Here is a 144,179-nt window from a genome sequence, read left to right on the forward strand (position 1 = left end):
CAGTTAGGTAATGTAGCCATAATAAAACACACACTCCAAACTTCCAATATAGCTCCATAAGATGTTCCACTGGTAGGAAGAGAGGGAGTGAGGGACCATGCATTATCAAATCTGCAATTAAAGCAATAACTCCATCTCTACCGTGATGGCCTTGGATGGACTCTGAACTAAGGTAAGCAAATAACTGGCCCACAACTAAGTTAGGGATAAAATATTCAAAAAGAAACTATAGTAAGTTCTTGAATAAAATAAAAAAGAGATATAAACAAAGAAAGGGCCACCAAACCAAATAATTTGGCTCTCAAAAAAAGTACTTGCTCTCGGGTGGGGGGTGGGGGGGGAGGTGGGGGCTTTCTAGTGTTTTCCCATCCCCATGTTCCTCCAGAAAGAAAAAGAAGGCTTTGCTCAGAAATGTTATTAACTAGTTTCTAGCCTACCTCCGGAAGACTGGTTTTCTACCTAACATCTTGCTGCACTGTTTCAGAATGTTTCTGCCCCAATAGCTATGCTTTCCTCCATTGGGCGAGGTCACTGACTTTGCAAATAGCCTCTCCCTAAGGGCTTGTCCTCTCGGCACAGCAACTGCAATTTTGTAGTTTTTCCTTTATAACTGTGGCAGAGATTGCTGGTTGACTGCCAACATCTGTTGGCCCATTCTTCCTAATAATACAAAGCTGAGCTGAGGACATAGGTGCATGGAACAAGAACTGTATTTCCCAACCTCTCTTAAAGCCAAGTCTAATATAATAATAATAATAATAATAATAATAATAACAAAAAAAACCCAGACAAACAAACAAGAAAATTCCTCACCTCTCAATCTCTCTGTGCTTCCCCCACAGTATATAACTGCTGTTTCTGACGATTCTATCCGAAGTGTATAATCAATGAATTTTAGTATAACACAATGTTGTACATTCTATTTCATTTTCTTCTCCAAACTATCCTTTGACATTCATAGGTCTAGTTTTATTCCCACGGCAATAGGTGAGGAAACTGAAATACAAAAAAGTCCTAATAAGTTATTTGTTTTCTCTCATCATGTTTTGTCCATTAGACCAACATTTCCCAAAGAGTTTTCCCATAGACAATGGATTCTGAGGATGTTAATAAATATTATGTGACAGGAGGATCCATGAAAAAATAAGTATGGAAATAGTGAAGTTAAAAAAAAATGAAGTCGTTTATTCACCACAGGTCTTATCAGAACCTTTACTAAGTCAGAGTGCACTTTGAAGCCTCAAGGAGTGGTGGTGGTCCCGGTGCTTAAAGCAGGGCGTTTCTGAGTCAGCTGGGGATTCTGACTCAGTGAGTACGGGCTGAAGCCCGAGATTCTGCATTTCTAGCAATCTCCCAGGCGAAGCCAGTGCTGCAGGGACCGCACGACACTTTGAGTAGCAAGGCACTTCAGCTAGTATCAGGAAGAAGTTTTTGGCATCCCCATGAAAGAGCAAATGATAGTCTGAGGCCTATCCATTCAGCATCAGAACCAATTCTTTAAATAAATATGCTGTTTAGGGGGAAGAAGAAAGACGGGTCAAACCCAGCAAGGGCAAGTTTAGGGAGCACACAGAAAGGAGGACTAAATTTGAATGCCTCAGGGAGGGTGCGTCTCACAGAGCTGAAGTTCAGGTGGTGAGTTAGTTCTTGAAGGGGTTTAGCAAAGGTTAAATGACCCCTCACTTGGCATATGGACTGAAGTAGCTTCCTTTTGTCATTAAAACCCAGGTAAATGGAGAAGAAAACCAGGCCCAATTTTGTCCAGATTTAGTTATGATTTTATATCCCTGCCCATAACCTGAAGTTCCATAAAAACTCTTCATTATTCAAAATGGGATATTAATGTTAGAAATTGGAGGGGGGATAAGTGGACTGGCATGGAAAGAGGCTAACCTGGGCCGATTGAGGAGGTGACATTGCAAAACATAATCAGGTATTTAAAGTCTTCATAAACCTTCCTATCTAACAAAGACTCACTCTGGCCATGTTGCAGTCTGGGAACTTACTTTTGGTACCTGTGTTACTTTAGCCCAGCTGCCAATCTCTAAACTGGCTTCCTTAGCCTAGCAACCGACTCTTCTCTCCTAGGCAACTGTGTTTTAATAACCTTTGTGGGTCACACAATTCATACACGTAGAGCTGGGATTAGGCTAATGGAGTTCTGATAAGATTCTCCCACAATGTTTCTACCAATGTTTCCTTTCATTTCTACCAGTTATAGCTTGACATATTTTGATGACTTATTTGAAACAAAAAGGCTAATAATTTATGACTTCCTTATTGATTAAAACGTTATCAGTGTAAGGCAATAATTTTGTTTACTTATGCATTTTTTCCCTTGAGCTCTTTGTACTAAATTAATTTTGTTGCTCTGGCTGCTTGTACTTTTGTATTTATCTTTGCTCATCTCTCTATAATACTGTTTTAGATTATTATCTAGTAATTAGATTTCTTATCCCAGAGAGTGTCTTATCTTTTACTAAAGCCCAGACTTCTTGCCAGAACTGATAGGTTTTATTTTATTCTTCAGTATTTATGTTTTCAAATTTTTGTTGTTTCTGGATATGTTTTTCCTTTTTTCTTTTTTTAACTTTTCTTGCATTTAATGCTTTGTTTGCTTACATGTTCTTTGGTGTATTGAAAGACATTTATTCTATTGAAATTATGTTCTTAGTCATCTAATAATTTTTTAAAGAAGTTAAACTATGTCTTAAGTTTCACATGTCAGCTATGAAACAATATTTTTAACTTTGATTTGAATAGAATTGACTCCTTGCTGGAAAAATGAATGACTTTGTATGTTTACCATCCCCTGCTCACCACCCATAATTGTGAAATGCAAACAGTTTGACTTTTTAAATAATGTTTGGGTTAGTCATTTTCCCCATAAACATCTGTCCCTATGCCCTTGTGTTATAACGCACACAGTGTTATGGAGTTCCTGTTCTCTTGAAACATTTGTTGACTCGCAAGTTTTTATAGGTGTCTCTTGTTCCAAAGTTTGGGTTCAGGCATGGTCAGTCAAAATAAGTTTTAAAATATCATAAAGCAAATATCCATGCCCAATAGGAACTTGGAAACATTCTTTTCTTCATGCTGCAGCCCTGCATTTTATTGCTTTAGTCTTATCTAGGGGAATTGTCACACATGTCAAATGGTGTGCCTTGTTATGGTGAAACATGAAACACAGGGTGCATTTTTCCATTACTTATATCCTGAAATAGCCAAAATATATACACACAGCACTGGAAGAACAGAGAGTTTGCCTTTTTCTAACTTGTTTTAAAAGCGAAGTACAAAAGGGCTAAATCCAGCGGGGAGTACTGTGAGTCAACAGGGTTATTAATGACGCAGAGCTGAAAACCCTGTCTAAGGCTGACTCTTAGAATATTTACATGATAAGGCTAAGTTGGATGCATATTTTTTGTTTACATTGCCTTAAATCTTCTCCTTTGAAGTGATGATAGCTGCTTAGTGACTAAGTGATTATATTTATCAGTGACTCATTAGTTTAATTTTAAAGCATCTGATATCTCTTTTCTTATCAAAATCTTTGAATTACACACATAAAATTCTATATGTTTATACAACAGCCCAAGTGTATATTCCTAGTTAGCTGTTTACCCATCTGATTCTTGTAATTAATGTTATAATGTCATCATTTGAAATATACTGTTTAAACCAGATTTTCACATTGCAAAAATTATCTTCAGTATTAACTCTTTTCTTATCAAAATCTTTGAATTACACACATAAAATTCTATATGTTTATACAACAGCCCAAGTGTATATTCCTAGTTAGCTGTTTACCCATCTGATTCTTGTAATTAATGTTATAATGTCATCATTTGAAATATACTGTTTAAACCAGATTTTCACATTGCAAAAATTATCTTCAGTATTAACTCAGGATATTCATCTGTAAATATCTCCTAGAATGTTAATTTTCAGAATGTGAAGATATATGTATATATCCTTGTGAGCTTAAATTCTGTAGCTGTTTTCTGATACATTGGAAATATACTTATAAAATTTTTGTTATCCCAAAACACTTACTTGAAAACAAATATTTAGAATAAATGCAACCACTTAAAGATTTTACTTAGTTTTGCAATTTGCCTTCTGAATGGCTTAATAAAAAATGTTCATCTTTAATTTCCTTCCTATTAGTCCTTTTCAAGCAGATAATGACCTGAATCTTAGAATACATCTTACCTAAGCAGCAAAACTATACTCAAATTGAATGACTTAGCCCACATTTTGCTTCCCACATATATGCTTCCGGGTTCAATCCCTGGCTCAGGAACCTCAAAAAAATTTTTTTAATAAAAAAATATATATATATAGGGGATACCCACATATACCACCCCTTCCCCCCTCCCATACTTAATCTTAATGCAGATTCCTGTATGTGTGAATTTATTTGTAAATGGGAACTTTTGAAGATGTTGCTTTTAGTTAAGGTGTGCCCAACTGAATCAGTGGGTCTTAATCTATTTTTACTGGAGGCCTTATAAAGAGAAGGAACCTGAAGCCAGAAGTCAGAGAAATACAAGTGGCACAAGAAACTGGAAGACAAAAGAAATAGGAAGAGTAAACACAAGAGCAGACCAAGGACATCGCCATGTGCTGGAGGACCACCATCAGCAGGCTGCTACCAGCTCCAGACGAAGCAAGCCCTGCCAGGACCTTGAGGCTGGGCTTCTAAGCCTCTGAAACCGTGAGACAATAAACTGGTGTTATTTAAGGCAACCCATTGGTATACCAGTTGTCATAGCAGCCTGGCAAATTAAGCCACTCCTATAGCTGCATCTCTGCATGCGGAGAGAATCAGTAAAGTCCTCAGTGGTATTATCCTTAATCACATGGAAATCACGACATCAAGATTATCCTTATTATCAATGCTAGGACATAAAATAGCAGTATGCAAACATACTTCAAAATGTTTTAATTGAATTTGACTTTTTCTCTCACTGCTTTTCTTCACCGTTAAAAAACACTTATATTAAAACCACTTAAAAATTCAACATCTTGAAACAATAGACACATCCTATAAGCAGTACACTTCATATTATTAAATTAATGTGTTTCATAGTTCAAGGACTTGATCATTTCAGGGGACTGCTATTCCTCAGCTGATGGAAATTTTCAAAGTCCCTGATTTTCTGGGTTTGGGCGCCGGGATCCTGAACTTGACTTCAACTGCACCACCGCCTGCCTCATCTGTGCCAAAGCAGAATGTACGTGTCCCCGGGCGAGCGCCACGCCCCGCGCCGTTCCGCCCAGCTGCCTGGGCTCTGGTTTCCTGTCCCCGGGGTGTGGACACATGGGGAAGGTGTGGGCTGATAAGCAGTGGGCCCAGGCGTCCTGGGTGTCCTTGCCCGTTTGCCTGTGTGTGTGGGTGAAAGAAAGAGAGCAGTTCAGGAGCATCCTTTGCCGGGCCTCCCTGGGCATAGGTGGGACAGAAAGGAGCTCGTTATCCAAAGACTGGCAAACCTCCAAGTCATTTTGTATCTGCAAACTCAATTCTCACATCTTCAGCTTCATTGTTAAAGGGGATACAAAAAAAGAGATGGAAAAAAAAAAAAAACAAATTTGGGCGCATTTGTAAAAAAAAAAAAAGAAAAGAAAACAATGGGTTGAATCCATTTCTAGGCATGATGCAGTGTTATAGTAATTATAGGACGGGAGTATGTACAGTTGGGCCTTGTACACAGAGTAGTCAATCTATGGTGTTTTGCATGAGGAAAGGGTCAGTTCATTCTCCTTCTAGCTGAGGAGGAACAGCAGAACTGACTGCTAGAGGATGGTGCTCTAACTGCTGGTTTTAGAGGCCAAACTGGAATTCTACTCATATGAATATACGGACCATTTGGTTTAATAAATTTCCCATCTTATTTAAATGCGAATGAACAAATAACTTCTTTTAAGCAGAATTTTAATTGGGAAAGTTTTGCCAAGTAGAAAGAGGATGGTGTTTTCTGGTTTCAGCCCTCTAGTTTTCTGATTTCTCATCTCAGCATTTGAAAGGCAACCACCCCGGTCACCAAGCTGCCTGCTGATCAAAGTGGAAGACACTTGGAGTCCTGTGTTTAAGGCTGCAGTTGCTGACTGGTCTCATTTCTTCTCAGGACCTCCACAGTATCTCCATCCAGCACCACCCCATCTAGCACACATGAAACTTGAATCAGATGTGCTGGCCAAGTGGTTTTTAAAGTTAAACATTTCATTGATGTACCTTCTATGGGTTTTTAAAAAAATTGCCCCTACCATGACTAATGACTAATCACTTTGGAAAGATGTAACTGATTTCCTGGCTGCCTTCTTAATCTTATTGCCCTTAAAAAAAACAGCCTTTATAATAAATCTGAGGCCTCAACACATTTAGCAGATAAAAAGAGAACCTGGGAAATTCATATATCAACATTTATATCTGGTTTTCAAATGTTTTATTTTCACCATCTTCTTATAAATCACCATCAGTTGAAATTAGATATCTGACTAATAAAAGACTAAGTAGACAATATCTATTTAGTCATACTAAAAGAAGCAGTTGGGCTATTTGAGTTTTTACAGCATACAAAATGCTCAAGGTAACTCAAGATACTGAGGACATATCAATCACATAAATTAAACTATATTTGAGAAATTTTGGAAACAACCTGGAAAAAAATCTTCAAATATCATATGGATGACTGATTTTTTAAGACACTCTGTTTAGTTCTTGCATTTCTTAGTTTGGATAAAAAGAAAAATGTTAAAATAACTTAGGGTTCTTTCAGATTTTCACAAATGATTTACTCTTCCATAACGGCTACTTTTTGCTGAGTGGTGACTATGTGCCAATTCACTATTCCAAGCAATTGACCTGTGTTAATTCATTTCATCCTCAGCACAACTTTATGAGGCAGGTACCCTTATTAAACTTATTTAGTAGGTGTTTAACTATCTTATTCCCTGTCACACAGCTAGAGAGAATCGTGACTATGATTCAGGTGGCCTGATAGAGCCTACATATGTACTTTCATTATGTCCCAATCTTCACATGCACTTACCTATGAATAGGCCATTGTAAATACCCATTCTGTAGCTTTTTAAACAGGAAGTCCCTGAGGAAAGAATTAACTTTTCCCTGATTTTCACTTAAGAAGCAATATAGCTTCATGATAAAAATCTAGTAGACTGCCCAGGTTCAAAACTCAGCATTGTGGCCTGGAACAAGCTTTCTTCCCTGAAAGTGTCATGATAAATAGCAGTAAATTGAGATGAAAAAAAAAGCAAGATGATAATAAGATCTGCCACATATGGTTGTTTTAAGAGTTAAAATGAGGTAAAACATAGCACAGGGATCAATGCCTGATACATGGTGAACACTTTATAAGTCTTCCTTTCATTACTGCTATTTCATCTGCTCCCATCAGAAAGTCTAAAATAGTTAAAAATAGTCAATGACAATGATCTACTCTGACTACCAGGGAGTTGGTGCTCCATTGATGTTTAGTGATATCAATCTAAAACAAAAATAAAGATAAGAAAAGTGTTATAATATTTGTTTTCGAGGTGGAGGTGCCATTTCAACTGAGCTTGAGAAAAGTCAGATGACATTCTGGGTGGAAGAAAGGACATAGTTAAAGGTAAGGAGATGGGAAATCATGAAGCGTTTTGATAAACCAGCGAGTCTTCTGATTTAAATGAAGTGTAGAATACTGAAAGACAATGCTAGATAAATTAGGATCAGGGGTCCTTAACAAGGGGTCCATGAGCTTGAATAGAAAGTAAAAAGCATTATTCTTGTGGGGATGTGTTGGTGCAGATGTGATATATTTATTAAATAATTCATGGTATAGTGTGGACTTAGTAAGGGGTCCATGGTTTTAACCTGACTGGCAAAGGGGTCTGGGGAAAAAAAAGATTAAGAACTCCTGAATTAGGTTGAGAAGGCAGATTAAGAATATTAGGTCACTTATGAAGGAAGTGAGGAACCTTTGAAGTTTTTTAGCATGGAGGTGAAGGCTCAGAGCTGTACTTTAGGAAGATTATTCTAAATGGTGTGTCATTCAAGTGTAGGCACCTGAGCGAACAATGGTACCATTCATGGCAAATGTCAACCTGCAATCAGGAGGAGCTGGTCCTGCCACACCTCAATTAAGACTTATATGTATTTAATTTGAAGAACTACGAAAATGTAGGACTGGACTTGAGGAGAAGGGACAGAAAATATTTTATCAACTTGTCAGCTATATTCCTGTCCAAAGTTGTGATAATAGTTAGATTGTAAAAAGAAGGACTGAGGGTGAGGGTAGAAGGTCAAGTACAGACCTTAGGGATCTAATCATCCAGCCAGCATGTGGGAAAGGGGAGCCAGTACAGAAGCAAAAGAGAAGCAGGGAAATAGTGGAAGAAGCACGAGAACATAGTATTTGTAAATAAAGGGTCAGAGAATTTCAGAAGGTAAATGACAACTCATTAAAATGTAAGCTCCATAAGAGCAGGGAGGATTTCTTTCAGTATTTCCCACAACACGCATAGTACAGTGTGTCACACATTCTTGGTGTCTGAGAAATGTTGAATGCAGGTCTATTAGAGTGCAAGGCTATGTAGAGTTTGATGAGTCTGAGGACTATGGAAGGACATTTGTGTTTGTGATCAGGAGATCCTTGGTTATTGCTCCCAGATTGTGAATTCCAGCCTTTCTGTTTTAAGGGAAATGAAGAACAAAGGTCTTCATCTATATAGCAAAGATTAAGGCAGATACAACATTACTTCTAGGCCATGAATTCTGTTGGACCACAAATGTAAAAATGTCTGGTTCTCTAATAATATGTATTGTCAATCAGCACTCTGCCTGTTTGCATGAGTGTGGGAATGTTTGTGATAACAGGGAGGTAGAGGCAACCAAGATGTCTATCTGTAGGAGAACAGAGAAGTACAATGTGGTAGGTGTACATGATGAAATGGTAAGCAGCTGTCAGAACTGCTGAACCAGATGGACATACAGTAGCCCAGTTGTATTTTATATACACAGTGTCCAGTAGAAAGAAGTAGAACAAGAGCCACAGCATAATAACATCTCTGTAAATAAAAATACAATCAAAACAATATTGTTCAGCATAACACAAGGATACAGTCATAGTCAAAGACATATTCATTAGAATGGGTGACTTTAGGAAGGAGTGAGGAAGTAAGAGTGAGAATCAGGGTGAAGGAGAAAATAAAACAGGGGGACCAAGAAAAGATTAAAGATCAAGCATGTGAGGAATTCATACTTTGTACTGGATATAAAAAAAAAAAAAGGTATGTGTTAGAGGCAGTTTTGCCTAATACCATAAAAGGCTCATATAATAATCACTGAGTATGAGTATATACATTTTAGATTTATTATGATTAGGGTAAAGAAATATATAAGAATAACATATACTAGACATAGTAAAATCATGCATGTTATAAGGTCTATTATTTTGGGCCTGAACTATATGGTTCAAAGTGACATCAGGTATGTTGGGAGCAGTAAGAAGGGCAGGGTGATATATTATAATATTATAATATATAATATATAATAATAACTAATACACAGGGTTCCATCCACAGATTCTTCTAACACAGAAAATCACTTCAAATGGCAGCACCCACTCTCATACTTGAGACAACTGTCTAAAGCATCACATATTATACAAGACTATCAACAAGCAGGAATTCAGTATTGACAATTGCATTCTAGATTAATAGTTACATTTATTATGACTTACACTAAAAATGTGTGTTCTAGCAAAATATTTTCCTAACCATTCAAAAAATGAGAGGCAAAGTCTAACTTGAACATGTCAGCAAGGATATTCTGAATCACATAGTCACTGACAGAACACATAAATAGAGAGCAAGACATTGTTAACTGTTAGCTAGGATGCAGGAGCCATGATTTCACATGGAGTTAAATCAGAATTCTGCCTTTTCCATGGTCTTTCGAGAACAGACCAGTGATCACACAAACCCCCCAAAGAAGCCCCCAGTTGCAGGTTTGGGCAGTGGGCTAAGGGGATTGTGTCTTTTCCTTTACTGCTCTTAACACACAATTCCATTTGCTATTCCTTTGTTCTAACTGCTCTTTTTTAAACCTGTCTTGAAAAGAACTATGGCTATCTTCATCTTCTGTCTCTGCGATGATCTCCATCTTCTGAATGATGAGTTTAATGAGCTCATGCTGTTTTTCCAGAAGAGAAGTGAGGTCTTTCAGCCTAAAAAAACATACACATTTCATGAATTTATTTTAAATTATCCCTTTAGACTTCCTGAGTGCAGGAGGATCTGGATACTAGAAACGCCTCACGTCAGGTTTACTGTGCTACAGTGGTATCCTCACGGTGGATACAATCCTTCCAAGGAATACATATTTTTGAAGTTTGCCAAAATTAAGCATCATAGAATTCTAGAAATGTGTGGATCCCTAAAAATAGCTAAGCCTCCGAAAAGCTTAAGTGATTTTCACAAAGTTACAAAATACTTAATGGGTACTTTATTTTTGTTCTTATTTTAAATATTTAAAAAACTGTTGCACGGAAACTTTAAGCAGCTTGCTCAGCATCACACAGTAAGTAGCTGAACTCAAAACTAGCCCTGAAGTCCCCCGGCTCAACCACCGTGCACTATACAGCTCCTCCAGGGATTCTCAAACGCTGTCAGAGCTTTTTTTTTTTTTTTTTTTTTTTTTAAAGAATGAAAAACACAATTATCAAATTTATTTGGAACTGTAAGGAGTCCTGAATAGTCAGAAACCTCTTTTTTTTTTTTTTTGTTTGTTTGTTTTTTTTTGTTCAGAGCTTTGATATATGAATTCAGATGGCTCATGAAGAATGCGGTTTAGAATACTGCTCCCAATATTAAGGTAACCAGCACTTTAATTTTCATTCAGTTATTGCTTGGAAGACATACTGAGTAGGGAATAGGGGCAAATTGTTGGCCCTATAAAATGTTATGTGATTCTCAATATTTTAAAAATATCATTCAATAAAGTATGACTTAACATACTTGACAAACACAAATACACAATATAACCTTATCCCATGCATCATTATTTAAGAGTTTTAAGTTTGTAAGGAAAGACAAGGAAAAATGCATACCGGTATTTCTGCTTCAATAGTTCTGTTTCTAAAGATGTATCAACATTTGGTATTTCTTGTTTTGTTTCATGGGCACAAAAGAACCGTTGGAATATACCCTGTGGGATAAAACATAGTGGTTACTCAAGTTAAATTCAATTCTGGAAAAGTTTCTTGAACACATGCCATAAATTCAGCCACAGTCAGTCATTCTACACAAATATTCCTCAGATATTACCTAGGTTCTCAAGGAGTTCACAGTCTGCTGCGAGGAACAGACATGTGAAGAGCTATAAAATAAAGTCAGGACATACAAGATGGAGAAATGTAGAAATAATAACGTACAAATTGTGTCTACCAATACATGGGGAAATTTGTAAAATATTATCAAATTTTGTTTTAATATCTTTTAATCCATGGATGGACAGGAGAGGATAAAAGGCATATGTGAAATGATCAGTAATGAGGTAATTCTAAGAGTCCAAGCAAAACAAGGTGGAACTTGCACTGGGTACCTAGAAGCAAAATGAACAAACATGGGGATTGATTGCATATGACAGGAGAGAGAGAAGGAGGCAGGGTCAAGCACGGCTCCTGGGAGGCTGAGTGCCTAGGCAAACAGCTGCTGTTGGCGTTAATGGAGATAAGCCCCTTTTGTAAGGACCCGGACACTTTCACTCATTTCCTTTAGCGGATGTGGGAGCGGGGGAAGCAAGTGAGAAGCGACCTCATGAGTCTGGTTTTGAACATGTTGAATTTGAAGTGACTTTGAGGCATAAAAGTGGAGACGTCAAGTGGCACTTGAATACGAGTCTAGAACTCAGAAGAGAGCTCTAGGATAGGGAAAGAAATTACAGTGCATTCCGTGTTTAGGTCCTAATTGCCACCAACTATTTGAGTGAAATCAGATAGGGAGAGAGAATGGAGTTAGAAGAATGTTTGGACTGAAACAGAGATCAACTCCTAAGTCGATCTAAGAACTTTCACGATGACACAGGAGAATATTAACCTGCCAAGAACAGAAGAGTACTCATGGGGGCAGGGACATCCCAGGCACTTTTGGGATTAACATCCAGGTATCACTTAGCATCGTTCCCTTTCTATTATAATGCAATAGTCTGCTTAATCTTTGATCAATGCTTATGCTTTCTATAATGCACACACATACACATATATCTTACATAAATGTAAATGATACGTGATGGGGGAAAACAAATATAGTGACCTACCATAAAAAAGATGCTTCAAGAGTAAGGCTAACGCACAAGCCCATCTTCTCTTACAGGGGCATGGTCGGTAATTAACACAGATGCTATGTATGAGTCCCCTGGAAGAGGAGAGCACATGTCTCCCTCCCCATGGCTCACCATCATGGGTTACTCATACACTTAAAAAAAAAAAGCACACCTATTTCTTTCCCACAAGCAGAGCAGACTCAAAGTCTTTCGAAGGATACGCTTAAGAACAGAACAAAATGAATGTCAAGCAGCATCACATTTTCTATGCAGGGATTTATTACATGTACTTACTAATAACCCCCCACTGTCTCTGAATTTGTTGGGGTACACGGTGATGAATTGCTGATCCACTTTACGTAGGAAACAGAGCGGCAGCTTCTTTTCTAAACTGGTATGAAGTTCCACCTAAAATCCATTTAGAATTTAGTGGTGGGAATCATTAATTAGCACCTGGAATTCTTACACTGCACAGAAATAATTATTAGGTCAGTAAAATGAAAACTGACTCCTACGTTCTGACTTATGGTAAAGCATCTGGGTACCGGGTTTCCTTAGCCCCAGCCCACAATCACCTGGCCCTACCCCTTGTCCACTCATAAGATGGCAGTGATCTGAGGTTGGGAGCAAGTTGATGAAAGGAGGGATTCAATTTAAGTCAGCAGGTGTATGTTATTTGGGAGACTGTAAATGTACACTGGGGAATTTAAAGAAGAAAAAGATTTTGTCTATACTCTTGGGGCAGTTATGAAACTTTGAAATGTGCACAACTGGGAAATATGACTGGTATGAATAAATACCTATGGCTGCAGAGATGAGGGAATGCTTAACTGGGGCAATGCCAAATGTATTCAGTAACCAGCATGTCTATGAGCATTTTATAAATGTATGGCACTGTGGTGTAGGTGCAAAATGGTATCTTTGACATATTTATAGGATAATTAAAATATTTAGAGGTACACTCTTTTGTTTCATATAATATTTTTACTTTGAGTTTGCATTCAGTTTCTTTTTTTTTAAAGATTTATTTTTTATTTATTCTCCTCCCCCCATTTTCTGCTCTCTGTGTCCATTTGCTGCGTGTTCTTCTGTGACCGCTTCTATCCTTATCAGCGGCACCAGGAATCTGTGTTTCTTTTTGTTGCATCATCTTGCTGTGTCAGCTCTCCGTGTGTGCGGCGCCATTCTTGGGCAGGCTGCACTTTCTTTCGTGCTGGACGGCTCTCCTTATGGGTGCACTCCTTGTGTGTGGGGCTCCCCTACACGGGGACACCCCTGCGTGGCAGGGCACTCTTTGCGCGCATCAGCACTGCGCATGGGCCAGCTGCACACGGGTCAAGCAGGCCCGGGGTTTGAACCGCGGACCTCCCATGTGGTAGACGGATGCCCTAACCACTGGGCCAAGCCCGCTTCCCAGTTTAATTCTTATAATGTCCCACTTTATTTTCATGTTTGCCAAACTTACCTATAGCTCTTTTTTAAAATCTCTTTGTGTCTGTTATTTAGGCAGACTTTTTGTAACCATCAAATACGGGGACTTTGCTTTCTAATCTGAGACCATAAGCTTTTGAATATGATCATTTAATGATTTAGATTCATAAATGGTTAGATGGTGAGAACCTCCTATATCCCATTGTTTAAAATTGTAGTCCATCTCCAGCATAACACTCTCCCTATCTCTCTTTCCTGCCCTTTTTATAGCACTTATCACCTTTTAACATGCTATTTATTTATATATTTATTTATTTATCACCCTTGGTTTCCCACTCAAATAAAATCTACAGGTCTTTTTCTGTTTCCAGTTGAATTTCCAGCACTTGGCACATAAGCACTCATTAAATACCTGCCGAATGAATGAATGGCTCCTACTATGCAGTTTTGTCCTACTTCTGTCATTCTCTTTGCTTTTTTTTCCATTTCCTTCTTTTACATTGTTTGTTTTTATACAGTTTAGCTGTGTTGGCTTTCATCCTTTGCAGTGATTAGAAAGGTTGACATCCTGTTGCTGATTCTATTACCTGGTACCTATAATTTTATGAAAGTCATATGCAAACCAATATTCTATTAACTGTTAATTCCAAGAACAACAAATACTTTTAAACTATTTCCTATAGAAATTAGAGTCTTAATGTTCTTTTACAGATATATTAGCCTTCACACAAGCCTAACAACTTCACTTCTTTGAGTCACAACTCTTTACGCAGAGTATTCTTTACTGTTTCCTTCACTATTGCCCAGCCTTTAGTGTTCCAGGGGAGAATTCTGAAGCAGGCATGTGTTTTGTTCCTTTGAAGATATCCTATGCTTTATACCTGAGAATTTATGTCATTTTTGCTTTTAATCCCCAAACATCAAAAACAATTGTTAACATATGCTTAGGAGTAGAACTTGTTCATTAATTTTGTCTGATAAATTTTGAGCACTCTCTCAATCTGCAAATTCACTTTTTTTCCCTAACTGCTTTTCTTTATGATATTATCCGGGAACACATTAGTTAAAACCTAATCCTGCCCTCCCATGTTTTTATATATTTTTTTCATTTCTTATCTTTATTTTCTGTATTCTAAATGTTTTTGTTTCCCTCTAAGAAATCCATTGCTGATTAGATTTTCTACATTGTCTATCCTGTTTTTCACTAACTCAAATGTAGATTTTTATAGCTGATATTGTGGTTTGATTTTTCTCTCATTGTCTCTCATTTCATTTCTTAGATTACTATCTATTCTTTCATTTATCTTCCTCTTGGATTGTTTACTCCTTTTAACTACCAGTTTCAAGAAAAACTATTTTTCTTGTATTTTATTAACAATGCCAAGTAGGAGATTTTTAAAAAAATCTATAATAAATATATTTCAAGGTTCCTTTCCTCCCTAGGTCTTTAGGGCAATATTCTTTCCCCCCTGCTATATATGTTTTTCAGAGGTCATATGATATTATTCACTTATTCAAACCTGACTGAGAAAGATTCATTTCAGACCCAGTGTTTGGCAACAGCCCATAAGCATATATAAATGTTTATGGAATGTCTACAGCTGCCAACACTGTGCTGGAAGTTGGGGATATCAGTGCTAAAAACAACCAAGCAGCTCCCAGTCCCTCAAGAAACTTATAAGACCTGTCCTTAGGAAATTTATATTTCAAATAATGAATACATCTCCCGGAATGCACTGTTCTAGGAATCTTTCTGTGTCCACTCAAGATTGAGATGATTTTGAGAGAGGATTTAATATTCCCATAAGAAATGTGCTACCACCTGTCCCCTTTGACCCCGGTTCTGTTGTGTACCCACATTTAGGTTTTTGAATTGATATAGAAAGTTGTCCAAAAAACAACTCAGGGAAATAGAGGAACCATGTCCTGTTTTCTGGGCAATGCCGTTCTTGATTCAAAATGAGGAACAGATCATATGAAGGTACTTGCTTTGCCTGTCTCTGCTCCAGACCTCTTTGCCGTTTTGTTTCAGGAACCTAATATAAGATTGTACTTTTCAAATCAACCCCAATGATACTGTAGTTTGGCAGGCTTTCTCCCCCAGACTTTTTCTCTAGTGCTATTGCTCATTTGTTCCTTTTATTTATTTCCCTTGGCATTTTAAAGGGTCATAATCCATGCTGTGTAGCAGCACTCCAAAATGTATCCATCAAATGCAATGAATGCACCACACTAATGAAAGAAGTTGTTGATGTGGGAACAGTGGGGGGTGTGGGGAGTGGGGTATATGGGAGGTTCTTATATTTTTTTCATGTAACATTTTGTGTGATCTATATAACTTTTAAAAATATATTTTTAAAAAGGGTTATTAGGTCAGGTATAAGGTACTGCTAATATGTCTGCTGTAGGATTTACACATCCCCTTTCCTGTCCTCATCAACCATACCCAGAGACCCACAACCCCGTCTTTGTTACTGTAGTAACCCGCTGTCTGTGCTTCCTTCCTACAACCTTTCCCCTCTAAACCAAGGTAACAGCAGGTTATCTTAAATACTGTTTTCATGTTGTTACCATTCTCTGTAAGGGCCCAACGATAAACTCCACTTACTAACGGAGTAACTTGAAGCACTTCATCATGTACTGTGCTTTCTTTGAAAGCTAAGGTGTTTCTTTGTTGGCTCTGTTTGAATGAAGCCCTCTCTCATCTGGGGCCACCTCATTGCCCTCTACCATGAGCCATCCTTCCAGTCAAGGGGCTTCCTCACTGCTCCTTAGCCATGTTCCCTATTTCTGCCTTTGGACCTTTGTTCATTCTGGGTCTTTCCTTTCTGGAATAGCCTTACTGCCCTTCTAAAAACCCCCTCCCCACCCCAACTTTCATTGCTCAGTTCACATCCCAATTCTTCCATGTAGCATTCCCTTGATTATTTTCCCATTGATTTTCTGTGCTTGATATTTTAGCCATTTAATTCATCTATAATTTTTTCTTTAAATATAATAAGCTCTTTGGATTGGGGCCTTATAATACACAGCTAAGTCACAGAGCAAAGTGTTTAAGACTTATATTACTTGTTAAAGTCAAGAATCACGTCTCTTTTATTCCTTTGGGTTCTCATTAAGCTGTAGAGCTCTTTGTGCATGCCAGGTACTAGAAAATTGTTTTTTCTTTTCAATAAATAAATGCTAATTGAGGTGAATGAATAATACTGAAGAGAGGAGTGTGATCAAGAAAAGGGAAGAGAAGAGGGAAGAGAAAGCTCTATTTTGGCATGAATTTTTATTTCTCTTGGACCGGCCTAACTTTCTGAGTGCATATATTCAACTGATCTTGAGATATTTTTGAAGCATAAAAGACTCCCACTCATATCTGAAATTCAGAGACTAAGGAATTAAGAGAACAGAAAGCTAAGTATGACAGAAAACTACTTCCAAAGATTTAATAACCAAGGGCCTATCTAGAAATCTCTGGCTCTAGCAAATTTTAAATCAATTTGTCTAGAGAAATAGAAGAGTTATCACGCAAGAGAAAACTTCAATATAAAATATACTGTGGAGACCTTGTAATTCCATGGCTAAAATATCAAGAGCCCCTCCAAACAGCTGGGTTGGGACAGGACAGCATCTCCCACCTGTGATGATCTTGGCCCAGCAGGTGGCTATCTGGCTGGGCATGTGTTGACATAAAAAGAGGCTCAGGCTATTTCTCAAGTTCCCTGAGACTATTCTGAAAAATCTTTTTGATGATTTTTGATAGTTTATATCATATACACCAAAGAACATGCAACAGGCACAGTATGTTACTCCTCAGTCCTGAGGAAATAGCAGTTAGCAAGTGTGTTCACAGATAACCGGCTGTTCTTAATCGTGGATAACTATGCTGATGTCAGTTCCCACACCTCTTAACCGGCCGTGATCCTTACCTGCATAGCGATCCTCTTCAGCACTGCATGCTTCTGGACTTCGGCAATGTCACCAACTGCCAAGCCAATCTGAAGGACACGACCACATTGAGTGATGCCCAGTGTGACGACACACCTACAGATACCCTGGCCGTCTTGCCAGCTGTCGTCAGACAGAGGAGTGCCAGGGCAGACACGGGAGGCACTAGCAGTGGCCGCAAAACGCTTTGCTAATACACTTTACAGAAAACTCCAAAGTCTACATGCCTTTGCAACAGGGTTTCCCGCATCGGTGGGTTCAGCAATCTTAAGTGTTATCACGAAAACTTAAGAGACACAAATTATAATCTGAAATTCATTTTAATTTAAAATAAAAATATGTAACACACCTTGGATAAGACAAGGGCAATGTGATATGAACAATTGGGCATAGCTATGCAACCGGGTTGTAAACTTCAGAAGTTTATAATCTAAGGAAGGTAATAATGACTTGGCAACATGGAAATCTGAAGATGAGAGATTGAAGTAATTTGTATCTTAGAAATGTTTATTAACAAAAGATATACTTTAGGAGTGAGTGAGGCTCCAGTGAAAAATCCCCATGTAGAAACTCACAGCTAGATAGAATAGGTGCGGAGACACTGTTTGCTCAATTCTAGACAATCCAAATTAAGCTAGCTCACACTTACTCTTTTCATGGATCCATTAGGCACTTAGGAGCCACCCATGTGGTGCCCCTTTTCTACATGCCTTTGCCTCAGGGTTTCCCCTGGACTTTTCTTCTTGGAGAGAAGAAAGCCCTCTGGGACCCCAGAGTCTGGTAAACTCCAGGACTTAGAACAGTGCAGGGCATGGGTAGGTATGCAAAATATTTGCTGAATGAATAAACAATGAAAAATTATAATCCAAAGGGAGCAGATGTGGCTCAAGCTTCCCATATGGGAGGTCCTGGGTTCAATTCCCAATGCCTCCTGAAAAAAGTAAAACAAACAGCAAGCAAAACAAATGAGAAAACCAACTCAGGGAAGCTGATGTGGCTTGGTGGTTGAGAACCAGCTTCCCACATACCAGGTCCCGGGTTCAACACCCGGCCCCCAGAACCTCAAAACAAAACAAAACAAAAATTATAATCTGGGGTTTGTCAACAGGGCACTGAGGACCATATATATTCAGGAGATATGTTTTATTTGCTAGTATAATGCTTTATTAAAAACAGAATTTGCAAGCCTTTAGTTACAATGGCCCTCACCAAAACCAAATGCCTCTCACCTGCTGCTTTACATAGTTTAGATTTAGATACTTACCTGGGCTCTGAACACATCTGAGTGTATGAGTCATTGAATAGATCACTTATTAACATCTAATGGAGGCTAACATTTATTGAATGCCTATCATGTGCCATACACTGTTTTAAGTGCTTTGGGTTAGCTTGCTTAATCTTCACAAGTTGTGAATTAAGTTTTCTTCTTCTTCTTCTTCTCTTTTTCTGATATGTGTCCCCAAAAATATGATTACACAAGGGAGGGGCACCCAAATCTGACAAGCGAGATGGAGAGATGGGATTGGTTAATGAACGCTTCCAGGAGAGATGATGTTTGAGCTTTAAGGTTTAGAAAGAGTTAAGCCAAGGTAGGAGGGCATCCAGACCAAAGGAGGCACACCCAGAGAACTTGGGGTGTTTGGGTGAATACTGGGAGGATGGCAGGGGACCTGCTTAAGATCCATTCTCAAGGCCCCTGGCAGGCTCTGCTTATGGGGTTGAGACTGGATTGAAGCTTTTGAAGAGCCCTAGAAAAAACTTTTTAAGTCACTGACATACCCAGCTTCTCACTATTAGAACATTATCCTTATCATATTCATCATCATATTGATTATCTGTGGGGACTAATATGTAGGGAAGATTAGACAGAAAAGTGAGACCAGGTAGAGAGACTCTTTTGGCAACTGCACTAATTTAAATGAGGACTGTAAGCCGACTGGAAATATATTAAAGAGGCAAACATTTACTGGAAGAATTGGGGAAATCTTCCAGTGATCTAAGATGCTCAAGTGATGCTACTGAGAGGCTATTGCAGATACTGAGGGAAACAACATTGTCAACCTTGGCTCTGCTAAGTTTGGCTTGTCTCTGGGATGAGCAGGTAGAAGTGGTATTGAGTATGATGCCGAGGTATGTTACTAAGTCAAATTCTTTTCCTGATACTTTGTTCCGACATATAAGAATGTGAGCTATATGCCATTCTTTATTATTCCTAGTGCCATCCTTTATATTCCAGGACACCAGATAAAAAAATCTAGAGCCGCATCTAGTAAATGAAGCAAAACACTAAGTAGTCTGTATTACTTTTTCTTTCTTGCAAGAGTTCCTAGTACAGTCCCTGGTACAGAGTCAGACTCAAAAAAAGTGTTGAGTTTATGAAATAATGACTAAGGAAAAAAAATGCAAGGTAGGGCCGAGGGCTTTCCATGGGTCTAGGGTACGGAGGCACCTTTGCCTTCACTGGTCAAAATGCCCATGGCTGGAGCAGTTTCTCTAGAGAATCCCACATGGAAAGGACCTCTGCTTTCTGCTGAGAGTGCCTGGTCTTTGACTTCGGAGTGAGGGGTGGCATCCAAATGCTGCAGACACTCTTTGCATGAGAGGCTCTTTCCTACTTGAATCTCTGGTCAATTAGAAATTGAATGGAGACACAGGTCTTAACCCTTCACTCCATGAAGGTCTTTGCCTAACTTTTGACTTCTTTTCCCAGAGGGAAAAGTTCTTACTGGTGCTATGGCAAAATGCTGCAGATATATTTGGTTATTATCTAACTTCCTGACCAGTTTGTTTCACATAAAGACAAAGGAGTGGTCTGTTTTGTTCACCACTGTTTTCTAGCACCAGAGCAGTGCCTGGCCTTTAGAGGATTCTTGATAAGTATTTGCCAAGTGAATGCACCTTTGTACCCCTCAGAGCTCCAGGGGTACCAGGCGCTAAATGAATGGATTTTGTAGTTATCCCTTTTCCCCTCATGGAAGGGGATTAAGGAGCTAATAATGATAATTATTATTAATTGCTCCATATGATCAACAATTCAGAAAATAAAATGATAAATTACTTACAAGTAAATTCATGAGGACAATTGGAACAAACATTATGAAGACAATAAGTTGTATAAAGGACAGAACTGGATATGCCAATTCATTTTTTAAATATGGTTCTAGGAAAGAATCACGGTAATTGACATCTCCTAGCATCATGCTGAAGGTCTGGATTACTGAAAGTAGTGGATCGCTGAAGGCATCCTGAGAAAAGATGGTAATAGAAAAATGAAACACATAATACAGATAAAGAAAAAATGTCTCCTGGAGAGTGAAATTATAAAAAGTGTATTAAAACCCTTTCAAAACATCATACAACTTGAGCTACTGAAATACAATTCTGAGAACTATTTAATAAGACTGGTGGTAAAGTCATCAAAAAGATCTTTTCTATACACATAACAAATCATCATGCATTATACATACACTTTTTTAAAACAAACTTTCTGACAATGGAAAGTCATTTTGTAAGACTATAGTTTTTTCTTGCGCCTCACGGGAGTGCGCCCGTGAGGAAAGCCGCCCAGCGTGAAAAGAAAGAGCAGCCTGCCCAGGAATGGCGCCGCCCACACTTCCCGTGCCGCTGACGACAACAGAAGCGGACAAAGAAACAAGACGCAGCAAATAGACACCAAGAACAGACAACCAGGGGAGGGGGGGGAATTAAATAAATAAATAAATCTTAAAAAAAAAAAAATCATTCTTACGCTTTTATGTCAAATGAAAGAGGATAAAATAAAGTATTAAAATGTTTATTAATTCTATTAATTATCCAGGTCACTAAAACTTAAGTATAAATATGTATTTCCAATAATCACAGCAACAAAATCAACCACTAATGTGTCTGTCTCACCTGTACACTCAGGAGGACATAAAAGCTGAGTCCAAAGGCCATGAGAAGGAAAATAAATACAATGGTAGACCTCCACAACGTTTTCATAATTACCTCCAACATAACAATGAAAATTCCGCAATGTTCAAATCTAGGAAGACACATAAGTATTAAAATGTTGATTCACTTTTATGGTCAAATTGTATTTTACTCAGTGTCACTATTTATTAGGTATTTAGTCAGGCACTAGGTTTCACAGATGTGATAACTGAGGCATGTCATATGAAAAAGTAGACAGAAGAATTTGTGAATCATAAATCTTTTTTTTTTTCTTGTTAATGTTTATCTTTAACCATTTTGCCTTTTGACCACGGGCTATTGCTCAACTGAAGTAGGAGAGAAAAATCATAGCTTCCCAATAACAAAGAGAATGCTAGCCAATTGCTTGATAACGGTTAAAAGGACGGTTAAAAGGAATAGAGCGATAGATTACGTGAGGCATCAAATTGAGACTGATGAAATGAACTCATGCACCCAAGGGCAACTATAGCTGTGCATAGAATAGATGCTTTATATTCACCCATCCTCACAGCCTCCTGAGGTCCTCTATGCCCCAGCAACCTACACTGTGAAGTTTCAATAGATAATGTGTTGTCATCTCGCCATTAACTTTTCCTTTTCCTTTGGCAAAGATACAAAGACAATTTGTCCCTCCCAAAAGAGGGAGTTACAAGATTTTAAATCTGAAAGACTTCGGAGGCTTTAGAAATTCACTTCCCACAGATATCCAGTAATTCTCCAAGGTCGTTGATTAAACAATGACAGAGCCAAGGAAGTGACAGTGGTAGGCCTGTCTCCAATCCCCTGGATTTCTAGGCTACAGCTCTTCCCACCATGTCCTCTCCCAAGGTTCCGGACTCAACTCTACATCACCATGCTCAGGACACAGCAGCACAGAGGATCCAGTGGAAAAAGTCAGAAAGAATTTGATTAAATTTAAGCCTATGTCTTGGCTTACTAGCTGAAATCCCGGGTAAATTACTTACTTGATGCTTTGGTTTCTTCTTTTATACAATGTGAATGATAACAGTTACCTCCTGTTATAAAGATTATCTGAAATTATATATACATACATAAACTCAGCATTCAGCAATTGTGAGAGGTATTGGAGCTTAGCCTACTTTTCCCTTCTAGAATTAGATTCTATGGGTCTATTTTTTCTCTTATGTCACTTTTATTCCCTATAACCATCATTTAATTTAGAATGTTTTAGCCCAAAGTAGTAAATGCCACATAATCTCAACCACCTCACCAAATAATACCAGGTAACCCCAGAATAACCAATCCTTCCATTCCCATTTGCTTTCCACATTTAATCTAGACTTGTATCAGTAGTTCTTGGGGGGGGCAGTTTTGCCACCCAAGGGATATTTGACAATGCCTCAAGTCATTTTTGGTTGTTGCAACTGGGCAGGGAGCCTACTGGTAACTAATGGCTAGATGTCAGGTGTATTAGTCAGCCAAAGGGATGCTGATGCAAAATACCAGAAAGTGGTTGGTTTTTATAAAGGGTATTTATTTGGGTAGGAGCTTACAGATACCAGGCCATAAAGCATAAGTTATTTCCCTCACCAAAGTCTATTGACATGTGCTGGAACAAGTTGACTGCCGATGTCAGTGAGGTTTCAGGCTTCCTGGGTTTCTGCATTCCTGGGGCTTGCTTTTCTTTGAATTCAAGATTCCTTTCTTCCTGGGGCTGGCTTCTCTTTCCTCTGAGTTTACTTCCCGGGGCTCCCACTTAAGTCTTCAGCATCGAACTCCAATATCAAAACTCCAACATCAGAAACCCTCAACTCTGTCCTTTGCCATGCCTTTTATCCAAGGGGTGGGGACTCAATGCCCTAATCATAACTCAATCATGCCCAGGTACAGATCAGATTACAAGCATAATCCAATATTTCTTTTTGGAATTCATCAATTATATCAAACTGCTATACCAGGATTGCTGCTAAACATTCCACAGTGTACCTGACAGATAACAGAGAGTTATCTGGTCCAATCTGTCAATAGTGCCAAAGTGGAGAAACCCTGATCTAGACTCAACTCCAAAAATCATCCTTGCCCTTAACAGAATATGAAAGATATCTTTACATATTGAAACAATTAGAAAAAGAATGCCAGTAACAAATGTATGCCACTTATTGTAGTTTTTCTTTTGATATTAAAATGCCTAAAAGATGCAGAAATCATTCAAGCTGGTTTTACCTCTGAAGATACAGTAAGAAGTTCATCCAAGAGAAGAATACAGCAATAGCTCCACACTGCCACTGCACATGAGCTGGTATACCAACGAATAAGGGCAACACAAAAATGATGCTTGTTGTGTAGATAATCCATTCAACTATATTGCTTTGGTCCCAAAAGTAATTCCTTCTCTGGAGTTGAAAAACAATGAAGAATTACCAGATATAAAGACCTGGTGGTAATAACAATAACTAGTAATAATATTTCTCTGGCTTTGCAGTCAGCCATAGAGAAGTTATAGAATGAAGGACTCACCTTCAGCCACTCTGGAGTGACTTCAGAGCCCTTAGGTGCCTAATGTCTCCTGTTTGTTGACCTGCCACTATGGGAGTCTGATGCCCAAGGAAATACTATACGGTTCCCTGGAGAGTTCCATTTCATTTTAAGGAGGATTCCGGGGGACTACAGATTGGTTCAGTAATTCCTGGGACCTTTCTGTCCCAGGAACATGTGTGTGGATTCCTCAGGAAACATATGAACTAAACTCTGCTTTCGAACTGCTACTGAGGAGGTTTGAGACCTGGGCTGAGACTTAATTAGAGAATGATATCATAATGGGGTTCTTAAAGATTTTCTATTTTGGGCATAAGATTTCCTGTAGAGTAGACCATGTAAACATTAATAAGAAAATGTAGAGACCAAATCTGACAGAGAAGACATATCACTTTATAGTGAAATTTAGACCATAATCTGTCTTATCATTTTTTTATTTTAAGAATATGATAATACCCAGAGAGTTTAAATGGTATGCCCTTGAATGAAACAATACAGGCTAACTTTCATAATTGTGACAGTTTACTGAAAGCATATATGTGAAAGCACTTGAAATGTACTGTATTGAACAAAAGCACATTGTTATTATCATTTTAAATGCAATTACCCATGGTTATAGGATGCAACAAAGAACATTTTCCCAGAATTTGAGGTGTATATAAAAGGTAAAGGTCATAAAAAATAATATATTCACAAAAAATATATGAAAAAAGAAAAAAAGAATTAAAGAACAACACTGAAAATTAGAGGATTCATGGCACTTATCAACCGAAGCAAGGACTTTGAATAATTTACATAATTCTTGGGTCTTATATGAACTTGGTTCACCCATTTTAAAAATTGAGTATAAAGAAAAATATGCTACAAAAGTTCCCAAGCTTTATAAAAACTTGATATCTTATCCAATGAAGGAAAGCATTCCTATTAGGAAATAAATTCAAGGAAAGAGAAATGGAATCTTGAGCCAAGTAGGTCTTTCATACACATTTTATATACATTTTTATACACATTTATAGTTGAAATTATCAAATTCAAAATGTGATCATTGTGTTAGCAAAATATGAAGTAAGAGAAAACATAGAAACATCAATCATAATGAACATTTGTCACCAACCAAACAGATCCAATAATAAACCAGAAAAATATACTATCTCTACTTCAAATATCAAACAGGTACCACCAAATGCAGTGATGTTATGGAAAATAATGTGATTTTTATATTCTGTAAGTATTATGCTTGATATTTTCAGCCCAAAGATTAGTCAAACTGTATGATTTTATCCTGACATGATATTATTTCAAATAATAGCTTAGAAATTAATCATATTCTATATATTAAAGTATTTACAACTTTAGAGAAAGAAAATGTATTGAATACCTGTTGGCAAATTTGGACCACTTCTTTGCAATATCCAAATATACTTGATAATAAAACTAAAATCATACAAACTTTTATAGAATATGAATCCTGAAACAAAAAAATGGGTAAGGCAAGTAGTTATTACGGATATAAAATAAGAAAGGAACTTCATAATTTTCACTATTAAACATTTTTTTGCTTCACTTCTTCTACGTACTTTCCACTTTTGATTTAAACAGAAAATTACTGTGATGCCAACAGAGATGACACATGCTCATTCCATAATGTCCTTATTAAGAGATACTCAAAATTGCCCATTTAATTCTAAAGGATTATGAATCTGTAAACCTATTTTAAATTTATACATTTTATTCAAGCTAGCATATCATATATGACAATTCATATTCAATTAGTTTACAAACTTATTTAGGAACCTATTTATTTATATTTTCTCTTGTTCCACAAAGGATTTCAGGAGTAATTTGGTACATTATACAAATTCTATAGGCTGCTTATAATAAACAAAGTCCTGAAATTTCAGATTGCTTATGGCCTTAGTATTCCTATAATCCTTCATTTTAAAAAAAGTGAAGTATGAAAACCAATTGTAAGTACCTTAGTGACTAGCATTTCTGTATGGTTACTAGTTCTATTGATGATTCCAGTTGAGTTGAAAGCCATTCCTGGGTTTATTTTGGCAACAAGAAATGTCAGAGGCATGAGACCAAGACAGTAAGATCCTAGGTTCATAATATGGGCTCTAAACCCATAGGCCAGCCTACGAAGAAAATAAGCAAGTCATAATTGAGTCATTTCAACCAAAAATGTTTAGTTAAGACACCTGTGGAAAAAGTAGTTACGAACTCTCTCAGGAATCTATTTGTTACAGTCACTGAACATTGGAACTGAGATCTTCTAATTCAACTCTTTCCTTTTCAGAAAAGGAACCTCAACATCAGAGTAATTTTTTTTAACTTTCTCAGTCTCTCACCAATTAATAGAAGAGCCAAGACTTTTGCCCAAATGCTCTAAGTCTAAGCTGAGGGCTTTTCCCTACAACTTCCCTTCCACTTCATTGTGCACTAATTAGAAGGGCTTGAGAATGCTTCTTCATGTCTTAAATAATGATCATGTCCTAAAACATGTCTTTTAATACCAAAGATAAACAATGCCAGATTTCAATACCAAAATTTTCCCTTGACACTTTTTTCAAAGCATAAAGCAAAATAGCAGAATCTAAAACATTAAAATACATTAAAATATAATTATTTAAAAGAATTTTAATAGATTTAATGGGAACATCATTAAAAAAGAAGTAGTATGTATATCCACCATTTCATAAGCAAATATTCTTTACAAACGGGATGGTTGAGAAGCTCTGTGCGGTTATGTTGCACCATTGCCTGAAAAATATGGAAAAGAGCAATAAAAATACAATCTACAATCATATTAACATACTGAGTACAAACTAAGCTTTTTGCTTTCTAGTTTTATAGTTTGATTTTGACATTATAAAAGAAACATGTTTATTTTAGTATATTTGAAAAATTAATAGTTATACATCAAGAATATATATATTTTAAAACCACTAGCTAGAGATAACCATTTTATATAGGTATAATTATTTGAGTCAGTTTGTCTCTTGTTCTCTGACTAGTTGAGGTACCATAAGCTTTTTAATTGTATAAGGGTTACAACTTTTTACCAAGCATATTTTTTGGAATGCTGACTAATATAGCAGTTTATTTAGGTCTTCCCCTACTCATATTTTATGGCTAAAAATGATGCATCCATGGTGGTTTGATTAGTCCTTGAGAACTGTTTTTAAGTTACACAACACCTTTCATTTCTCTCTCTCTCTCTCTCTCTCTCTCTCATTCCTATATTTCTAGAACCAGTTTTAGACAGAAGTTAGAATTTCTGGTTTCATTTTCTGAACATTGACTTTGATTTGCTCCTCCTTTTCAAAATTATTCTACCAAAACAACTTCTAGGATTTCAGGCTGATTACCCATCTACATTTGGAAAAATCTTCTATAGGACCATGGTCAGCATGACATTAGATCAAAATTTCTCAGTCCTTAGTGTGCATTCAAGCTCCTGGGTTGCTTGTTTAAAATTAGTTTCCCCTGATCCAACCCCAGATTGTCTGGGTCAGTAGATCTAAGATGTGCCTCAGAAATCTTCCTGTTAAAAGTCTTCCACAGTAATTCTGATAAAGGTGGCCTGATACTCCAGTTTTAAGAAATACTATTGTATTTTTTAATATTTTTAGGCTCATTATTTTTCTTTTCCATTTATTTACACCCCAGCCATTTGTAAAGCAAACTTGCATATGTATATATAAACGCCGGAGGAATTAAAGAGCCCTGGGGCAAATATTCATTATCTTTTGGGTACCCATGAGAGCCCCTATAAAGCTACATTATATCTGGCTATATTTACAGAAGGAAAACTGGCAACAACTAATTATTGCAGATCTGAAAAAATTTTTATTTAAAATTAAGTTTATGTTTTAGTTTTGTATGCTAAAATGGAAACTATGGAAAAATTATTTGTGAGAATAGTTCACTTCGTTAAAAGGCAAGTGATGTTTAAAAGCAGTCTACTAAAGACAAAATCAAATATTTGCTTTCTGAATGTTTTATATAAAGCAATATTTTTATTGTTTCTGAAATCTTGTAAATCTGCCTTTAAAATCAGTGACAAGTGGAGTAAAACTACCACTTTAAGCATATAGATACACTGCAAATGAGAGTTAAATTATCCAGTGTTTTTGTAGCTGTGCCAATGGAGATTTTCAGGTAGACCCTCACTCTACATGCATATTAATAACATAGCCTCTCACCAGCTCCTGTTTGTCTTATTCTCAGTACTCAATTTCTTAAGACCTCCTATGTGGTCCATCAGACTTTCAGATTTCTGTCCACAATAATTCCACACACCAGACTGACTGTCTCTCCTGAAGAACCCACTCAGTTCAATTACAACTAAATTGATGTTTGCTATGTTATTTAGGCACTCTACAATTCTGTGCCGACAGGATGCCCCCTGAGTATAATGTTTTCATTCAAGTGCGCCTGTTTCATATAAATTGTACTGAGCCTATTATTATGTAATGTCTGTTTCTTCTTAGAAGCCTCAAAGATTGTATCGCCTCTTATTCTTATTCATTCCGCTGGTGGAAACAATGAACACTTTTTTTTTTCTTCATGGGAGAAGTCTTGCCTATTCTTTAAAATACACTTAAAAAAACATATACAAGCAAAAATTCTCCTAAGTATAATTGTATGCGATTACTTCTAGATCGCTTGACTATGGATTCTCAATAATAACAACTACTAAAAAATATATTCCAGGAGAGCTAAAATGCTTAGTATAAAGCAAATGTGAAGGTGAGTTGTCAATTGCCAGCCTTGTGGATATAAAATCCATTCAAGTCTGCATCCCTTAGCACTCACTAAGCCTTCTGGATTTCACTTTAGGTGACAGATGGTACTGTGTTCTATACAATTAAAATTCCTTATTAGTCTAGAGCAGAATTGTCCAGAAGAACTTTCTGCCATGATGGAAATGTCCTTTATCTGGGCTGCCCAATATGAGAGCCGCTAGGCACGTGGACTATTGAAATGTGGCTAGTGTGACTGAGGAACTGAATTTTTTCACTTTATTTCATTTTAATTACTTGTACTTTAAGCAACCACATGTGGTTAGTGGCAACCTTATCAGACAAAAGAGACCTAGATAAAAAATTTACAAATCTAACTGTCATATGTTAGATTTTTTTTTTTAAGATTTATTTTTATTTATTTAATTCCCCTCCCCTCCCCCGGTTGTCTGTTTTCTGTGTCTTTTTGCTGCGTCTTGTTTCTTTGTCCGCTTCTGTTGTCGTCAGCTGCACGGGAAGTGTGGGCGGCGCCATTCCTCGGCAGGCTGCTCCCTCCTTCGCGGTGCTCCTTATGGGTGCACTCCTTGCGCGTGGGGCTCCCCTACGCGGGGGACACCCCTGTGTGGCAGGGCACTCCTTGCGCGCATCAGCACTGCGCATGGGCCAGCTCCACACGGGTCAAGGAGGCCCGGGGCTTGAACCGCGGACCTCCCATGTGGTAGACGGACGCCCTAACCACTGGGCCAAAGTCCGTTTCCCCGTCATATGTTAGATTTTGTGTGCACATTTGCATGACAACGATCTGTTGAAATGGAGGAGCCAATATTCTTTTCAACCAGGGGCCCTTGTTACTTATCTGTTACTTCTTTCCACTGTACTTATTTGAGTTTGAGACCCCTGGCCTAGACAAAAGTGAATTCATCTGCATCACTTTCATTGTACCATTGCCTAGAAATCTAAGAGCCCTCTTTAGAAAGAGAGCTGATTTAGAGCCAGCATGTTGGGAAGTCTGGGCCATGTTGTGTGCTAAGGTTTGGTTTACCTCTCTGGAATTATCTATATAGTCAGAATTTACCTCAGAGCCCAGTAGCTGGCTAAGCTTGGAAGCAATGGCTCTAAAATGTTACCCCTGGTTTTTCCTATGTTCAGGGCTGGGGCAAGTCTAACATGATGATTAGGACCCAAGTGATGGAGAACATGGGGCTTTAAGGAGACCGAATTATAGCACTTATAAAGAATGATTACTTTCTTTACTAAAAATAAAGAATTGGGCCACATGGCAGACAGACATGGAACTTCTGGATGCCATCCATTTCTATCATACTATGGGACAATGTCACCAAAACATTGTAGAATTCATGTTGAAACTACCCAAATAAAGAAAATGCTCAACTTACGTTAAGTATTGTAAGAGGCTCATATGTAACATCCTGTGGAGATGTTTCTTTTTTGGTGAATTCTAATGGACACTGAAGATATGTGAAATTATATTCAATCTGTAGAAGATAAGCATTTTTAAATGCTAAAAGTATTTCTTGGTAAATCAAATACACAGCCTAAAATTTTGCTGGAAATTAAGTGATTCAAATGGTTGAGTCATTTCATCTGGCAAAAAGTAAAATCAAGTTATTGCACATAAGTTTCAAAAAATAAATATCCTGAGAAACTGTTGATTGATTTACAACTCATAATCATGGGAAAAAAAACTCAAAAGATAATTTGGATCTTTTGGAATTGCATTCTTCAGACAAAACTACCTAAAAAAAATAGAAAGACTAGAAACAACCTTAAAGAATGTTATTAGAGACAATTAAAACACTGGGGGGAAACAGAATTAAAGTGAAAAATCTCTCGTAAGTAGATAAAATAATAATAGGACAAATAAAGTCAGTAACTATCATCTTTTGAGATTTTGGAACTAGCAACATTTTTTTCAAAATATTCTTCAAAGGATTATTATGAAACAAACTTCAAGTGATTATGATAAAATAAGCTTACATGATAGTCTTGGCATGACTTGTCTTCTGTGGAGTGTGTCATGCAGAAATCCAAAAGTACCTTTGGAAGAGAAAAATCATTTAAAATATTGGAGCAGGAGGCTGGATATGAGAGAGGACTTTATCCAACTTCTTAAAATAATACACAAAAATTTCCCCTTCTTCCTCTTCTTTCACCTCAAGGATAAATTATAATCCATGCAATCCAGGGACAAAGTTTAAAACACGGACTGTTGCAACAATCGCTGCATGTTTCAGAAATACCAAGTGATGCAGAAAAACAGCATGCACTTCAGAACAAAATTGTAGTTACTGAAATTTGGGCAGAAGATCTTTCATTATTTTTGCCCAGGATTCAACGTCATTCTGGGCTTCTAGAGAATACATAGACTATTAAGGTTTCCTTGCTCAACATCTTTTAGCAACAACAGATTGACCCTAATTGAGACCTTTCAAGTCAGCAGTGGGTTTTTCTGTGCTGGAGGTCCCTTCTGTATTGCACAGGCCTAGATACTAAGTTTGCTTCTGCAGCTCACTGTCGGACCAACAGTGACAAAGTATGTCCAGAGATGGGTAGACAAGAAAGTGGTGGAGAGATGTTGCAAGGAGAAATAAATGCAGGCCTTCTCGATGCTTAACTCAGGAAGAGAATGCTTATGGGGTCAGTAGACCCATTCCAAGGGTGTATGCGTCCTTGGGAAAATACTTTTGTGGTACCCCTGTCTACAAAAACAATTTGAGCCACCTAAATCTGTGCATCAGCACCATGCTGGCTGCATAAACTCACGATCCTGAGAAATAAATACCATATTGGCCAGGCCACCTTCCTAGGACCAGGAGTGGACACCAGGGCCCAGACGACCCCATCAGCACATTCTGGAGCTGCTGGCCATGAATTCTCCCCTCCTCTATCCCTGCCCCCCAAGACATGGGGTTAGGGCTTGAGGACTGGACAGAGCCTTGAGGGGAGAAAGGGGGACCCTCACCCCTTCGGGAAGGCACTGCTGCCCTGGCTGGTCCAGGCACCAAAGAGACTTAGAAAACTTCAAGGAGGGCTCTGTTAATGACTGGACTTACTGTCCGGTGGGTGAGAACAGATAGCATTAAAAACTTAATGAAAGAAAAGACGGTTCAGTGTGCTTTGCAAAGCAGAACCAGAGAAGCAAGTTTCATTACCACAGTTTGAAAACCTGCATGAGCAAAATAAATGATGGACTTAGGCAAAATAAAGGAGGTGTTGCGAAAGCAACTGAATGAGCCCTTTTGAGAAATGTTGTGTAAATAATTCAAATGTGATTTGAGCCTAAACTACCCCTAAAAATAGGGGGATATTTAAGTATCCCTATTTTATTGAAAGATTTTCACAATATTAAAATAATACAAGTCGTTATAGAAAACTAACTAGAAAATACATCATAGCATAAAAAAGAAAAGTCAAGCATAACTCCACAGCTGAGATAATTCATGTTAACATTTTGGTATAATTTTTTCAAGTCTTTCCTAGGTTTTACATATGTGAATATTTCTTATTTTTTTACTATTATAAATAAAGCTGCAGGGAATTTCATTGTATATAAATCTGTTTGTATCTGATTATTTATCAGAACAAATTCCTACAACTGGCATTACCAAGTAAGAGAGCTCAAGATCATTTTCAACCCTGAATATATATTTGCTCTATGATGAGATTTATGCACCTAACAAATATATCTGGATGCCATCTGTCCACTGGACTCCCAATTTCTATTAGGTTTCCTAAGGAAAAATTTGTACATGAAGCACTTAGCACATGGGAAGTGCTTATTGGATAATTACAAACAATAAGTATTACTACTAGTAGTAATAACCATATAAGCAGTATCAAAATAGGAGGATATGTATGTGCCAATCACTATTCTGAACACTTTACATATTTTAACTCTCATTTTTTGTAATCACTTTGCAAGATCAGTATTAGCATCACTGTTTCAGAGATAAAGAATATAGAAAATGAAGCTCAGAGAGGTGAAATGACTCAGGCAGCACAGCAAAAAGCAGACTCAGAATTAAATCCCAGGGCTGCCAAGCTCCAAATCTGGTGCTAGTTCTACTCAGTCACTGTATCTCATTGCTTCCCCAGTATTTGACTATATATTTCCCCATGGATAGTTATTCCCCTTTCCTTGCTCATGTTAAGTCCATCACAATCCTCAGAGCTCACCTTTCCCAGTTGGTCTTTATCTGCAACCTGTTAACACTCAGGTGCTCAACAAAGCGTGCATGTCTGCCTTATACTCTAGCATGGGGGCTGCACAGTCAGATGCCTAGAGAGGCCGGGCAGGGAATGGAAATGAATGTATTGTGGCAGGTATAAAAGCTCTTTCCATTGTTCTTGAAACCTTGGATCTTCCAGGGCTGGCTTTTATGGTCCTAGTTTTGATAGACATATATAAAAAATATCTCTCTACCATAAGGAAATCTACTGGACAAGAATGACCGCGCACGGTAGCTACCCCTAGGCATTAGAGCTGATAGAAAAGGGAAGGTGGGGTGTGGCAGATGGGAGAGGCCTGCCCATCTAAAGAGAGCAGCTGCTGCTAAGCCCAGGGCTTCCTGCCCTGTGGGAAGGCAGTTCCAGTCACTAGACCTTTTGATTTTTGGAGAAGCCAGATATCTGGTTCCTTCCGGGAAGCATTCTGGTTTTAAATGTTAGCAATTAATGCAAATTTGAAATAACAACAAATAGACCAAACAAAACACATCTAGAGGACTGATTCAACCAGGAGCCACCAGTCTGCAATCTCTGCTCTAGACTTGGATCATTTGAAAAATAACTTTCCCCCCGTAGTTTATTAAATTCTTATTAAATAAATAAGATTTTTAAAAACCAAGTAGGCCTCCAGTAAATAATTTTTGGCTAACTCCCATTATAGCCTATGGAAGGCTAGAAATTTTATTTAAAGATAGAAAGGCTATTATTTAAATTGTGATTACAACAATAAATCCTTATATTATATAATGTGCCAGGCATATACCCAGAATGTGTTCAGTCCAGAGAACTTACTTTCATGCATTCAGGGAGGTATTCAACCATTTCCATAACTGGACATTTATTGTTTTGGGAATAATGACTAAAAACCTTTAAACATTCTCCCCATCTGTAAAAACAAACACAATCTTAATCATTCTGTTCTTCATAATGCAAAATTATCACATTAAACTCCAGATTATATCTTCAGCAGAAAACTGAATTTCAGTTTATTCATGGCATGTAGTGTTCACCCACTGGTTCCAAGAGCAATCTATTAACAGGATCTTTGTTCGTTAATGGAAATTAGGAATGAGGGCAAATTCCAGGAGGGCTGTTACTATCACTTTTCTTTTTTCCCTAAAGCCTTCTAAAGAAGGAAGACATGTGTCTCCTATTCCTCTGAAGCCATGACATGGTATGCACTTTCAGAGCTGATTATGCTGGGTAGAGATATCCACATTTGCACACATACATCAGCAGTAGGGTATGGGGCACCTAATATTTAATCAATGTATAGACCACACATTTGATTAAATGACAAAATAACACGTGTCATAACAATAATAAACATGAGCTCTCCCTGAACAGTGCAGTCTGTGCCCCTTCCTGTCGTCCCTAGTCAGCTGGATGGGATAAGAAGGTACCCACAAATTAAGAGGGGTTAAACAACAGGGGGCAAATAAGAGATGGTTAATCTCCAAGATCCTATCTATGTAATAGGCGACTGGTTCTTAAAACAGCCAGACAAATTTTCCATTAACCCTATCAGTAAGAGCCATCTAGAATATCGCTTATCAACAGAGAACTTCTGGTTGCACAGTTGGTCGACGGGCATTTCAAAGTAAAGAACAGGAGAGGGCTTTTGAGGCTGCCATACTCAAAACCACGGGCTTGTTCTGCCTTACTACGAGAGCTTGTTCACCTTTGTGTTTCCTGGTAGGTGATGCCGGGCCCCTGGGCTTATGTATCTGTGATGATATAAAAAAGAGTTTTTGTATGAGAAGTAGAACAAACTACCCTCTAGTTCCACCATTAAGGCTCTTTAGAGCATGGTTTAAAAACCCACAATCACTAAAGATCATGTGTTAGGGTAAATTCTATTCGATGGTCCTGGTAACCATAGGGAGGGACTTTGGAAAACATATCACCAAATCCAGTTTTGGGATTTCTGTTGGCAAGATAGTGTCAGGCAAGTTCAGGTAAGGTAGGGCAGAGTTTACTGAACAATGATGACACATCCAAGAACACTTTGAGTATCACAGAAGCCCTTAGAGAGTTGCTATTATGCCCCAGTTTTAGAAATGGAAAGTGAAGATCAGAAGGGTTAAGGAATTTGTCTGTTGACACCCAAAAAAACTAACTAAAGGACGGATGTGAACTGATGACATTTTAAAAACTGTTGATACATGGCTGAAAATTATTCCTTTTCTCTTTCTTGTTTCCTTCTGGTTGTGAATCATCCTTCATGCAAGAGAATACTAAATGACACTGGATGGTAAGAGAGTGCACCTTTTGTTCCTAATGGCCATCAGAACCACCTCCTTCCTTTTATTGTGAATTGCAACATGCAAAAAGGAGGCAAGCTGCTTGTTGAGGAGTATGTCAGCATTGTAGCTCAGAAGGAGTGAGACGGCTTTGGCATGGCCTTCCCTTGCAGCAAAGTGAAGCGCAGTGTTCTGTTGAAGAAAACAGGAAACAAAAATATAATGACAATCATCATTTGGTTCTTTCATTGACTTGTTTCATGGTCAAACTGCTTAAAAGAAGTTATTAATTAAACTAAATAATACTGAAATATGTAAAATGAAAAACTGGTGCTCATAATCAGTTCAAAATGACGAGTTTATGTTTAAAACATGGGGGGCTGTGTGGAGTGGTAGGAGTCTGTGTGTATGTTTGTGTGAATACTGAAATTCCAAGGGTTTGGTTTTGCTTTGATTTTGCAGTTCCATGATTCCTAAAGGGCAAAGCTTTCTGGGTGAGGATGCTGAAAGAGCACAGAAGAGAATACTCCTGGGAGACTTATTATCTATTAGAGCAATTGTTTCCAGATTTTACATCTCACAGACAAGTAAAATATTTTAAAAATTGAAGGTTGTTTAAAGGTTGCCAAATAAGAACAGTTTTTAAAGAAAAGCGACTACAAACTTCTACCGTCATCATTTCATGAAAGAAGGCACATCTCAATACTTCTGCTCTCTTAAAAATAAGCAAGGACATATTAGCAGATAAAGAACTATTATGATTAGTAATCGAAGAAAATGTGGCATTGGTGTGGAGAAAGTGGCCATGGTGGCTGCTGGGGGTAGGGAGTGGGAGGAAGAGATGTGATGTGGGGCATTTTCAGGACTTGGAGTTGTCCTGGGTGGTGCTGCAGGGACAGTTACCAGACATTGTATGTCCTCCCTTGGCCCATTGGGTGGACTGTGGGAGAGTGTGGGCTATGGTGTGGACCATTGGCCATGAGGTGCAGCGGTGCTCGGAGATGTACTCACCAAATGCAATGAATGTCTCATGATGATGGAGGAGGTTGTTGTTATGAGGGGAGGAGTGGGGAGAGGAGGGTGGGGGGTATATGGGGACCTCATATTTTTTGAATGTAACATTAAAAAAATAAAGATAAAAAATAATAATAATTCCCCTCTCCATGAGTCTGCATGTTATGAACCTAAGAGAAGGTTAGGAATAAGGCAAGGAAGGGAAGATGGCTAAGAAGGTTTTCTGAAAATTCTGAAAGTTCCTTTGATTGCCAACATTTTAGGCAGGTATGAGAAACACATTACGTACCCCTTCTTCATCTAGCTGATCTGTGCACTTCAAATTGGTATCAAGAATGACCTTCATGGTCTGAGTGTATCCACCCATGGAGGCATGATGCAGAGCAGTCCAGCTATTGTGATCACTGTTAAAGAGTTAAGAAAAGATGGGTGCGTATGCTTTACAGATGAAATGTGGGAAAGCATATCCCTTGGCCCATTCATGTGGGAGGTGGCTCTGATGACAAAAAAATGCATACTTGATTATCCATTTATAATAAGTGACCTAAGTTCAAGCCCATTGTATCTTAAATTATCTACCTATAATGGGGTTCACAAATTTTTTATTTAGTATATTAAAATGTAAAAGTATAAAAACATACTACCAAACTCTCGGGGATAGAGGAAACTAGAGTTAGCATTTCTGTGTCATACTTTTTCAAAGCTGTAATGTACTTATAAATACTATTTTAAATCTTATTTTATTCTTTCACTTAACATTGTCTCAAAGTTTTTCCATAATGGTATTTTCTATAATGGCTGATGGTTATTGTTAATAATAACAGGAGTAGTAATAATAATAATACCAATAATAATTTATAGTATAAAACAGTTGGATTAGTGTTATATATACTAAGAGTTCAGGTCTGAAGAAATATTTTCATCTTGTACTCTCAAATATGCTTACTCAATCCCTTTGGAATTATATTTGTCCTTTCTCACAGAAATTCAGAGGCAAATACAACAAGGCTTGTATTGGTAATATTTTCCAAATAAGACATAGGAAAAATGTATGTGATCTTGACACAATTTAATATCAGTTCTAGTGAGCAGTTATTTTAGGGATAAAGAACCATCTTGATATTTCAATGATGTGATTAAAGCAACATATCTTTAGCTTGCGGTCCCTTTGGGGCCTCTTTGCTGGTCTTTGCCTGGTGTTCCCCTGTAAACAGAAAGCTACTGAGCAAAGCATTCAGTCCTCAGATGCAGCCTGACTTCACTGGTATTGGTGCCATGATAAAGAAATGTGTTTTTGAACTTTAGGCCTGATGAGTTCTTTGCTACAACCTTAGCAAATTGAAAAGATTCATCATACTATTATATAAAATTATTTTATTTTGTTTTTTTTATAGAGAGGTAATTTAATTATATCACTTCTTTATTACACTCACATACTTTAACTTGGTTTTATTCCTTTTGTTAGAGTTCCTTTTGAGTATAACAAAAAGTTCAACAATTTTTAAAGTGTCTCCTAGTATATTTTAATGGTGCTTTTTCTGACCATCATTTACCAGATTGAACAAAATGCAGTGTCTTTGAACTTCTATGTTTCTGTGTTTAAATATATATGTGTATATATAAATATATATGTACAAAAGGTAGTTTTAGGTCTGCATTAAAAATATGGAAGTATGAAGTGAAAAGAAAGAACTACCTTTCAAAAATCTGAGAACCACTCTGCACGAAGCCACTTATTCTGTGACTGAACAATGTCTTCAACTCTACAGACCTTGGTATCATCATTTACCAATTTGGATTAATATGCTTGCTTTTCAGTGAATATTCCCTTATGTTCTAAGAATTAAATAAAATAGGTAAAAGTGCTTACTGAGCTGTAATGTTAAGTATCATAATTAAAAATAACAGAGAAACAGCCTGAAAATGGCCAACTAATCAAAAAGAATATATATATATATATACACACACACACACACCTCCTATATTCTCACCTGAGAAATAATGCACCCTTTTTCAGGAGAAGTTGAACTACTTTATCATGTCCATTTTTTGCAGCCAAGTGGAGAGGAGTCATTCCATGAAGGTCGCCTTCATTCAAAAGCCTCGTGTCAGTGATGTCTTGTAGGAGCCTCTGACAGGTATTAATGCGCCCATAACTTGAAAAAATTATATTTCACATTTTCAAAGCAAATATTAAACAGAAACCAGACATGCTCATATATTGCATAGACTGGCCCTTACCTGGCTGCAAAATGCAGGGGTGATTTCTTATCTTTGCTTTTGGAATGAATGGACACGTTAAAATGAAGTAGGTTATTTACAGAGACAGGCACCCCCTGTCTACATGCATAATGTAGAGGAGTACACCCATCATTGTCTTCATCCATTACCAGCTCTTTAATATGTTGCATCTATATGAAAAAATAAATATTTTACATATGTAGTAAAATTAATATTTTACTATGTTACTATGTTAATGTAGTGTTTTTCAAATTACACTGTAGGATAGCATTTTCCAAAGTCAATATGTATTATTTGGGGAGGAAATGCAAATAACCTAGAGAATGCTAAAGTAAAGTATGGATAAGTTTGCATTCTTTGTCTCTCTATAAAGTATATTAACAAATTAAAGGCTCTGAGGATTCCTGCAAGTAGGAAAGAAATATCCTTAACATTTTTAACTCAGCGTTTTCTAATTGCCTTTGACCATGGACCCCCTCTGTCCTACTCTTTTCCCCAGATAATGGTTATAAGAGTTTTAACACAAGTGTGTTTTGTTAGGTGAAAGAGATGGGATATAAAAATTAGGTTTATATTATCTTTTATATGTTTATTAAATAAGAAATGCACGAGAAAAGGAGTAGCTTAATGCCATCAATAGACAAATTGTCGTCTTTTCAATTAAATAGTTGAATGCATATATATTCTTGATTTATTATTAGAGACAATGGCAACATTAAAATCTATTTACTGTAAAAAATATGATGCATTCCACATGTACCTAATAAACACTCAAAAAGTAGCAGCTGAGATTACAATAAGATTACAATAAAGAGCTCGTAGAATCAGCTCCTGCTACAGGGCAGTTAGCAAATACCCAGAGCTCTTGGAGCTAGCTGCAGCACCTGTTTGGGGCTCCAGGAGGCCAGAAAAACATCCTGCAATGTCCTTGGGAGAGTGGAAGGAGGAGACTGCCCATCTGCAAAGAAACCTCTTTATGCCCTGGAGGCCGGTGCCCATCCTCCACAGGAGGCACAAGCCGCCTCGGGAGCTGTTCTGTGGCTGGAATTGAAAGCTCCACTTCCCAAAAACAGGGGAGGAAGAGATGATTGGGCACCAACTTCAGCTACTGATGAGTAAAATTCAGCAGGTTACTGTATAATCCTGAGAACAGCTAAAGTTTGAGCCTGTCCAAGACAGAAAGACACCAGGAGCCACCGTCTTAACTCCGCGCCTGGCACGAGGGGAAGCAGGGCAGACTGAGGATCCCAGTGCTGGTGGGGACCGGCTTCTTCCCATCCAGGTCTAGCCTAAGACGCAGTGCCACCTCTGACAGGGAGGAAGCTGCAGGGACCTGTGCAACCTCTCCAGGAAATTGCCGGCCAAGCCACAGAGGCCAGTGATTGTCCTACTCTGGTGGCACAAGCTGCCCCAGGAGCTGTTCTGTGACCGGAATTGGAAGCTCCATTTCCCAGAAACAGGGGAGGAGGAGATGGTTGGCTGCCGATTTCAGCTACTGATTGGTAGACTCAGATGGCTAAGGAATAGTCCTAGGAATAGCTAGGGTGTGAATTTGTCCAAGTTGGAAAAAGGCCAATGGCCGACATTTTTACTCCACCTGCAGCCTGAGGGGAATCCAGGCTGACCAACTATCACAGTGATGGTAGGAACCAGTTTCTTTCACCCAGATCAGCTTCCAGCCCTAGCCTAGGCTTCAGTCCCACCTCTGGCAGGGAGAAGCCTGGCTAGCTCAGCACCAGTCTATCCAGGTACCTGAAGGTACCTTTGGCTGGCACAAACTGAATAATTAAAAGTCTACTGGGGCAACTGCAGTCATCTTGGACCTGCCCTGCATAGATTGCTGCCCACACCAGCAGTTCCATCCATGCCCCAGGCAGTGGAGAAAGGGTCATGAAGCTTCATCAGTCTCTCTGGACAACTACAGTCTAGGCCTGCATGACTTGGATATTCCACACAACTGTGACTCTGTCCCTACCTCTAGGAAAAGAAAAAGTTGGAAGAAGCTTCATCCATCCCTGGGGCAACAAGGCGGCTTGAGCCTCCACAGTTTATAGCACCAATTACATCCTTGGCTCCTACTGCACAACCAGCAAAGGAGAAAGGGCAGGAAGCCTCAAACTAAAGAGAAAAACTGCACACAAAATAAATACTCTAGTAAGCCAGATGCCAAGACACTAACCAAAAATTACAATCCACACCAAGAAACAGGAAGCTATGGCCCAGTTAAAGGAACAAGATAAGCCTCCAGATGACATAAAGGAGTTGAGACAACTAATCATAGATGTTCAAACAAATCTTCTTAATAAATTTGATGAGATGGCTAAAGAGATTAAGGATATTAAGAAGACACTGGATGAGCACAAAGAAGAACTTGGAAGTATGCATAGAAAAATAGCAGATCTTATGGGGATGAAAAAGGCAATAAATGAAATTTTAAAAACATTAGAATCATATAATAGCAGATTTGAGGAGGCAGAAGAAAGGATTGGTGAGCTTGAAAAAATGGCCTCTGAAAGTGAACATACAAAAGAACAGATGAAGAAAAAAATGGAGAAAAATGAACACGGTCTCAGGGAACTAAACAACAGTCAGAGATGTGCAAACATATGTGTCATGGGTGTTCCAGAAGAAGAGAAGGGAAAGGGGACAGAAGGAATATTTTAAAAAATAATGTTAGAAAATTTCTCAGCCCTATCGAAGGACATAGATATCCATGTCCAAGAAGCACAACATACTCCCATGTGAAAAAATCCGAACAGACCAACTCTGAGACACATACTAATCAGAATGTCAAATGCCAAAGACAAAGAGAGAATTCTGAGAACAGCAAGAGAAAAGCAATGCATAACATATAAGGGATACCCTAATAAGATTAAGTGCTGATTTCCACCAGAAACCATGGAGGCAAGAAGACAGTGGTCTGAAAAATTTAAGATACTATGAGAGAAAAACTTTCAGCCAAGAATTTTATATCCAGCAAGACTGTCTTTCAAAAATGAGGGCGAGATTAGAATATTCACAGATAAACAGAATCTGAGAGAATTTCTAAGCAAGAGACTAGAATTTCAGGAGATACTAAAGGGTGTGCTAGAGCCTGAAAAGAAAAGACAGGAGAGAGAGGCCTGGAAGAGAGTCTAGAAATAAAGATTATATCAATAAAAGTAACTAAAATTTCAAAAGAGTGGTGAAAATGAAACATGACAGATAAAACTCAAATAGTCAGGAATAAACTTAACCAATGATGTAAAGCACTTGTATTCAGAAAACTGCAACCCAATGTTACAAGAAAAAAGTCCTAAATAACTGGAAGAACATTTTATGCTCATGGATTAGAACACTGGAAAGCATTACGATGTCAATTCTACTCAAATTGATAAACAGAGTCAATGCAACCCTGGTAAAAATTCCACCAGCATTAAAGAAAAAATTGAAAACACGATCATTGAATTTATTTGGAAGGGTAAGGAGTCCTGAATAGCCAGAAACATCATAAAAGGAAAAGCAAATCCTCATCTCCAGACTGTAAATCATACTACCAAGCTATAGTGGTAAAAACAGCATGGTACTGGCATAAAGGCAGATATATAGACCAATGGACCCAAACCGATGGCTCTGAAACAGACCCTCACATGTATGGTCAAGTGATTTTTGACTAGTCTGTCAAACCCACACAGCTCGGACAGAACAGTCCATTCAGCAAAATGGTGCTGAAAGAACTGGATATCTATAGCCAAAAGAAGGAAAGAGGACCCCTACCTCACACCTTATCAAAAAATTAACTCCAAATGGATCAAAAACCTAAAAATAAAAGCAAGAACTATAAAGCTTCTATAACAAATTGTAGGAAAATATCTTCAAGACATGGTGGTAGGTGGTGGATTCTTAAAGGAGATAAGAGGTGTACTGAGATGGACTACTAATGTTTAATGTCTGTAGAAGTTTTAATTACCTTTACTGTAAAAGTGTGGAAATGTATAGAATGGATGGTAAAAATAGTAGTAGCTAGTTTATAAATAGGAATGTGGCTGAAAATGGTACTCTAGGGATGTAAAAGCCAATTGACAGAATGCTAGAGAATAATCTAGGAACTGAATAGCACAGTAAACCAAGAGGTGGATGAGAATTGTGGTTGATGGTACAGATGCAAGAGTGTCCTTTGTGAGCTAGAGCAAATATTTATCACTACTGCAGGGAGTTGGGAATACATGGGAAAAATACAACTGGAATGACCTATGGACTGTGGTTAGCAGTAATAATATAATATTCTTGCATCTATGCCAAAGATGTATTGTGTTGATAATGGGGCAGCCTGGAAAATGTGAGACAAATGTATGCTGTGGACATGGTAACAATCAGATGATATTATCTTATCTGTAACAAACGTTCTACCACAGTGTGGTGTGTTGATAGAGGTGTGTTGCTTGGGAATTCTGCATATGTGCATGATTGTTTTATAAGTTTACAACTTCTGTCATAAAAATATATTTAAAAAATAACAATAAGGTGTGTTGGGGGAAAAACACACCAAATGTAAGATAAGGACTATAATTAAATATAGTAAGATTTTGACAATATTCTTTTATAATTTGTAACAAATGTCTCATGACAATGCAAGGTGTTGGAGGAGGGTTGATGCATGAGACCCCTGTATGATGTTATGCATGTTTGCTTTGTAAGTTCACAACTTTTACTATACACTTAATTGTTTATGTATGTTCATACATAAATGACAAAGATAATAATGGGGGGGTGGGGAAAATACTTTGGTTAGTAGTAATATTTTGACAATGTTCTTTAATCATTAGTTTAAAAGGATTAACTACAATGTAAGGTGTTGGTGGTAGGGTGAGTTATGAGTTCTGTATGATGTTATATGTTTGTTTTGTAAGTTCACAACTATTACTATACACTTATTGTGTATGTATATTTGTGTATGGGTAACATATTTCAATAAATTCATTTAAAAAACCAGTAGCAGCTGATGAATCTAAATACAGCAATCATGTTTCAATATGGCATCAACAAGTCAATTAGGTTGTTTTTCTTAGTGGATGATGGAAAATTACTAATTCATTCATACTACACTTGGCTAACATTATTTCACTGATATCCAATTCATAATGCTTAAACAGTCAAGTAAGTCTGACTGACTGAATAAACATGTATCCTTACTATAGATGAGAATATATGGAAACCCTGTAACTTGGAAAACTCAACCTGATGTAATAATAGTAATCATAACAACAACAAAACAATTATTATTATTATTATTAGCATTGTATTGTGAATATGGCATTTTATTTTAAAACTTTTTTGTTCATACTTTTTCACTTATTATAGTTTATTAAAACCATAAAGTATACATATTTTATATGTACAGATCATTGAATTATTACAAATAATGCAGAGTCAAATCACCACCACCCAAAGAACAAAAGGACTATTACGAGCCCTCTAGAAGTCTTATCAGGGCCTGCCCTGACTTTATTCCCCACAAGAAGTAACAACTATCCTGAATTCTAACATACTAGATAAGTTTAAACATTTATTTAACTCTAGAGTCAGCCTTCATAATAACAAAAATCATAAGATATTAAATCTCTTTACTCTCTGTGGAACCCAACTCAGTTTATAGAAATCCATATGTATTTTATATATACACATTACCTGCATAAATTCAGGTTGCAAATTTTTTAATCCATAGGGTTGTTGTACAGTCAAATGCAAAAAATTACGCCCAAGATGATCTTTTATGTCTACATGGGCACCTAAAAAAGCACAATATAAGTTTAACCTTCACTCACTTATTTAAAGCATGGCCTATGGTAGATTTTTAATTTAAGAAAATGAAAGATTTTTTATTTACAATTTAACCAACAGTTTAACTTACAGAAATATTTATTTAGATGAGAAAACTAAACATATTTTTAAAAGGGCTTACATTATAGCTTTTTTTTTTGGGGGGGGTGGAGAAAATATGTGATGTTATCTTAAAATATGAGGCCTTACCTTAAAAAAAAAAATTCAAATATTTTGAGATTGGATATCAGGAAGGAAGAGGAAAGAGAAGGATGTCTCTATTCTACGTTTTCATACACAAATATGTAAAATGGGAATAGTTACATTGTGTATGCCATGGAGGATATAATCATGAAAAGAATGGTAATAAAATATTCAGCAAAATGCCTGGGAAATATAATTGCTTTACAAATATTGTCTATTATTGTTCTGAAATTATCTTTCTACATATTCCTGTCTTATCAGAAAGAAAGGATTCTAGACATGGGAAGTATTGTATTTATCTTTGAATTCATAGCTCCTGGCCCAGTGCCTGGCACACAACAGATGGTCAATAGATGTTTATTTAACCAAATTGAATAGTAATTCAGGCTTGGTCCCTCCTGTTACCTTTTGAGAGTAGCAGGTTCACTATATTCCAAGACGCAGAAGCAGTTGCTAATAGAAGTGGAGAACGTCCTTCAGAATCAATGCTGTTAATATCTGCTCCCTAAAGCAAAACAAGCCATTCAACAAAGAGCTTATGAACAAAGAGCTTATGAACAGATAAATCAGCTTACATTGCAATCTCTAAATAATATTACTTTATTGGGCTATAGTGTCTATAATATGGCTAGCATTCAAGCAATGACTACAAAAGTGACAGAAATTTCCTTATTTTATACACACACACACATAATTGGAAGTCAAGGCATTCTTTCATAATTTCAACCAAAATTATCTTCACTTAAACTTTTGAATGATATCTAGCAACAGCTCCCTTAACTATAAAAATAAATTCCTTAGACTAAGAGTATTAGTTGAGTTCCCATTGTAAGAAATCATTTTTTAAAATCTTTTAAATTTATGCATTTGTGATTTTTAAAATTCATACAAAATCATTCACTTTTTAAAAAATTTACTTTACCCATTTCAATTCAAATCCTAAGTACTTTTTTCAGCCAAAAAGTTGAGAAAATTTATATTTAAAAAATCGCATCACAGAATTTTTCAAAAGTAAGTCAATATTTACCATTTGTGTTATGATCAGAATACTTGTTACGATACGAAACAAAAAGTTTAGAAAATTTCTTGGTAAGAATGATACATTTTGCAAAAGGTAATAAAAGTAGCTTAAGCTCTATAAATATTTATCCTTTTGGGACATACTGAATGTATATAAAAATGGTAGCAGTATCTGTTTGAAAGCATGACGGTGGTCAAACAGGTTCAGCTGCAGTTCTCTTGCAGTTTAAACATGGTTGAATTTGCATGAAACCATGTGTGACATAAAACTATGGTCTGTAGTGACTCTCTTCCCAGAACACTTCTCCATAAATATCACAATTTCAATAGTTGATACTGACAACAAAGACATGTTAAATACAACAAATGAAACTAAATTCATTGATGATATGAGGGGGCTTAAATCAACCAATCATATTATTCATCTATATGAGAGGTTATTAAAATTTAACTCAAAAGCTCCCTGATTGCACTTTTTAGGGAATGAGAAAAGATCTCATGCTTTCATTGTTAACAGACATCGGGAAATACAATTCCCCAGTTTTTCACTGTTTGAAAGACAGCATGGAGGCAGCTGTTGTAAAAACTTAGAATGGAAGTTCTGACATGTCTGCATGCCTGCCCCGACCCCCAAAGCTAGTTGTGCTCAAGAAGGATTAGTAGAGACCCTGAACCCAACACCCTAGACTGTCTGATTCCCAGGTGATCAGAGATTTCGTCACAATGTATCCACAAACTTCCAGGATAAAAATGTCAACATGGCTATGAAAAAGAGCTCTTTGGTACTTCAAGCTTCATGGTTATGAAGTCTGCCCGTTATGTGGTAATGCACGATATCTTCTATTTGTAAACATGTCAATCATCCTTTTGGAAACTCTGCTTCTAAGCAGGAATTTCAATTTTGGTTTGTTTTTGAATATCCATATCTATGACTTACAACCGTTCAACTGTAGATAGTAATAAAGAAAATATGCCCATCAACTGGATATTTACCACTGAAATTAAGTATTCTGCTAGGTCATGGTGATCAAATAATGAGACTCTGTAAAAAAAGAGAGTTATAAGCTATTACAGTACTGTTAATATAATTAAATAAAATGAAGCTACACTATTCAGAAAATGAATTTCCCATGCCATTTAAAAACAGATAAACTATTACAGAATTAGAAATCTTCCAAAATCCATAATTGATTCTGATTAAGGTAACATTTCAAAGTAATAGAGAAAGATATAAAAGATTTTCTTCTACATCTTCTAGCAAACTAAATTTCTCCATGTAAAAATAATCATGAAGATTATTTCAAAGTCAGTAGTAGTTAGTATGTTTTTCAACAGCTTGCAACACAAGTCAAAAGAAATGGCTCTGACCCTCCCCTGCCATATTTTCCAAAATAACATTCCGAACATTATAGTTTCAACCACATACCCACAAATCCCCAGAGTTCACCTGCTCCCTCCCCTGACCTTCCCCCCCCTTCCATGGACAGTGTAAACCCCCCACTCTACCCCCTACAGAACAGCACCACCCAACCTAACAGCATCACCACTGCACCTGCAGGACAGAGTTTAAACTATAAGGTAAACTATTATCCACACTTAGTGGAAATGCTCCAATATGTGTTGTTCAATTGTAACGAATGTACCACACTAATGAAGGATATGTTGTTAATGTGGGAAAATGTGGGAGGGGTAGGGAGCAGGACATATGGGAATCCCCTACATCATTTATGTAACATTTATGTAATCTAAGTATCTTTAAAATTTTAAAAAAGTACATTAAAAAAACAGAACAAAACAAAGAAATGGCTCTGTTACCACGGTGATCATGGGGAATATCGACAGTTACCCTCAAGTGGGACCCAAGATTTGCTTGCCCTTAATGGAAAAGCTCCTCTTTGGTAAAAATCACCAAGGCAATGATGTTTTCCTAAGGATTTACGAAGCCCCACCCACCAAAAATAATTATGGAGCAAATGGAAGTCATTCGGTATCATTTTCAACCAGTCATAATGATAATATTAATTAATCTAGGAAATAAAAGTTTTCTATCTATATTAAAATACACCACCATAACAAATATAATACTAATGATTTCAAACTTCATGTTCCCTACTGCAAATCTTATTTCTTTGTTCCTATTCAAAATTTTCTCTACAAGGCTATACTCGCCCTTTTGTATATAAATCTCAGAAGCAGCTTGTCAATTTTCACCAAAAATTCACAAGGGATTGCATTATGTTCATTGCATATTGAATATATTCAATAATTTTAGGAGACAAATAGTGACATTAAGGCTCCACTCCTTTTAAAAATATTGATTTTGTTCTTCTTTCTCTCTAACCTAGAGTGTTGTCACCCAAAGTGTAGTCTGCAGACCAGCAGTGTCAGCATCATCTGGGAACTCATTAGAAATGCAGACTCTCAGTAAATCTGGACACTGAGGCTTTGAGAAGTTAAATAATTGGCCAAAAGTCACACAGCCAGGAAGGACCAGCACAGAGGCTGGAACCCCAGTCTCCTTATCCCAAAGCTCACTGTTTCAACCAAAACGAGATACTGAAGTCTGTACTAACAAAAGGAATTCTAGACTTTGTAGCTCAAGATAATCTTAAAATGTTATTAAAAGGGCATTCCAGGATAGGGCAGTATCAGATTCATCAGTATCAGACTAAACTGACCCAATAACTCTTCAGCTAACCCAGGTTGAGAATATCCAGGTGGGGAAGTCACTGAGCTAAGGATACTTATGGGCCAGGTGGACGGGCCCATTTTCTTAAAAATGATTCATTTTTACACGTATTTGTGTCGTAAGGCTGTGTTCTCAACGGATAAAATTATTCTAACTATACCTAGACCACTGGGTTTCAAAACTGAATAAACATTGGAATGACTTAAGGAATTTTAAAAAGCACAAATTCTAATTATCTGGGGTATGAACTAGCATTAGGATTTTTTAAAATCTCCCAATATGATTCTGAAATACAGCAGTTTGAGGTTCTGTGGTCTAGAGGCTAGTCTACCCATTGAGCTTATTTCAGTAGCTCTTGTTTTTTTCTTTTCGATGTTTCTCAGTCTTTTTCATACCACAATCCTTAATTCATATTGCCAGTTTGCTTTTCCTAACTTGCTGTTACTTATTTTTACATGGAGGTTAAATTTTGAGTATCTTAAATATCCTTTCCTTTTAAATTTAAAGGTCATCCTATGATTTCAATTTCCTTGGAAGTAAATTAAGCCTTTTGTGGATTTTGCTCCCTTTTATTAGTTTTTCTTTATGCTATGAAAGTTTAGTTTTCAAACTGATCTTAGGTGGGAGTTCCCTGGAGTTCCTTTCTGATCAAGCTTTTCCTATTGATCCTGTGGTCTTGCTGACATCTACATCCGCTTCACCCATCTCCCCAGGTAAGAGCGAGTCCCTATATTGGTAACTGGAGGATCTTTTTTCCCTAGGGGATATTGTAATCTGTCTAGCTCTCTTGGGAATATCTCCGCTTTGCTTGCCATTCCAGTCTTGTGGCATGGTCACAGCTGTGTGCCTGTGCGTGTAGGCTCACTTCAGCCACCATTCACACGCAGGGAGCATTTAGTCCTTGTCTTGCCAAAGGAATTGCACTGACATTTTACACTGCCCATTCCTGTCCTAGCCTCTAGTGAGCCTGCAATATCAAATGCTTTCTCTGCTGTGTATTCGTTTTACACTCCACACAAATATTTACCTTTTGGGGTTTGGTTTTAGTTTTTCTAAAACTATGTGTTTTGAAGATATTTTATCTATCATTGTGGAATGGGCAGTAGGAAAATAAGGAGGAAAGGTGGCGCCTCCATCCATAACTGCCCCCATTATCTTCACTGAATTAGAGCAGGGTAAAAAAGGCTTAGCAAGGCTTGTCTGTTGACCTCCTTAGCATCTAGGAAATGAATTTTGACCAAGAATTGATCCAGGACTTTATTCTGCAAACATCTTCTCAGCATTTGATTATGATTCCAGAGGAATGTAGAGATTCCAGTTGAACCATAAGATCTCTGCTATCTTGGTTCTGTTCTTTTGAACTGTAGAGTCTTTGCTAGTGAAAGTGTTCAGTTTATCTTGCAGGGTACAATTTAGCACATGAAGACTAAAAATCTGCACAAAGATTGCTAGGCAGGAAACTTGCCTGTGAAGCAGTGTCTCCTGATTTCCATCCACGGCATTAACAATATCCCTGTCACCAGTATAGGATGATATCATCAGTTTCACAATCTCAGTTGCTCCTTGGGTAGCAGCAAAATGAAGGGCTGTACACTTCCCATTCTGGAAAGAGTTTTAATATCAGAATCAATGTTTTAATCTCAACTTAAGCCTTGAAGTTCATTGCAGCAGTGAGTTGGGTTTCTTTGCCATAGGTGAAAAAAAATCGAGGACTAGTGAATTTAACATGATGAATAGTGATTGCTTTCATCTCCTGAAATCATCAATATATAAAAATCACAGCAGCAATTATGCTTCCCTGCGATGTGACAGCTCTTAGCATATGATTGTCCCCTTGGTATCTGGTACCTGTTCTTTCCGGGGAGTATAAGGACTGTGCCTCATTCATTGCTGTAAACACCCAATGTATAAAGCGATCCCAGACCCCACACCATCATTTCCATATTGAAGGGGCTTAGGAGTCATGTCTGAAAACTGCATGAGAGTAATAACCAATTTCCTCTTACTCCAGGAAGGATAAACCTTTGCAGTAATTGGGAGGGACACGTTCTCAAACAAAAGCCCTAAGGGACTAGACACCTGGCCATCTACAGAAATGAGTCAGATATCTAGACCTTCCATCAGAGACATGAGCTAAAGACTTGAACACGTTCAATACTTTCACATGCAGATCCGTATAAATTAGTTTAAGTTGTCCTTAATTTAAAAGATGATCACTTTTCAAAATAGAACTATAAACAGAAACATTCATCATCAGGCTTTAATGTACCTGGCTGACAACATTAATATATTGATATCATTTAAGAGTTGGCTTTCACTTATTTCATCCCAGTTTAACTGTATATATTGCTTACTGGTGTTATATTTGCATCTGAAGTTGTTCTGGGTAGATCTCCAAATGCTTTCATAGATTGACATTTGGGATATATTCTTGTTCTGCTTCCCTTAATATCTATTCTCTGCTGTATGCATTTTCCATCTAAATTAACTATAAAAAGCATCTTGGAAAATAGTGTATATGAAAATGTATAAATAAATGCATTATGTGGACTATGAACATGTACCTCCATCAGGTCTATCTGTGCTCCGCTCTCAAGGCACATTTTAATCATTTCCAAGTTGCCGCTCTGAACTGCCAAGTGGAGAGGACTAGCTTTCCCATTGTTGACAAAGTTAATATGAGACTGTCGGCTATGCCCATGTTCTTCACCTTTAGAGCATAAAATTCAAGATAACAAATTTTTTAAGTAAATGATAGGAATATTTTTTTTAAACCATTTAAACTTACATAAAAGCCTTGTGTAATTTTTTTTAAGATTTATTTTATTACTCCCACCCCTTTGTTACTTGCACTTACTGTGTCTGTTCACCTTTGTTTCTTTAGGAGGCACCAGGAGCTGAACCCAGGACCTCTGATGGGAGAGGAAGGTGCCTAATCACTTGAGCCACCTCTCCTCCCTGCTTTGTGTCTCTCATTCTGTTTTTCTTCTCCCCCTGCCCCCCACCCCGTCTCGTGTTGCGTCTCAGTTCTCCATACCCGCCCCTCACATCAGCCCGTCATGTCAGCTCGCTGTCTTCTTAGGAGGTACCAGGGTCAGCACAGTGACAGCCCACGTGGTAGGTGAGAGCCCAGTCGCCTGAGTCCCATCCACTTCCCACATAATTCCGTTAAATATTTTTCATATTAATAGCATCCACCGGAGAACAGAGGCTTCTTTAGAGTATAGAGTAGGAAAACCTCTACTCACCAAACTTCAATATTATTTCCATGCATTGTTTGGCACCTGAAAATGCGGCTTGGTGAACAGGGAAACATCCCCACTTATTTGATAAACATGGCTTAGCTCCTTTATTAAGCTGGAAGGGAAAAGAGAGAAAAAAAAAAAAAAGTCCAATGATATAAGTAAACCACAAATTTTTAAAAGTTGGACAAGAATTCGTGTGCTTCTCCAACACCATTTCGCTATTCTGTACCTTCAATTCCAATATATTTTTAACTTTGCAATTAATTTAATAAACTACAATGCAATCTACAATCCATGCTCAGTGGCAGTGCTCCAAAATGTATTCATCAATTGCAATGAATGTACCACACTAATGAAGGATGTTAATGTGGGAAAATGTGGAAGGTATGGGAAGCAGGACATATGGGAATCCCCTGTATTTTTATGTGACATTTATATAATCTAAATATCTTTTAATAAAATAAAAAATATATTAAAAATGAAATAAACAAATAAAAGTTCCAGGTGCTCAAAAAATAATAATAATACACAGAAAAACTTCATGGCTTTTGAAATCTAGGTAAGAAGATAATTTTGGAACTATGTTAACATTCTGAAATAGAGACAATTTACATTTTCCAAAGATGAATCAAGAATGTAGAAACAAACACACCAATTTGGATATCCCAGCAAAAAAGTAGCACATGTCCAATTGGATTCATAAGGTTAAAAAAAATTATCATGACTCCTCCTATACTCATTCTCAATTTCTTCTGCAAATAAAGTAATACTTCCAAAACCATTTCCCTTCATTTATCTAATTAATAAATGATTAATCCTCTAACAAAAAGATGTTAGAAAAACTGAATATTACATTATGTTTTTATCTGAGCCAATTATTTTCAACTACCATTTTCTATAGCTCACTAACATCAGTTTTATTTTAAATTATATTTTATTATCACAAAAAAGTGTAAAGAAGCAAATAGCCCCAGAAATTTCACCTTCTAGAGAGAGCATCATTTTATACATTTTAGGTCTTATTTCTTTACATAGGAAATTTTTATTATATTGTAGAGTGAAGTTCATAAAAGCTTTCAGTAAATATTCTTTAATAAAATAATTTTATGAAGTACATTTTGTTCCTTTTTGCATATACAAAAGTTCACATAATCAATTCCTACTGTTGCACTTCAAAATTCCTCATTTTTTTTCAATTTTCTCACTTTGATATATACAACACTGATATGAGACTTTTGTTGCTTTAATTCTCTACTTGATATATATTCCGTGAATTGGAACTGTTGAGTCAAAGATATTCTGCATCAGCAGTTAATGCAATTGCCTGACTCATCAAAATTTCTCCAACACTGGATATCAACAAGGTTTTTCATTATTGTTTAAGTTTTATTATTAGAGAAATTAATTAAACTTTGTTTGTCCTTTACCATTTTTTCTCTAGAGCAATGTCTTTTTCTTACAGATCTATATGACTTTAATGATGGATGGATATAAGCATATGCTTTGTTTCCTCAGTTCAATTGATGTGCTATAATCATACAATTTCTAATACTGAACTATCCTTATATGCCTTGGATAAGGCCAGCCTTGTGTGTTAGTCTTTTAATTTTCTAATATTTGGTTAAGATTTTTCATCTATGCTTATATGAAAATTTGATCCATATTTTTCTGTTGGGGAAGAGCTGTCAAGTTTTAGAATTGTTTTCATGCTTCCTTCATAAAATTGATTTGGATGTTTTCACTCTTTTCTTGTGCTATGAAGATTCCCTAAAATGGAAGCTTTTCCTTGAAAGTTTGAAAGAACTTATAAACCTTATAAAAACAATGTAATATTATCTGGAATCAGGGTTTAATGATTTACATAATTTCTTTACTTTTTATGGTCTCCTTTAGGCCTTTGACTTTTTGAAAGTAATTTTGTAAATTGATTTACAGTGATTTTTCTATTAAAATGTTTTTCAGATTTACTAGCATAAGACTGTGTATAATGATCTTTTCATTTTAAAATCCTCCTTCATATTCAGGAATTCATTTACTATTTTTAATTTTATTAATTGGCACTTTCTTTTTTTCTTAGACTTGACAATTATAGATTTTTTTCCAAAGAAATAACACTTGATTTTTTAAAACTTTCCCAAATCATTATTTTCTGCTTTCAACTTTACTATTTTCCTGTTCCAATTTTCTTTTGGTTTATGTGAGACTCTTTTTCTAAATTCTTGATTTGGGCATTAGTTTATTTTTATTCTTTTCTGGGTCCAATTCTTCTAAATATATGTATTTTTCTCTGAGTACAACTAGCAAATATGTTGGAAAATATTTATAAAGTTAAATACCAGGCAGATATTTTAAAATTCTTTTATTTTATTCCTCTCCTCTCTAGGGTGGTGGAGAGGCCAAATCAAATGATAAAAGCATAGATGCTGACCTGGATAGCATGTAAGTGATTGAGGAATATTTGGAAGGGCGCTAGATACTGGGATTCTAGTACTACTCTCAGAAGAGCATTGCCTGAAGCCGAAGAGAGTCATTTAAACCTGCATCTTTAAGGTTTCATGGACCACCCCAGGAACTCTCCAGAGAGAAGGCTGGCTCTCTCCTTTCAGGGCTGTTCTAAGGACCTTGGACATCTTATCACACAGAATTCCCTTTATGGGAGCCTATGGCAGCAACTTCTTCTGGTCTAGGTGGCATGGATGGCTGTTTCTCTTGACTTTTATCTTACTGGTTTACTGAATCTGCAATTGACTCTCTCCTCTGACTGCTTAGAAGCTTAGAGTCAAATGTATGATTCACCTTTATTAATATGCAGGCCATGATACTTTGTGTTTTGTAATCTAGACTGCCCAGTAGCTTTATCTTAATTTTTCCTGCCTATATTTTCTTTTCACTTTGGTTTTCTCACATTTTCTTCGAGGCTTTTTTGGTAGTTTTCTGTAAGTAATCTCAGATCCTTTTAGGAATTAAATAAAATCACCTTGAACTGTTTTTCTCTGACATATTTTCAGTAATTTATATTTTGCTAAGGAGAGAAAATGAAGAGCTTCTGTAAATATCAACAATAATTCATATTGCACTAACATAAAAATAAAATAGAAAAATACAATTAATATACAAACCAAAAATCGTAGTGCTTCACTATTATCTTTGGAGCATGCGATTATCACAGCTGTGTTTCCATTTTCTCCTTCCAAATTAAGATTAGTACTGCTGTGCTCAGCCAAGACCTACACAAAAATGGGGCATAACTGTCAAAAAGCTGAACTGCAGATTTTTCAAATGGGTAGTATGTCTTCCACTAGATTACAAACTCTCTGATACCCAGGATCATGCATAGCCCTCCCTCTTCCACTCAATTAAAATTCATCTGGCACAAAACCTTGTAAATAGGGAGTACTAATTAAATTGCTCAAACAGAGGGAATAATATTGATTTCCATATCTCATCAATTAATGCAATATTGAATTGTGAAAGTGGAAACAGGATAAGAATTAAAGGTATTAGATAAGCCACTCACTACTTGTCACTTGTATTCAGTGAGTTATACTTGCTAACCAAATACATTTATGGGGTCATTTTGAATGCGAGGAGTCAGGAAAGAAGGAAGGTGAGAGAGAGAGAAAAAAAGAGAAAGGTTTCCCCCCAAAAAAACTCATCACCCCCAGTCATTTTCCTCTTACTTAAATTGCAAACATTCAAAGAGATGTTATTTGAAATTCCATTCCCTTCAGTATAAAAAAAGAAAGTTTCCTGTGATGCTTTAGTAAAATTTAACTCATTTAACTCAAAGTTGGCCTGTAATAGAATTTTTCCTGAGAGTAGAAATTAGCATTCCTGATAAAGTGGTTAGATACTTTTTCTGATGGAATTCAATTGATGACTTGTTACCCCCTTACTTGGTTGACTGTCAGCTAATTATTGACCAGAAATGGATATTAAGCCAGTCTTTATTTTACATTCAGTCTAACAATCTCATGTAATAAATATCTCCCCCAAGAGAGAAATCTTTGAATTGGCCTAACTAAAAGCTTTTCTCTCGCAGCAAAACTATAATATATCTATAATACATGTTCATAATTAAACTGTTTAAGAAGTTTTGACAAGTTGTTTCCTAGAAACCTTGATTAAAAAAAAAAGCATATGACCTCCCAACTTAGTTGCTTATTAATAGAATGTACCTTGATATATATGGCAGCAAATGAATTAGGCTTACTAATTAGCTCTGCTCATAAAAGAAAATTAAACAGAGATTTTAGAATGTATGAACATATTAGGAAAATATTGGTGGATGAAGGGACTTGAGAACACAAGTTTCATTCAGGCACTTTTAAATTCTGTTCTTGAGAAGCTATAGATTCACAGATAAAGCAACCTACAAAAGCTTATTATAGATGTCTCTGTGAAGAGACTTTTTTCACTTTGCCTTCTTGGAATCATAGATCATTGAGTACGTAGCATTTATTAGTATGTTATTAATGTACTGCCATAAGCACAGTCTTTTTAAAATCTGTGTTAAATTACATGTGGCAGGAGTCCCAGAGAGATCAACTAAATTGTGTGCCCAGGACTAGGCAAGCCTGGTGAACTCTCCAGGGGTCTCTTTGGTGAGAATCCAAGAATACTTTGAAGTTAAGCCTCAAGGAATAAAGTTGCAGGCCACTGAGAAACACGAACAACCTGGAATCCCAGGCCAGCATATCCCAAAGAGCAGTATGCGCGCTATTGGTTGTCTGTGCAAGAACTTTTGGGGGCACACAGATATCAATTTTTTAGCTTTAAGGCATATGCAGTTGTGGAGGGCTTGGGGGAAGGCTTGTGGAGCAGGCAAGGGGGGACATTCTAAAATGGTGAGGACTTGGTGGGGCATCCCCACCAAGGACTGGTGTTACTGGGAGGGGCCGGCCAGTAGGACTGCTGTTTGCAAACATGAGGGCATCACTCCAAATCCCTTCTTCTTCTCGTATCCCTTCAACCTTTGATGAAGCCGGGGGGGGGGGTGTTGAAGATATTTTTAAATGTAATTATGGCTGGTAAGACCAACTAAGGGATATACAATTAATTTCAGTTCTCTTATACCCAATTTTTCTTCTCTTTCTAGAGTTACCAGGACAATCTTTGTATGTTACCAACCAGTAATGGGCTTTTTTTTCTAATCATTCTTTTCTATTTCTATGTGACACCTTTATTCTTCTGTTGGTCGGACAATTTCTAATTTCTAATTAACTCTAGCCTTTTAACAGCTACCTGCCTCTGAGTTCCCAAATAATGCTTTCATGGCCAAGATTAATTAAGTTAATGGGTTTTGTTTCTGGAAAGAGCCTTCCGAAGCAGCAGAAGAGCTCCACAGGGAGCCAGGTGAGATCTCTGAGGTCCCTGCAGTCACTAGTGGTCCAATCCAGCCCACACAGAAGCAGCACCTGGCTCAGGAAGAGTGGAGGCATGAACAAACAAACAAAAACAGCCTCTTGCCAGAGGTTTCCCATAACCATCTCAGGGACTGCCACCTCCCATTTTCTTGGAGGCTGAGATATCAGCTCTCTCCTGCTCATTCAGCCCGAACCCCCATATACTTTTCCATTCCCTCATTCATTCATTAGCCATCACTTACTAGTACAGTGCTGGGGTCTGAAGATATTTAGATTATTGAAACATGGGCCCTTCTTTCAAAGACATAACTGGGCAGTTACATAGAAGGGAGAAAAGCACATGCTCACAATTACAATATTGTGTGCTAAGTATTGCAGTGGTGCTATACACATGGTGCAGTGGAAAGCAGAAAGGGGTGCCCCCTCATGCTCTACAGCAGTCTTCAAGAGCAAAGGGCTCAGTGGTCTGGGAGAAAGGTATTTGGGTTTTAGGAAATATCAAGCTAATGTATACTCTTAGGACCTTTTGGTAATTTATAGACAAAGTGGATTTTGGTGTGGCCTGGCACAATATTCAAATCATCATTCTCAATATTGTTTCTAGAAGCTCATATTTTCCAAATAGCTTATCTTAGAAAAGAACTTGTAGAACATGGTCTGTTTGTACATTGCACAATACCCTAAGCGTGCATGTCTGTCTTCTAGTGTGTCTGTGAAATTGTGATATAGTGTAAAAGTTACTGCCTAAGTGTTACCCTTTAGGCTTTTACCAGTGTTTCCACTATCTGACGAAACTCACTCTCAAGTCTTTGAAAAAAAATAGGACATTTACCAATAGCACCAGTATATCTCCTGCTAAATAATCAGTATGACATGACATCTACTCTTTAATGAAATAGTGGATCATCATTATGTTTTCTCTTTTTCATTGAAACACTCATTACATTCCTCCTTTCAGTTCTGAAATCATCCAGGTAAAAGTGATAAAGACCGAACTTGGAAACATAAAGCTGAGAACAAAACTCCTAGCCCTTGATTTCGTTAGGTATGTGACACTAGGCAAGTTATTTAATTATCTCTGTGCCTGTTTTCCTCTGCTATCAAATGGGAATAATTATAGTCATACTTCATGAGTGTATTTTTAGAGAGGATTAAACTAAAACATTTAAAGATCTTAGAACAGTGCTTGGTACATCATCATCACCATCGTCGTCATCGTCATGTATCATCAGCATCACCATTTGGTTAGAAGTGAAGATGTTGGAATCATGATATTGCGTTTGCCCTGGCCGCTATGGATTGCCGTCTGGCCTAAGAAGAAAGAAGCAGCTGTGGGTCTCAGCCCGCAGCCCGACAGTGGTGCTGGAGTGAGCTGCCAGGAGCCGCACCCACCTTCATCACCTCGTGGTACATGTGTTGCACAGCTATGTGGAGCGGTCCCATCATGTTGTCGTTTCTGAGGTTTGGGTTTGCTCCTTTGCTGAGAAGAAACTTAACGCTTTCAACCTGGTTTTTTTCTGTGGCCCAGTGGAGAGGGGTATTTCCATAACTGTCCATCGCATTCAGCACTAGGAAAAGGCACAAAAATATGGATCAGATACGGCTTTGACTACATCTGACACTTACTGACTGCCTGTTGTCTACAAAGCTCTGTGCCAAGTGCTATTTATGAGACTGTCTTCTTTATTAGAAATAAAAATAGAGCTTCAGCTCTCAAGAAACACAGGTGATGTATAGTCATATGACACAGACTTTGTCAAAAGGACGGAGTTAAATGTGTAACTATAGCATTTGTAAGAAATAGGTCCTCCTAATGCTGTATGTTTTTATCTGTGGTATGGATTTTGGGGTTGTTGTAAGTGATTGAGATTATATAAAACTAAACTTCCATAAAAGCACTCTACTGGGTTAAATGTAACCTTTATTTCATGCAGCCCTCCTAACAACCCTGCCACATGCCGCAAGAGGTTAGAAATCATGCCAAGGTCACAGAGATAGTAAGTAGTTATATAAGTTCCCTTATCTCTTTGCACCTCAGTTTTCGCAAATGCAAATTTTGAAGGAAAACATAAACCTTGGAAGGTAATTGGGAGGATAATATTAATATCTTTAAAGAGCTTAGGAGAGTGCCTGGCCCAAAGAATGGTTCAAAATTATTGAGAAACGAGAACATAGCTAATAAAGCACAAGGCTAGACTATGAGTTGGAGCCCCCTGCTGACACATGTGGTTTCCATGTATTTCCATAATCCAATATGGCACAAGTTAGCCTGTGAGCTAAGCATTAGGAGCACGCCCTTGTATTCCTGCAGTGTCCTATAACTATTCTCAAATAGATATGGCTTTTTGTTTCATCAACTATCTTAACTATAAAGGTATAGTAACATGTCTGGGGAGGGGGAGAAGTACTCACTCATTAATATGGTTTGGGGAACATCTATGATATCTGAGACAATGCTCCACTTGTTTCTCATTTCTCCTCTGTGAGTGGATATTTTTATATGATTTGAGGTAGGGTCCTCTCTTTTTTCCCTTTTTTGCAAATTGGGATCCAGTTTTCCAGTTTTCCCACCACTATTTGTTGAAGAGACAATTCTTTCCCAATTGAGTGGTCTTTGCCACCTTCTCATAAATCAATTAGCCATAAATGTTAGGGTTTATTTCTGTACTCTCAATTCTATTTCATTGGTCTATACGCATATCCTTGTGCCAGTATAATGTTGTTTTGATTACTGTGGCTTTGTAATAAGTTTTAATATCAGGAAGTTTGAGTTCTCCAACTTCATTCTTCTCTTTCAAGATGGCTTTAGCTCTCTGGGGCTCTTTACCCCTCCATATAAATTTGATAATTGATTTTTCCATTTGTGCAAAGAAGTTTGCTGGAATTTTGATTGGGTTTTCATTGAATGAATAAATTGCTTTGGGTAAGATTGGCATCTGAATTGTATTTAGTCTTTGTATCATAAACAAGAAATGTCCTTCCGTTTATTTACGTTTTCCATGATATCTTCTAGCAATGTTTTGTAATTTTCAGTGTACAAGTCCTTTTCACAGTTAGATTTATTCCTAGATATTTTATTCTATTAGTTGACATTATGAATGGAATTTTTAAAAAATTTCTTCTTTAGATTGTTCAGTTGATTGTGACTAGAAACTCTGCTGATATTTGGATGTTGATCTTGCAACCCACCACTTTGCTAAATTTGTTTATTAGCTCTAGGAGATTTGTTGTGGGTTTTTCAGGATTTTCTGCATATAGGATCATGTCGTCTGCAAACAGGGAAACTTACTTCTTCCTTTCCACTTTGAATGCATTTTATTTCTTTTTCTTGCCTAATTGTTCTGGCTAGAACTTCCAGTATAATGTTGAATAAGAGTGGTGACAGTGGGCATCCTTGTCTTGTACCTGACCTTAGAGGGAAAGCTTTCAGTCTTTCATTGTTAAATAGAATGTTAATGTGAACTTTCATATATGGCCTTTGTCATGTTGAGGAAATTTCCTTCTATTCCTTGTGTTCTAAGTGTTTTTATGAAGAAGGAGTGCTATATTTTGTCAAATGCTTTTTCTGCCTCAATTAGATAATCAAGTGGTTTTTTCCCCTTCATTTTGTTAATGTGGTGTATTATATTAACTGATTTCCTTATGTGAAACAACCTTGCATACCAGGTGTAAATCCCATTTGATTATGGTGTGTAATTATTTCAATATGCTATTGGATTCAGTTTGCTAGTAATTTTTTGAGGATTTTTGCCTCTAATTAATAAAATGTACTAGTCTGATGTTTTTTTCTCTTGTGGTGTCTTTCTTGGGCTTTAGTATGAGGGTGATGTTGTTCTGATTGAATGTATTAGGTAGTATTCCCTCCACTTCATTTTTTAGTAGAGTTTGAATAGAATTGAAGTTAAGTCTTCTCACAATGTTTGGTGAATTCCCTGCAAAGCCATCTGGTTCCGGGCTTTTATTATTGGGAAGTTTTGGATTACTAATTCAATCTCTTTACTAGTAATTTGTTGAGATTTTGTATTTCTTTTTGAATCAATGTAGATAGATTTGTGTGTTTCTAAGAATTTGTCCATTTGATATAGATTATCTAATTTATGGGGCAAAAGTTGTTTATAGTATCCTCTTATAGTTCTTTTGATTTCAGCAGGGCTGGTAGTAATTTCACCCTTTTTACATCTAATTTTTGTTATTTCTATTCTCTCTCTTTTTTTCTTTGTCAGTCTACCTAAAACTTTGTCTACTTTATTGATCTTCACAAAGAACCAATGTTTGGTTTTGTTGATTCTATTATTTTTTTTTCTATTTCATTTATCTCCTATCTAATCCTTGTTATTTCCTTCCTTCCTTCTACTACTTGTGATTAGATTGCCTTATTTTTCCAGTTTTAATGTTAGGTCTCTGATTTGAAATTTTTCTTCTTTTTTAATGGAAGAATTTAGTGCCTTTACATTTCCCTCTCAGCACTGTCTTTGCTGTATCTCATAAGTTTTGGAATGTTGTATTTTCATTTTCATTTGCCTCATGATATTTCCTAATTTCCCTTTGATTTCCTCTTTAACCATTTGTTGTTTAAGAATATGTTGTTTAATTTCCACATATTTGTGAATTTTCCATTTCTTCCACTGTTATTGATTTCTGGCTTCTTTCCACTGTGGTCAGAGAATATGCGTTATATGATTTCAATATTTTTTAATTTATTGAGCCCTGTTTTGTGATCCAACAAAGGGTCTATCCTGGAGAATGATTCACGAGCAGTCAAGAAGTATGTGTATTCTGTTTATGTTGGATGAAGTGTTCTATATATGACTGTTAGGTCTGGTTGGTTTAGAGCATCATTCATGTCTTATATAGCCTTGTTGAGCTTCTGACTAGATGTTCTATCCATTACTGAGAGTGCTTTATTAAAGTCTTGTTCTATTAATATAGAACTGTCAATTTCTCCATTCAAATCTGTCAGTATTTCCTTCATATATTTTTGGGCTCTGCTCTTCTGTGCATTTGTAATTATTTTTGCTACATATTTTTGTTTAGTTGTTCCCTTTATCAGTGTTTAATGACCATCTTTGTCCCTCATAATTGTTTCTGACTTAGGGTCTATTTTATCTGATATTATTTTAGTGACTCCCATCTCTCTTTTGGTTGCTGATTGCATGGCATTTTTGTTTTATTTCCCATTTTCCATCCCTTCACTTTTGACATCCTTGTATCTTTGACTTTAGGGTGAATCTCTTGAAGAAAGCATGTACCTGGGTCATGATTTTATATCCATTCTGCTAATGTATGTCTTTTAACCGTATAGTTTTATTCATTTACATTTAAATGTACATTTAATCTATTTACATTTACATTTAAAGTCCATACTGATAATACAGGATTTTCTTCTGCTATTTTGCTACTTAGCCTTTGCATGTCTTACACATTTTTTGTCCTTCACTTCCATTAATGCCTACTTTTATATTTATTTGATTTCTTGTGTTGTACCATATGGAGCGCCTTCTCATTTGTATCTGGATATATTTGTCATCTATTTTCCTTGTGGTTGCCATGAGGTTAAATTTTAACATCCTAAATAAATAACAATTATATTTGGTGTGATACCAAGTTAACTTCAACAGCACGCACATATAATTTTCCTATATCTCTCTGTACCCCCATCTTTTTTTGTACTTATTATCACTTATATTCTTGTATGTTATATGTCCAAAAACATAGATTTATAATTATCTTTTAAACATTTGCATATTAGTACCTGTAGGACTTAAAAAGTGGAGATACATACCAAACAATACACTACAATACTGGCATGTATAATTACCCAAATGGTTACCTTTATTGCAGGTCATTATTTCTTTATGCCACTTTGAACCACTGCCTAGTGTATTTTCCTTTCAGTTGGAAGAACTCCCTTTAGTATTGCTTGTAAAACAGGTCTAATAGTGGTGAACTCCCTCAGCTTTTGTTTATTTCAGAATGTCTTAATCTTTCCTTCATTTTTGAAAGAAAGTCTCACCAGATATAATATTCTTGGCTGGCAGTTGTTTTCTCTCAGCACTGCCTTCTTGCCTCCATTGTTTCTAATGAGAAATTGGGACTCAATCTTATTGGGACTCCCTTGTATGCAACTTGTTTTTCTATTGCAGCATTCAGAACTCTCGTCTTGTCCTTTGCATTCTATAGTGTGATCAGTATATGATAGAGTGTATTTTTCTTCATGTTTATCCTGTTTGGTGTTCTCTCAGTTTTTGGATATGCTAAGTCTTTTTGCTAAGTCTTTTTGCTAAGTCTGGAAAGTTCTCCATCATTATTTCTTTGAATATTCTTTCTGCCCCTTTATCTCTTCTCCTCCTGGGGCTCCCATACTGCATATATTGGTGCATTTGATTGTGTCCCAGAGATGTTTACAGTATTTTCACTTTAATAATCCTTTTTTCTTTATGCTCCTCAGTCTGATTCATTTTAAGTGTCCTGTCTTTGACTTCACTGATTCTTCTGCCAGCTCAAATCAACTTTTAAAATTCTGCTGGTATGTCTGTTTCTTGATTTTGTAACCAGCTGGTAATAAGACAAGATTTTCTTGAGCTTCAGCCCTCCTATCAGGAAGGTCTGCCCAAAGGGAATGCAGTGGATGAGGTTTTCTATGTCTTTTTGGGCCTCTGTCTTGTCCTGGGCTTTTCCTTCTTAGTTGTTTTGGAATACCTCTGTTATAGGATTTGGGTTATCTATTGCCTATGTTTTCCAGGAGAAAGAATCCCTGTCCTGGGCAATTGAAGCCTGCAGACTGTCCACCTCTATAATTTCTTATACTCCTTTTTGTTTTCTCAAGCTGTATTTGCCTGGAAGGCACATTCTGGGAAGTGGGGCACACCAGAGAGGGTTCTCCCAAGTCAGTCTCTGCCAGCCAAAACAGGGCCAGGGACCAATGAAGGGGGTACAGACTGGCTCCAAAGTGCCCTGGGTACGGGATCAGGAAGGGCGCCAAGAGATTCTTGTATGGCTCCCTCAAGGTGAGCATTCCTGGCCTGCCCAGCAAATGCAGCCCTTCAACTAACTGGCCCCTGGGAAAGAGCGGCATCTTTAAGTCTCCACTGCCACTGCCCTGGGGAAGGTTCAAACAATGGAAGCCTCAGCCTTCTGTCCAGAGCAGGTTGAAGCAATGATTGCCCTCCAAGCCCGAGCCCCAGCAATCCAAATTCACTAAACAGGAGCCAAGAACAGTGCTTAGCAGTCCCCGCCCCTGTTCTTGGGAAAGAGGACTTTTTGTCCCTTTCTGTTGCCAGTAAGGTAGCCAGAGACCGGACCCCACTGTGGCCTGCCACGAGAGTGGGATATGGGTGCCAGCAGCCACTGCATGGACAGAGCAATTTACTGTTCTTTATTACAATTTATCAGCCTCTTCTTCCTGCTCTTCCCTGAATGCCATGCAGTATTTTCTGGCTTCCCGAGTTTCAAAATATTGTTTTTCCAGTGAGCTACTTCCTATTTAATAGTTGCTTTGGTGGAAGGACTAAGTCCTTGGGCTCCCTCCTCTACTCTCTTCCCACCAACAGCAAGTGAAAGAATAACCTTATATAACACGATCATTACATAATCTTATATCATGATTATATCATTATCACATCATCTCATTGCTTATCACATCACAGGCTAAAAATATTACGTGGCACATCCCTCCACCCTTTGCTTACAGCTGAGTTTTCTGAACAAGACTGGGTATATAAGATGGAGGGGAGATCTTACTTCTTCATGGAGTATCAGTTTATTGAATGATAAATAATTTTAAATGTATAGGAACTTCAGCAAAAATATTGACAACTGCATAAAATTTATATTCATTTTTATGATCTATCATAAAATTTCAAAGAAAGTCTATGCTTGCTAGGGGGTGTCCCGAACATTCAGGTATACATCTGCAATCTCCTTTGCGGTATTTCAGTGGAAAAGTTTGAAGAAAAGTGGCCTGTAGAGAAATCCAGACACCTGAGTGAGATAGTCAGGCCCTTTTTCACCTGAAACTAATCTACCCTTCAGAATCACTTCATACCACTCTTCTCAATAAATCTAACTGGATGGTGATTTTCTGAAACATTCACTGTAACATTTTGTTACCTTCACAAGAGGATTCATTGATGATCATCTCCATCAGCTCAACCTGACCTTCTTCTGAAGCATGATGCAAAGGAGAGGCGTTCACATCATCACGTTTCCTTAATCTATTTTGTTTCTTGACAAAGTTTTTTAATTTACATGAACTTCCTTCAAAAACCACCTAGATATACATAAAAAAAAAACTTGTTACCTCAAACAAGCATATGTAAAACCTGTGAATATAAAGCTAATTGTTTTATGGCCTAAAAAAGATTATCATCCAAAAGGAAAGTATTATTGTGCTTATTAGAAGGTAAGTATTTTTCTTGGAGAACACAAAATGTTTACCCACATAAAGAAGGCACAAGCAAATGCCTAAACATTGACAGGTACATTACACACATTTTAAAATATTTCTGATGGTATACTTGGATATGCTATAGAAATAAAGACCTTGAGAAAAGCTTTGAAGGAAACTTAAAGGATCTGATCTGAGAAATACTGTCCAATGAAAACCCAGGGAAATTGCTTTGCCAAGAGATAAGATATTTAAGTACAGCATGAGCAGTTTGGTGAGATAGAAAAATTTTTATGAATGAAAAGTTATTAAGTCCAGGAATCTAAATTACCACCCTCTCCTTGGCCTGCCTGCCTATAGCCTATCCCCACCCACCCCATCTTTATATACCAGAGCTAGAATAATATATGTGAAGAACCATCATGTAATTCAATTGATCAGTAAATTAAAATGGCTGCCCACTCACTCCCTGAAACAAGTAATTCCTCCTCTTTTGGCTCCTGGGATTCTGTAGCTGGCCAGATGAGCCTCACCTCGTGTTTCCTCTCTGCACACAACAAAGGCTAACATCACTGTCCTCTTACTTATGGCCAGATCTCAGGACACTGAGAGGTTACGTACGTTGCCCAAAGGTGCACAATGAGTAGCCAAGTCCGAAATCAAGCAAGAGGTGCCTGGAATAGATATTTTGGCTGAACAATGAATAATAAAATCATCATTCCACAGAAGCTTAAGTTGAGTTCAAAACCACAGTCGTAGAATAAGCACTTCAATATAAGAATAAATACCAAATTTGGGGGCACTGTTTAGATTATTAGAATTTTCAGTAATAGATTTTAGAAATCATTCATTGTAGAGCAGGATCAATAAGTTTCTAGCACTGTTGGCAGTTGTCACTATCCTGAAAATGCACAGTCCCAAACAGATTCTCGCTTGACACTGAAAGTCAGGGGAGGGGCAAGAGCATTTTTGAATAATTCATTTTTCTGTAACAGCTTTTTCTTTTCTTCATATTCCATATTCTTTATTAAGTCTGGACTGGAGATGATTTATCATTGATGACAATTATTTCATTTTTGTGAAACTTTAGGGTGGCACAGTTGATATTCTACTTTTTGATCCATTTTCACAAGACATAGAGCATCCCCAAAAAGAACTTTTTCTTGAAAACTCATATCCTAAATAGAATTAAGTTGCTACAAATTAAATAAATCTTTAAAAATCATTTTGTTTATTGTTATCATTACGATAGCAAACAAAATCTACAAACTATGACTTATGTCATAGTTTGGTCTCTATTATCCTGCCTTGCATTATTATTAAATTTGTATAACTATTTTGGCACAAAAAATATATAATGTCCTTCCTAAAGTTAAGTTATGAACCTCTCCCAATATCTGTATTAAGTGACAATATATTTCCTTATACAACTACTTGAAAGTTTTAATTGTTTTATATATAAAATTAAGAAATTTTAAAATATAGTTTTATTAAACTTTATTTCTATTGACTGATAAGATTTCAGTTCAGTGTTATTTCTAGAATTCCTGCTTATATTTGAAAATTAATATTCAGGTACTATCACTAAAAATGAATGACATCTTACTCCATTGCTAGCATTTTTATACTGTATATACGTGATTGCCATTTACCATTCAGAAATATAAAAAATGACATTGAAGTAGGTATTCTGCTGTTTGGCTCAAGGGCAAGGCCAAACTAGAGTTGAATTGCAGACTTTGGCCCAAAACTGAGGCTGAACCTAAACTCTTGCATGTCCTTGAAAGACAACTGAACACAAATGATCTACTCCAGAAGCCACTCTCTCTAGTACCTGCTATGCTGGCTCTACTCACACCAAGCTTGAATTCCACTGTGCTTTCTTATTGCTTTCCTTGTTATCAGTCTGCCAATCTTCCTCTGGCCGTCCTAAATTATACCACCTTCAGGAGGCCTTTATGAAACTATAATATACCATCCTCAAGCCCAGCCTCTCGTACATTCTCTCAGGAGTGCACAGTGGAGTTTTCCAGAGACCACATGATGTTTCGGGGCACCAGAGTGCTGACAGTTACTAGAATATGTACCACACATTGTTTTGTTTTTAAATTTATCCACATTTTAAATTCTAATATGGTAAATATTGATAGGTACAACCTATATAAATGAACAATTTTTAAGGTCACCAAAATTTTTAAGAGTTCAGAGCAGTTTTGAGACAAAAAATTATTAAGAAACACTATTTCTTATTCTCTCATTTTACACATTGTCTATACTAAATGTATTATACATATTTATATATGGAAGGAAGGGAGGGAGGAGGGACTGAAGTAAGAAAGGAAGGAAAAGAAAAAGTAGAGTTCCTACAGGGTGATGTGTAAGGCCATACAGACTGTTACATACGCTAGATCTTCCCTGAACTACTTGGTTAATTTGCATCCTCTAGAGACTTCAAAAATCAATAGGGAAAAATGAATGGAACTTCATTCTAGTCCTATGATAATGTACAGACTAAAATGATTTCTCAGTGTTCCTTCCAGCTTTGCAATTATGTCACCAAATAATACACTTGCCTGAATTTTTTCCAAAGCTATTTCATCTTTTGGACCAAAAGCAAAATGGTCTATCAGACATTGGCTCTTCAGGGAACCCACTGCAAAAAGACTGTTTTCTGAAAAAACAGAAAGAGCCTCCAAATAAATGATCCAGATTCTTGCTTTAATTCCACCTTTGACTGTGATGGTCACATTTGACACAATATAAAATATGTGCCCAAAACTCTATTTTAAAGATTACCAGAGTGCTTCTTACTGCTAAAACAAAAACAAAAGAAAATGTCATCATAAAGTAAAACAAAGTATTAAAGTACTTACTTTAATATAATCAATAAAGAACTGGGCATATTATTATTTACTCGGTAAATGTTGGGTTGAAATAAATTAAAGATAATCTTTCAAAATTTTGAACTTTGTTTTTGTTTTGCTATCATAGAATAGTATTAATACCTACAAAATCACTCTTTTATGATAGTCACTTAGAGATGTTCACTTTTCAACTACAACGTTGAATTCTGTATAAGCTACATATAGTTTAATGAATGCAGGATATGAATAGCTAACCATTTTCAACTTTACACATATTAAGTAATAAATTAAAGATGAGCTTCTTGGAGAAATATGCACTTTCTCAATGCCTTACCCTATCAAAGAGGCTGTTCACATAAGTCCATTTGGAAGCATTTTAGTACTTGAATTTTGATATGTTCTTTGAGATGGTACTGCCCATCCTACAGTGCCAGAAAGGGCAATGGATGGACCAGTTCAGCAATGTGCTGTCAATACAAACTCAATTACACACTCTTTAGAGCAAGTATTACCTTCAAATACTCACAATGTCTTGTCATTCTCAATGACAAAACAGTATCGAAATGTTTTAGATAACATTTTTCAGATGTGCTACAGGGGTCTCCACCATCTAAATTTGGTGCATGCCATGCCAAGGCAGACTTTGAAGAGATTTCTTAAAAGTTCTTCAAGTAAGCTCAGGATGTCATTTAGGCAAATTAATATATTCATTCCATGTATTGTTCTATTGCAGATAGTCACTTCAGATTCTTTTCGATTCTGAACTATAGTGACTAGATACAAATCATAATAGACAAGATCACTTTTAGAGAAGTTAATTCTAAGCCTTTAGAAACAGACATCAAATAGTATGTTTTCTATGCTCCTTTAGTGAAATGCACATAAGTTGTAATGGGGAGAAACTAAAATGAGAGATTAGAACTAATGAAAAGTTAAATGCTAAAATTTTAACTCTTGGAAGAAAGTAATTGGAAAAGGCTAAAGGCTTTTGTTAAACGGTTCTTCTGTCACAAGATTTCTCATTTTCTAAGTTTTCTGTGACCTTTCAATCTTCCTAGTATTAGTGGGATAGTTTGTGTGCACTAGAGAATACATATTATATACCATATCTTGTCATCAGAAGCCACCAAGAAGTCCCTTGGATTCCAAAATCTCTTTAGTATTAATATATGTTGCTCTGTAAAGAGTCCAACTACTGGGATTTCTGCAGAATGATCTGGAACTACTGCAGTTAATAAAATAAAATAAATAAATCCCTCCATCTACAAGTCCTGGTACAGCTTCTAGCAGCCTTAAATACCAAAACATGAAGAAAAACAAGTTTTGAGGCTCTGTACTACAGAAATCCTTCAGTAGATATCTCTAGGAAACTAAACCACAGCAATAAGCTCCTTTATGGTGTGATTTTTGAAATTTTTAAATTTCTTCTTGCCCTATAACATCAATTCCAAAACACTGTTCTAAAGCACCTGAAATCTGCCCACGAGTTAGTTGTTGATATTACACCAAAAGGCCTCCAATAAAAGGCTAATTATAAGGAAAGAAAAATGGTGTTCAGCTGGGATGTGCAAACAGAAACTTGGGGGGACTGGCTTGTCCAATTGTGAGATCTGCTACCCATGCCTGACTCACACATGTGATTGCTGACAGTGCCAATGAGTGCAACCTATTTAGAGGGCAATTTGGCAATCTCTACCAAAACTAAAACTCTTCATACCTCTTGATGCTGCTAGGATTTTAACAAACAGACACACCCACAAAGGTCTGAACAGACAAAGGTGCTTATCTACACTCAATCATGTGTCTAATAATAACAAAACAAAACAGAAACAACCTAAATGTTCAGCAATACAGGACTGGTTAAATAAATCATAGGGCATTCCTACAAAGGAATACTATAGAGCTGGTTAAAAGGGTGAAACAAATCTCCAGGTGCTGATTTGAAAAGTATTCCACAATATGCTTCTTGAGTAAATTAAAGTGTGAAACACTGCAACTTAACATTTTTGTAAACATGTGCTCAGGAACTGTTAATATGATTCCACCGTGGAAAGGCATTTGCAGTGGGGTTTGCAGTGACACTTTTGAGGATAGCTTAATGTTTAATAAGAGATCCTTTCTCCTGACAATCTGTAGGAAATCCAGTAGCAGTTTGCTGAGCACCCCCACAGTCTGCGCCCCTAAGACTCGGCCCTCAGCTGGTGGCTAGTGCTGCTTTTAGAACAGAACTTCCAGGATCTGCATAACTATGCGAAGCAGCCATTCAGCCCTTAAAGAATCCCCTGAAAACACGCATCAGTCTTCAAAGGACTTCTTCCTCCATAGTCTTTCCTGATGCCCCCCAGTCCCTTGAGAAATTTACCAGTTCTGCTTCCATTTTACCTGGGGCATCCCCTATAACACTTCATTGCAGGTATTTGTTTCTCTGTTTCATTCTACTAGACAGGAATGCGTCTCAAACCCAACGTATCTCTTTAATAGCTATCTGACTTCTAGACGCAGCTAATTAGCTGTTGGACTCTAAGTAAAATCTACCAAAAGGTCCAAGTGAAACAATACACGCTCCACATTTCAGGCAGTCGCCCGCTTCTGCCAACTGCCAAAGGTTAACTTTTGGGCAGGTCGCTCCCAACTGCAGTGGCCCATCCGTGAGCAACAAAGGGTCGAACAAACAAGCAAGCCAACACAAGGACGAAGCACGCGCTGCGTGGGCGCTTACGAGCCTGGCCTCCCAGGGCGCCCACATTCTGAGGTGGTCTCCTCAGCTATCGCGTGCACACCCGGAAGCAAGCATCCCCCTCGCCGCTCCACGTTTCCCGGTCTCCTATCCCGGGGCTGCCCGCAAGGAAACCTCCAACTCAGCAGGGAAAGTTAAGAGCCGGCCCCCACCCGCACTCCCGAGCCCGTCCCGCCCGCGGGTCGCCCTTGGTACCTTAAAGGAGTCCTTGCCGTCCTCCATGTCGTCCTCCACGCCCTCGTAGACAACGCCTCGGGGCTCTTTCTTCTCCCCAGGGCGCAGCATCTTCCTCAGGCTGCGCTTCATTGACCCCACCCCGGACGCCACCTGCTGCAGCTGCTGGCTGCGGGCCCCTGGGCGTGCGCGCGCGGGGAGCGGCGGGCGCAGCGCGGGCCAGCGGGGAGCGCCACCCGCGTCCGGAGCCGGGAGCTCTCTGGCACCTCGTGGTTCTGTAGCAGCGAAAAACTCGCTCAGCGAGCAGCAGAGGGATCTCCTGGGGAGAGTTCCCTGGCCTAGGCTACTTATAGCGCAGCAGCCAGGAGGGGCGCAGCGAGGAGGCGGCGACTGACCTCGTGTCCAGGAGCTGCAAGGGCCCTGCTCGGGGCTGACCCCTTGAAGGTGGAACGCGCCTTGCCTCCAGCAACGCCCCTCCTCGAGTCGAGTTTTCAAGGTAGAATCCAGGGAATTTACCATAGAAACCCTGAGACCCCGCCCCCGTCCATTGCCAACCGTGATGTGTGTGCCTGTGTCAGAGGGACAGGCGAAGGGGTGCGGCAGAATAACTGGGGACATTAAGAAGATTTTTTTTTTTTTTTCATTTTTAGGGATTTTTGTCCGGATCAAAGACTGCTGGGCTTGGATTTTCCATGTCTTCTTTAGTGTGGAAACAAGGTTTCTCGGGAAAAAATCCTTTCAGACGCCTGGGAGAATGGCTAAATCCTAGCACCGGTTTGACGGACTAGACAAGTCCCTGTGAACCACAGAACCCATTTCCTATGGATAACAATACTAATTACCCCTCATGGTTGGCTTTTATGAATGGCTAACAAAAATGGCAGTTGAGTGAAACATAAGCCATTATTGACTGGAGCAAGCTTTTACCTTTTGTTTGAAAGGCTTATCGTCACAGGCTTGCACTGCATTTATTAGTCAACACCAATTAGGTGTAAATTGTGTAGGGTGATAAAAAGAGGGCGAGGCTAGTTTTCCACTTATGTACAGACAGGAGCCTCTGACACGGTTGTCTCTGCATTTAGGCATAAAGTAACACTTCTCTTTTCAAGGCTGGTTGCACTTTGCACAGGACAGAACTTGGATTTTAGGGTCTTTTGTTCTCACAAAACTGTGTTCCTTTAAAGCACGGGTCACAGTGCTTACCTTGTTATCTCCAGCACCTAACCCAAGACCTTCATGGAGCTGGGACGCAGCATAAAGCTGCTCTCAATAAAGGTGTGTGGACTGCCTGACCTTGAACTACACTGAACTTTGGGGTATGTAGAGTGGTCTTGATGATATTGAGAAATGATGGAAGAGTCCCCCAAATCTTCTAATTGATATGGCAAGTTGCCTACAGTTCCACCCTTGGAGTGGAATTCCTTGCAAGGATTAATAGTGAAGTTATTACCAGTCATCAGTTCACTAACACGGCTTGTTGAAAGATGGGTGAAGAATACAGACATTCAACATTCACACCTGCACAGGTTCCCACCAGCATCCATGTTCAGGGAATACAGAACAGGAATTAGCTGCATGCCTTTCTATTATTTAGTTGAAGTAGGTAATGCATTTAGAAAAATCAATAAAGAAAAGCATCAGAGGGGTGGGGAAAATAATAACTTTACTTGAGCCGCTGCTATCTGCCCAGGATTTTACATACACTAGGTCCTCCTTTTAAAATGGAAATGCTTCATAGGGATATTAAGACATTTTATTTGATAGCAAGAATTACTTCGAACAATTGCCTTTCTCATAACTTTAAGCTGACAAAGGGTCATTAAGACAAAAAGGGAATAAAGAGGAGTCCCAAAGGGGTCATTTTGGAAGCTGGAAGAGAGGACATGTCATGGTGGCAAACATCAGATGGCAGTGTTAGCCCTAGAAGTAAGGGATAGGGGACAGAGGCAGGGAACTGGGTGCTGGGAGGAACATCACACACCAGCCCCTCTCCTTTTCAGTATTCCCTGATGTCAGCTGTAGCACAAAATCTTTACGGAATAATGCCTTGGCCGTCTGAATTCTTGCTTCTAGGTTCCACTTATCATCCCCAAACCATTTATTCTTTTTAATGTTCCTTCTACTTTAATACTGAATGATATAGATGGCTATTTTTATAGATTTGAATTCTTTTTTACTTTCCATTTATGAAAATAGAGAGCTTGAAATAGTAAATAAATTATCCTTTTGTCTTTTACTTGACTTGTTCATTTAAGGCACTTTTCAGACAGTGGCCTCCTAAGATCTATCAGGAATTACCATCACCATTTCTTATAAATGGTTAAATTATTTCCTATCCATTAAACATCTCTTTTTCACAGGCGGTGCTTCCTTTGTAAAATTGCTGCATACCCTCATCTCAAAATGCATAATGAAGACAGGATGAAGATGGTATCTAGCCACTTACATCAATGAGGATCTTTTTCCCTTAAAATTTACTTATTGATGGAAAATAATAAAATGAAAAATTTTTTGTATAACAAAATAGAGAAAAGCAGAGAATTAGAGAAAAATAAGACTTCACAGAAACTCCCAGAAATGAATTTTTATGATAAAACTACTTTTTGATATGACTCAGAATTTTATTCCAAAAATAGAAAATAAAAATAATAAATAGGATTTTATTTTAAATTTTGGAAAATAAAAATAGTTACAGGAATATATCAGCTCAATTACTTTTACAAAAAGTCAAAATAATAAAAATATAATTAAAGTATTTTAATTACTTTGTACCTTAAATTTTAAAAAATTGTTTCTGTTCACAAATTCATTTTTAAAATGTTTGTTATTTTAAAACCTTCACTAATCCAAATATGTTATTATTAACACCTATAACTGAAAGTAAAAATATTTTCTACCTTAATTCAAGTGTCTTAACTTAATAATATAATGAAAAGGAGTCCAATAAATCCACTAAGTAACAAAGAAAATTAGTATTGCATATTTAAATATCATGAAATTCACCCATGCGAAGTGTAGAGTTTGATGGGTTTTAGTAAATTTATGCACTTATATACCTATCGTCATACCACAATCCAGTTTTAGAATACTTGCTGCAATCCAGAAAGTTCCCTCATGCCCAAATGCAGTTGGTCCTCTCTCCCATCCCAACCCCTAAGCAACTTTTTTAATCTGTTTTATTTTTCTATATAGTTAATAATAACTATAGGATTGAATTGTGTTCCCACAAAGACATGTGCAAGTCCTAACCACTGGTCCTGTGAGTGTGACTTATTTGGAAATCGGGTCCTTGAAGATGTTATTAGTTAAGATGAAGCCAAATTGGAATAGGATGGAGAGGGGTACTGGACACAGACCCAGAGATGGGAGATAGTCATGTGACAATGAGGCAGGGAATGCCAGCAACACCTAGAAAGGGAAGGATTCTCCCCTACTGATTTTGGACAATTGGGTTGTTTATCTTCCTGAGTGGTAAGAAAGCTTTATATATTCAGCACACAGGTCATTTGACAAATGTGTTCATTTTCTTAATGGTGTCTTTGGAAAGTCTAATTTGTCAATTTTCCTTTTTATGGATTGTGCTTTGGATATCACCTATAGAAATTTTTGTCTAACCCAAAATCAAAAAGATTTTCTCCTATGTTTTCTTCAAGAAGTTTTATAATTTTAGTTCTTGGAGTTAGTTTGTATGTATGGTGTGAAGTAGAAATCTAAATTAATTTTTTTGCATATAGATATCCATGTGTTATCATTGTTGTAAAGACTATCATTTCCTCAAAGAATTTCCTTGGAGCCATTGTCAAAAATCAATTCACCATAAATGTAAGGATTTGTTTTTAAATTCTCTATTCTATCCATTGATCGATATGTTTGTCTTTAAGCTAGTACCTAACTCTCTTAATCAAAGTACCTTCATAATAAATTATAAAATCAGATAATGTATGTCCTCCAAATTTGTTTTTTTCCCAAAGTTTTTGTGTATTTTAGGTCCTTTGCACTTATATATTAATTTCTATGAAAAAGATTGTTGGGATTTTGATAGGAATTGCCCTGAGTCTATAGATCATTTTGGTGAGACTAGCTATATTTACAATTCATAAACATGGTATAGTTCTCCCTTTATGTAGATCTTCCTTGATTTCTCTCCATAGTGTTTTGTAGTTTTCTCTATATGGGCATGCAAATCTTTTGTTACATTTATTTCTAAGTATTTTATTATTTTTAAATGAAATTATTTTCTTAATGTCACTTTCAGATTGTCTGTTGTTAATATATAGAATTGCCATTCAACTTTTAAATTGATCTTAATCTTCTAACCTTGCTAATTTAATTCCTAATTTAATTTCCTTAATCATTTATAGGTCTCTTTTGATTTTATGGTTTTGCTTCAGTCAATTTTGGTACCGTGTCTTTCTAAAAATTTGTCCATTTCATCTAAGTTCTGTATTTGTTGGCATAAAATTGTTCATAAAATTCCCTTGCAATATTTTTAATTCCTGCAGTGTCTATAATGATGTCCCCTTTTCTATTCCTAACTTTGGTAATTTGTGTCTTCTCTGTTTTCTAGCTAATAGTTTATCAATCTTGATTATCTTTCAAAGAACCAATTTTGAATTTCTCCATGATCTTCCTGCTTCCTGTTTTATTGTTTTCTATGCTATTTTCCCTCCTGCATTTCTTTCTACTTACTTTGGGTTTGATTAGCTCTTCATTTTTACTTCCTTGAGATGGCAGCTTAGGTTACTGATTTTAGATCTTTCTTCCTTCTAAATAATAACTTAAAACTATCAAATACTTCCTACCACTGCTTTAGCCACCACATCCCATAAATTTTGATATGTTGTGTTTTCATTTGTGGGATCTTCTTTGACTACCAGATTATTTTTAGAAATGTGTTTTTTAATTTCCAATCATGTGGGGTTTCTGCAAATTTCTTTCTATCTTGATTTCTAGTTGTATCTGGTGTGGTCATAGAACATACTTCAAATGATGTCAATCCATCTAAATTTAAATATTAACGTATTGAAGCTTGTTATCCATCTTGGAGATTGTTCAATGTATACTTGAAAAGAATGTGTTCTCTGTTATCATTTAGTAATGTTTCCAAGTAGATTCATTAGGTCAAATTGAATAGTAGTGTTCGTGTCTTCTATGTTCTTTACTGATTTTCTGACTAGTCTATTGGTTACTGTGAGAGAAGTATTAAAATTTCCCATTTTAATTGTTGAATTTTCTATTTCTTCATTCAATTTTTGTGAGAATTTTCATTTTTGGGAAGGTCTCTGTTATTAGGTGCATGTGTATTTATAATTGTTATGCCTTCCTTTTATATTTTCCCTTTATTATTATGAAATAGACTTTTTACTTTTAGTAATATTTCTTATTTTAAAGTTTATGTTATCTGAGATAGCCTCTCTAGATCTCTTATATTTACTGAATGCATAGTAGATCTTTATTCTATTCTTTTCTCATTTTTAAGTAAACTTTTTTCAACTTCAAAAATAAAATAACAGAGAAAGACTGCTTAACAAATTATGAAAGCACCATTATTTTGTTTTCAACCTATTTGTATCTTTAATCCAAAATATTTCTAAGAAACAGAACATAGTTGGATCTTGCTCTTTTATCCAGTTTGACAGTCTATGTCTTTGATTAGAGCATTTAGCCTACTGACATTTAATGTAATTGTTGACATATTACATTTGTTTTGTTGTTATTTGTCTTATATATCTCTTGTACTTTGTTTTGGTCTGTTCCTCCTTTACTGACTTCTTTCGTGTTAAACATTTGTTTTAGAATACCATTTTAATTCCTTGGCAGACATTTCAGATTTTATTTTAGTTATTTTTTTAGTGTAATCTTTATAATATTCATCTTTCATTTATCAGAATCTATTTCAAGTTAATATTTATTTAATTCCAGTAAATATTGAGAGCCTGCTCCAATATTTCTCCATTTCCTTTCCCTTTCATGCTGTTACTATCATATGTAAATATATATATATTATACTTATTTATGTTTTTAATCCAAAATATAGTGTTTTAATTATTGCTTTAAATGATCTCACATTTTACAGAGAAATTAAAAGGAGATTGAGAATACACACACCTAAAAGTCTTTTATACTTGTCCATATGTTTGCCGTATCCAGTCCTTTTCATTTATTCTTGTAGATTTGAGTTTCTGTCTGGTGTACTTTCCTTTCAACCTGAAGATACTCCTTTACACTTTCTTGTACAGCAGGTCTACTCATGTGTGCTCATGCAAAATGTTGAGGGATAACTTTTGCTGGATGTAAGAAATTTTGTTTGACAGATATTTTTATCAATACATTGAATGTCATTCCATTGTCTTTTGGTCTGTATCATTTTAAAGGAGAAGTTAGACAACTATGTTGTTCCTCTCCATGAGATGAGTAGTTTTTCTCTATTTGCTTTCAATTTTTTTCCTATTTATTTTTGGCTTTCTGCAGTTTGACTATGATATGTATAGATATGGATCTCTTTGTATTTATTCTACTTGGGGTTCATAGAGCTTCTTGAATTTATAATTTTCATGAAATTGGGGAAGTTTTCAGCCATTGTTTCTTCAAATATTTTTCTGTCCCTTTATTTCCTTCCTTTTGGGACTTTCATTATATGTATGTTGGTAAGTTTGAGTTTGTCCCCCAGGTCTCTGAACCTCTGTTCATTTTTTCTTAAATATTTTTCCTCTCAGCTTTAGATTAGATTTTTAAAATTGATCCATCTTCAAATTCTCTAATTCCTTATGTCCATTTGGGGTTTTTTTTCCTAAAAATACCTATTTTTCTATTGAAATCACATAGTTGTTTATTTTAAATAAAATTTTATTGAAGTATATCATAAATAGATACACATATCTAAACAGTAAATGTATAGTAAAAGTTGTTAACTTATAAAACAAACTTACTTATCATCACCTAGTTGTTTTATATTGTCATATTTCCCTTTAATTCTTTGAACATATTTTCTTTAATTTTTAAAAGCATATGTAGAATGCTGTCTTGAAATCTTTGACAGCCAAATCTGGCATCTCTGCCCAAATGGAATCAGTTCCTATATTATTTTTTTTCCTGAGTGAATTGGCATTTATAGTTTTCTTATAATTTTCTAAAGTTTACTTAAATCTGTAGTTCCCGCTTATCATGTCTTTACTGTTGTTTATTTGTGATTTGTAAGTTTTAGACCTTTGTCTAGTCTGTTTTTTTTTAAGAATGAACTTTTGGTTTTAGTGGTTGTTTCTTAGTATCTTAGTAAATTATTTTATGTTTTTGTCATTATTATTATTTCTTGTGGGGTTATTTGATGAGTTCTTTTGAATTTTAAAAATGGTGTAGGTTTTTTTTTTTACTTTGACTTTTTGATATTGTACTATATAAATTTAAAGTAATAACATTTTCTTTGAGAATTACATTTAGTTGTATCACACAATGTTGAGAGATAATGCTTTTAAAATTATTTCTAAATAATTCTAATATTTTGGTTCTGATTTCCTTTCTAACATACAATTATTGAAAAGAGTTTAAATTTTTTAATGAATGGGGATTTTTAAGAAAGCAAATTAACTTTTTTTGTTTGTAATTTGATGATTGATTAAAGTTTTATATGAATTCAGTAGATAAACCTTGTTGATCATTGTTCAAGTCTCCTATATAATTACTTATTTTTTTCTTGTTGTAATAACTTCTATGTTAAGCGATTCTACTATGATTGTGGATTCATCCATTTAGTCATGTATACAATCAGATTTCCATTTATGTATTCCTAACCATGTTTTTAGATACATAAATGTTCATGGCTTAATGTTGGTAAATATGAAATATATCTTTGTCCTCTCTAATACTTTATCTATTTGAATTCCAGTATATTGGATATTGATATTTTTTAATCCCCCCCACCCCGCCCAGCTTTTTTGCCTGCTGTCTGCTTTCAATGTCTATTTGCTGTGTGTTCTTCTGTGTCTATATTTATTTTTATTTATTTCCCCACCCCCTTGCAGCTTGTTTTTGATGTCTGCTCTCTGTGTCCATTCGCTGAGCGCTTTTCTGCATTTTTGCTTGTATCCTTTTTTGTTGCATCACCTTGCTGAGTTGGCTCTCCGTGGCGCCTGCTGGCTGGGCGGCCCTCTGTGGCACCCTGGTCGGCAGCTCTCCCCAGCGTGTGGGCAAACCTGCCTTCACAAGGAGGCCCCAAGACGCGAACCCAAGGCCTCCCGTATGGTAGACGGGAGCCCAACTGGCTGAGCCACAGGGCTTTCCTGGGTATTGGTACTTTTATGTATTCTTTCTTTTTACCATTTTCCTCATATCTTTTTCTTTATCTTTAGTTTCAACATTTCTCTGAACTTTTTCCCCCTATAGATGTGTTTCATACCAGCAGCTTATATTTGGATTTTGTTTTGTCTTTAACCCAATCTGAAAGGCTCTCTTTCAATGGGAGAGTTTAATTCATTTACATTTATTCTGATCACAAATAAGTTTGAATTTGGTCTTGTTAATACAACTCTATAAAACTTGCCTGTTTTATTTTTTATTGTTTGACTGTCCCCTTCCTGATTAAGTTTACTTTGTGCATTTTTCTAACCTCCATTGATTTGGAGATTGCACACTCTATTTTTTCTGTGGTTATTCTTAAAATTATAACAAATAAACAAGGCTTTTTAAAAACAACCTCAAGTGTTAATGACTGTTTCTTTTGCATTTACAGTGTAACCTTACCATGCTTCATTTCTCTTCTCCCTGAGCCCCCATTCCAACCCATATAATATCATCAAATAGTTTAGTTCAGATATTTCACAATTTTAAATTTTATAAAATATTTAGACAATTCTAAACTCTAATGTTTTTGTATTTAATATTGCTCTTCCCGGCATCTCTCATTCTTTTTTGTGGATTCCTATCAATTTTTCTGGATTCCAAATACAAATAATTCTTTCAGAGAAGGTAAGTTGATGGGAAAATTTCCAAATTCTTGCATATCCAAAACTGTCCTTATTTTGTCTCCCATATGAATGACAGTCTAAATAGACCTAAAACTCTTTAAAAGTCATTTTCCCTAAGAACATTGAAGATAGTTACTGTTACTTTTTTCATCATCCATTTTTCAGATAAAATATCTTATATCATTGTGTTTCTCATTCATTTCCTAATAGTTGATTTCATTTTATCTCTGAAATCATTTAGGATTTGTATCATTATCCTTAGTCTTCTGGAATTTCACCATTATGCAACCACATGAAGGATATTTGATTGCACATTATGTCCTGTACACTGTGGTCACTTCCATCTAATTTTTTTTCTTTTTTTGTCTCCTGGCAATCTTTTATTTTGTTATGATCATCATTCATTACTGTATAGTTTAGGCATCTTTTCATGGCAAGTAATGAAAAATATAACCCAAACTAGCTTAGTTAAAAGTAGGATTTATAAAATCATAGAACTAAAAGGTCTGTGGTAGTACTAGCTTAGTACAAGCAGAGCTTCATCAAGGAGCACAGTCATCAACACCATTTCTCTCTTTCCCTCAATCACTTCTTCCAAGAGAGAAATCTCAATTTTTCTTTGCAGATTCATATATATGGTTACAGCAGCACCGAGCTTACATCTCCAAATTTTCTACCAGTCCTAAAAACTTTCGTGATGTATCATTGGCTCTGACTGGGTTATGAATTCAAACTCTTAAGCAATCACTATGGTCCAAAAAATCAATGGTCTGATTATCCAGACTTGAGTAACATGCCCACCATTGAAACCAGGCATGGAGCCAACATTACCCAAATTGCATGAATTGAGAATGGGTAAAGAATAGCTTCCATCACCCTGAGAGAAATTGGAGTACTACTGGCACAAGAAGGAGGAACTGATGCTGAATGTCTATTTCTAACTGCATGTATAAGTGTTTCTAAACCTTATATCCATTTGCTTTTTTCTGGATACATATTGAAATCTCAGAAACCACTTAATTTGCATCTTAAGCTTTCTCTTTTTTTTTTCCTCCACTTCTTTGTCCTTTTACATTGTATTGTAGGAAAATTATTTGACTTGATATTCTAGCTCACTACTTTGTTCTTCAGTTATGTCTATCCATCAGTTTTGTTTTAATTTCACAAAGAAATGTTAATTTCTAAGGTTTCTGGTTGAGTCTCTGTAAATGTAATATATTCTCACATTTTATGTTGTTTTTATTTAATCCTAAAATCTTATTCTTCCTGCTCTGTTAACTTAACTTTGTTTTCTCTTTATAATTATGCTAGTTTCCTTCCAATATTGACTAAGCCTTGTCTGCTTGTTTTTGTGTTTTAGTGTCTCTGTTCATTTGCCTCCTCTATTCACAAAGGTCAGTTTCTGGTAATAATGTGGGAGGGGCCCAATGTGTTGGTAAGAAAGTGCTTCTCTTCTGGGAACAGCAGCTGAGTTCTTCTCCTTGGACAACTGATCTGCTTCAAAGGTCCAATTGCTCTCACTCTGCTCTAGTCTATGGACAAACACTGCTGGTGTCCTGTGCTAAGTACAACCAGAGAATAAAGAGGTGCTGACCACTCTAGCTCTCTCTCTTGCTTCCCCATTAATAACCACTGTGATGCATGCTTACAGGCTGTATTTCTGTGGCCATTGACTTTGTGTTTGGGACTCCCCACCATTCTTCCCACCACAGTATTCTTTTGTGTTTAACTTGTGTTTTATGGTTAACCTGTGTTTTCCTCTATTTATATATCTCTATAGATCAGATCCTGTCTGCATTCTATCTTTCAGGAATAGTTTAGCTTTTCTAAACCAACAGGTGGCATTCTTTTATTATTTCCCCACCCTGTTTTGGATTTACTCTTTTTTTTTTTTTTTAATTTTCTTATCATTGAGTTTTAGATACACCTTATGTAACTATCATAAGCCAATCATTTTCTCTTAGTTTCTGTGTAATTAAAGTTTTACCCCTTGTTGCTGCCAAATTGAATGAAAGGGAGAAAATTTTCCATAGTATGCATAGAGATATTTGAGTAATAGTGCAAAATAATTTGGTTTGGGGAGAAAGGAGGAAACTAATGTTCACTGAGATCTAACTGCTCATCAGACTGTGCTAGTTGCTTTAGTTTGGTGACAATTGCATCCCAGATGGAAAATTTTGACTCAAGTGACCAAGTAATGAGAAAAATTACACACACATATAAATTATTGTAGGATACTTTTGATCATGCTCTTTTCTGCCTGAGAGTCAGAGCAACTCAGTATATTTTCCTATATATCAACTAAAGCACATGCTGCCCTGTTCACCTCCCAGAAGTCCAACTGATAGCAGATTATCCAAACTAGCACTATTCCCAGGGTCCTTGGCAACCACAGACTAAAACAAATTGGAGCAAATATTAAAAATGCAAATCTGATAAGATTATTTAAATGTGAGATATAAAAAAGAGCTAATTAAGTTGCCTTCTTAGCAAAGAAAATCTCGCTGAATCACTTGTATCATGGCAAATAGTAATTTAAATTTTAGAATAAAATAAAAATATGAATTTATTTTATTCAAACTAAGTTCTTTTCAACTTGCCTATATTTTCTTACTTAACTAGATGAACTTAATCTCTATATTGTAAGTTTTAATTTCTAAATATTTAACCTGAAGCAACATTTAAAATGTATTTTGATAATGTCTGGAAGTGAAAGAGAGACATAGCAGATTTCTCATAGTACCAGTATTACTTTATGGAATTTGAAAGTACAACTGACCCCACTTATCAATTATACAAATCCTCTATGGTACAGGACATGCATGAACAGACATCTGCACACAAATGTTCATAGCAGAATTGTTCACAATTACCAAAAGATGGAAACAACCCAGATATTCATCAACCAGTGAATAAATTGTGGTATATACATACGGTGGAATATTATTCAGCTGTAAGAAGAAATGAAGTTTGTGAGACATATGACAACATGGATGAACCTTGAGGACTTTGTGTTAAGTGAAGCAGGTCAAACACAAAAGGACAAATATTGTATGATTTCACTAATATGAACTAAATATATGAGCATACTTGTGGAGTTAATTGCTAGAATACAGGTCACCAGAAGATAGGAAGATAGAGAATAGAAAGCTTAGGTTTAATTTGTGCAGAATTTGTAAAAAGGTGGTTTATAAATGTTTGGAAATGGTTGGAGGTGATGATTGCACATTGTAATAGTTGTAATTTGCAGGGCTAATATATGAGTATGATAGTAGTTAAAAGGGAAAGTTTAAAGTTGTGTTTATCTCTAAAAAGAAAGCTAAAAGCTGAAACATGGAACTATATAGCATAGCAAACCTGCTTGGACAATGAGTATGGTTAATAGTGTATAAAAAAATGCTTTTCTCTGAAACAGAACAAATGTACATTAATGTTATAAGATTTAATAATAGGGTGATACTTGAACAAAAATACAAGTGAAACAAACTATGGACTATAGGGAATAGTAATATATTAATGTACTTCCATCAATAGTAAAAAAAAAAAAAAAGTATTATGCTGGTGAAAGAAACCAGACACAAAGTAGTACATAATGTTTGACATTAAGTCAAAATGTCAATCCAAATAAATTTATAAAGACAGGAAAAAACCCTCTATGGTGTATCTTTATCTACAATGCACTTAATTAAGATAGACCATTTTAGCCTGGGACAGTAAGAATATAAAGTAAAAGCATGCTTCTCTATAAACATCTCTGCTATTTAGCTTAATGATTTAATTATATATGGAAATGAAAAGGTTTTAATGAAGTAGCTAAAACAATAATATCTGTAATTCAATGACTATCTTCAATATATATATATAGATTTTTGTTTGACTTTTTCCAGAATATATACTTCATTCCAGTCTGTGTAGAGGGAATTTTTTTTAGGTTCTGATGTCATAAGCCTCTCAATAAATTCTGAGATAAGTAGCAACAATTCAAATGTAACAAAGTTCTTATCTTATCCAATTCATGAAGAGGATTAGGACAGAAACTAAATAACATGAAATATAAGATGAGAACTTACATTCTTTACATTTGAAACCCAAACTGGCATCCCAGACATATAGTATTACAATTATACTTTTTTCATATATCAGAAACCTTGACTCATGTAACATCTGAAGTATATGCATTCTCCTTTTAAAAATAGGAAAGTTACAAAATATTGAATAAAATTATGCTTACCTTTATTCACATAAATTGACATCCTGTTTCTTATGTTACACAAGCATAAATAACCAAGTAGAGAACTGTTCCTTTCTCACATGATCAATAGGTAGCACCCACTTTTATAGTCCCATATAATTATACAAGAGGTGGTTCATTCTAAGAGTCAATATTATATCTTTTTATTACACTACCTTATGTAACTAATAAGTGAACACTAACTTCTCATAATTTGAGCTTAGAAATTTGACCACTGGAAAAGCAATTACACAATTTAATTATTGCTTGCAAGTTTGTCTGACCTTCCATGATTCCTTAATAATGCAATACCACAGATCAAAGTAGTTAACAGTAGTAGCCTTAGGAAAATTATCCAAACTTTGCAGAACACTAATTATCATCTTCATTCTGAATAAAATACAGTTTATCAAGAGAAATAAATAAAGAATTGCTGGTTAGCATGTACTTTTAAAATCTTTTATGCACTAGTAAGTTGGAGACAAATATGAGTTATCCAAGAGAAAATCATTCAAAATAAAATACGACAAATGTCCTAGACCATTAAGTGTATGTCTATATTTACCAGAGATATGATCAAAGAGAATTAAATTTCTAAATATGCTAATTAACAATTTTGTGAAAGCTATAATGTTCTCGTTAATCAAGTTAAATTTGAAGGCCAAGTATGACAACTTAATTGAAGATGCCCTAATCCTGTTTCTCCATTTTCTTTCTCTAATGTATTTTTATCTACTCCTTCAATTATTAATTCAAAAGTATACATTGAGCAATAACTATATTCTAGATAGTGAGTTAGGTTCTCCCAAGGAGCTGCCAGCTTAATGGAGACAAGGAAAAATAAGCATTTGTAAAGGAATGTTTAGAGTGTATTAGCATAGGCTAACGGCAGTAATAAAAGTTGGTATTACAATCATGTGACATCCAAGACAGGTATTCCTAATCAGCCAGAAGCGTTTTTTCAAGTGGTAGCTCCAAGACCAAGGAACCTAATATATATTGGCTCTACCATCCTCAACTCTTGGCTTTGCAGATGTGGTATATTGAATTATGTGCCCAAATTTAGACTTGCTCTTATTTACCTATTGTAAATAGGATCCCGTGAAGATGTTACTTTTAGTTACAGCGTGGCCCAACTGAATAAGGATGGGCCTTAATGTGGATTACTGGAGGCCTTTATAAGCAAAAGAAATTCAGACCTAGTCAGAGAAAGCCAAGGGGAAGGGCCAGAAGACTGAAGTCAATGGAATTCAGAAGAAAAAGGAGAAGACATAGCAATGAGAAAGGTGTGGGATTCCAAAGATGTTGGCAAGCAAGCAGGAGAATGTTGCCAATCCTGGGAGGAAGCAAGCCTTCTAGCCTCCAAAACCATGAGACAAAAAATTCCCATTGTTTAAGCCAAACCATGATATAGTATTTGTCATAGCAGCCTGGAAAACTAAGACACCAAGTTGCCACCTACAACTGTATCAAGCTGTGGAAGGAGGAAGAAGCATGAAGCTGCTCCAAGTGTCCAAGAGCCAGGCTTGTGTGGCCTCATGGCCACAATAACTGCAAAGGAGTTTGGAAAATATAATACCTGGGAGCAAGAGGAACTGTGTTTCTGCAAAGTCTCTGCCACAGGTGCTATGTGACCACAGCTAGGGAGGGGGTTGTTCAGAGTAGGCTTTCTGAGGGAAGTGAAGGCCACTGGATCTTATTTGATGAGTGTGTGCTAAGCAGGAAACAAATGAGGATAATGGGGGAAAGGGCCTACAAGCAAGTTTATTGTTGGCAGAAGGAATGATAGGTGCAAATCATGGAAGTGAGGAAAGATGATGAAAGTAAGGAGTTGCAAGTAGAGCAGTCTTTTGGAACATGGTTCTTTTGTGCAAATGGGAGGAGAGGAGAGCCTAAAGGACCATGGATGCTTTTACAATGAGGTTGTCCATTTTCTAGGGTTTTAAACCCCATTTTTAGATCACTCTGGCAGTGTTACAGATTATGAAGCAAGCAGACCATGAGTAAGGTCCAAGAAATCATTAAGGATGGTGGTGGTATTGTAGAGTGGGAAAGGATGAAGCCCTGATCTGTGGCAGTAGAAATAAAGAAAGGGAAGCTTTAATTAGACCTTTGGGACGTAGACACTACAGAAGTTGTAGGACAAATTGAGGGTGGGTATGAGGGAAAGAAGGGTCTAGTATGACTTTCTGGCAAAAGCAGAGGAAGAAAAACTGGGCTATGTTCAGAGAGGAGGAAGAGAAAAAGAGACTGTCATCCAGAAAGCCATGAGATGAGAGAGATTCGAAATTGTAGGAAATTTCAACCTTGCAAAATATGCAAAAAAGGTGAAGAAAATAAGGAACAAAATGTAGAATCTTACTGGTGACCTTGCTGAGAGCAGTTTGAGAATTTATATCTACTTTTGATTACTAGCAAGCATTTTAATAACATTAGAAATAATAAAATATAACTATCATGCCAGACATTTGTTTTAATAAATAATAGTACAACCTACTGTAGTGTTTAAGATATTCAGTTATAGACAAGAAAGGGCCTAGACATTTATCACAATGATAGTGAGCAAAGTATAAACCGAATTGATTCTGCTCTGAACATTTAAAAAATTTAAAAAAGTCTCTGGCATAGAACTATTGTTGCTCCAACTCTGATATTTTTCCTTGTGGGAGACTTTCATTCTGCCTAAATAGGTTGGAAATTTGATGATGATAATGCAAATGATTATTATTACTAAATTCATGCTGAGTCTTGTAATTTGAGACTTTTTAAAAAATTCAATATAAAAATGGTAATCAATCTAAAAGCAAAAATGATAAATAGAATTAAGAAAACAAATTTTAGTGTATGCTGAATCAATGGGGTTTTTTCCCAACCCAATTCTGAACAATAATATGCTTTAGTGGTTATTTAGCGGTCAAAGATAAATACTTTAATAGACATTTCATGTGTGTCCAGAATCTCTGAAGGGTAAGGAACAGCTTATAGAAAATTAGCAAAACTAGAGTTGGTAGAATTAAGAACTGTGGTTTAACTAAAAAAATAACCCCTCAAAAATTGTAAGACAATATGATATTATCTGGAATAACAGAATTTCAAAAAACTAAAAGTGATAAAGAAATTCATCTATCAAACTTACTTAGTTATATAATCCTTGATCCCCTTAAAAACTGAAGTGGTGTAACTAGTTACTACATATTCTATGAGATGCTCAAAAGATTAACAGGTAGAAAATAACTTTCATTTATATAAAATTTAGATATAAAATTATAATATGGCAGGTTATTTAAAAGAAAAACAAAGAATTAACCTATTTTTTACATTTGTGGATGTTTTTGTTTTTTTAATTTTTGGTTTCTCTGTTTTGGTTTGGTTTGGTTTGTTTCATGGTGGTTTTCTGCAGGAAGTACATTACTTCCACATAAGCAGTTTAAAAAACAAAACAAAACACCCTATAGATCAGTACAGGCAACACTTTAAAAATCAGTCTTTCTCCCCAGTAGGAAATCAGCAAACCCATGTAAGCTCACGTGGTCCCTACAGGAGACCCCACTAATACCTGCTAAACCAAATCTTTCCAGGCCAAAAGACAGAAAAGCCCCATAAAGACATGGAATTAGAGTCCCAATTATGCTACCTGACAATTTTATAACCTTAGCTAGGCCAGTTAATTTCTCTGAATTTCCAATCCCTACTCCACAAAATGGATATAATAAAACCAGCCTCATTAGGGTTATGTTAGAAACACATTAGACAAAGTATAAGAAAATGGTTATTTACCTATAACATTCTGTATAGCATAATCATCCAGGTTTTACAAGCAACATCACAAATTGCTTATTTATTATGCCGATGATCATTTTCAGTAACACAAGAAAGCATTAGGAACACAGTCAAGACAGAATATTTGTGAATCTTTTAGGTAGAGAAACATTAAACCTTAGACTCTTGTAAAGTCCAAGATGCTTTATTGTGGTTCTTGAGAATAAAATTAACTTTCGGGAAAACAAATATAAGAGTGATTGTTAATCGACTTGCTATATTAGAAGGGAAGATAAAGCCTTTTGCTTCCTCAGAACCCTTTATTTCAGAGTCACCAAAATACTTAATTACTGAACACTGTTCACTGTATTGATGGCTAACATTTATGGAGTGATCAGAATGAGCCAGGTTTCACATTTATTATCTCATTAAAGTGTTTTACATTAATAATCTCACTGATTCTCAAAACAGCCTATGAAGTAATTCCTTTATTTACCTCATTTTACAGATGAGGAAACTAAGGCACAGAATAGGGAAGTGACTTCCCCAAAGACAAGTTATCTGATGTTTAAGGATTGTTCAGGATAGAGATTCCACAGCATCTTTGTTTGCTAATTCTAACATTCCATGATCTCTTTCTATCATCGGGTTGCCTCACCTACTTTCTCCACCTCTCTATGCACATAATTATTATTATTTTCATTTGTAAACATTGATAGTCTGATTCATCCTGACTGTGCTCAATAAATACTTCCAGACAAATTGACCAAGAGGAAATCTTAACATAAATTTCCTGAGCTGTGGTTAAAGAAAATGAAACAAATTAAAATTACTCACTTGCACATTAAAGTAGGAAATACATTCAAATGAGGGTCAATATTTGATGAGTCATTTATCACCTTTATTGGGAGGTTCCAAGTACAGACCAAGCTGAGACCAAATAGAGGGTAAATTGAGAGGCAGAGGGAACATAACCATCCTCTGTCCTCTAGTCACTTTACTCCTACTGAAAATTCCAAGGGAGTGATCAGAGCTTTCCTTTTTTTTTTTTTTTTATCATTGAGGTAAAATTTGCATAACATAAAATTAACCATTTTAAGGTGTACAATTCACTGACATTTGGTGCATTCACAATGCTGCATAACTATCCCCTTGTCCAGTGCAAAAACATCTTCATCACCTCAGAAGGAAACCTATAACCAGTAAGCACTCTCCTCATTCCCCACTTCTCCCAACCCCTGCCTACCACCAATCTGTTTCTATTGATTTAAGGAGGCTGGATATTTTATAAAAATGGAATCCTGCAATGACCTTTTGTGTCTGACTTCTTTCACCTAGCATGTTTTCAAGGTTCACCCACGTTGCAGCATGTGTAAGAACTTCATTCTTTTTATGGCTGAATAGTATTCCATTATATGGATATATCATATTTGGTTATTCATTCATCAGTTTATGGACATTTGGGCTGTTTCCACCTTCTGTCTGTAGGAGAAATAAAAGCGCCCAAGAGCACCCTGTGCACAGCCGACAAGGCATAGCTCATCAGTTGCCGACCCGCTGTCTCTAAGGCAACCACACAGCTAAACAAAATGGCTGCTGACCACGAGGTCAGACAGAATGGCAACCAGGCCCTGTCCAGCTACACCACGTCTTCTTCCTCCTCTCCAGCCCCTCTCCCTTTGTTTGAACCCCACCAATCAGGCAGTATGGCGCGAAAAAGCTCAGCCTACGTCTTCAACCTAACCGTCCCCCATAGTTACCCCTCTCCTTGATTGGACATATATTTACCGCCGCCAATCTAATACTGCCTAGCCCCCCTTCCCTATTGCCCTGAACTATAAATTGCTGTTCCTACTTCATAAAGTTAGACTTGGTCCAGAACCCTGTCTCCGGAGTGGGCATAGTCTCCGTATCCGTCCTCATTCCCCGGGGGCCAACTAGTTGGAGCGCACCGGCCTGAGGGACGCCTCAGTCCGGTGAAAAACAGTAGCAGTGTCAAATTGCAACTCTGTCTATTACTATAACATGTGTGTATAAATTTTTGTTTGAATATCTGTTTCCAACTCTTTGGCATATATACCTAGGAGTGGAATTGCTGGGTCACATAGTAATTTTATGTTTAAGTTTCTGAGAAACCACCAAACTCTTTTCTACAGTGGCTAACCCATTTTACATTCCCACCAGCAATTCAGGATGGTCCTAATGTCTCCCCATCCTTGACAGCACTTGTTATTTTCCATCTTTTTTATTATAGCCATTCTAGTGTTTGTGAAATAGGATCTCTTTGTAGTTTTGGTTTGAATTTCACTAATAACCAATGATGGTAAACATCTTTTCATGTGTTTGTTGGCCATTTGCATATCTTTGGAGAAATGTTTATTCACATCCTTTGCCCATTTTTAATGAAGTTGTCTTTTTGTTGTTGGACTGTAAGAGCTCTTTATATGTTCTCAATATTAACCCCTTATCAGATATTGGCTTTGCAAATATTTTTTCCCATTCCATAGTTTAGCTTTTCACTTTAATAGTATCCTTTGATGTGGAAATATTCTCTAATTTTGAGACAGTCCAATTTATTTTTTTCCTTTTGTTGCTTATGTTTTGGGTGTCATACCTTAGATTCCATAGCCAAATCCAAGGTCATGAATAACAGTTGTCTTTCCTTCCTAACAACTGTTAAAATAAATCCTAATATGCAAACTGAAATAAAATAGTAGGATGCCTATATGACCAAATATTAATCTATTTTTAATAATGCATTCATTTAATTAACATTTGCTGAACACCCTCCAGACTAGATGCTGGAGAGATAAAAAAGACTGAAGAACCTTCTCCTACAAGGAAAAGCACTTAGGTTTACTTACAGAGGTCAAGAGATGGTGAAGAAGGCATTCCATGGAGAGGAAACAGCCTTGGCAAAGGTTTAAGGGCCTGTATGTGTGTCGGTTTTTCAGTCCTCATGGAGCATAAAGCTGAGAAGTGAGTAACTGCATAGACAATAGAAGCTAGATTGATGAGGCTTTATCTTCTCCTCTTGTAGCTGTGTGAGACACGAAAAAGTAGAGAAAGATTCAGTTTGCTTCTTAGAAAATTCAGCAATGCTGCTCTGAAGAATAGAAGGAAAGGCACAAAAACTAAAGACAGAGAGAGCAATTGGGAAGTCCTAACAGGAGGAGGTGATGGGACCTGAAAGGGGGCAGAAGAAGTGGGTATGGCAAGGTCTGATAGATATAGAGGATTTGTAGGAAGCAGAAATAGCAAGAATCGTAAGCATTTCAATGTGGGTAGGTGAGATGGACTTCTTTCTGAGATAACTCTCTTTCTTGGTGGTCAGTGGTATCACTCATTCTTCTGAAAACCAAGAGAAAGTTCTGAGCTCCAGATACAGTCAGGGCCATTAGAGTAAACGACATAAAAATGAATGAGTAGAGCAAAGGATGCAAATTCAAATGCCTACAGAGGACAGAAGAGTAACATAAGTGAGTGGGGATTGGTAAAGAAAGGGAAAATACTGTACTTGCCAAATTTTAAAAAATACTATGGAAACAAGTAGCATAAATGAGTGGCAAATTGGTGAGCCCATGTCCTGTCTAAAGTCCTGCTATAAGTGTGGTCCACAGAAAAGCAGCATTCATATCACCTGAGGGCTTATTAGAAATGCAGAATCTCAGGCCCAATCCCAGAGCTACTGAATCCAACACTCAGCTTAACAGAATCCGCAGGTGATTTCTCATGCATTCTAATGTCTGGGAAGCACTTGTTCAAAGGATGCAATTTTTATTGTTTCCATGTGGGCATATGAGCCTTATGTTGTCAGCTCTTTTGACCATTCAAGAGGCAAGAGGCAATTTTCTAATTTTATCAGCTGTATAGCTGGCGTTTCATAAGGAAGCAGAGTTATTCCCAGATGATTCAAATGTAAGAATTTAAATGAGTCTTCTTATCAGAGGTGGGTTGAGATTAAGAAAATGTACAAGGGATAGTGAGGCTTCCAGGGAAGCATTACCCTCTGCTAGGGTGAAGGGGAGAGCAACAGTATTTCCAGAGCCCAGTGGGAGCTGGAGTTCTGGAAGAGAAGCGGATGGCAGGAATTAGGCTATTGCTCAGAGGCACAGCACTGAAGGAAGGAGGGAGCAGGCGGGAACCACCCTGCCTTCTCTCCTGCTATCCTTCTTCTAATTTCTGCTGGAGCCTCTTGTTGGCCGAACCCACCCAATAGTCAGCTACAAGGGAGCCCACAGGAGTGACCTCCCAGAGCACCTAAGCAAGGCAAAGACAAGGAGAGAAAGAAGAAATACTGTGGAAGTCAAACAAAAATGATGAGAGCCAAGAATGAGGTCTTGAGGTATATCACCTGGAGCATACCATGCAGGTATGAGGCATTTCCTTTTTAAGTGGCCATTTTGAGTCATGAGGAAGAAGACGGTATTGTTCAGACCAAGAAACCATCCAAGAATCTCCACTGGTAGAAGCTACTGTCTTCTATTTATCTTTTTTTTTTAGATTTATTTATTTATTTATTTCCCTCCCCTTCCCCCCATGCCCACCCCAGTTGTCTGTTCTCTGTGTCTGTTTGCTGCGTCTTCTTTGTCCACTTCTGTTGTTGTCAGCGGCACGGGAATCTGTGTTTCTTTTTGTTGCGTCATCTTGCTGTGTCAGCTCTCCGTGTGTGCGGCACCATTCCTGGGCAGGCTCACTTTCTTTCGCGCTGGGTTCCCCTATGCGGGGACACCCCTGCGTGGCAGGGCACTCCTTGTGCGCATCAGCACTGTGCGTGGGCCAGCTTCACACAGGTCCAGGGGAACCGGGGTTTGAAATGTGGACCTCCCATGTGGTAGACGGGCACCCTAACCACTGGGCCAAGTCCACCTCCCCTGTCTTCTATTTATCTTTATTTATTATCATCCAGTTGCTTCCAAGTGCTAAGTATCTTCCTTCCACTTATACTTCATGCATTTCCAGATTTGTGTCTTTTCTCTAGGCTGGAATTTCCTTTAAAGAGTATTCTAGTCACAATTCCATGTATATGTTCAAAGAGTCAAAATCTGCCCTCCTTATAGACCATGCTCCCACAAAATCCTAGCCAACTTGGACTGCCACAAGTACAAAGGCCCAAAGCATTCACTGCATGCCACAGATTTCAGTCCACATAGTTCAAAATTAAACAGCTAATTTTCTAACTGTGCAGATGAAAATCTTCCATTGTGATTAACATATTAGGTATTTATTTTTCCAAATTTCACCTGATTTTCTGTAATGCTGCCTCATCACTATTTTACAATGTTGCTGCCTGGTTAATACCAAGTGTGTCTAATGAAAGAGGAAATTTTAAACATCAGGAGAGCTGTTTTAGCAAATGAAATAAATATTTGGGGAAAAGGTAAACTCAGATGTATTTGTTCTGGAATAGTAACCATGATATAATATTTATCTTCATTTGTTGATTTTTCCCTTCCTTCAGGGGGCTTTTGTGCTTTTCTGAGTCATCGATATATTTCCACAGGGTTAATTTTTATTTTTATTTCACTAAAGCCCCTTGGTGATTTGCATGTATAAAGATGAACTATGATCAGAAGTGCATATTCTTTCAGTTGTTTTCTGCATGGGGTCATAAACTTGCTTTGACCTATTAGCTCTCCTTTCTGCTTGCTCTTAGTATTATTATAGGAGCAATGATTGAGAATATTGACCTCATCTCAACTTTATTCATTTAGCTAGAGCAATTTTACATTCTATTATGGGACCTGACTGATGACCCTTCCATTAAAATATGTATAATGTAGTATTATGTTTTTGCACCCAAAGTATTAAGAAATAAGTTGTCCTTATTTTTGACATTGATTTCTGTTCATCTACATCTGGAATTCTGTGTATAATGAATGCTGGAGAATGCAAAGTTGGAAAGATCAAGTAAGAACTTTTGTTCAAAATGGTGCATATCCAATAGCCAGAGTGCAGCAAGTAGCCTTGACTGCTCCTTGCCTATGTGATATCCATTCATTTCTTTCCTTTGATGATACTGAGTCCTGTATAAGAGTCCCAGGGGATAAATCATTCTTGGTCTAAGCTAATCATGGCAACCTCATTCCCCTTTGCCAGTGAAATGTCTGACTTCCTGCACCTAGAATTAGAGACATGTGGAGGTAAGATGGGGGAGGGGTGGAGCTTCAGATACAGTTTTTCTCCTTGATTTGGAAAGAACCATATGATGGAAGGTCCTTTCCTTCCTGCTTGCCTCCTTTCTTTACCTTTGACTACCACCATGTGAGGATTTAATGCCTGGATCTGTGGCAAATGTATTTTCACAATGAGTGTAAGAGTAGAAACTGGCAGGCTTAGAAGGGGGGCACAGAGGATGGAGAGGTTCTATGTTTATGGTGCTATCAGTGAGTTCTGAACCAATCCTGGAATTACTTTTCTCTGTATTTTTGTTAGTAAAACAAAGTTTTATTTTCCTTGAAGCAAAACACATTGCTTCTAATATGTAGCCTCTTCCAATTTCTCACTAAAATGCCAATGATGATGCAAAAATGTATTAGTATGTTCTGTTAAAACGAAAAGCTTTTTCATTACCCATTTCCCTTTATTAAAAAATGACATGAATTTGCAAGGTAACTCTTGCATACTAGAAGATGAAAAAAACAGTCATTAAAAATAATAATCAAAATCAATCAGGGAGTTCCCAGTAGTTTTGGCTTTACTTTTTATTGGAGATGGTGGGTACTCATTACGCATATTTCCAAGAAGAGAATCAACTAGAGGTAATTTCTCCCATATCCTGCTTGCCTGCTGCTGAGGCCTGTTACAGTGAAGGAAGAACTGATATTGACAGCTTTTATAATAGACTCCCCTTTGTCACCCCATATTGTTCATTGAGAACTTATCTGGGAAAGTACCACCATATTTCAGGGGCTCAGGTCAACTTCCGCAATGATGACTCAAGTTTTAACATAAAGACATGTTGAGTAACAGGAGACATGGTAATATAAATCCCTTTGACTTCATAAAATAGAGTATCATTTGTTTAAACATCCTGTGCTCAAGAGGCATGCTAATTCCTTTATTTAAATATACAAACCACAGTGATAAACATGGCCAGTGAATTATTATATGCCACTTGAATCCACAAAGCTACAATTAACCCCAGAAAGATAAATGTCCATTTTTTTTTTGCTACTAGAACTATCTTACAAGGCTTATCGTAATTGTGAAAATTTAAATATTGATTTTTAAAAAGCAATTCATTAAGTGTATTTGCTTATATGCATTATTCCCCAAATAGGGTACATAATAAAATCATTTAACAAAACTAGAAAAGTCGCTCATAAAAATTCATATGGAAGGGGGGATTTTAAACATAGAACTTAACTATGTGTTTGTGTATGTGTATGTTTAACATTCAGGGAAAATTGTCATTTATTCATTAAATACACCATTATTGACTCACTGCCCTGCCTAAAGCATTCAACTTATATATGGAGAGAGATGTTCGTAGAGTTGAACTAAAAGATGGGAAAAAAATGGGAATCAGATCTTTGTCATGTAGAATGGATCCACAAAAAGTGACCCAACTTTTCCTTATCTTTATGTACACATATACACATGCATATACATAATACAATTTCCCAAGTACACAGGCCACTCTTTTTTATTTTCTGTTTTTGGTTTGAAACAATGGTGTAGGAAATTTGATTCTGAGACCTAAAATTTTTACCAAGGACTAAAATTTTCCAACCCTATACTTTCCTGCTTTTTTGCAAAATGCATTGGACTATTAATCTGTAGGCATTTTTCTAAGAAATACTTGTTAACTGACGTAACCCAAGTAGCCATGACCTGCAATCTGAAATTCATCCCAGGACTACTTAGGAAAACAAATGAGGTGGGGACAGGAGGAAAAGGGGAAGTTAGATAAAAGTTATTTCTCTAGCATTAAAAATGTGTGTATACAGTGTTTGGAAACTTGAATGCTGACTGCATAATTATAATAAGGAATTGCTAATTTTTAGGGAAGTAATTTTATCATGGTTATACTTTTTTAAAAAATTATAATTTTTATCATTTTAATTTAGAGATACAGACCAAAATATTTACAGATGAAACAATATGGGAAAGGGGGGTATGGATACAGTTGAAACAAGATTAGTCGTTACTCAGTTATATCTATATTTATTACAGGTATAGTTTCATCATTACATAGTGGTTCATGATCCTATTCCATTACTTAAAAAAAAAAATCTTTGGATTAATATACTACATACATACAAATGCATACGCCATTGATTAATTTTCACAAATTTAATATACCTGTGTAACAGGCACCCAGCTGAAGAAACAGAATTATCAGAACCTTAGAAGACCCCACTTGTTCTCCTTTTAATACAGTTTCACTTTCCAAGGGGTGATCGCCATCCTGATTTCAATTATACTTTTGCCATTTTATGTACTTTACAAATAAATGGAATCATCAAGTATACACTCTTTATTAGTCTGTCGTCCCCTATATGTTTTTGGTGTAATATTACATGTTTTATATCATCCTTGTGTACTCTTGTGAAACACTTCTTTTGCCCTCACATTTACTTTGGTTCCATCTATTCAATATCTATTTCCCCCTCCCCTTGGGGCCCACAGTGACAGTCAATCTTCATTTCTTAAGGAGCCATGTTCAGAGATACTTGCAACAGTGTTGAGTGCTTGACTTGCTCAACTGCCCTAATGCCCTGGGAGCCACCATTTCTCTTGAGAGATACAGTTCCCTCTATTTGATGGCCTCAGTCCTCCCCAGGTTGTGGGTCTACCTTCACTCTCATTATATGGGTCTCTACCCAATGGTATAACCCACTCTGGCAAAATGAGCATTCAGATATTCCCTAGGAGTCTGTCCTGCATCAGATTATCCCCTTTGAGTATCTTAAACAGGTAACTTTCCTAATTATATTTTGAAAGGTTTTCTCAGCATTATACTCTCAACCAACACCTGACAATCTCCTATGTTCATCATGGCCCACTGGATGGAACATGGGAGAGTGTGGGCTATGGTGTGGACCACAGGCTGTGGGATGCAGCGATGCCCAGAGATGTACTCACCAGATGCAATGGATGTGTCATGATGATGGGGGAGAGTGTTACTGTGGGGGGAGTGGTGGGGTGGGGGCGGTGGGGGTGAATGGGGACCTCATATTCTTTTAATGTAATATTTTTTAAAAAATGAATAAATAAAATAAAATTTTAAAAAAAGTATACACTCTTGTGACTCATTGTTTTGCTCAGCATTAGCATTTTGAAATGTCCTTGAATTGTCCCATGTGGTTGTAAATCATTCATTCTCATTGCTGCATATATTCCAATGTGTGACTATCATACTTTATCCATTCTTCTATTGGTTGCCATTTGACATTTCCAGGATTTTTGCTGTTACAAGTAGCAGTGCTATGAAAACTCCAATTCATGTCTCTTTGGTGAACATATACACATGGTTTTTGCTGAGTATGTAGCCAAGAGTGAATTACTGAGTCCTAGGGTATATATATATGCTCAGTTTTAGTAGATACCACTAAACCATTTTCCAAAAGATTATACCAATTTACATTCATATCAGCATAAAATAAGCATCTTACTTTCTAGACATCTTTGCCAATACTGGGTAATTTCCATCTTTTTCTTTCTGACAGGAGAGTATAGTGGTATCATATTGTGGTTTTTTTTTTTTATCTTCAGTTCCCTGATAGCAATGAACTTGAACACCTTTTTGTAGGTTTACTGGCTATTTAGATATCCTCTTTTGTAATATGTGTTTTCAAATATTTTATCAATATTTTGGAGTTCCTACATTTTTCTTATAGATTAGTAAAAGTACTTGTATATTCTTTTTCAGGTATGTTAGAGAATATCTCCTTTCACTCTCTGGGTTGTCTTTTTACTCTCTTAATGGTGACTTAATATATGGCAGTGGTTAATTTTATTATAGCCCCAAAATATCAACTTTTTCCTTTATCTTTAATGTTTTTTATGTATTATTCTTTAAAGCTTTGCCTATTCCATGTTACAGAGATGACTTCTTACATTTCTTTCTAAAATCTTTGCTATTTGCTATTTTGCCTGTCACGTGTAGATGTGAAATTGATTTTTATAAATGAGGTGAGGTAAGGGTGGAGTACCCTTTCCTCCAATGTGAATATCTAATTAACCCAGCATCAACGATTCAAAAGTTGTTCTATTTCAGGTGCGTTGCTAGGTCAGCTTTGTCATGCATCATGTGTCTAAATATCTGTGGGTCTATTTATGAACTCTGTTCAGAGTTTGTCTCTTTTTGCATTAGGGAAACATTGTCTCAACACTGTTAGTGGAGATATTTTAATGTTTTTGGTCACCAACTCCAATATCTGGATCATGTGTGGATTAGCTTCTCTGTCTAGTAATTATCAATTGTACACAAGAAGAAGGGGTTATTACCTTAATGAATGCAGAGTTTCTGTGTGAGATGGAAACTCTAGATGACATTATTTTCCATGAGAGAGATTTCCATTTTTCTTTCTTTGAAAGATAGAAGGGAGGAACATCTCAATCCAATAAAGGAGTGTACAGGGTCAGAGCTGAATGGCAGTTTTATTTTGTTTTTTTTTTTTCATTTCTCTCCCCTTCCCCCTGCCCCCAGTTGTCTGCTCTCTGTGTCCATTTGCTGTGTGTTCTTCTATGACCGCTTCTATCTTTATCATTGGCAACAGGAATCTGTGTTTCTTTTTGTTGCTTCATCTTGTTGTGTCAACTCTCCATGTGTGCGGTGCCATTCTTGGGCAGGCTGCACTTTCTTTCGCGCTGGGCGGCTCTCCTTATGGGGCGCACTCCTTGCGCGTGGGGCTCCCCTGCATGGCACGGCACTCCTTGCACACATCAGCACTGCGCGTGGGCCAGCTCCACACGGGTCAAGGAGGCCTGGGGTTTGAACCGCAGACCTCCTGTGTGGTAGGCGGACGCTCTATCCATTGGGCCACGTCCACTTCCCAGGGTGGCAGTTTTAATAAGCCTCAGTCTAGGTCTGATTCACTTCTGTCTTTAAGCCATGGGCTTTCTGGAATTTTAATCAAGGTATTCCTCCTTAGTCCTGAATTTATTTCTATCCTTCAGAAGTTGTAAACTATTATCTTTAGATCTTTAGCCTATACCAACTTTACATTTGGTGCATATCTTGAGGAGGACTGGCTTGGTTTTTCAGGCAGTGAAATTACCCAGGATCTAACCCTGTCTTTTAGAAGCATGTGTCATACCGCTTCAGTCGCCTGCCAGACCTAGAATTCAGCAAATTACTTGTGGAGGAATTTGCCATGCAATTTTTAAATTTGTTACTCCAGTCCTGTGTAACCACTAAAAGTCTTTGCTGGTTTCTCTTTCCTCCTAAAAAAAATAACTCTCTAAATACTATCCTCAGCTCATACTTGGAGTTTGCAAATACCCCTAGAATAAAAGCATATGGCTGTCCTCAGTTACTTAGGAAGGGTCTCATCTCCCAATTTTGGCTCAGCTCATCCTTTTTGCTTACACAACTCTATAATGCATTTTAAAAACTAGTATGCATAATTTACCTGCCTTTTTCTAGATTGGGTAGGACAGTTGGTCTGCTGTGACTACATCCTAACCAGATTCCTACATTTATTATTTCATAAACTTTTACAAATGTGTACAATTTCCCACAATAAAGTGTAAGAAGAAGGAAAAAAAGTGCCTAAAAATAATTGTGCTAAGTCCTGAAGTTCAGGGTGTCCTCATAAAGAAGCTTTTAAATATTTGTGATCAAAGGATATATCTAGTGCTGCACTCATAGGGTCACAGAGAATGGCTTCTGTACCTCTCCAATTAAGCATTAGGGAAAAACCAGTCTGTAGAACCAAAGTTGAGATTCAGAATCCTTGCTTAAGAATCTCCCCTTCCTAGAATGGGAAAAAAGAAAAATAATGATGGTATCTAAAAGAATGCACTAGAGCAGGAAAGCAGAAAGTGACCTGTCTTACCTCCCAAGGAAAGAGTACTGTTAAGGCTACAGTAGCAGCCACCACAGCCACTAAGGAAATGCAGAAGTAGCAGCAAAGATAATGGTCATGATGTTAGAAACAGAAAAATTCAAATGCTGATGATAGCGCAACTGCCTGATGAAGACTCGGACATAGCACAACACTCCTGTTGCCCATGTAGAACCTAGCCTGTCCCAGCAAATGGATGTCCAAGGCAACTTCCACTGCACAAATTTTGGCCTTGTCTGCCAAAGGCAGAGCCAAGTGACTGAGGACAAGAAACCTACCCCTGATGAAGTGAGCTGCTGGACATGCTTTATTACAAGCTGCAGGGAATCCAGCCTAAATAGAAGTTAGTTTAGGCAAAATGGCAGTATTTTGGGTCCAGCCAAAGGTGAAACTTGTTTCAGGCTTAGGCTGAAAGCAGTGCAAAGTGGATCCCCAAACAAAAGTCAGGGAGCACCTGAAAATGAGGAGGGTGGTAGTGGGGAAACAAAACAGAAATGTCCACCTCAAAGTATGTAGAAGGAACTTAACTATATACTAGAAAATTACCAAAGTGGTTATTTTACATTTCACTTGTCATGTTCTCTTTTGAGAATCTGGTAAACTGTGCACTTTTTCCCTAAGAAAACTTTGGACCTAAGTGCACAAACAAAATCATGCCACTTTAGGTTGTTCCCAAACTCCCTGAAATCCATTCATGGACCCAAGGATCCATGGGATAATAACTCTTTAAATTGCATAATGGGAATGAGATAACTAGGACCTTTCATGGGTAATTTACTCAGGATTCCAGTAATATGTTGCACCAAATTATATCCTAGGGATGCTGGATTGTCTTTTTCTCTCTAAAAATAATTCTGTTTTTACTATGTAGAAGGAGAAATGTGCATTTTATATACATTAATCCTAGTATATAAAATATTCATCTACAGTAACATTGTTAAATTTTCAGTTAGTGAAAATGCTTGACTTTAATTACTAATAATTTGTCCAAGAAAAAGATAAGAAAGCTAGTAACATTTTTAGATAAAGAAGGATAGTTTATAGCTGCACCATCACTCTATCAGTGTACCAGTGGATTTTTTGAAGGAAAATTGCTCCTCTTCCAAAGTTTTTGTAATGTTGTTATTTTAACTTTGTTAACTTTTGGTACACATTGTTTTTCATTTCCCACCAAGAAGCATGAGCTCTGAAGCCTGAATACCTGCCCAGGTATACGCTGCAGCTACCTCTTCCTAGCTGCAGACCTTGGGAGAGTGACTTGATCATTCAATTCTTCTCATCTAAAAAATAAAATAAAATAAAATTTAAATGATTTTATTACATACAAAATACTTAGAATAGTAAGTAGTTAACAGATATTGGCTATTAAAATTTTTCCAGTTTTATTGATTGCATCAGAATAATGAGGGAAATGCTTTTAAGTCACCCAAAATATTTTCCTCTTAATATATGATACTTAAGGCTATCTTCCCATGCTTGTTCTTAACCATTTTCACATGGCTGTAGCAAAATACAGACTCAATTTAGTATTTTGCTTGTGTTTCACTTAACTGTATCAGAAACTTTTTCTCATTTCCTGCATAATTCTTATAATCATTTTTATTGAAACTGGAACACCACATATATTTTATTATAATTTATCTTTTCCTCTTAAAAATATAACATGAACACCACTTTCAACTACTGTCAAATAATCATTTATCACTTGTTTATGATGCAGAACAACACATCCTTGTGAATTCTAGTCAGTTTGAAGACACAAAATTTGTGAAAAATGAAAGAAAATTAATAACATAGGGCACTGATACTTAGGGCATGTTAGAGGAATTTTGTGGAGGAAAAGACTGCTGTAGACCGTGAGAAGGTAAAAGAATTGGTTCTTGAAAGATTCCGGCTGTACAGACACATAAAGTAATAGAGCATAATGAAAAACTTGGCTAGTCTTTGTCCCCAGATCCAGGGGAAGCAAATTCTGAATCTTCAGAATTTCCCGTAGAGGAGTATCTTTTCTTCTTCTTGGTGGGCCCAGGACCTCATCTGAGAGTTCATATGCTAGCAAGATTTTTCAGTCTTTCTTTGGAAGGATGTCACTATTCACAGTCCACAATTAAGGAGGCTGAATACATAAATTATCTGGAATTCTACATGGGAGATTTGCCTTGTCTTCCTTATTCATTCATTCATTCATTCACTCATTCATCAGTATGGTCTCATGAATATTTATTTTATACTCTGGATTATAATCCAAATTACTTATTAATGTATCTGCTCAAATTGCCACAGATTTGGCCACTGAGAAGCTCTTCCAGTTGGCTTCTGTATTACTTTGAAATAAATACTCCCGTCAATATAGGAATGTGGTCTTCTTTTTTTAAAAGCATTTCCATACTTTTGGCACTACAAGATACTTTGAGCTCATTGTATGTATTTCCTGGCCTATTCCTAGAACCTTTCATTTCTCCAAGTATCCCTGGTTCTTTTCATTGGAGAATGGTATCAGAAACCAAGAATGGGCACTAGGCATACTCACTGCTATGACAGTATCATTGCTTCTAGGTCTTATCAGCTGACCAAGCAAGGAAATAAATGTGTGTGTACCAACCCATGGATTTGCACATATCTACAAATACTTCTATATGGAACCATCCATATCTATAATTAGCTGAATTCATGTGGATGTCTTCATGATTCATTCTAGTCTCTTCCTCTTATTTGTAAACTCTCAGTGCAGCAGTAAGAAGCCTGGCTCACATCATCTGACATTATTTGCTTCTTCAGTTACTGTATACATATATATCAATCACAGAATTGGTAACCTGTACCTCTGTGGAAAACAACCTTATCAACTGGAGTATAGTACTTATGAGCAGTTCCTTTTGCGTGAGTCTCAGAGACTCCACACATTTCTGAATGTGCTAGGTCAGCACTTTTCCCCTGCTCCCACTTCAGTGAGGTGGTTTCATATCTTTATAATACATTTACATTCTTTTCTCAGGATCCACATGCCATCCTGGGTTCCCTCAACCTCAACTTCTTTAAATCTTCATACATTAAGTCTTTATGCTGTAAAGCCTATGGGTTTTTTAAATGTATAATGTCATATAATGTCATGTAACTACCATTGCAACATCATAAGTAATAATTTCAGTTCCCTAGAAGAGCCCCCCTGCAATTAAACACCTTCCAACTACTGATCATTTTACTGTCTCTGTAGTTTTGCCTTGTCTTGAATGTGATATAGTTGGAATCACAAAGCATGTAGCCTTTTCAGACTGACTTCCTTCACTTAGCAATATGCATTTAAGTTTCATCCATGTCTTCTTCTGTGGCTTGATAGCTTATTTCTCTTTATCACTGAATAATGTTCCATGGTATGGAGGTAACACAATTTGCTTATCTATTCACCTATTGAAGGGCATCTTTGTTGCTACCAGTTTTGGGCGGCTGTGAATAAAGTTGCTATAAACCATTCACGTGCAGATTTGGGTGTGGACGTAAGTATTCAGGTCAGTTGGCCAAATACCAAGGAGTGTGATTGCTGGATCACATGGTAAGATTATGTTTGGCTTTTGACCATATTTGTGTGGGTCTATTTCATTTCTTTCTATTCTGTCTTATTGATCTATCTTTTTATTCTTTTACCAACAACATGTTGTCCTGTTCATTGCAACTTTATAGTAAGTCTTTAAGTGAGGTGGTAGGTGTCTTCCAACTTTATTATTCATCAGTATTTTATTTACTTTTCTATATCTTTCACCTTTCCATAAAAATTTTAGAATCAGTTTGAACTGCTAGCTTTATACCTATTTCATTTTTGGGGTGCTATTGCAAATGATATGATTTTTTTAAAAATTCCAAATTACAATTGTTCACTTCTGGTTTTTAGGAAATCAGGTTATATATATATATATATATATATATATATATATATATATATATATATATTTTAATTTTTTTAATTGATTTTATAAAAATATTACATTATAAAAAAATATATGAGGGCCCCTTCAACCCCACCACCCCCACCCCACCACTCCCCGCCCTGCAACACTCATTCCCATCATCATGACACATCCATTGCATTTGGTAAGTATGTCTCTGGGCACCTCTGCACCTCATGGTCAATGGTCCACATCATGGTCCATACTCTCCCCCATTCCATCCAGTGGGCCCTGTGAGGATTTATAATGTCCGGTGATTGCCCCTGAAGCACCATCCAGGGCAGCTCCAAGTCCCTAAGACACTTCCACATCTCGTCTCTTCCTGCCATTTCCCATACCCATTAGCCACCATGTCCACTTTTCCCACTCCAATGCCACCTTTTCTCTGTGGACATTGGATTGGTTGTGTCCATTGCACCTCTATGTCAAGAGGAGGCTCAGATTCCTCATGGATACTGGATACAATCCTCTCGCTTTCAGTTGTAGGCACTCTAGGCTCCGTGGTGTGGTGGTTGTCCTTCTTCAACTCCATCTTAGCTGAGTGAGGTGAGTCCAATAAATCAGATTGTAGGTGCTGGAGTCTGTTGAGGCTCAGGGCCTGGCTATCACATTGTCAGTCCAGAGATTCAGATCCCCTAAATATATCTTAAGCCCCGACACCCACTACAACTCCAGCACAGTAGCATGAAAGTCTTAAGAAGAGAGATCCCATCTGAGTCCAGATTCATCACGCATAAACACCAGCTCCAAAGAAGGGCCATCTGACATGGCAGTTAAACCCATCTGCCATGACCATAGCACCCATGGGCCTCTTTAGCCCTCAAAGGAACCAATATCTGGGGATTGTATCTACTTTATCTGTCTCTTAGACTCTGCTCAGTTGTGCATAACGGCATTCCTTCTGACAGCTTCCAGACTCTTTTTTAGAGACTCGTAGCCATATAAACTCATTTCTCCTTTCCATTTCCCCCTTAGATTAGGTCAAACAGCATTTTAAAGTCATGTTATTTTATGTAAACCGGGATATTCTCCTGATCTGCATTGAACCTTCCATTCGAGGTCATTCTCCAGTTACATCATCAGTTGGTAGTTGATAGTGATCCCTCGGTGCCAGGGAGGCTCATCCCTGGGTGTCATGTCCCACGCTGGGGGGAAGGCATTGCATTTACATGCTGAGTTTGGCTTCGAGACTGGCCACATTTGAGCAACATGAAGGCTGTCAGGAGGAAACTCCCAGGCACAATGCTGCTCTAGGCCTTTGTTCTTATTTCAGGCATATCAGCTCACAAGCATAGTCATTACCGTCAGGGGCTCACTGTTGGACCCTCTTTCCTTCCCGGTCCTTACCGCTGCACTTGGGAGACTGTCGCTGCTCCCCTAGGGACCACGACAGAGCACCACCGGCCAGGAACCCAGTACCCCCCCAGCTGTAGTTTTTAATTGTTGCCACTATGAGTATATCCAAACATTACCATGTACCCTGGACATATGTCCTGTATAGCTCCCTGTCAGCCATATATCACCTGTCATTAGTATCCTATATATTAACCTATATCCTGCAATCATACTATAGTTAGTTATTAGTTTCGTAAGTTTAAATTTTTTTTTCTTGGAATACTATAATTTATTTTCTTCCTTTCCAATACTATATAGCTATTATTTCTTTTTCTTGTCTTATTGGACCAGATAATGTTCCAGTATGTTGTTGAGTTGAAATGGTAAGAGGGGAGATCCTTGCTTGTCCCTGATTTTGAGAGAAAGCGTCCAGTTTACCATCATTAATATGATGTCAACTGTCTGTTTTTTGGTAGATGTGCTTTATATAGTTGATAAAGTTCCTCTTTTTTTTAGTTGGCTGAGAGTTTGCTTTAACTACCATAAATGTATGTTGTATGTTGTCAAATGCTTTTTCTGCATCAATTGATATGATAGTATGATTTTTCTTCCTCAATCTCTTTCTGTGGTAGTTTATGTTGATTAATTTTCATATGTTGGGCCAGCCTTGATTAAACAGAATAAATCCAACTTGATCATGATGTATAATTTTTTTATTCATTGTTGGAGTTAATTTGCTAATATTTTCTTAAGGATTTTTGCATTTCTGTCATGAGAGATATTGATCTCTAGTTTTGCTTTCTTTTAATGTCTTTATCTGATTTTGGTAATAGAATAATCATGGCCTTGTATAATGAGTGAAGAAGTGTTGCCTCTTCTATTTTCTAGGGTAGATCATGGTATCATTTCTGTCTTAAATGTTTGGTACAATTTTACAGGGAAATCATCTGGGCCTGCTACCTTTTATTCTGAAGATTATTAATTATTGATTAATTTCTAAAATATATAGACTGATTCATATTCTGTATTTCTCCTTGAGTGAGTTTTGATAGTTTGGATCTTTCAAAGAATTGGTCCATTTCACCTTAAGTTATCAAATTTGTTCATCTAGAGAGTTATTCATGGTTCTTATAATTTTATGTTGTCTCTTTTTTTTTCTTGGTTAGCCTGGCTAGAGGTTTATCAATTGTATTGATCTTTTAAAGAACCAGCTTTTGACTTACTGATTTTTCTGTATTAATTTCCCATTTTCATTTTCATTAATTCTGCTCTAGTTTTATTTCATTTCTACTGCTACCTTTAGGATTACATTTCTCTTATTCCAGTAGTTTTTTAAGGTGGAAGCTTAAATTATTAATTTTAGATTTTTCTCCTTTTTAAATGTATTCATTTAAAGCTATATATTTCCTTCTAAGTGCTTTTTTACTGCATCTCACAAATTTTGATAAGTTGTATTGTCATTTTCTGTTAGTTCAAAATATTTTCTTAATTTTTCCTTAGATGACTTCTTTGGGCCATATACTGTTTAACCTCCATATATTTGGGGGTTTTCTAGTTATCTTTCTGCCATTGATTTCTACTTTAATTTCTTTTTTTGTTTAGAGAACGTTCTTCATTTGATTCTTATTCTTTTAAATTTAAATTCTTTAAATTTTGTTAAGATCTGTTTTGTGGTCCAAATTGTTGTCTATATTGGAGAATGTTCCATGTGAGCTTGAGAAGAATTTGTATACTGCTGGTATTGGATGGAGTATTACAATTGTCAGATCAAGCTGATTGTTAGTGATGTTCAGATCAAATATATCTTTACTAATTTCCTACCTGCTTATTCTATCAATTTCTGGCAGAATTCTGTAGAAAACTCCAACTATAATAATGGAGTTGTCTATTTCTCTTTGCAGTTCAACCAATTTTTGTTTCATTAATTTTGACATTCTGTTGTTAAATGCATCCATGCTAAAGATAATGTCTTCTTGGAAAATGACACATTTATCATTATGTAATGTCCCCCTTCATTCCTGATCACTTTCCTCCTTCTGAAGAATAATTTTTCTAAAATTAAAAGAGCTTGCTTTCTTTTTTCTTTTTTTGATTGGGTATGTCTTTCTCCATTCCTTTACTTTTAAACTGAGTTTTTACATTTAAATAGGTTTCTTGCATGCAAAATAGACTTGGACTTTTTATCCACTCTGACAATCTCTGTCTTTTAATTGGTGTCTTTAGATCATTTAGATAAAAGTGAAAATTGATACAGTGTGATTGCTAGTTATCATGTCTGTAACTGTTTTCTAGTGTATTCGCTTGTTTGTTGTTTGGTTTTCTCCATATATTATTTTCTTAGGATTGTCATAGCAAAATCCAGAAGTCTGAAATCATAGTGTTGGGAAGGTTGGTTCATTTTGGAGGTTCTGAGGGTGAAACTGTCTGATGTCTCTTTCCTAGCTTCTTGTGGTTGTCAGCAATCCTTGTATTGCTTGGCTTGTGTACGCCTCACTCCGATTTCTGCCTCCAACTTCACATCATCTTCTCTGTGTGTCTCTCTGTGTCTTCTCCTCTTATAAGAATATCCTAAACCCTGGATGATTTATCTCAAGATCCTTACTTAATTACATCTGCAATAACCTTATTTTCAAATTGGTTCACATTCTTTCTCCAAGTAGACATGAATTTCAGAGGACACTATTTAACCCACTACATTTTCCATCTTTTTCTACTTTCTCTAGTTCTAATTAAGCATTTTATATAATTCCATCTTTTCTCCTTTATGGTATCAATTATGCTTCTGTTTCAGTATATTTTTGTGACTTTCCTAGAGATTGCAACTTACATTTTTTTTCAGGTGCAGGGGACTGAACCCCAGACCTTGTATGTGGGAAGCTGGTGCTCAACCATTGAGCCACATCAACTCCCCTGAGTTTTTTGGGTTTTTTTTTTTTGTTTGCTTGTTGTTTTTGTTTTGTTTTGTTTTTAGGAGGCACAAGGTCCAAGTCTGGGACCTCCCATGTGGGAAGCAGGTACTCAACCATTTGAGCCACATCCACTCCCTGCAATATACATTTACTGTTCGTCTGTGTCCACTTTCATATAACACTGTGCCATTTCATGTGTAGTGCAAGTACTTTATAACAAAGTATTCCAAATTGCTCCCTCCCATCACTTATAACATTATTGTTATTTCTAGCATATATCTATGTGAAATCATCACCCACTACATTGCTACTGTTATTATTTTAAACAGTTATCTTAAGAAAAACAAGAGATTGTTTTACTTTCATTGAGTCCTTCTCTAATATTCTTCCTTTCTTTATGTAGATATAAGTTTCTGACTAGTATCATTTTCCTTCTCCCTGAAGAACCACTTTTTATAAAGCAGGTCAGGCTGCTGGTGATGAATTCCCTCAGTTTTTGTCTGAGAACATCTTTATTTCCCCTTCAAATTTAAAGGATAATTTCACTGGATATAGAATTCTCAATTGGTGGTATAATTTTTGGAACACTTTAAATAGTTCATTCCTGTTCATTAACTGGTTTCTGATGAGAAGTTCCCTATAATTCTTATCCCTACTCTTCTTTTTTTTTTTTTTAAAGATTTATTTATTTATTTAATCACCCCCCCCCCCCCCCCCCCCCGCCCCGTTGTCTGTTCTTGGTGTCTATTTGCTGCGTCTTGTTTCTTTGTCCGCTTCTGTAGTCGTCAGCGGCACGGGAAGTGTGGGCGGCGCCATTCCTGGGCAGGCTGCTCTTTCTTTTCACGCTGGGCGGCTTTCCTCACGGGCGCACTCCTTGCGCGTGGGGCTCCCCCACGCGGGGGACACCCTTGCGTGGCACGGCACTCCTTGCACGCATCAGCACTGCGCATGGCCAGCTCCACATGGGTCAAGGAAGCCTGGGGTTTGAACCACGGACCTCCCATGTGGTAGACGGACGCCCTAACCACTGGGCCAAAGTCCGTTTCCCCCTACTCTTCTATAAGTAAGGTGTTTCCTCTGATTTCTTTCAAGATTTTCTATTTGTCTTTGGTTTGGAGTAGTTTGAATATGATATCCTAGATGTAGATTTTTGTTGTTGTTGTTGTTATTTATGCTGCTTGGTGTTCTCTGTGCTTCCTGGTACTGTGGTTTGGTGTCTGTCCTAAATTTGGAGAAATTCTTGGCTGTTATTACTTGAAATATTTCTTCTGATCTGTTCTCTCTTCTTCTTTTATTCCCATCATGTATACCTTACACTTTTTAAAATTGTCCTATAGTTTTTGGATATTCTGTTTTTGTTTTTACTTTTTTGTTTTGTTTTTCATTCTTTTTTTCTCTTTGCATTTCAACTTAGAAAGTTTCAATTAACATATCGTCAAACTTATGATCCTTTTCCTGGCTGTGTCCAGTCTACTGATGAGCCCATCGAAGGCATTCTCTTTCATATTGTTAGACTGTTTAGTGAAGAAAGCCACCAGGCAAAAAAAAAGACACTCCTCTCAGGCAGGGCATTCCAGGGACTTGGCTGTCATCTTCCAGTAGTCAAGGATGAAGGCCAGATTTCTCTTGGGACAAGGTGAATTTTTCACTACACACATATATTGGAGATTGAAAGGGAGCCAAAAACCAAGTAAAGATTCTGTCAGTAATGCCTGCCTTGGATAGGAGTAGAATTCTTTCACATAGATACTATACTTTTTTCCATCCTTCTTCAAGCATAATTCTTTTTGAGGAAGTTAAAGTGCCTCAACTGGGCTTTGGAGCAACCAAAGGATTTGTTCTTCTGGGGCTAGTGGTTTAAAACAGGGACAGTGAGTTTGGGGGAGCCAGGCTTGAAAGGCACACGGGGAACCATAATGAGAATATCTCCTGTGGCTGGTACAGAAAGGCACAGGGCAGGAGGCCTGAGACTGTGACCGCCCTGTTCTGTCCAGAGTATCCACCAGGGCTTTGGCCTGTTCACACCTCTAAAGTTATTGTTTTTACCTGAATCAGGAATGTCCTTACCCTACATCCCTAAAGAATGAAATAAAATATTCTTTCTTCTAAAGCATAGGAATATAATTTACTGTATCAAGAAGGGGCTATTGGTTCTCTTATATGGCAAGACCTGATTTGCCTCAAATGATGAACTGGTCTACCGACAGCAGCTCACTGGGACATGATTCCCGTTGTCAGGATGAGTCAACTAACTCGACATTCTGTCCTCGTCTCTGTCCATTCTGAGAAATCGCTTCTCCTTGCCTGATTTTTGCTGTTGAGCTCTGTAAGGTGAGCCCTTACCTATTAAACTGCCGTTTCATCTTCCAGTTACTGCTGTGGTTTGTTCCTCCAGGTTTCTACATTATTATTACTCATCAGGGCTGAGGTTTTCTGAACAAGAAACCTCAAGAACGAGAAGCTTAATAATATTTAAAGTCGTGCTCTCTTGGAGCACTTTTCATCTTCCAGATGCTTAATTGTCTCATAGATGAAGATGATGAGGCTTTTAAAACCCATTAGATTTCCAAGAGCTTTCCCCTTTCTTCCTTGGATTCAGATCATTTCAAACTGGTTCCTTGTGGGAGTGGCGCTGATAACAAGGGAATTGCTCTTAATTGAGTTCCTGAAATTAAGTCCATTAGAAAGATTCTTCTCTAAGTCCACCACTATCTCAGGTTCAGCTCTTTACAGAAATCTCAATTTAGCTTTCCTTAGATACAATTTCTATCACAATTTAGTAGACATTCAGCCACATAAATTAGGTTAAGTTAGAAAGCAGGGAGAAAAAAAACCTTTTGTTGTTGTTGTTGCTGAAGAACATGGAGTTTAAGGATGTTAAAATGATGAAAATAGGTTTATTTTTAAAAAATATTATAACTAAAAATCTTTACAAATTCTAAATTAAATGTTTTGTATATCATGCTAGTGCTTGTACTGAGAAGTCAAATTGTTGTGCTAAGTAGTAAGATGATATGCAGTATATTAAAAGACTTGTGAAGTACTCTATTGCCCTTGGAATATGAACTAAGTTTATCATATGCTATGGCTACTTTTGAGATCCTTTTTGAAAGAAATGTTTCTTGAATATCTGTTAACATAGAATCAAAGGCAAAATCACAATGTATTTAGTCTAAAGGTTTTACTAAAATTTGTAATTTAAAGTCTTTGCTCTCAAAGCAGAATTTTATGAAGGGGCTCCACCTCCATCCCAAAATGCCAAGACTTCCTCTTCTCTGTTCATCTGAAGATTCCCTTCCTTTTTCTGGTGCATTCTGCTTGGAAAGAGCATCAACATTAAATACCTGACGAAAATTACACAGATGGTCAGTATGTGGTTCTAAGTCTAGATGTGGTTCTAAGTCTAGTTCTCTCCACCATGAGAACTGGGGTGATAATGTCTACCTCACAATTTCATTATAAGGATAAAATGATGGAATAGTTAAAAAAGACAGTAATAGGTTGCTTCTATTTTTATATTCCATGCCTAGAATATCCTAGTTGTTTAAAAATATTTATAGACTTAACTTCAACTCCACAGGCAGCATCCAATTCTATGTCCATATTGTTTAGTTACAATGTAGCTAAAACAATTCCTAAAAAGTATTTCTATAAGTATCCCTAATTTATACAGAGATTATATTTCAAAGGTTTATACAGTACATTCTTACAGAAAATTTAATGCAAATTGTGGTAAAGTTTCTAGAAGGACCTTATGAAACTGATCCATTAAATAGTTAAAATAGCAATTTCTTTATATATGTGCTAAATCCCTTAAACTTGAGAGCCCTAGGTTACTCTGATATGAATCCCTTTCAGCCTTAGCTAAACCCTGCTACCACTGAGCCTTCATGGATTTTGCTGTCTTCCTTGAGAATATAAGTGCGGTAAAGGGCTAGGATGAAATTGGTCAGAGAGAAGAGAGAAGAAAGAGACAATTTCAACAAAACTCTAATAGGAGGCAACTTAGAGACCATTAAGTAAGGGTCTGAGTGAGAGCAGCATTAATTAAAAAGGATTATAGTCTTAGGGAAATCTTAGGGGTAATGAAAACAATGTGTTTTTTTGTTTTGTTTTTTTTTAATATTAGCTCCTCTAAAGTACTAGAGATATGTGTTATTACATAGAGCAAGGAAAGGACAAGATTATTGGCACTTCTGCTCAGCAGAGTCCATGGGGTCTATATAAGCAGGCCCTAAAGAATTATTAAGTGTAACCTTGGCTAGAGCCCTGGGATTTACTTGTTAAGGTTCTCCAGCAGAGAAGCAATAGACACAAAGGGATGGGATGAATTTTTTGAAACTGCTCAGGTCTCAGGGCCTAAATCTCTTTAGAAAATTAGTGAAATAAAACATGTAATACAGTAAAAATTTATTCCTAAAATTTCACCAGATAAACATCATGTTCAGGCTGTTTCTTGTATTATCAGGGGACACTATACAAACAGCATTTAAAGAGGGGGTGCAGGTTTGTGTACAAATAGTTTGAAAGTCTGTCAAAAAAATAAATCAACCCTGCAGATATACCCCACACTTGCATTTGATGCAGCTAAGTAATTGCTCACCCACTATCCCAGAAAGATACAGGAGACTTATTCATTGGGGGAACAGAAAAAAGCACAGGTGAGGGTAAAGGTAAAAGAAGTATCCAGCATAATATTTTCTGGAGAGTCTGGCTCAAGAGAAAACAAAATAAAACAAAACTGTAAAGACATTGACTTTGGTTGGTTCCCAACAAACCAACCCAGTCAAACCACTGGTTAGTGAAACCTTCAGTCAACAAGTTCCACTGCTTGAAACTGCTTTGTAGTACTCTACTTTTAATGTCAAGAGAGAATAAATAGCAACTTCTCAAAATTGTTAGCTCCTGTGTGTTCCACCTAACATGGTTATGAGAGGATGTGCCACATCATAGCAAAGGAAAAGAAGACATGGAATCTAGGAAATGAGATTCAACACAAAAGGGAAGGGAAGGAAATCACCAGGATGAGGTGAAAGATTCCAAGAGAGCACTGTGTAGCAGAACTGAAAAACCATCCATCCAAACTGAAGCAGGTTAGGAAGTGCTAAGAGAGACTTACTCAAGAAGGTATCTGCAGTGTTTGAATGAAATTGATTTATATATTGAAAATCAGACTAGTGGCTAAAGAAATTTCTCTCACAAAGTAGTTTTGACTTAGATGGACCTATGTCCCCTAATGACTGTGTACCAGAAACTCCTTCCAGGATATTACCTAAAGTTGGAGAGTTACTTCAAAGTAAAGTCTGGATTCAAATCCAGGCCTTGTTTCCAGACTCTTTGCCCTTTTCCACTTAATTAATTTATATACTCTTTACAAAAAAACATTTTCATATGCCAGAACTATGAAGTGCAAATTCAATTCAAAGTGCTAGTACAGCCCAAATCACTTAACAATTTAAAAATTCATCATAGATGGTTTGTTGTGCAGCAGTCAGAAGAAATGATGTTGTGAAGCATATGACAACATGGATGAACCAAGAGGACATTGTATTGAGTGAAGCAAGCCAGACACAAAAGGACAAATATGTATGTATGATTGCGCTATTATGAACTAAATATATTGTGTAAACTCATGAAGTTAATACTTACAATACAGGTCTCCAGAAAATAGAATGAGGATAGAGAATGGAAAGCTGAGGGTTAATCTGTGCAGAATTGGTAAACGGGTTGTTTGTAAATCTTTGGAAATGAATAGAAATGGTGAAAGCACATTATAGTGTTTGTAACTCACAGAGCTATTAAATGGGTATGACAGTGGTTGAAAGGGGAAGTCTAAGGTCATGTATATTACTAGAAGGAAAGCTAAAAACTGTAACATGGGACTGGATAAGATAGTAAAACCTCATGTAAAATGAAATATGGGGGATATTGCATATATAAGACTGTTTTTACAAAATATAAATATACTAGAAAGAAGGAAAAAGAATAGCAGTTATGTACAGCAAGTGAGGCATAGAGAGATTGAGAGATGATGAATTTTGTTTTCTGTTTGTTTTATTATTATTATTATTATTGGAATAATGAGAGTGCTCTGGAAATGACTGGGGTGATGAATGCACAAAAGTATGATTACACTGAATACCATTGATTGTACCCTTTGGATGGATGGATGCTTTATTAATATGTAACAATAAAATTGATTTTTAAAAATCATCACAGATACCTGGCATATAGCTGTAGTAAATCTCTACGCTCCTGTCCCTCTTTCAGATCCAGTGCTTAATTTGTTGATTTGCATTATATAGTTCAAGATATGGGCTTTGGTGTCAGATGGTCCCACTAATCCTGATTCTGCCACTTACCATGTGGGAAACCTCCCTGAACTCTGTTTTTTCATCTGTAAAATGGGCAGCATATCTAACTCAGACTGCTATTTAAAAATTAAAGAAGATACTGTTAAGGAAACAGCTAACAGAGTGTACATAGTAGATGTCCAGAAATGGTAGCTCCTTTCCTTACTTAGCATAATTATCATTGTTGATCGATCTGGACTTTCCTGCCTCTCTCTAGAGGTCAAAGTCGGGGGAGGGGATGGGACACACAAGACTATTCTTAATGAGCTTACATAGGTCAATAACAGCAATTTTTCTAAACCAGATTAGAACATTTTGTTGCTTTACTTTGATCTACTTTTTTCTCTGCAAGTATATTTGACAAGTGTGGAAGCAGGAACATTCTGCCATCCATTAGCTGCAATAATGAGTATCTGCTTAATACTTTTACTATGGAACTGGCCATATTTTCTTTCACAATTTCTGCCAAAATTCTCATATACTTACCATAAAGATTTCTCTGAAAATTGGCAGCATTCAAAGAAGATATCAAGTAATTAATGATTTAGGTTGTGTTTCAGTCCTAAAAGGAACAAATTGAAAAGTATTCGTTTGCATTAGATTTTTCTTTGCTTCTTCCTTCTCCTCTCCTTCTTTTCTTCCCTTATTCTCTTTCTCAACTTTGTTTTTCTTCATCTTTGTTTTCAAAGTAACTTCAAAACAAAACTCACAATGCTGAATGGAGGTGACAATCCTTAGACATGTCAAAGTAAAAGTGATAAAACTAACTCTGGTCTTAAAGAACAACATGCCAAGCTACATAATGTCAAAAGCAGTAAGTCGTCCCATCTTACTGCTGGGAAAAGTGCCAAAAACTTTTATTTCACTTTAAAATCCTAGGTAGAAAAGTCTTTAAATTCTATTTGTTTGAACATTTTAGACTCATATTTATTAACAAGTTTATTAATTGTAATAATATCCTTAACAATTTCTAATGTACTCTACCAATTAGAATATAGGCCTTTGAAAAAAGATGGTTATTCACATTAGAAGAATGAGAACATTCTGTGTAACTAAAAGAAAATATATTTTTTGAGCTATTTAAGAGGTACACATGAGGAGAAGACTAAATGAACTAAATTCCAGAGAGAAGATACCGATTCATAGATGAGCAAGGGCTTGAGGCCTCTTCCAACACTGAAGGAAGTTGCCCAGTCTTAGGGGATGGGTGAGCAAAGGAGCAAGCCTGTCCTTGGCAGAAGAATTTTTCAGGGACAAGGAAAAGCAAACCAAGCTTTCAGTGGATATGTAGGGGTTGTGTAATGCATGCAAAGCTGGAGGGAGTCCACACTCAAAGCTAGCCCTCCCCATCCAACAATCCTCACCCAGGGCTTATTCTGTGTATGATAGGCAGTACCTAGAAACTTGAGGTGGGTCTAAAAACAAGAAGAGGTCTCTCTGTTCCATTGTTCCTAAAATCCTTCTGAGGGAGAAGACTGAAACCACCCTCAAGACATTTGAAACCAGAGATTAACTGACACAAACTGAAGTTGCAAGCCACCCCAACTCAGCTCAATTCCTGATTAAATTGAAGAGAATGTCCCCCTAACTTTTGTTGTCTGGCAGACAAAAGAGAAGGTTGTTTCTGAGAGAAATTAGTATTCACTTCAATCTCTACTGCTTTAATCAAGATGTCTGACATGTAGCAAAAATTATGAAATGTGTAAAAAAGTAGGAATATGTGACCCGTGTTCGCAAAAGCAGACCTATAGCGAATATATTTTATGTATCTCTGGATTTATCTATTCTGGACATTTCATATACATAGTAGCTTTTTATATCTGGATTATTTCACTAGCTTCATATTTTCAAGTTCATCCATGCTGTAGCAAGTATCAGCACTTCATTCCTTTTCATGGCTGAATGATATTCCCTTGTTTGGACAGACTATTTTTTATACACTCTTCAGTTGATGGGCATTGGGTTGTTTCTACTTTAGTGGCTATTATCAATAAAGGACTTGTGGGCAATTGGAAATGACTACTAATAGGTATGAGTTTTCTGGAAATGATATTAATATTCTGAATTTAGATTGTGGTGATAGTTGCTCAATTTTGTGACTATACTAAAAACTATTGAATTGTACATTTTAAAAGAGTGAATTTTTTGGTATGTGAATTATATCAATTATAAAAAGCAGACTTGCAGATTGGCCCAGATTTTGAAATTAGCAAATAAAGACTTTAAAATCACCATTATGTGGATGTGACATGATGATGGGGGAGAGTGTTACTGTGGGGGGAGTGGTGGGGGCGAATGGGGACCTCATATTTTTTTAAAATGTAATATCTTTTAAAATAATGAATAAAGTGAGTAGAATTTGGAAAAAAATAAAATAAAATCACCATTATGGATGTATTAAAGAATTTAGAAGGAAGATGGGTAAAAACATGGAGAAATATGGCAGAGAAATAGAAGCTCTAAGAGAATCAATGAGATAAATTCTAGAAATAAAATTTGAATATCTGAATGCAGAACTCATTGAATGAACTAGATAGCAGGATGGACACAGCAGAAGACAGGGTAAGTGAATTTTAAAATAAGTCAATAAAAATTATCTAACCTAAAGCATAAAAAGAAAAAAAAATTAAAAAGAGAGCATTCAGAGATTTGTGGGACCTTTTCAAGGAGTCTACTATACATGTAATTGGAATTCTAAAAGGAGAGGAGAGAATGAAATATTTGGAGATAACTAGCATAAAATTTCCATAAGCAATAAAATACATTTGATACTTAGATCCCAGAAACTCAATGAACTCTAAGCCAGCTAACAACAAATAAAACCATACCTAGACCTAGAACAGTCAAAAATTATGAAGATTAAAAAACAGGCAGGTAATAGGGTACATTATCTTCAGATGAATTAGTGCCAGAATTTACCACTGAATTATCATCAGAAACAATAAAAGCCAACTTCAATCAAATGGCATCGTCAGCGTGCTTAGAATAAATTTAAAAAGCGACTTGCAAGTTAGAATTCTATATGCAGTGAAAATATCCTTCAAAATTAGAGGGGAATTAAAGACATTTTCAGAAAAAACAAAAGATGAGAGATTTTGTCTTCAGCAGTCTCCACTACAAAGACACTAAAATTATTTAGGCTTAACAAAATCAAGCTCAGATGGAAGTACACTTTTGTAGGAAAGAATGACAATTCCTTGAAAGGGAAAAAAATATTGAGATTACAAAATTATCTTCTTTTAAAATTTTCTTCAAAATGCTGTTGATGATATGAAACATAGGCTGGCAAACTATTTCTGCAATAGAGTCAGATAATAAATATTTCAGCTTTGAAGGCCATCCAAGTCTCTGTCACACTATTCAACTCTGTCATTGTAGCATGAAAGCAGCCATAGACAATATGTAAATAAATGAGCATGGATGTTCCAATAAAATTTTATTTCTAAGAACAGCTATGTTTACAAAAGCTTGAAAACATGTATATTATGGATAAATGACAAATTATGTACAAGACTTTTACACTGAAAACTATAGATCCTTGCTGAGAGAAATTAATGAAAACATAAATAAATGGTGAGATATTCCATGTTCATGGATCAGAAGATTCAATATTTTTGAAATTTTAGTAATTCTCAAATGTAAATTATATAAGTTTAATGTGATCCCAAGAGAAATCAAGCAGGCTTTACTTTCTAGAAATTAAACTTTTTCAAAATTGTGTTAAAATACTAAGGGCTTAAATAGCCAAAACAGATTTGAAAATAAGGAACAAAGAGGATTTATACTCCCTGATATGATGGATTATTATAAAGATGTAATAATCACACAGTGTCTTATTGACAATAAAGATAGACAAATGGAACAAGGGAACAGAAAAGAAAGAACGGAAATGGATGGACTCATATGTCGTCACTTAATTTTTGACAAGGCTGCCAAGACAATTCTATTGGTATAGGATAATCTTTTCAACAACAGACAATGAGAGATTTCACCATTGATTGCTAGAGCAATTAGATACCCATATCCACCCACCTCTACCCGAATTAAAAAAGAAAGAACCAAAAAAACCCACATCACAATTGTGATGGTTAAGTTCATATGTCTAGGTTATGGTGCCCACTTGTTTGGTCAAGCAAGCACTGGCCTGATAGTTACTGTGAGGACATTTCATGGATTTAAATAGTAAGTTGATTGCATCTATGGCCAATTACATCTATAATCAACTAAGGAGATTGCCTTCAGCAGTGAGGGAAGTCTTCTCATTCAATCAGTTGAAGGCCTTAAAGGGAGAACTGATGATTTCAGCAGTCAGAAGAGAGAATTTCCATCTCTACTTTAGCCACACCAACTTTTCCTGGGGAATTGGTTGAAAATCTTCATCAGGGTTCCCAGTTTGCATCCTGACCTATGGAATTTGGATTTACCCATTCCCACAGTCACATGAGCTTAGTCCTATAATAAATCTCATACTATTTACATTATATCTATCTATCTATCTATCTATATACTTTTGGTTCTGTTTCCCTGGAGAACCCAGACTAACACATCAACCAATTCAAAATGGATCACAGACCTAAATGTAATAGCTAAAGTTACAAACTTCTAGAATAAAACCTAGGAGAATATCTTAGTGACCTAGCAAAACATTTTAAAACACAAAGGATAAAATATAAAAGAAAAATAATCAATAAATTGGATTTCTTCAACATTTTAAATTTTGCTCGTTAAAAGACACTTTTTACAAAAATGAGAAGGCAAGCCACAGACTGGAAAAAATATTTGCAAAATGAGTATCCAGCATAGGAATTGTAACTAGAGTATATAAAGAACTCTTCCAACACAATAAGAAAAGACAAACAAATCCAATTAAAAATGGACAAAAGATTCAAATGACTACTTTACCAAAGAAGATACAAGGATGGCCAATAAACACATATAAAGCTGTTCAGCATCACTAGTCACTGGTGAAATACAAAATAATCCCCAATGATTATGTTGTAGGGATATCACTACCCCTACAAGAATGCATAAAATTTTAAAATGCTTGCCATACCAAGTGTTGATGAGGATGCAGAACAACTAGAACTCTCATATTCTCTTGTTTTGAAAACCTCTGATGTTCACAACATGGATAAATATAAAAATAATTATGCTTGATGAAGAGCCAGGCAAAGAAAACATACTATATTATTCAATTGTATAAAGTTATATAAAATGCAAACTCACTCATGGTAACAGAAAGCAGATCAATATGTGGGAGCAGGGGTGGAGAGGAAGGAATGGCAGGGAGTGATTACAAAGGGGCATTTGGACCCTCTTGTGAGTGATTTATATGTTCATTATTTTGATCAGACAGTTTATAACTTTAATCAAACATGCAGTTTACTTTGTCAATTACAGCTCAATAAAACTGTATAATAGATAAGATATTCCATAAATATGTTAATAAAACATTTTATGGTCTGTTTTACTCCACAACTACAGAGTCATTCTTTTGGCTCTATTAAGAGCCAATAAATATATTTATTAAAAATTAAATACTAAGAATGGTAACATGTTAACTCTTTCAGCAGAGCTCACATTCCTTAAAGTGGATTTGCCTGTCAAGTTCATGAGCTTGCTCTCCTCTAGCCACAGCTCCCATCTCTCACCACCTCAGCGGTACCGCAAGCATAGGAACTACATTCACTGTTTCCATGCTCTTGTCCACCCACCTGCACACCTTGGCTCCTGTTTTGCTCTCTAACTAGGGTTTCCTTGCCCCCACCTCAATCATCATTCAAGACAAGGTTTAGTATCCCCTGGAAATAAGTTTTTTGTTTATTTTAGAGAAGTTGAGGATTTATAGAAAAATCATGTATAAAGTACAGGATACCCACATACCACCCTATTATTAACACCTTGCACTGGTACAGTACACTTATTCCAACTGATGAAAGCACATGTTTATAATTTTACTATTAACTATTGTCAATGGTTTCACTTAGGGTATACCGTTTGTGTTTTAAAGTTCCATGGTATAGCAGTTTAATACTGTTTGTGAATTCCAAAAATAGATATTGGATTGTGTATGTAAACTGGTCTATTCCTCTGGGCATATTAGATTGGTTTATCTTCAGTGGTTTCGCTTTTACTTGATTAAATTGTGATTAGAGTTTTGAGTGGGCCACATCAGTAGAAAATGACAAGGCAGAGGAGTTAGTTGGAGTTTTGGATGCTGGAGCCCTGGGAAGTAAACACACAGGAGAAGAATGAAGAGGAAAAGAAATGGCTCCATAGACATGGCAGAGGCCCCAGGAAGAGAGAGAGTCGACCTTGTGGAGAGAACAGAGCAGCTGGACTCAGAGAGGAACAAGCCGTGGGAGAGAGATTTATCCCAGCCTGCTGCTGATATTGGAAGCTGAGATCATGGAGCCTTAAGAGGAAGAAGGAGGCTGAACCCTCAAAGACATCATCCACCATCTTATGTTAATACACAGTTTATGGCAGACTCTGGATGAGAAAATACCTCTCCTGGTACCCCGAGTTGGACTCTTTAGGGCCTTATGACTATAAGCTCCTACACCAGATAAATGCCCTTCATAAAAGATTTTTATAAAGTTTTTTATAAAGTTATTAAAGATTTCTGGTATTTTGCATCAGCACTCCTTTGGCTGGCTAATACATATGATTCTGTTTTTTAATTTTATTTTAGTGACATACATACAACCTAACATTTCCCCTTGTAACCACATTCAAATATATAATTCAGTGCTGTTAATTATATTCATAATGTGTTACCATCACCACCATCCATTATCAAAACTTTTCCATCACCCCAAGTAGAAACTCTGTATATTTTAAGCATTAACTCCATATTCCCTACCCTACCCGGGTAACCTTATTCTAGATTCTGACTCTACGAGTTTACTTATTCTAATTATTGTGTGTTTTTGAGATTACACAATATCTGTCCTCACATGTCTGACTTATTTCCTTCAACAAGATGTCTTCAAGATTCATCCATGTTGTTGAATATATCAGAATTTCATTCCTTTTTATGGGTGCATAATTTCCCCCTGCTTGTATATACTGCATATTGTTTACTCACTCTTCAGTTGCTGGACACTTGGATTGCTTCCATCTTTTGGCAATTGTGAATAATGCCACTATGAACATTGGTGTGCAAACATCTGTTTAAGTCCCTGCTTTCAAATCTTTGGGGTATATACCTAGAAGTGGGATTGCTGTGTCAAACGATAATTCTGTACTTGACTTTCTGAGGAACCACCAAATAGCCTTCCATAGCAGCTGCACCATATTACATTGCCACCAGAAATGAATGAGTATCCCTGTGTCTCTGTATCCTTTCCAACACTTGTAATTGTTTTTTAACAGCAGCCATTCTAGTGGGTATGAAATGGTATCTCATTGTGGTTTTCACTTGCAATTGCCTGATGGCTAATGGTGTTGATCATCTTTTCATGTGCTTTGTGGCGATTTGTATATCTTCTTTGGAGAGATGTCTATTCAAGTCTTTTGCCCTTTTTTAACTGACTTCTTTGAGTTTTTGTTGTTAAATTGAAGGATTTATTTATATATTCTGGATATTAAACCTTTATTGGATCTGTGCTTTCCAAATATTTTCTCCCATTGTGTAGGCTGTTGTTTTACTTTAATGTAAAATCCTTTGAGACACAAAATGTTTTTTTCATTTTGATGAGGTCCCACTTATCTATTTTTGTTGTTGCTTGTGCTTTGGCTATAAAGGCTAAAGAAACCATCGCCTAACCCAATGTCCTAAAGATGCATCCATATGTTTTCTTATAGGGATTTGAGAGTTCTGGCTCTTATGTTTAGCTGTTTTTAGTCCATTTTGAGGTGATTTTTGTATAACGTATGAGATAGGGGTCCTCCTCCAATATTTTGCATTTGTACATCCAGTTTTCCCAGCACAATTTGTTGGAGAGATTGTTGTTTCCCTATTGAGTAGATTTGGCATCCTTGTCAAAAACCACTTGGCCATAAATATGAGGGTTGATTTCTGAGCTTTTAATTCTATTCCACTGGTCTCTATGTCTGTCCTTGTGACAGTACCATGGTGTTTAGATTACTGTGGCTTGTAATAAGTTTATTATTGGAAATTGTGTTAGTTTTTCAAATTCATTCTTCTTTTTCAAAATGACTTTGTTTATTTGGGAACCCTTATCTAACCATGTAAATTTCATGATTGGCTTTCCATTTCTGTAAAGAAGGCAGTTGTAACTTTTATTGGGATTACATTGAATTTGTAAAACACTTTGGGTAGAAACGACATCTTAACACTATTTAGCTTTCTAATCCGTGGACATGGAATGTTATTCCATTTACATAGGGCTTCTTTGGTTTATTTTAGCAATGTTTTATATTTTTTCTATGTAAAAGTCCTTTACATCCTTGGTTAGATTTATTTCTAGATATTTTATTCTTTTAGTTGCTATTGTAAATGAATTTTTTTCTTTATTTCTTTTTCTGATTGCTCATTGCTTGTGTGTAGAAACACTACTGACTTGGGTGTTTGCGGTCACCCCTCAGGCTGAAGTGTGGTTTGCTGGCCTGGCGGGGGAGCAGCCGCGGCAGGCCAAGCCGCTGCCCCCATAATAGGGTGGCTGGTCGGACTCACCGCCACCCCTGAAGGAAGCTCGGCATGGGCGCAGAGTGCCCTCGGGTCTCCCCTTCTCGGCAGCCATGCTTCCACGGCCGCCCCTCCTCCCAGATGGCGCCACCCGATGCCTTGTGGGGCGGCACCCTTCTTCTTCCTTCTCCCTGCGCAGGCGCAGGGCAGAAAATTCCAGTCTGCCCTTTTCCCCTCCCCCGACAGCAGCAACAGCCAGGTGTGGGCGGAAAAATCCAGCCCGCCCTTTTCCCTTCCCCCGACAGCAGCAATAGCCAGGTGTGGGCGGAAAAATCCAGTCTGCCCTCCACCCCAGCAACAGCAGCCACCAATCCCTAAAACCCTGCCCCTTCCCCCAGCAACAGCGACAGCCAATCCCTAACCACCACCCCTCCCCCGTCCAGTACCGCCCACTGACCTTTCACCGGCAACCAATCAGAACAGGGCGTGGCTTCGACCAATCAGCCTTCCCCAGCCCCTATAAAACTGTTGCCTCTCCCTCAGTAAAGTGGACTTGCGTGTTTACCTTGTCTCCGCGGTGGTTCTTCTGCCGTGCGCCCTCCAGTCCTGAGAGCCCCCGACAAGGGCCTGGCCTCCCTTGTCCCCAGTTCGTCGCCTGCTTCTCCGGGCGACCCCTTCGTCGCCTGCTTCGCCGGGCGACCCCTTCGTCGCCGGCTTCGCCGGGCGACCCCGTCAGCCGAACCGCGCCACCCCTTGTGAGACCGATCCCTCGTCTGCTGCCGGACCGACCCCTCGTCCCAAGTGGGACCGACCCCTCGTCTCAAGCGGGACCGACCCCTCGTCCAGAGCTGGACCGACCCCTCGTCCGCAGCCAGACCCCACCTCTACCGACCGAGCAAGCCGCCGCAGGTGTTGATCTTGTACCCAGCTATTTTGCTGAATTCATGGTAACCTCCTCCATAATGGTGAAAGACTAAAAGATTTCCCTCTAAGATCAGGAACAAGAAAGGGATGCCCACTGTCACCACTTTCTTCTACATTGTACTGGAAGTTCTTGCTGAAACAATTAGGCAAGAAAAATAAATAAAAGGAACAAAATTTTAAAGGAATAGGTAAAACTTTCCCTATTTGTGGTTGAAATGATCTTATATACAGAAAATCCTGAAAAATCCACAACAAAGCTCCTAAAGCTAATAAATGAATTCAGCAACCTGGAATTCTTCTTTACCAACCACCTCCTCCCATCTCCCCCTTTCACGACTGGCCTCAGGTTAGATAAAGATTCCTTTTGTTGAATTTCCATAGGGTCCTATTTATTTTTATTTTTACAGTTAATTCAATTACTCCAATTTCCTTGAGGGCAAGGATTATCTTTCATCACTATACAGAATGTGCCCAAATTTAGAGTTCACAAACCATGGGCCATAGACAATGCTGAGCCTACAAAGGTGTTTTGCTTAAACTGCACATTACACAAAATCAACTATTTCCCAGTGTTTACAATCTAGACACACTACCAGGTCACCAGTCATGCACTGTCACAACTCCCTGGACCAAGAGGCAGCTGCAGAAAACCTCCTGTTTACTGTATACCTCATTATTACCTATTGACTCTCAACACTTACTGGCAGTTGCCATATTTCTTGTCAGTACATTTTCTGGGTGTAAAATTGCCTGACTTCTATGGGCATTTGATCCTAGATCCATGTAAAGTGAGCAGCAAACAATTTTGGAATGAATGATGATATTTCATAGTTAGAATAAATTACTATAAGAGAATGCTTTTCAAAAGAGAAGAGAATATATTTCTTATTGGAAGAGGGTAGATTCTGTGTTTTTATTCTGGTTATCATACTCCAATCCAGGGTCATTCATTTTTTTATTTTAAAAAAATCATCCATTTTATTAGATAACAGGTTTGTTTGTTTGTTTGTTTGTTTTAGTAGGTACCAGGGATTGAACCTGGGACCTCACAATGGGAAGCTGGCACTCAGTCATTGAGCTACAACCGCTCTCCAGAGTCATTAATTTTACCAAAATAGGCATTATGTTCATACCTACCCCATTTCTATCTCAGGGATGTTTTATAAATGCATAGTAGACTAGACTGATCCTGCTGAAGGAAGGCAGAACTATAATAGAGTTACCAGAGGTGACATTTTCAGAGTTTTATAAAATTAATTCCACATACATCCAAGTGAATGGGGCACCCATTAATTTGAATTAAAATGCATACTAATTCATTTATAACAAAGTACTAGATTCTAATAAAGGGATTCATATTTGACCATGTTCTTTCCATCAGAATCCTAGTAATATTTGCTTATTGACTCTATGATTACTGTTTGACATCCCTTTCTATCCCATCAACAAAGTAAATTAACTCTCAAAGTAATTTCACTGGAGTATAGTAAGGAAGTTAAATGATGACGTTTAAAAAGCCACAGTTTTTAGAAACTTTGTACCAGGTATGCCTAAGGAACGTGTCTGCATTCGTTTTTTTCTACTGTTGCCCACATGTCATCGCCCTTTTATGTTTGTCTTGCAATATTCTTGTCTTGGATAAAAGTGCTCTTGGATGGTTGCTGGTTTGTCTCAGAGACTTCATTGTGAATAGCAATGTGGCAATTCTTAGGTGAGGCAAAGACCAGGGTTCAAGGACAGTCTTCACCAGCCCTCCGTAAAGGAGTCGAGTCCTCAGCCATGATGTCCAGGTCTTTACCACCAATTATGTGTTTGTGGAAAAGGCTTCTTTGCATGCTGTGCCTTGTTAGAGCTCTACCTGGTATCAGTCTCCACTCTACTGTCCTTGTGTTTTGCTGGGTAGTGGCCCTGGGGAGGAGAGTAACTGCCAAATAGAGCAGGAAGGCTTCCACTCGGCTCAGAAACATTCTAATAGGCGTCCTGCTGCTATCATTGATCCAACTCCATGAACTTCATCATTTAGCAACTTTATGTGGGCCACAACCATATGGTCTGCATGGATGTTTTTTAGTAAAACCTCTAGATTGGTCACTTCCCTTTGTTCTAGAAATTCAAGAGCAACTTTCGCATTCACGCTACAAAATTCCATGCTTTCATTAAGAATAAAAGTGAAATTTCTCATTTATCAGATCCTTTCCAAAAGGTTAGACTAGCTAGATATAATGGAAGTTTGTTTTATGCTAGTTGTTTACATATTAATCAATAAAACGATTAAGTTCACAGTGAATAAGTTAATAATTAAACAGCAGAATTTCAGTTATCTACAATGCTTGGGACATAAGTCAACCTAGAGCACTGAATTTCTGGGTGCCTAAATATTATTGCCTTCAGTCCTAAAACCTAATGAAGTAAGTAAGTAAATAACCTTTGGATATAATTCTTTTCTGACTACATTTACCTTAAAAGTGAGTTATTTTGAATTTCTCTTGAAAAGTTCACCATTATGAAAATAAATTATTGTAATGAATTTTATTTTAGCCATTACCCCAGGATCATTTGAAGAATATGACAATTTGTCCCTACACTAAATCATCCGAAATTGCTTTCTGGAAATCTCAGATCTAATTTTGATATTTTTCCTGTCTTTTCCTTAGATGCTAGGTCTTTGCTATATACCCATATTAGCCCTCTTGCCATGTACCTACTTATATTAACCCTCTTGGTACTTCTAATCTGTGGAAACCACCTGTTCAATCTTGTTAAATTTCTCTACAAAGAGGAAATGGATTTTGATGAGGTACCACATGTGAAGCATGCATGAGAATTAGTATTTGGATACAAGGACATGGTTTTATTTCTCCTGCTGCTAAAACAAATACCATACAATGAGTTGGCTTAACAACAGGAATCATTGGCACACAGTTTCATAGGCTAAAAGGCTTCCTTCTGGACAGCCAGCAATCTCTGGGGTCCCTTGGTTTTTTTTGTCACATGGCCATGCACATAGTGGCATCCTCTCCTTTCTCTTTTGGGTTCTGTTGACTTCCAGTTTTGGGCAGTTCCCCCTGGCTTCTTCCCATGTCCAGTTTCCTTTCCTTAGAGGGACTTCAGCCATCCTATATTAAGGTCCACCCTCATTCCATTTGGGCACACCTCAACTAAAAACATCTTCAAAGGTCCTATTTACAAATGGAACCTGTCTGGTAGCTGTGCCCTAGAAATTTGTGGTTTCCAAACAGCTAAGTTCTGGATAAGGGAGGCGTTATGCCTTTAGTGATAACAATCACACTTTGACATGCATATTCATTTTTCTCTGAACCCAGTTTGCATTATCAGGCTGTCTTTGGACTAGTAAGTCTTCACTTTCAAGAAGCTTACAATTATTTTGAACTGTACAGTGTGCCCTCACGCTCAGCATTCCCAAATCAAGAATATTAAGGAACATTTACAAAGGAGTGGACATTTAAAGATCTTAAAAGTTTGTTTATGGGATATCAAATAGAGTGAAATGGGTGAAATTAATCAAGAAAGAAGAACATATCCTCTTGGGCTGAAGAGAGGACCAGATGAGAGGGCTCTCCAAGGAGCAGGGGTCAGATGAATTTATCTAAAAGGAAAGGACTCTTAGAAATGTGCAAGGGGGGAATGAAAGCAGAAGACCTAAGACTAATTCCCAGGAATATAAATTGATCCTGGCTGGGGAAAAGGTCAGGGAAGGAGCTAGTAGAGCCCTGGAGAAGCAGGAAAGTACAGTATTACTAACTGTCTCTTGGTAACCTATGTGTTGTACACTCCATTCTCCTGGGTAGGAGATTGAAGTATATTATTTCCTGAACATAGCAGAGCTGTGATGATCATTTTGGCCCCTCCTGTGGCCCATCCAGGACAGGGCCACAGCTAATCTGGTGCAACTAAATATGCCTATGCCCCGCATAATGGGGTAATGGACCCTTGTGACTTCTTTATGCTTCCTTATTCCTTTCTCCACTACCATGGCCTCCTGTTCCTTCTGAAGCTCCCCTGTGGCTGGGGATGTCTCCAGTAGGGGCTCAGCCTCCCCCTTCTCACAGGGTCATTCCTAAGAAGTTGTTAATAGTCTGCAGCATTGGGACTCTTGCATCACATTTTGGTAGAACTTGTACTTGGTACCTACTGTAGGAAGCAGAACTCTTTAGTTGAGCCATATCAAATTGTCACTAATCTACTAATTTTGACCTACAAGGTCTTTCCTATATTTCACTCCCTGTGAAAGAATCTACCAAACATAGCTCTCTTGGTCTGCCTGTGTACAGTTATATAGAGCCACTCATCCAAGAAAGATCATAGAATGATGCTGTTTTGCAACTCAATGTTTTTCAAACTTATTCCAAGTTGATCAGATTTTATTTACTATTGAAAAAAATTGCCTCTTCTTTCTCAATGCCTGTCATTAACTTTTTGCCTTAAGAAGTTCCTTGTGTTGCAGCAAGAGTGTAAGAGTTTATAAAATTAAGGAAGCCACCAGACACATAATCACATTTCTTCAACTGCATGCTTGAGAAATCCTTTGCCAAATTTTTCTTTGAGGACCCAAAAATGTCAACATATATTACTGTTTGCAATTAAAAATTCTTTATCTTTTTGGGAGCCAACAAATGGAAACTATTACTTAATGGCAATTTACAAATAGGATTAACAAAGCCCATGTTGCATGTGGTGCTACATCTGTTTATTTTAAAGCAAAGATCACCTCTTCCAAATATGGGAATGCTGATACACATTTGTCTTATGTATCACCTAAAGAATGAGTACTCAAAAAATATTTAAAAGCCTAGAATTTTTGAACTGGAAATGAGGTTAGAGGCTATCTATCCACAACCTTCAACCTTTTGGAATAGGAAAAAGACTTAAGAAAATTAAGGAATTTACCCAAATATATCATTAGTTGTTAGATAAACTGGAAGTATAACACAAATTTAAATCTCAGTCAAATTGACTGCCACACTTACTGAGTGGTAGATTAGTCTGACTACTAATGGAAAGACAAGAATGAGCACCATGTCCAATGCCCAGTGATCCTTAGGACTGGCTGAACAAGACACCAGGCTGCCATCACGTAGAGAAATTTAACCCTTCTCACCATGTTCCTTTTCCTTTTGTAGAAGTTCATGTCTTGGGAGTTGGTAATCTCTGGGAACACTGAATTCATTTGTTACCAACCCAAGTTCATATTCAGTTAGCTTCCTGAGAGAGCAAAGGTGGCTCAGTGTTAGGAAGATGTGGCTGTATTAAGTATAGAACTGGACACTGAAATCTGATGGCTAACTCAGTTGCCTGTGGGGAAAAGAATACGGTATTTGCCCATGAAGGGAGCAAATGGCTCTCTATTCTCAGGAACACCTGCTCACTGCTGAGGGCTGGGGCCTGCAAAGTATCTGTGCCTTGACCTAACATAATGAGAGAACATCTGGGCAAAAGTGTTCCTTGTTTGTTTCTTTAGATTTTGTGTATACTTGGTTAGTCTCAAAATGTCTTCTGAGCTTAGCGTGTATCCAGTTAAAGTCAGAACATGAAGATCTAAGTCTCTCTGGAAAGAGGAGGAACTTGACGATTTCATTCATGTCAACCTCCAAGGATCCTACCTTTCCATCCAATTTGAATTCATAGAGTAGGTTGGTTAGAACTTGAATGAATATAACCTAAATTTAATACTATCGGAAACTGGCCAGGCTCAGGTTCAGTGATTTGATCTTTGTTGTTGTTGTTATTGTTGAAAACCAATAAATATTTTATTAACAACTTTGACATCGAAGAATGTTTAAAAACAGTTTGGGTTTGTTTTTTTGCTGGAAGTAGAGGTCTATTTGTTAGCATGTATGTATTATAAAAACACTTACAAATTTGAATCTAATTAGCTAAAATAGTAAATTTCCTATTATGTTCCTCAACTATTTAATTTTTAGAAGTTACAGGAAAATGAGAATGATGAACATGAATATGAACTATTTACAAATATACAAACCATTGCAAAACAAAATAATGAAAACAAAAAACAAAAAAAAACAACAACAACAGCACACATTATTTTTCTGTTTAGTATACATTCAACTAATCTCCTATGTGTCCTTACATGAAATTGTGATCCAGAAGAATTTAAATGTCTGGCATTCCCTTTCTCTGCCTTAAATTTTGTCTTTTGTACAACATGAGCATTGTGTCTTAACACTTCTTTTAACTCTATGCAAAATATGATATCTGGGATCTTGTCAGACATTGCATAAACAAAAAAATTCATTTGGTAAGCAATTTGGTAAGTTGATATTTTTATTGAATTAATGTATAATTCATTCAATTCCTTTTGGACTTGCTTTTTTATGTTAAATAACTCATGAGTCAGAATATCAGAAATAGCTGTCATTTCTTGAAGTGGCTCTTTACATGCTCACCTAGAAAGTACATTTGGGAAGCTGTTGGAAATTAAATTGGGAAAATTCAAACCACTTCATGAAGGGTAAAAGAGAGAAGATAAGAATCTTCTGAACTATGGAAGATTAATTTGACATTGTTGTCTAAAATTCACTGAATGGAATAGAAACAAGAGTTAGGCCTTTACTTTTTTAAATAAACTTTTTATTTTGAAATAATTTCCAATTTGCAGGAGAGTTGCAAAAATAATACCAAGCCAATACAGAGATATCTAGTATATATCCTCTATCTACACAGATGTACTAAATTTTAACCTTTTTTTTTAAGAAAACATTTTATTTCTTAATGGAAAAACTTTTTGGTTCTTTAAAATTATTATACATGTTCTTTAGTGAGAGCAGCATAATTATGCTTTATTATTATTATTTTATACTAAATTAAAACTTTATTGAATAAAGAACACTCTAGAACACATGATCTGATCAACTACATTGTAAGCAATGAAGCTGAACAGGACAGTTAGTTGAGCAAGTAACGTCAAAGAAATTAGTATTTCTCATTGTACAAAATGTTTACATAGCTGACTTGCAAAAAGTAAAGCTTGATATTCAGTATTTTCAACAATCATCTGTGATGAGCTTAAAAAATGGTATTTGAAGAAACTGGTAGATTTTAAACATGTTTCAAACGAATTAGTTACATGTGTACTACTGAAACCTCTTTCAACCACTCTTGCTTCCAAATAAAACCTTACTGCAAACTTCACAGTTACTGGTCACTCCTTGAGACTGTCTAACTCATAATGGAACACAAGTTCTGGATTAATGTGTACTAAGTAGGACAAAACCAAGAATATCTGTTATGGCAAAATTCCTGTAGGCACACATAATAGTCCACCTGAGCATTTCTTCTAAGTCTCTAACATTAATGACTAAAACCTATTTAAAATACTAAACTTCTACCATGTAAACATCAAAGATTTCATTTCAGCTAAAGGAAATCATGCATGTCAGCAATAGCATTACTGCTACATTCTAAAAAAGAGGAAAAAGAAGAAAAAATGGACCATAACTAAACCAAGATCCATAATAGGATTTGTAGGGAAAACCCACTTTCAAGAAGGAAAAAATAAGTGCTCTTTACTTGCACGGTAGGAATTATATAATGTAAACACCATATTGGCCCACACCACAAAATCTATGAGCTACCATCACCTATATCCATTTCCAAATATTTACAATCAACCTTATTACAAATTCTGCACAAATTAAGCATCAGCTCCCTATTCTATAAGCTCATTCTATTTCCTGGTAACCTTTATTTTAGATTTTAACTCCATAAGTTTGCTCATTATAGTTCATATTACTGAGACCAAATAGTATTTCTCCTTTTGTGTCTGGCTTATTTCACTTAGCATAAAGTCTCTGAAGTTCACCCATATTGTCGCACGCATCAGGACTTCATTCCTTCTTGAAGGTGAATAATATTCCATTGTATGCAAATATCACATTTTGTTTAGCCATTCATCAGTTGATTGACACTTGGGTTGTTTCCATCTTTTGACAATTGCGAACAATGCTGCTATGAACATTGGTGTGCAAATGTCTATTCATGTCCCTACTTTCAGTTCTTCTGAGTGTATACCTAGAAGCCAGATTGCAGGGTCACATGGCAATTCCACAGTTAGCTTCCTAAGGAACTGCCAAACTGTCTTCTACTGCAGCTGTACTATTATATATTTCTACCAGCAATGAATGAGTGTTCCTATTTTTCCACATCCTCTCCAACACTTGTAGATTTCCGTTTTGTTTTGTTTTTTTTATAGTGGCCTTTTTAGAAGTGTGAAATGAGATCTCATTGTGGTTTTGATTGGCATTTCCCTCATAGCTAATAACTAGTGATGCTGAACATCTTTTCATGTGCATTTTAGCCATTTGTATTTCTTCTTTGGAAAAATGTCTATTCAAGTCTTTTGCCCATTTTTATTTGGGCTGTTTGTCTTATTATTGTTGAGCGGTAGGATTTATTTATATATTCTGGATATTAAACCCTTTTCATATACATGGTTTCCAAGTACTTTCTCCTTTTGAGTAGGCTGCCTTTTCACTTTCTTGACAAAGTTCTTTGAAGCACAAAAGTTTAAGTATTGAATTTTGAGGAGGTCTCATTTACTATTATTTCTTTTGTTGCTTATACCTTGGGTATAAAGTCTAAGAAACCATTCCCTACCACAAGATCTTGAAGATGATTCCCTACATTTTCTTTTAGGAGTTTTATGATCCTGGCTTTTAAATTTTGGTCCATTCTGAGTTGATTTTTGTATAAGGTGTGAGGCAGGCATCTTCTTTCATTCTTTTGGGTATGGCTATCCAGTTCTCCAAGCATCATTTGTTGAAGCAACAGTTCTGTTGCAGTTGAGTGGACAAAAATTGATTGACAATGGTATGAGGGTCTATTTCTGAACACTCAGTTCAATTCCACTGCTCAATGTGTCTATTTTTATGCCAGTACCATTCTGTTTTTTATTGTTGTTGTCTTAATATCGTTTTTATTTATTTTTAAAAGACACTTAGATTACATAAATTGTTACATAAAAAATATAAGGGATTCCCATATGTCCTGCTCCCCACACCTCCCACATTTCCCCACATTAACAACTTCTTTCTTTACTGTGGTACATTCATTGCAATTGATGAACACATTTTGGAGCATTGCCACTAATCATGGATTATAGTTTACATTGTAGTTTACACTCTCTCCCACTCAATTCTGTAGGTTATGGATGGATATATAATGGCCTGTATCTGTCATTGCAATGTCAGTCAGGTCAATTCCAAGTCCTGAAAATGCCCCCATATGACAACATTATTTCCCCTCCTTGAATTCAGCACCTTGAATGGCCATTGTCTTCACATTAATGGTATAATTTCTTCCATTGCTAGAATCACAATAAGTCTATAATAGAATACCAGTAAGTCCATTCTAGTCCATATTCTATTCCCCAATCCTGATGATTCTGGGATGGTGGTGCCCACTCCACCTCTAATTGAGAGGGGCTTTGATCCCATATGGCTGTTGGAGAGGACTCTCCTGCTTACAGTTGTAGACTCTCATTTCCTTTGTGTGGTCGTTGTCCCTCCTCACCAACTTGTTAGTTGTCCTGGGTGAGTCCAATGAACTGTAGGGTTGGTGTTGCATCTCCATTGAGGCTCAGGGCCCAGCTGGCACATGGACAGCCCAGAGATTCAAGACTCTTGGGCATACACCTACCAATTCCAGCACCAATTATAGATTCAAATAAAAGGGACAGAAGAGGCATGTGTAGAGAAGTTACATCTGAGTTCAACTCTGTTACACTCAGGTGCACAAACACCAAAGTAGGGCCCACTGGCAAGGCACCAAACTCCGGAGTCATCTGCCTTGACCATTGGACCTCGGTATCTCCAGAGCCCTCAGAAGCCCCACTATTTGGAGGTAGTATTTACTTTGGCTGTCTAGGTAATCCTGCTGAGACATGCATAAGCATTACCTCTCTGATGACCTCCCCACTTACTTCGAAGTCTCTTAGCCATATAAACTCATTCTTCTTTACCTTTTCCCTTTTTTATTCAAGGTCTTTTTCCAGTTGTATCACCAGCTGGTGCTTGGTAATAATCCCTCAGTTCCAGGGAGGACATCCCCAGGAATCATGCCCCATGCTGAGGGAAGAAGGTAATGCATTTATATGCTGAGTTTGGCTAACAGAGAAGCCATGTTTGAGCAACATGGAGGCTCTCAGGAGGTAACCTTAGGCACCCTGCAATACTAGGCTAAGTTGCAAATTCAAGAACAAAAGCCTCATACACATAGCCATCAATATCAATGGCCATCAGTGGACCATCCTTCTTCACTTGTCATTGCCCCTGTACTTGGGGGATATTGGCTGTTCCATTAGAGAATATGGCAGAGCTCCCCAGGATGAGAATTCAGTATTCTTTCGGTTGTTGTGTGACTTTCTACCTACTGCAATGCCCCATGGACATTTGAACATATTTATAAACCTTATATGTCCAGGTGAACATATAAAATAAAATACATAATAATTTAGGAAAACTAAAATGAAAATAAAGTAAAAATGGGGTATTAAAAAATGAAAATTATTAAAAAATTTTTTTTGACATTTTGCCTTTCATCACTGTAATATCTTTTGTCCTGTATGTACAGTAGCATTTTCTTCCATTTCTTCCCCAGTGTCTTACTTTTTTCCATGTTGTCTTCAAAGAAGTTTTAGGGGAAGCAGACGTGACTCAACTGATAAAGCATCCACCTATCATATGGAGGGTCCAGGGTTCAATACCCAGGGCCTCCTGGCCTTTGTGGTGAGCTGGCCCACATGCAGTGCTACCACACATGGCATGGAATGCCATGCCATGCAGAGAAGCCCTCATGTAGGGGTGCCCCACATGCAAGGAGTGCACCTCGCAAGGATAGCCGCCCTGCATGAAAAAAGTGCAGCCTGCCCAGGAGTGGCATCACACACGTAGAGAGCTGAAGCAGCAGCAAGATGATGCAACAAAAAGAAACGCAGTTTCCCAGTGCTGCCTGACAGTGCAAGCAGATGCAGAAGAACACGCAGCAAATGGACACAGAGCAGACAATAGGGGGAAAGAGGAGAAAAATAAATCTTTAAAAAAAAAAAAGAAGTTTTAGGTCACAGTAAAGTCACATACAGATATAGGGGACTCCCATATACCCAACATCCTCCCACTTTTCCCCCTTACCCTATTAATAACCTTTTTACATGTGGATGGTATATTTGTTACAACTGATGTACAAACATTGAAAAATAGCTACTAACCATGATGAATGGTTTACATTATGGTTTATATTTTAAACCATATACTTTTATAAATTATTTTTTAAAAGATTTATTTATTTATTTTATTTATTTCTTCCCTTTCCCTCCATTGTCTTCTCTCTGTGTCCATTCTCTGTGTTCTTCTGTGTCTGCTTGTATTCTCATTAGGCAGTTCCAGGAAGCAATCCTGGGACCTTCCAGAGTGGGAGAGAGGCAATCATTCTTTTGCATCACCTCAGCTCCCTGGTTTTGCTAAGTCTCTTATTGTCTCTCCTCTGTGTCTCTTTTTGTTGCATCATCTTGCTGTGTCAGCTCTCCGCATTAGCCAGCACTCCTGCCTGGTGAGGCATTCCTGCACAGGGCACCACTCTGTGTGGGCTGGCACTCCACGTGGGCCAACTTGCCTTCACAAGGAGGCCCTGGGTATCCAATCCTGGACCTCCTATATGGTAGACAGGAGCCCAATTGCTTGAACCACATCCCCTTCCCACATTTATAAATGTCTGATGAAATTTAACATGGCTTACATCCATCAATTCAATTTCATGCAGAACTCTTCCATTGCTCCCTAAATACCCCCTCTTCCATCTATTCTATTCCTCCCCCCCCCTCCCCTCAGGGCCCATGGTGACAACCAGGCTTTACTCCTTGAAGGACAAGATTCATAGATACTTGCAACAAAGCTGAGGGCTGACACACTAAACTGTCCTCCCCTATTAGGAACAGCCCATGCTCTCTAGAGACAATCTCCCCTCTGTTTAAGACCATATCAGGCTTCCCGGTATGAGGGTTCAAATCCTTCGCACTCATTATGTGGGTCTCCCCTCACTGATACAACACCCCATGATAAAATCATCACTCACACATTCTCTAGAAGACTGCCTCAGGTAGGTCCTTTCCCAAATGCACCCCCATCCAACATTCTAAACCAGTAACCCTTCCTGGTCATTTTGCCAAAAGAGTTTTCTCAACATTGTAGTTTCAACCATGTCCCTGCCAATCCCCAGTGTGTACCTGCTCCCTCCCTCAACCCTCCCCAATTCTATGGACCATCCAACCCATCCTCCCCACCCTAGACCCCTGTAAAGCTTGCACTGCCCAACACAATAGTATCCTTATACTGCTGTCATATCCCTTCACTGCACAACTACTCACTTCCACCTCATCATAGATTTTGCCCATTTGGGCATTGGCCCACAACTTCTCCCTTTCTATTTCCTGTAAACCTGTCTTTCAGGCTCCAGCTCTCTAAGTTAGCTCAATTTCCTTAATTCATATCAGAGAGGTCATGTAATATTTGTCCTTCAATGCCTGGCTTGCTTCACTCAACATAAGTTCCTCGAGATTCATCCATGTTAACCCAGTGTGTTAGTACTGTATTCCTTCTCACAGCTGAGTAATATTCCATTGTATGTGTATACTACATTTCGTGTATCCATTCATCTGTTGATTGGCCTTTTGGTTGATTCCATCTTTAGCTAAAGTGGATAATGTCACTATGAACATTGGTGTGCATATGGCTGTTTGGTGCTTTCAATTCTTCTGTATATATACCCAGCAGTGGAATTGCTGGGCCATATGGAAGATCTATAGTTAGTTTTTTGAGAAACTGCCAAACTGTCCTCCACAATGGCTGGACCATTCTACATTCCCACCAGAAGTAGATGAGGGTTCCCATTCCTCCACATCCTCTCCAACACTTGTAGTCCTCTGTTTTTTAATGGCCAGCAGTTTAATGGATGTAAGATTACTTTATCTCATTGTAGTTTTGCTTTGCATTCCCCTGATAGCTGGTGATGTTGAACAAATTTCATGTGATTTTTAGCCATTTGTATTTCTTCTTTGGAGAAGTGTCAGTTAAATCACTTGCCCATTTTTTAAATGGGTTGTTTATCTTTTTATTTTCAAGATATAGGATTTCTTTATATATGCTGGATATTAGGCTCCTATCAGATATATGGTTACCAAATATTTTCTCCCATTGGGTAGTCTGTCTTTTCATTTTCTTGACAAACTCCTTTGAGGCACAAAGGGTTTTAATTTTGTGGAGGTCCCATTTATCTATTTTTTTCTTTCACTGCTTATGCTTTGCCTATAATTTCATGAAGCCATTTCCTATTACAAGGTCCTGTAGATGCTTCCCTATATGATTTTCCAAGGTTTTTATGGTCTTTGCTCTTGTATTTAGATCTTTGATTCATCTTGAGTTGATTTTTGTATAAGGTGTGAGATAGTGTTTCTCTCTCATTCTTTTGGATATGAATATCCATTTCTCTAAGCATCATTTGTTGAATAAGGCATTCTCTCCGTGTTGAGTGGGTTTGGAGGCCTTGTCAAATATCAGATGAGGCTCTATATCAGACCTCTCAATTTGGTTCCATTGTTTGGTATGTCTATCCTTGTGCCACTATCATGCAGTTTTGACCATTGTAGCTTTGTAGTATGTTTTAAAGTCAGGTAGTGTGATTCCTCCAATTCCATTTTTCTAAACTATACATTTCAGTTTTTCAATTCAGTAAAAAAATGCCGTGTTGATTTTTATTGGGATTGCATTAAATCTGTAGATTAGTTTGGGTAGTATAGACATCTTAATGATACTTAGTCTCCCTATCCATGAACAGAGAATATTCTTCAATTTATTTAAGTCTTCTTTGAATTCCTTTAAAAGTGTTATGTAGTTTTCTGTGTATAAGTCATTTACATCTTTAGTTAAATTTATTCCTAGGATTTTATTTTTTTAGTTACTATTGTAAATGGTATTTTTTTCTTGCTTTCCTCTTCAGATTGCTAATTATACTGATTTTTGTGCATTGATCTTATAACCTGTGACTTTACTGAGCTCATTTATAAGTTCTAGAGGCTTTGTATAGATTTCTCAGGGCTTTCTATGTATAGGATCTTGTTGTCTGCAATTAGTGAAATTTTACTTCTTCCTTTCCAATTTGGATGCCTTTTGTATCTTTTTTCTTGCCTCAGTGTTTGAGCAAGTACATCTAACACAAAGTTAAATAGGACCAGTGATAGTAGGCATCCTTGTCTTGTTCCTAGTCTTAGAGGGAAAGCTTTTAGGATTTCATCACTGTACATGATGTTAGCTATGGGTTTTTCACATATACCCTTTATCGTGTTCAGAAAGTTACCTTCTCTTCCTAGCTTTTGCAATGTATTTATCAGGAAGGGGTGCTGTATTTTATTGAATGCTTTCTCTGTGTCTATAGAGATGATCATGTGATTTTTTTCTTTCGATCTGTTTCTGTGGTGTATAACATTGATTACTTTTCTTATGTTGAACCATCCTTGCATACCCAGGATGAAACCCACTTGGACATGGTGTATAATTCATTTGATGTGTTGTTGAATCTGGTTAGCAAATTTTTTTTTAAGGATTTTAGCTTCTAGTTTCATTAGAGAGATTGGTCTGTAATTTTCCTTTCTTATGGTGTCTTTGTTTGACTTCAATATTAGGGTAATGTTGGCATCATAGAATGAGTTAGGCAGTGCTCCTTCTACTTAAATATTTTTGGAAGAGTTTAAGCAGGATTGGTATTAGTTTTTTCCAGAATGTTTGGTAGAATTCACCTCTGAAGCCATCTGGTCCTGGGCTCTGCTTATTTGGGAGGTTTTTGATGACTGATTCTATCTCTTTACTAATGATTGGTCTGTTGAGTTCATCATTTTCTTCTTTTGCCAATGTAGGTTGCTTGTGTGTTTCTAGGAATTTGTCCACTTCCTCTAAATTATCATTCTTTTTGGCATATAATTTTTCAAAATATCCTCTTATGATACTATTTATTTCTGTGAAGTCAGTGGTGATATCCCCTTCCTTCTTACTTATTTTGTGTATTGCATCTTCTTTTTTTCTTTATTACTCTAGCCAATTTTTTTTGTAAATTTTATTGGTCTTCTTGAAGAACCAGCTTTTGATTTTGTTTATTTTTTCTAGTGCTTTCTTATTTTCTGTTTTATTTAGTTCTGCTCTGTTTTCTTATTTCTTTCTTTCTTCTTCCTTTGGGGATAGTTTGTTGTTCTTTTTCTAACTCCTCCAGGTGTGTACTTAGGTCTTGAATTTTAGCTTTCTTATTTTTTGCTACCTGCATTTATGGCTATGAATTTCCCTCTCAGTACAGCTTTTGCTGCATCCCATAGGTTTTGATATGTTGTGTTATCATTTTCATTTATTTCAAGGTAGTTACTGATTTCTTTGAAATTTCGTCCTTGACCTGCTGTTTGTCTAAGGGTATGTTGTTTAACTTCCATATCTTTGTGTCTAATCTGGTTTTCTGTCCCTTACCAATTTCCAGCTTTATTCAATTGTGGTCAGAGAAATTACTTCATATAATTTCAGTCCTTCTGAGTTCACTGAGAATTTTTCTATGGCCTAGCATGTGGTCTATCCTGTTGTATTTGGGTGTAGTGGGCTGTATAGGTCTATTAGATACAGACCCTCTAATGTATTATTCAATGTCTTTGTTTCTTTATTGATTCTCTGTTGAAATGTTCTGTCTAATGGTGATAATGGTGCAGTAAAGTCCCCCACTATAATTGTAGAGGCATCTATCTGTTTTTCCAGTGTTTGCCTCATGTATTTTGAGGTGCCCTGGTTAGATACATAAATGTTTATGATTGTTATTTCTTCTTGAAAGACTACCCTTTTACTAATATATAGTGTCCATCTCTGTCTCTTAAAATAGTTTTGCATTTAAAGTTTATTTTGTCTGATATTAATATGGCTACTCCCACCCTTTTTTGGTTATTGTTTGCTTATAAGATTGTTTTCCAGCCATTCACTTTTGGCTGGGTCTAAGGTGGGTTTCTTATAGACAGCAAATAGATGGGTCATATTTCCTTATCCATCCTGCCAATCTGTGTCTCTTGACTGGAGTGTTTAATCCATCAACATTCAATGTTATTACTCTCAGGGAATTACATTAGCCATAATTTCTTTGGGTTTAAGTATGTCATATGTTGTTTTTATTTCTCTTTTTGTCTTTTCAGTTGTTCTTACACTAGCCTCCAACTCTCTCTCTCTTCTGTTTTTCCCTTTCAACCAGCAGAACTCTGCTTACTATTTCCTGAAGGGCAAGTTTCTTATTGGCATACTTTCTTAATTTCTATTTATCTTTGAATATTTTGAACTTTCAATTATTTTTGAATGCCAGGTTTGCAGGATAGAAAATTCTTGGCTGGAAATTTTTCCTTTTAATACCTTACCTATATCATACCACTGCCTACTGGCCATCATATCACACTGTTTTGACCACTGTGGTTTTGTAACATGCTTCAAAGTCAGGAAGTGTGAGTCCTCCAACTTTGTCAAGATTTTTTTGGCTATTTGAGGCCCCTTACTCTTCAAAATAAAATTTATTGATCTTGAAGAATCAACTTTGGTTGGTTGATTCTATTGATTTTTTTTGTTCTCAATTTCATTTATTTCTCTTCTAGTCTTGTTACGTCTTTCCTTCTGCTTGCTTTAGGGTTAATTTGCTGTTCTCTTTCTAGTTCCTCCAGGTGTGCATAAAATCTTTGATTTTAGCTTTTTCTTCTTCTTTAATGTAGACATCTAGGGCAATAGATTTCCCTCTGAGCACTGCCTTAGCTGTATCCCACAACTTTTAATATTTTGTGTGCTCATTTTCATCCATCTCAAGATATCTACTGATTTCCCTTGCAATTTCTTCTTTAATACACTGATTGTTTGAGTGTGTTGTTTAACCTTCATATATCTGTGAATTTTCCAGTTCTCTGCCTGTTAGTGATTTTCCACTGCATCCCATTATGATCAGAGGAAGTTCTTTTTATAATTCCCATCCTTTAAAATTCATTGAAATCTGTTTTATGACCCAGTATGTGCTCTATCCTGAAGAAGGACTTGAAAAGAATGTATATCTTGCTGTTTTGGGGTTCAGTGTTCCATACATATCATCTCTTAGGTCTAGCTCATTCTCATATTATTCAAGTATTCTGTTTACTTATTGATTATCTGACTACATTTCTATCTATTGAAGAGAGTGGTGTATTGAGGTCTCCAATTATTATTGTAGGCAACATATATTTCTACCTTCAGTTTTGTCAGTGTTTGCCCCCTGTATTTTGGGGAACCCTGGTTAGGTGCATAAATATGGCTATTGTTTCTTCTTGGTGGATTGCCCATTGTATTAATTTATAATGTTTTTCTTTGTCTAACAATTTTGAATTTAAAGTCTATTTTGTCTGATACTAGTATAGCTACCCCAGCTCTTTTTTGGGTTACTGTTTGTGTAGAAAATGTCTTTTTCTAACCTTTCACATTCAAACTATTTGTGTCCTTTGGACTAAGGTCTTGTGGACAGCATAATGATGGCTCATTTATTAAATCCATTCTGCCATTCTGTGTCTTTTGATTGGGGAGTTCGATCCATTAGCATTCAGTGTTGTTACAGTAAAGGCACTACTTACTTCAACCATTTTATCTTTTGACTTTATCTGTCATATCTTATTTTGGTCTCTTTTTTTTACCCTTTTAGTTACACTTCATTTCTACACTCTCTTTCTGGCCTTTCTCTCCTTTTTCCTTTCTGCCTGCAGAACTCCCTTTAGTATTTCTTGCATGGCAGGTCTCTTTGTAATGAACTCTCTTGATTTCTGTGAAAATTTTAAACTCTTCCTCATTTTTGAAAGAAAGTTTTGCCAGATAAAGCATTATTTTTTTTAATAAAGATTTATTTTTTTTATTTCTCTCCTCCCCCCCCCCCCATTGTCTGCTTTCTATGTCCATTTGCTCCGTGTTCTTCTGCATCCACTTGCATTATCCAGTGGCACTGGGAAACTGTGTCTCTTTTTTGTTGCATCATCTTGCTGCATCAGCTCTCCGTGTGTGCAGCACCACTCCTGGGAGGTCTGCACTTTTTTCACATGGGGTGGCTCTCCTTGTGGAGTGCACTCCTTGTGTGGGGGGCACCCTTATGTGGAGGTTCTCCAGCATGGCATGGCACTCCTTGTGCACAGCAGTACTGTGCATGGGCCAGCTTACCACATGGGTCAAGGAGGCCTTGGTGATTAAACCCTGACCCTCCATATGGTAGACAGACACTCTTATCAGTTGAGCCATTTCCGCTTCCCAAAAATTCTTGATTGGCAGTTTTTTTCTTTCAGTATCTTAAATATATCATACTACTGCCTTCTCGCCTCCGTGGTTTCTCATGAGAAATTAGCACTTAGTCCTACTGAGTATCTCTCAAATGTGATGAATCACTTTTCTCTTGAAGGTTTCTGAATTCTCTCTTTGCCTTTGTCATTTAACATTCTGATTAGTATGTTATGTGTCTTTAGAGTAGGCCTATTCAGATTTATTCTTTGAAGTATGTTGTGCTTATTGGACATGTATATTTATGTCTTTCATCAGATTTGGGAAATTTTCAGCCATTATTTCCTCAGATATTCTTTCTGACCCTTTACCATTCTCTTCTCCTTCTGATGCACCCATGACATGTATGATTGTGCATTTTGTGCTGTCATTCAATTCCCTGACACCTGCTCAATTTTTTCCATTCTTTCCTCTATCTTCTGTCTGTAAGATTTTGAACGTCCTCTCTTCTAGTCTGCTGATCCTTTCTTCTTCTGCTGGTTCAAGTCTGCTGTTGTATGCCTCTATACTATTTCTAATCTAATCTATTGCATCTTTCATTTCCATAGGTTCTTTTATTTTTCTTTGCATGCTTTCCAATTCTTCTTTATGTTTACCCAGTGTCTTCTTAATATCCTTTATCTTATTAGCCATATTTTCTTTCATCTCCTTGAATTGATTTAGGAGAATTGTTTGGACATCTTTGATTAATTCCAAATTCTGTCTCTCCTCTGATTTTTAGTTTTTCTTTGTCTAGACCATATCTTCTTGTTTCTTAGTGTGCTTGTAATTTTTTTGCTGATTTCTAGGCATCTGATTATCTTGATGAGTTTATCCTGTAGGTCAGTTTCTCTCTCTTGCCTCAGATTTTATTGTTGATTGGATTTGTGTTAAGGCTCTTCTTTGACATTTGGTTCAAGTTATTCTAGATTTTTGGAATTTCCCTTGTTTAACCGATCAAAATAGGGCCAGGGACCCATGAAAGGGGCTCTGAACAATTCCAAAGGGCCCAGGAAATAGGGTCAAGAAAGAGGCCAAAAAGACTTTTTTTTCCAGCTCCCCAAAGCTGTGTTTTCCTGGCCTTCCCAGCAGATACTGCTCTTCAGCAAATATTTCCCTACATCCCTAAGGAGTCAGTGTGTTTTTTTCAGCCTCTACTGGGCAGTGTTGAAACAATGTCCATGGGGATCCCCATTAGAGCAATCTAAAGTCAAAATTCAGAGCCTCAATAGCAATCAAAACATACAGATCAGAAGCCATGCTCAGCACTTGACCATGCGCCCTCCGTCCTGGGGAGGAAGGCATTCATGGCACTCACCATTCACACGGCCAGCCATAGCTGTATCCAGGCATGCCTCAAGGGTGGGGGGAGGGCACCAGCCACTGCCTTAGAGCACTTTACTCCAGTTTTTTACAGTTTTTTTTGCTGTAACTTCTCAGTATCCCTGTCGCACTCTTTCCTGGATGCTAAACAGAGCTATCCTGGCCTCCAGAGTCTGAGAATCATTGTTTCAGACAGTTTCTACCTGTCTACTAGCTGTTTTTTTAGGAAGAGGGTGTTCTATAGCTCCCTACTCTGCCATCTTCCCCAGAAATTTCAAAAGTTTGGTCTTGACCTGACATATAAAGTTAAAATGCATATTGGTTCCCCAAAAGAGACTTTATTTCTAAGTATAAAGGAAGTAGT

General features: G+C 37.0%; 1 protein-coding gene across 1 annotated transcript; it reads right to left on the reverse strand.

Annotated features, from left to right (window-relative positions):
- Positions 1-9,286: 9,286 nt before the first annotated feature.
- On the reverse strand, positions 9,287-71,325 carry TRPA1 (transient receptor potential cation channel subfamily A member 1). Its single transcript, XM_058275648.2, has 27 exons — positions 71,148-71,325; positions 65,075-65,234; positions 58,358-58,533; positions 54,719-54,826; positions 51,603-51,711; positions 50,919-51,064; positions 49,820-49,956; positions 46,659-46,707; positions 45,051-45,150; positions 44,310-44,410; positions 38,643-38,812; positions 38,393-38,557; positions 36,691-36,805; positions 35,413-35,579; positions 33,937-34,030; positions 30,895-30,954; positions 30,294-30,392; positions 26,841-26,911; positions 26,124-26,286; positions 25,527-25,616; positions 23,837-24,006; positions 21,593-21,722; positions 20,761-20,943; positions 17,680-17,748; positions 12,623-12,736; positions 11,115-11,212; positions 9,287-10,232 (listed from the first exon to the last, which is right to left on the reverse strand). Exons 1-27 carry the CDS (start codon positions 71,256-71,258, stop codon positions 10,028-10,030), a joined length of 3,360 nt encoding a protein of 1,119 aa, XP_058131631.1. The 5' UTR covers positions 71,259-71,325; the 3' UTR covers positions 9,287-10,027.
- Positions 71,326-144,179: the final 72,854 nt, after the last annotated feature.

The sequence above is a fragment of the Dasypus novemcinctus genome, chromosome 14, assembly GCF_030445035.2.
Source record: "Dasypus novemcinctus isolate mDasNov1 chromosome 14, mDasNov1.1.hap2, whole genome shotgun sequence".
In the NCBI taxonomy this organism is placed as follows: Eukaryota; Metazoa; Chordata; class Mammalia; order Cingulata; family Dasypodidae; genus Dasypus; species Dasypus novemcinctus.

Coding starts and splice junctions, on each gene's coding strand:
- TRPA1 (XM_058275648.2), bottom strand. CDS start 71,258: ATGAAGCGCAGCCTGAGGAAGATGCTGCGCCCTGGGGAGAAGAAAGAG. Junction 54,827..58,357: donor TGTACCACGAGGTGATGAAG/GTGGGTGCGGCT, acceptor ATTTTTGTGTAG/GTCTTGGCTGAGCACAGCAG. Junction 10,233..11,114: donor CTATTGAAGCAGAAATACCG/GTATGCATTTTT, acceptor ATGTTTTTTTAG/GCTGAAAGACCTCACTTCTC.